General features: G+C 46.6%; 2 protein-coding genes across 4 annotated transcripts; one reads left to right on the top strand and one right to left on the bottom strand.

The window, feature by feature from the left end:
* Positions 1–10,182: 10,182 nt before the first annotated feature.
* On the bottom strand, positions 10,183–55,100 carry LOC133381922 (H-2 class II histocompatibility antigen, E-S beta chain-like). The gene is made up of 7 exons (XM_061621502.1): positions 54,872–55,100; positions 52,313–52,570; positions 29,365–29,646; positions 14,402–14,680; positions 14,123–14,233; positions 11,291–11,314; positions 10,183–10,587 (listed from the first exon to the last, which is right to left on the bottom strand). Exons 1-7 carry the CDS (start codon positions 54,954–54,956, stop codon positions 10,574–10,576), a joined length of 1,053 nt encoding a protein of 350 aa, XP_061477486.1. The 5' UTR covers positions 54,957–55,100; the 3' UTR covers positions 10,183–10,573.
* A 1,061-nt stretch (positions 55,101–56,161) lies between these two features.
* Positions 56,162–95,245, top strand: LOC133381923 (zinc finger protein 420-like). Of its 3 annotated transcripts, XM_061621504.1 has the most exons (6): positions 56,162–56,418; positions 75,816–76,007; positions 77,237–77,327; positions 77,416–77,652; positions 77,746–77,995; positions 83,100–84,845. In XM_061621504.1, the coding sequence occupies exons 5-6, from the start codon at positions 77,953–77,955 to the stop codon at positions 84,842–84,844; spliced, it is 1,788 nt and encodes a 595-aa protein (XP_061477488.1). In that variant the 5' UTR covers positions 56,162–56,418; positions 75,816–76,007; positions 77,237–77,327; positions 77,416–77,652; positions 77,746–77,952; the 3' UTR covers position 84,845. The 3 variants fall into 3 exon arrangements, 1 of the variants encoding a protein (XP_061477488.1); XR_009761755.1 differs by lacking the exon at positions 83,100–84,845 and adding an exon at positions 95,200–95,245 and having other exon boundaries at positions 77,416–77,995; XR_009761754.1 differs by lacking the exon at positions 83,100–84,845 and adding an exon at positions 78,984–79,071 and having other exon boundaries at positions 77,416–77,995.
* Positions 95,246–108,418: the final 13,173 nt, after the last annotated feature.

Raw genomic sequence — 108,418 nt, forward strand, 5'->3', positions numbered from 1 at the left:
TTTACACTGCCCAGGATCTGACTTACACACAAGAGGGGGAAAAAACTGAAATGTATATACTTACCCAATTTATTAGATGTTCAGATAAATGAGGGGGGGGGAACCACCATTTTCTGACCTTGCAATGAGGTTTACTAGACACTGCCACAGGTCAAACAAACACTTCACTGATTGGCTTCAATCCTGAATGGGCGGGGTTAAAGCTACAAAGTGCTATACGGTAGTTTAAAAAAAGATTTAACGGGTGGGCTGACGTTTTTATGTATATCTTGAGAACTGGACAACCTAGAAACTTAATTTTTTAAAAAAATCAAACCTGAGAATCACCCTCCTCTGATGGTGTCACCTGGTGCAGTCCGCACCCCCCCCACAGCTCCCTAGTGATGCCACTGGCTTCGGGGCAGGCAGCAGGAGGAGCCCAGCTGCTTGCTGGCAGGGAGTGCAAGCCAAGGAGGTGGCGGTGGGACGAGAGGGTGACGCCGCGCTTCAAGAGGGACCTGCAGCCCACGCTGACTGCCTGGAGCATCTTCTTCAGCGGCAGCCTTTGCATCGCTCTCCCAGGGCTGCCAGACCCAGCGCTCCCTCTCCCCGGTCCCCTGGCGCTGCCTCTCGCCACAGGGCTGCCTGCTGGTCGGCAGCTGCGTGGAAGGCGCCCCTCCTCTCCCCCGCCCGCTTGGTGCCTTTGGCTCTCTGGCCATTAGCAGAGCCTGCCTCCCCCCTTCTGATGCTGCTGAGGGGGCCCCTCCCTCCCTGTTTGTATGTCACCCTCTAGCAGGGGCTGCTTTGCTTGCATCTTTCAAGGAGGTCTGTGCCAGGCTTTGCCTAGAAATCAGTGCCCATTTCCCCAGCTGTTTGACCCCCCCCCACGGCCATCACCTTCGCTTCTCCAGCTCTGTCTCACGTCTGGCACAGACCTCTGAGTGCTGCCATTTCTAACCCTTCTAAGTACATGTAAACCCACTGAAATCAGTGCCCAGCTCCTCATAGAGCCAGGGTGCTCGGCTGCAATCTGAGGATAAACTTGGTGGGGTGTGTTTCTGAATAAATATGCGTAGGAGCCCACTGTGAAACTATCCAGCTGAAGGGGGGGGTGAATGCTATTAAAATTGACACCTGTTTAACTTAGCACCTAAAGGCATCTCGATTGCATCTCGATTCAACCTTCTGGCTCAGGGACTCGGTGTGGCTGTTTAGACTTGGTGTGTGGATGGTACAATAAGCAGTATACTGCCTTGGTTGTGTGTGTGTGTTGTGAGGGAGCCTACGATGGGAGATGGTCTGTGAGATAATGTAGGACCATCACCATGGAGAGTTTTGTTGGCCAACAACACCAGCTCAAAGGCATTTTCTCAATGGCATGACTCCTCGAGACAATGGGGCCACTTTTTGTTTAACCAGGCACACTTCTGCGCCTTTAGCAGAAGTCTGACACGTCCAAACCTAGCACCTCCACCAGAATATGCTTTAAACCAGTTTACAATGAAACATAAGAATGAAACATGTTTGCAGTACAATCAGAAGGGGAGTAGAAATTCAGATATCCTAAAAATGGCTATCCTCATAGCAAAGCCATACCTGAAATTCCACAGCGATTCCTGGAAATATGGGCTTACTTGAAAATATGGTCCTCTCTCTGTCCCAACCCATATGTAGATATACCTGGAACTCAGGATAATACACATCTGATGAAGTGAACGACAATCCACGAAAGCATTTGTCAAAAGAAATGTGATAGTCTTTCAGGCTTCACAATTAAGTTCTCAACAATTGTCGTGGTCACTGTTGAGTTTTAATAATATAATGTAACCTTCAAATTAACACATTTTTATTACTTATCCTTTAATAACATTGTATTCTACATGGAGTTAATTTGGAGGAAGTTTTACAGTCGGCCCCTGATACACGCGGACTTTTCAAAAAATACATTAATATAATTAAAAAGTATAAATCCTTTACTTTTTCATTTTTTGTACTGTAATATTTATTTTATTTTTCAATTTATTTTACTGGCATGATTATATCTACAAAGTTCAATAAAAGAACATTTTCACTGTCTGCATATCTTTTCTGGCCATTATTATTATTCCTTTCATTTCATAATTATTACTGAAAATAATTTTGTTGTATACAGGAGGGGGGTGTTAAAAAATGATCCGCTCCGGATGTCAAATACTCTAGGTAAGCCACTGCCCAGGGGACCTCCCCGAATACAGGAGGGTCCACCCTACAGATCTCCCCTCTGCCAAGCCGTGGAGGACTGGAAGTGAAGTAGAAGGTGATAGGCTCTGAGGGCCAGATGGGGAGGCTTGGAGGGCCACATCTGCCCCCTCCCCTGGCTCTGATAGTCCCCATTTCTACCTTAAAGAGGCCAACAGTAAAGTGTCACAACACTCTTTGTTGTTTAATGAGAAGGTTTAAAGACTCCAATGGTGACTCACATAGGGGCTGCCATCTGTACAAGGGATGTGCAAGATAAAGATGAAAATGGAAAATAAAGATTTGTGGAATCAAGCAAAGATAAACCGGAGGTGGTGCTGTTGAGGCTGCAGAGTGGGGGGGCTGTGATCATCCTTCCCCAGCCTTCTTCTGCCCCCCCAAATCCCCCATCCTCTCATCCGCGGAAGACGCAGCCACTTGAGAGAGAGAGAAAAAGCGGCTTCTGCACCTCGTGGGATCCTGACAGAGCAGCGAAGTCTACCTCATGAGCCCTGGAAGGCAGAGGAGAAAGGATGAGAAGAGCCATGAGGGGGGTGGGCAAAGGGGGGTACACTTTACGACCACATTATTGCTGTCCAGAGGGATTTCAGTACAACAGCAGGACAAAAATAAGCCAGAACATTCATGGTGTGAAAAGTTCTGGGACGTCAGCAGGACGTTGTGGAACATGCACTGGCTGGGAACTAAGCAGTGTGACGGCTCCAATCCTTTTCCAGGGAGAAACTGAGATCTGACCTTTTGCGTCATGGATGCCAGATAGAGAGGCCGCTAATATGGCTCCATAGGGAGGAACGCAGAGATGCTGGGGGTGGGAGGCGACAGAGGCAGGATTTTCAGGAGCAGCCGCTAGAGGCGGGCGGGCAGAAGGGGTCACATGGCGGTGGTGGCAGTGTGGCTCTTGCCTACCCCGGGGCTGAAACACCCCCTACTCCACCCTCCTCTGGCTGCGTTCCTCAGAGTGGGAGAATAGGATTTTTAGGAGTCTCTGCCAAACTTAAACTTTATTATTATTATTATTATTATTCCTTTCATTTCATGATTATTATTGAAAATAATTTTGTCGTATAGAGGAGGGGGTGTTAAAAAATGATCCGCTCCGGGTGTCAAATACGCTAGGTATGCCACTGAGCACACCCACCCACCCCCAGACTCCAAGGTGCCATCTCCCATTCCTGAGATGATGGAGAACGTGCTCTGTGCCCTGGGCTTGGCCATTGGCATTCTGGGCATCATCGCGGGCACCATCTGTTTGGTTTCAGTGAAATAGGAACTGTTTGTAGTCCTATTTCTTAGCAAAGTATATGTGCAGATTCCTCTTATGCACACTAGTTAAATAAACAACAGACAGTCTTCTTAGGTAAAAAGTATAAAGAAGGTTTACTCACAACCTTTCATATGTTCAGGAAACATAGGCTCTAGCTTAGATAGAAAAAGTAGAAGTCTTAGTCCATGGTAATGGTCACCCCAGCCCTCTAGGAGGGGTTGAAAATAGATCCAGCTCTGTGGATTCCCATTCTAACCTACCTCTTTTCCTCTGAAGTTTCAAAAGTTGGCCTTGACCTGTCTGAGGATGCAGGAAACTCTTTTCCATGCACTGACTGTTGTTCAGTAAAGCAAGGTATGAGACTCACAGACAGGGATTTTTAGTGAGAGAAGGAAACCTGCAATAAACGGGTTAAGCAGAGCAGAACAGAGCGCCAGGTTTGCCAAGGTCAGCAGTTGGTGGGCAAGTAGATAAGCAGGAACTTGCAGAAGCTCTGGTGTGGGGGAAAAGTCATTTGGAGTGAGAGAACTGTGTTTAGTATTTTGTCAGTAAAGACTCTTACAAGAAACTTGCCTGGCCTGGCTCATTTACTGATCTATGCGTCCCTTGAATTTCTTCTTTGTATGATCTCTATACGCACACACCGACAGGGGTTATGGGCCCAGCTTATCATACAAAGTAAGGGGTTCGAGTGACGTTGCTGCAGAGAAAAAAAAGTGCAAGAAAGAGGCAAGTAAGAGTGGGCAACATGGCTGTAAACCTGTCTTCCAGGATGCCGATGGAGAGACTGAATGCTGTAAACTACTCCAGCTGGAAATGGAGAATGAGAGCAGTTCTGATTAAAGAAGATTTGAATGATGTCGTAGAAAACCCCCCTCCGGCAGCTCCTTCAGCAGCGTGGACAAAGAAAGATGAGAAAGCGAAGGCTTTTATTACTCTGGGGCTGTCTGATTCTCAACTGTTGCTGGTGAGTAATGAGCCGACAGCTAATCAAATGTGGGAGAAGCTAAGGGCCGCTCATGTGCAGCAAACCGCAGGGAGCCAGCTGTGTTTAGCACGGAAACTTTATCAGATGCATTTTACAGATGAAGTGACTATGACAGAGCATCTGGCTGAATTTCATAGATTATTTGCTGAACTTCAAGAAAGAGGAGTGCATCATAGTGACATTCAGATGGTCTATATATTGTTATCTTCATTTGATCGAAAATGGGATGTAATGGTCTCGAGCTTAGAAACTTTACCAGACGGAAATTTAAATTTGGACTTTGTAGAACAAAAACTTCAACAAGAATGGAATAGGAGACAAGAGAGTAAGAAGACTGAATTAAAAGAGACTGAAGCTGTACAACAACATCAATATCAAAGAAACAGGCAAGAGAATAAAATATGTTATTTTTGTGGGTCCCGAGGACATATACAGAGACATTGTTTAAGTAAGAAGAGAAATAACAGGGACTTCGGACGTCAGAGAACAAGCGTGAACTTTATTACTAAGGAGGACAATAAACTAATTAACTCTAAATGGCTGTTAGACAGCGGAGCATCTAATTGCCTGATCACAGACTCTAGTTTATTTTACACATCAAAGCCAATGCAGGAGAAGATTTATCTGGCTGACGGATCGACTCAGGACGCAATTGCAAAAGGCACGCTCAAGTTAAGTAATTTGGGAACTATATTGACAGATGTGTTATTAGTTTCTGGTTTAAAATATAACATTCTATCGGTACGAAAACTAGCTCAAATAGGTTGTAAGATTACATTTGAAGGGGATAGATGTTTTGTGAGAAAAGATGGTGAAATCTGTATGCAAGGGAAATTACAGAACCAAATGTTTATGGTAGAGAGCAAGCTTGATAAACCCACGTGTGCCTGGATAGGAGTAAATAAAAACAAACACGAAAACTGCATACATGAATGGCACAGAAAATTAGGGCACGCACATTTTGAGAAAGTGAAAAATACTCCAAAGCATAGTCAAGATTTGGAACTAACACATTGTGAGCATGTGGATGAATGTGAGGTATGCTATAAAACAAAAATGACTGTGACTCCTGTAAATAAGAGCTGTGAAAGTACTACCACTAAACCCTATCAGCTCATACATGTGGATTTGGCTGGACCTTTCCAGTGCTCAAAAGGTGGGGCAAGATTCTATTTAGTGATTGTAGATGATTTTTCCAGATTTACACATGTATTCTTATTGAAAAAGAAGAGTGAAGCAGAAGAGAAATTAAAGGCATTTATACAGAGGACAGAGACACAATATGGGGTTGTTATCAAAAATATCAAATCAGATCAAGGTGGGGAATTTACCAGTAATTCATTTAAAACGTATTTGGAAAAGAAGGGAATAATACAAAGTCTCACTGCTCCCTTCAGCCCATCCTCCAACGGAACTGCAGAGAGGAGGAACCGGTCACTGCAGGATTCAATGAGAGCCATGCTGGCTGATGCAGATATGAATAACACCTACTGGGGTGAATGTATTCTATACACCGCTTACATTCAGAACCGCCTTGTGCACAGAGTAATAGGCATGTCTCCATATGAGAAATTGACTGGAAGAAAACCCAGGGTAAAACACATAGAGCGTTTTGGAGCAAAATGCTGGGTGCATGTGTCAAAGCAGAAAAGACATGGTAAATTAGCTTCAAGAGCTCAGGCAGGTCATATTTTGGGATTTCAGAATTCATATTATAGAATTTGGTTGCCTGAGAAACAACAAGTAGTGTTAAGTAGAAGCATAAAGGTGATAGATAAACCTTGGAGAGACAGTCAAACAGTAATACTTGATGGTGCAAGCAAGCAGGAAGCAGCAGATGTTCCTTTTGGGCATCAAATACCATTAAGAACCGCATTGACTGACTTAATTCAAAGTGGCAAACGTACTGTGAAAAGACTGAGGAGTGAAGACATGGCAATGCAAGATAAAGAGGTGCCAGGTACTAGTGCAGGAACAAGTGCAGACACAGGTGCAGGACCAAGTAAAATTGAAAGTGAGGAAGAAATGGAAATAGATACTGTTAGATGGTCAGAAAGAAAAACGAAAGGAAAACCACCTCATAGATTCACATTTAATGTTACACAAAAGAATGATGAGACAGATGAATATCCTGTAGAATGGGAAAAAGAAGGTCCAATAGACAAAGAAACAATGGATCTCATGTGGAAATACTGTATTGAAGAATGAAATATAAATGAGTGTTATCAAATAAAAGTGAACAAAACTCTGTAAAACCTGTATGAATAAAGAACAAAAACTGAAATGTAAATGTAAATAGATACTGTAAGGAAACATGTACTGAAGTGTATTGAAATGAAAAGTTAAGATTGTATAAATGTAACAATGATATGTAGTTTTGTAATCTGTGAGTCTCAGGTGGGGGCTGTTGTTCAGTAAAGCAAGCTATGAGACTCACAGACAGGGATTTTTAGTGAGAGAAGGAAACTTGCAATAAACGGGTTAAGCAGAGCAGAACAGAGCGCCAGGTTTGCCAAGGTCAGCAGCTGGTGGGCAAGTAGATAAGCAGGAACTTGCAGAAGCTCTGGTGTGGGGGAAAAGTCATTTGGAGTGATAGAACTGTTTTTAGTATTTTGTCAGTAAAGACTCTTACAAGAAACTTGCCTGGCCTGGCTCATTTACTGATCTATGCGTCCCTTGAATTTCTTCTTTGTATGATCTCTATACGCACACACCGACACTGACAGGGCAAGCCAATCTCAGGAAGAGCCGGAGAGTTTCTCCACTGATACATTCCCCCCCTTTCATTTAAAAGTGTTTATGTCCTGCCTGCATCCCTCACATCTCCATGGGACGTACCACAATAAATACAAAACAACACAAATAAACAGTAAAGTTACAAATCCAACTACATCTTCCCACCATCTCCAGAGGTTACCAGCTGCAGGAGTGACCCTGTTTGAAATGCTTTGGCTGCATTAGATGCGATTCATCCACATTCAGGTCCGCAGGTTTTGTTTTCCTTTTGATTGCACACCTTCCCTGTTTCTCCTGCTTCGGCCTTTGCAGAATATGCATTTCTCTTGAATGCACTTCTGGACCCAATTTCTGGACCATCGGGGTTCCTGATCATGCTCAGGGAATCTCCTTCCCTCCCTCTCTCCCTCCCTGCTGCTTTGGCCAGGGGCTCCCAAACTCCCCCCAGACCACCTGAGAATGACTGATGGTTTTGGCAGAGCACTTTGTGATCTTTCAGCCGGTTGTAGCAACTGTAATGCGCTTATTTTTATGGCTTCTTTCATTCCAATAGAATTCAAAATGTAATACGATAAAATGAAAAATCAGCATGAATGTTCAATATGAACATGCCACAGACCACATGCATGAAGCTCATGGACCACCACTTGGGAACCCCTGGCTTAGACTACCTGGGAGATGCTCCCATATGGAAGACCGGGAAGAGGCTGGCAGCCCTCCTGCTCCCGAGTAGACCACCATAAGGCAGTGAGGGCCCCTGACCCAGGTGACAAGTAAGCAGGCGGTGACCGGAAGAGAGAGAGGCGATGGTGCACTCGCCGTCAGGGCCCCCCCACCGCACTGAGATGGCACAGAGCCAGGTGCCACTGGGCACAGTGGACAGGGCTATGACAAGAGAGGGGGGCTGGGGGGAACTTACTGATAAAACTCAAAAGAAATCAAGATTTTTGTAATATGTCACTAGATTTAAGCACGTCAGATACAAACCACAGTCAGAGGATTTTTATTATCAGATGATAATGGGAGGTTAAAGTCTGCCACAAGCAATCCATATCCATTGAGGGAGGTCCGTCCATCCCTGGAAACAGGAGTCCCCCATTATTTCTGGTGGGGGCTGCTGAATGGATGACCCTCTCCTTCCCCAGGAACAGTTCAGGAAGGAGGAGGGGCAGGCCTCCAGCCTCTGACTAGGAGCAGGAGGAAGAGCCTCACCAGTTGAACTAGCTGGCTTTGGGGGCAAAGGGAAGGAGATTGCAAGAGACAGTGGCAGGTGGGCGGCCCAGGACATTTGGCTGCCTGAAGCCCAAGCAGGATGATCTCCCCCATCCCCAATGGCAGCTGAAACTTACTTCCACTTCCTGGTGTTACAACAAAAAAGGTTCTTTGCATCTGGAGGAAATTCCAATATACACCAGATGGGAGACCAGGATATATAAAACAACACCTTTATTGATTCCCAATATCTTTTGCAAAAGAGAGACAAGGTATATTCGGCTTGTGCCAGAAAACCAGTCTAAGCATTATTACAGAGTCACAAGTGATATATGCTTTCAAGCGATCCTAAAACAGCCCCTCCTTCTTGTTAGTAACTTTCCCAAGTCTTTTCATTGTCTTGCATTGCGCTAACGTCCTGGCCTTGAGCATTCAACCATGCTGTGCCTACCTCCCCCAACGCTGTGCATTCCAGTGAGCCACTATCTATTTAGAATAGTATCTTGTGACATGGGATGGGTAAGCCAGCTTTTAGTATCAAAGACGAAATGAACATTTAGCAAGCCACAAGCACCTTGGGAATTGTTTTTCTGCTTCTATGTTATCTCAAGTTAACACATTCTATGCTGTATCAAATTAACACTATATACTATAATTCCCAAACTATGCCTGTTAGCATCACACTGGTGACGGTTGCATCCCATCCTCCACTGGACCTGAGGGCAGCAGGAGGTGAGCTAAGGGTGGTGCAAGGCAGACCTCATGGCAGACACACACCTCTGTCCTCCAGCAAAGGCAAATGACTGGGGAAACCCAGGAGGAAGAGCTGGGGGGGAGACGGCTGCTGCCACTGCCCCCCCACCTCCCAGCAGCTGCCTCTGTTGGACTGGGCAGCTCCACCCCCTCACAGCCAGCAGGCAACCTGGGACCCAAAATAAAAATTGCCAAAGGAGGGGACGGGGAGGGGAGAACTGCCTTTCAATATATTTTGGCTGAAATACACCCAAAAGAACTATTCATATTGAAAGCATTTGAACAATGTTTGTCCAAATATATTTTAAGCATTAAATGAAATAAGATCCATATCTTGACGGTTTGGTACATTTTCCCTTTGGGGACCAAAAGATATGAGATCTAAAATGCCCAGGGGGCCTCCCCGAGTACAGGAGGATCGTCACTGCAGATCTCCCCACAACCACCACCACGGTGTGGAGGACTGGAAGCAGAAGGCGATGGGCTCCTCGTGGGGGGGAGGGGGGCAGTGCACCCCCTTCCTCATGCACTGGACCTGGGAATGACCAGACAGGGCTCAGGTATTTTGTGAGATGTGGCTTTGACTTTGCACCCTCCGAGTTTCTGATATTCGTCTCATGATTTTCTGGCTAGAAGAATATGTGTTACGTGGCAGTTTCAACTGTGATTTTGGCTAGTGGCTAAAATGATTTTCTAAAAGTCTCTCTGATGGTCTGCAGGAAAAGGCCCCTCTCCCCCCCACCCCAATCACACATACGTACTCCTTGGGAAACCTCTGGGGCAAATTGCAAGGGGGGGCCAGGATGGTTGTTCTTGCTGCAGACACTGGGGGGGCAGCTTAGAGGAGGAACATTTTCCCTTCTCCCACGAGGCTCCTTTCTACACAAACGCTCCCCCCGTGGGAGTGGCCTGCAGAGAGTTCCGAGGGCCAGATGGGGAGGCTTGGAGGGCCACAGTTGCCACCCTCCCCTGGCTCTGATAGTCCCCACCTCTACCTTAAACACGGCAACAGTAAAGTGTCACAACACTCTGTTGTTTAATGAGTGAAGGTTTAAAAACTCTCCAAGGGTGACTCACAAAGGGGGCAGCCATCTGGACAAGGGATGTGCAAGATAAACATGAACATGGAAAATAAAGCTTTGTGACATCAGGCAATACAGAAGTTAAATGCAGCAAATGCATCAAGGGGAGACCTCCTTTCTTCCCCTCCAAAAAGAGATAAATCAGGGATGGTGCTGATAAGGCTGCAGATTAGGGTGGTGGTGCCGTGAGCGTCCTTCCCCAGCCTTCTTCTGCCCCCCAAACAAAGCCCCCATCCTCTCAGCCACGGAAGGCACAGCCACTTGGAAGAGAGAGAAAAAGCGGCTTCTGCACCTCGTGGGATCCTGACGGAGCAGCGAAGTCTACCTCATGAGACCTGGAAGGCAGAGGAGAAAGGAGGGTGAGATGAGTCCATGAGGGGGGTGGGCAAAGGGGGGTGCACTTTGCAACCATATTATTGCTGGACGGAGGGACTTCAGCAGAACGATAGCAGGACAAAAATAAACCAGAACATTTGAAGTGTGAAAAGTTCTGGGACGTCAGCAGGACATGCACTGATTGGGAACTAAGGAGTGTGACGGCCCCAAACCTTTTCCAGGGAGAAACAGAATTAGAAGCTGGATCGCCTGTGACCTCCTGGAGAGCATCAGGGGCACAAATCATCATGGAGGCGCGATAGGGAGGCCGTCTGCAGGGCCCTTCAATATTGTTCTGTTCCATTGATTTCGAATGGACTTAGGGGGGCCGTGAAGGGATACACTGAGGAGATTCACATGGCCCTGAAGGAGATGGCTCACTAGTCTACAGGGGGGGTGAGGGCAGGTACAACCCCATATCCTCACCAGCCCCCCCTTCTAGGAAGTCTGACCCTGGGAATAGGTCCAGGGCGAGTGTGGGAGGGGTGGGCAGAGGGGACCAGGGATCTCCTGTTCTCACTGCAAATGCTGCCCTCCCCAATATCCGGGCTCCAGAGAGGGTCAGTGGCTGAAAAGGCAGCAGAGGCTGTTTCAGGTCACCCCAAGCAGAGGGGGTCGAGGGGGGGCTGGAGAGTGTCAATCAAAGAGCACGAGGGATGTTACCTGGACTCTGAGGCACGGCGAGCCCTGAAAAACACAGAAAGGCCCAGTCAGTTTCGGGAGCACCTGCACACAGTCGCTGCACACCCCCATCGCCCCTCCTGGTGGCCAAGTGAAAAATGTCCCATCAAGGGAAGAAGGAGAGTTTTGTGTGGAGAAAAGCTCACACTCTTGCGTTCTATGGCGAAGGAAGCTCCAGATGACGTCCGTTTTAGGAAGGGACAGTCAGGAGCTGCTGCACTTAAACCAAAGCTCAGCTCTGGATCCTGCTGGGGGGGATCCTCCCCACAGAATCCCCTCTGCAGAGGGATCTGTGGCAGCCTGCAGGCTCCGACCCTTTGGGTTTCAAGGGGAGTTTGAAAAGCTCATCCGTTTTCCTGGGCTTTTCATGGAAAGGTTTTACTGCCTAGGCTGCTGCTCTGGGCTTTGCTGTTCATGGCTGAAATTCTTTTCCTGGATTTATTTAAATAGATTGTTTTTTAATTGCAAATTGAATTGTGTGCTTCAGTGTTGGCTAGTGACAAAAATGCATAGGCTATAGTCTTCAAAAGCGTATTAGAAATAAATAATAATCTTTTTTTAGTCTTTGCCAGAAGGGAGCCCGCAAAGGGATGTGTTGCACCTGCTGGAACTGCGAGGAAGCAACTCGGTCTGCATGTCTGGAGGGAAGGAGAAAGAGAGAGAGAGGGAGAGCATCCTCCAGGTTGCCAGGCTGTGCCTTCCTTTGATCAGCTGCTCATCTTCCTCTCAACTGAGACTGCTGGGGATGCTCATCCACTCCTTCCCCCAAACTCTCCTTCCTGCTTCCTTCTCCATCTCTTAGAGAGGAGACTCTTTGCTTGGTCTCTCTCACCTGGAGCAGCAGGAGGTCAAAGGCCACGCCTGGTATTTGCACCTCCAAGTAGCAACTTAGACAGAACTAGAATATCTTTCCAGCCTAGTATGGATTTCCTTCAACAAAGGAAGATTTTCTTATTAGGCCAAATCTGAAGCCTCAGTGATTGTTAGCAGAGTAGAAAACTGCTCCTTCGCAGGTCGAGTCACACACACGAGGCCAATCCACACCAGACCTTTATTCCACTTTAGACAGTCATGGCTTTCCCCAAAGGATCCTGGGAAGTGTAGTTAGTGAAGGGTGCTGAGAGTTGTTAGGAGACTCCATTTCCCCCTCACAGAGCTCCATTCCCCAGAAGAGGGGCTGACTGTTCAACCCCTCTGGCCACTGGAGCTCTGTTAGGGGAAGAGGAGTCTCCTCTCAGCCCCCTTCACAAATGACACTTCCCAGGATCCTCTGGGGGAAGCCATGACTGTCTCACGTGGAGTAAAGGTCTGGTGTGGTCATCTGGATGTGGCCTGAGGAAGAGCTGCTGCTGCCCGTGATTGAAAACCTAACTCTGCCAAAAGCTCTCGCCTGCAACTCAATGTAGGATCTTGATCAAGTGTCAGGATTAATGAGGCAATCGCTTATCTTTTTTTTCCAGTGCAGCCTAATATTTCTCTCACTCACTTTACTCTTGAATCGTTCAATAAATATCTCAAATGAGAAGCCTGAGAATGAATAACCAAGTTTTACTCAGGAGGAGCGCGCCCGTGTTGGCGGTTCTATCTAAAGAGTCATTCATTGATCTGAGTCCATGCTTTGTTCTTAATAGGCTGCCAAACCTTCCTGTGGCGGGGGACTATTGTTTTGTTTTCACATTGTGTAAGTTGCTTGGGGACCTTCGGTTATCAAGCAAATAAATTTCCTCTTTGAAACACCAGACATTTCACCAAGTTCAGATTGGAAGGTGTTAAAATGTGATTGGGGGGGCACTACTTTCTAGGTAAACTGTACAACATCTCCCTGCTTTTAAAGGAGATTTCAGAGGCCCCCCCTCACCCTGGGGACAGAAACAGGCAGCATAGTAGTTTGGCTGCCCAGAAGACATGACTTGGCCTGATCTTGATATTGGGCGGCCACTGTGAGAAGAGCATGCTGGGCTAGGTGGGCCCCTTTGGCCTGACCCAGCAGGACCATCCAGGGGGCTTCCCACCTGCTCTGCCCCCCCCCGGAGCTGCTCCCTCAGGATTCACTTCTGCTGTGGCATCTTTGTGGGGACTAGCCTTGGCCTTTTGGCATGAGTATCAATGTATTTCACTTCTAGTCTTTTTTGAAATGTTAAGATTTTTTTAAATGTTTGTAAGTTTTTTACATATACACTTCAATTTTGTCTCTCTGTGTCATCCTGGAAACCTCTGCTAAAGGACCTCACTTTGCATGCAGACAGACCCAGATTCAGGTACCAATGGCCAACGGCATCTCTAGGGACTCCCACCTGATATCTAATGAGCTGCTGCCAGTCAGTGCAGACAGTGCTGACTTGGATTGACCAATGGTCTGACTCAGCATACGGCTGTGTTCCACTTTGCCACCCTTTGTGAGCCGCCTTGGGGGCTTTTCTGGCATAGAAACAAACACCAGCAGTGGCCTTATGTCCTCTGTGCAGCAGAGCTCTGGGTCCATTGTGGTCCAAATGAGCCTCTTCATCTGGGACCAGACCCCCCCCCGTATCTGAATGTTGGGAGGTGGTTGATATTGCTAGTTACAAGGAGGACCTTCTTATAACTCTGAGAGGCCCAGGTGGGATGTTTCTTTAAGATGGGGGCTTCCCTCACATGGAATTCTTTCTCGATGCAATTTCTTCCTGCTGGAATGAGTGTTCAGGATGATGGGATCCCCTCCATGGGTGAGGCCTGGACCAGTTCAGCACCACCATCCCACTAAAAATGCTCTGCTTTCAAGGGTCTTATGTAGGTCCAATTCCCCCCTCCACCTCCCCGGCACTGCCCCATCACCTTTCTTGTTCCTCACGCAGAGGAAGAGTCCGGGCGCCACAAAGACCAGCCCCAGCACCAGCCCCACAATCCCCGTCCACATCTTGCTCTTGGCAGAGTCCGACTGCGCCTCTGAAGAAAGAAAAGGAAGAAAGTAAGAAGCCAAAGGCCTAGAGGGAGAAGAGGCAGGCCTGGGGTCAGCCCCTCGGAGGCCAGGCTCCCAGGATGCTCCCCTCTTCGGCAGGAGATTGGGAGGACGGATCAGGGCTGGAAGGTGTGGGAGGAACCCAAATCTCGTACCCCACTGCACGGTGACGGGGCCCGCGAAGCTGGCATGCTCCACCTGGCAGGCGTAGACATCTCCGCGCTTTGGCTGCGTCTCCAGCATCACCTCAATCTGAAAGGTCCAGTCCCCGTTCCGGGTGACATCTGTGGTCCACACTCCGGTCTCCTCCTCCCCGTTCCTGAACCACTTGATCTCGATCTTCGCGGGGTAAAAGGCGGCCACGGTGCAAATCAGCAAAGCGTTGTGGGACACAGAGTCATATTCTGTGGGGGTAATCACCACCTTGGGCTGGACTGCAAGGGGGACAGAGAAGATCGTGGAGGGGTCAAAAGGGGAGAGAGGAAGAGGAGTGGAAGAAAAGTCTTCCAATGAAGGAGGGGGGAAGAGAGAGAGACTGTGTCTCTAGCCCTAAAAGCCCTGCCTAATCCCCCTCCCACAACCACCAGTTCCTCTTTTGAACCCCCTCATCTTTCTCAAAGGGCTCCCTTGCGATTTCTCCCTGGTGGCCCCATTAAAGGCCCGACTGATGAAGCTGAGCCACACTTGGAGATTAACAGAAATTACTCTAAAGCATTTTAAAACCTGTTCGTTATCTCAATGGTTTTGCTGTTGGGGTGGGACATGTGGAAGTGGGAACAGGGGTCAGATTTTTACCGGGCAATTAGGAAACATACTGACTCACATGCTCAGAGTTTTTTTTGTAATTCATGAATTTTTCTGTAATAATAAATGTGTTAGTCTTTAAGACACCTCAAGACATCTTTTCTGGTACCTTATCCCACACATTTCCTTTTTTGGGGACATGGAGCCCCTATCTGGGGAACTAGTCACTGTACAGTATTGCTGCATTTAGGGTTCTGACCATGTTTCTATCTCCTCTTGCTTTTGCTTTCCTTCTCTCTTTAACCATTTGAAGAGTTTCTTCAGTCATCCACTGAGGTCTTTCTCTCTTTTTAACTAGAGGTATGGTCTTTTTGCATTCTTCCCTGATAATGTCTCTGACTTCACTCCATAGTTCTTCTGGTTCTCTGTCAACTAAGTTTAAAGCCTCAAATCAGTTGCTTATTTGATCTTTATATAGAATCATAGAGTTGGAAGGGGCCTTGTAGGCCATCGAGTCCAACCCCCTGCTCACAGCAGGAAATCCACAGCTAGAGCATCTCCCGCAGATAGCTGTCCAGCCACTGCTTGAAGACATCCAGCGAAGGGATCCCACCACCTCCCTAGGCAGTCGGTTCGTTAGTCGATTTGTTAGTTGCAGCCGTTCTGAATCCCTCCTGTTTTTCCTTCCCTTACAGTGACAGTCCTCCACAGGGACTTGTTGCTGTTGCAGTCCTCTTCTTCCTTGTCACTTTCTTCCTGTACTTTGTGTCATTCCCTTAATTCCTCTTGTGTTCTATCGAGGAAGTCCTCATCTTCTCTGATAAGTCGCAGGGTGTCGATGTGTTGCTGCAGCCCCCTGACCTTTTCTTCTAGGAGCGCCACCAATCTGCACTTGCTGCAAGTGTAATCACGTCTGGTTTCCGTTAAGAAGATGAACATAGCGCACACGTTGCATGTGACAACAACTGCTTGATCCCCCTCCATTTTATGTTTGTTGTTTCCTATTTCTGTTGTCAGTGGCAGTCTTGATGTTGCTGTTGTCAGTGCCAGGAATTAGTTGAATGGATTTTGGTTTGGTTTTTTGTTTGTTTGTTTTTTATTTAAATTTGCGTGCCGTGAGGCTTGCGCCGCTGAGCCTGATGGGAAAGAAAGTATGCAGTCTGTTTACCTCACCAGAGCTCCGCCTCCTCTCCTGGTCAGCTACCTCCCAAGTCTCTCAGGTCTTTCAGGGTCAGGAATCCCAAGTCCCTTCTCCCTTGCATATGCTTCTGGGATGTTATTTAAATTGTATTTTGGCATTATGATGGCTTTGTTGTTCTACTTTAGCTTCGCTCTGATTTTCAATATTACCAGTTCATGATCTGTCCTCTTTTTGGTTGCTCAAAACATGTGTTTTGTAAGAAACAAATTATTGGCTTCACAGAATTCAATAAGTCTTTCTCCTACTTCATTTCTATCTTCTAAGCCATATGTTCAGAGGCACGTTACCAAATTCTTCCAAGCTACACAGGAAGTAGATTGGACTGTGAAAGACCAACCGAAATTGTGTTTGCATTTTGACCAATTTGTACGGCAGTACAATATCTCAGAGAGGAGGTCAGTTCTCCTGCTCCCCTGGTGCATTCACTATAGATGCCCAATTTCCCTGCTTTTTAAAGTTTGATAGAAATAGCTGTGGGCTACAGGTATGTTCTTAAACTGCAAAGTTTTTTGCCTATTAGTGAATCTACTATGTATTTCTTACAAATAAAGTAGCTTTTCTTATTTTACTAAGTCTTAAGTCTCAGTGATCTCAACGCAGGGTAAAAGCCTGCTTTCTTAGGTAAACGCGCACACACACTGGCACACTCGCATTTCAGTCCGCTGATGTTCTCTGCTAACATTTATACAAATTTACACAACAAAGGGTTACGGGCCCAGTAAGCTAAGTTTACCAGCATGTCTCACCTTTGTGTATTCGGGTGCAAGGCCTTTTTGCACATCCCGAAACAAAAGAGGTCCAAACTTGACAACACTGCCAGGGAAGTAATACTCATTGGATATTGTTCAATGCAGAAGAGATATCGAGCAATAGATCCCAAAACTGGCAAAGTTGAAGTATGCAGAGCTGTCCACTTTGATGAAGGAAAGTGCACAGACCGACCAGAAGGGGCGCCACACCAGACAGATGACAGCGAAAAGGAAGAAGCTGAGTTATTCTTCCATCACAGAAGGAGAGCTTGGGAAAGTTCCTTTTTTGAACTACAGCTCTCATCAACCCAATCCAGTGGCCATGCTGGCTGGGGCTGATGGGAGTTGTAGTTCAAAGAAGTAACTTTTCCAAGCTCTGCACAGAAGGTATAACAATAGTACACCTGCAGAGGAAGGTGAAGAGTCTGAGCCAGAAGAGGCATCAGAGCCAGAAGAGGCATCAGAGCCAGAATGGGCAGCCGAAGCGCCAGCACCCAGACACTCTGAATGCACCAACAGAGAGACTTGCTTACCTTATGAGAGATGAACTTCCAGAACCAGAGACCTGGTAAGAGATTGAAGCCTTACCCAAAGCTGAACCTGAGAGGTGGAGGCAGCCAGCCAAAGAAGAGCTGGAATCTCTACACAAAAGTAAAACTCAGACACTGACCAAGCTTCCTCAAGAAAGGAAAGCTGTAGGCTACAAGAAGAAATTCAAGAAAAAGCCAGATGCTAAAGGAAACATTGAGAGATACAAGACAAGCCAGCAGAAAAGTCTGTATATCAATACTGTTACCAGGCCAGATGTGGTGGTAACGGTGGGATACCTGTGCCAAGAAACCAGCCCGCCAACCAAGAGGGACTGGGAAGCAATCAAGGATGCATCAGACTCATGGAGTCAGAAGGGGTGAGTTCATGAACCAAGAACATAGACGGGAAGCACCATTTCATTAGAGATACCTACCACAGAGGACTACTCAAGATGGAGCATTGCAGACTCTCTCATGAAGGCGTTGGGCAAGTCAGACTTTGCAAGCTGTGAGACAAGATGAACCTCGTGGGGCTGAACCAAACAGTCATTGAGAAGGGGTGTTGGAAGTGGGGCCAGAGCAACTCCTGTTGTGTTCTTTCGTTTGTGCTCCAGAAGGGAAATAGGGTCCTCCAGATGGAGAGGCTGGATTACCTTTACCTGTAATGCTCTGCTGACTTCCTTCCATTGCTAGGATGTTACGTCTTTAGGGAAGCTGACCTGCCCCTCCTCCTTCCCCCTTTCCGTCTTCTCTTCTTCGACTGTCTGAGAGAGAGGAGACACCTTTGCCTCTGCTCTCTCTCTCCTGAGCCATGAGGGTGACTCCCAAACCTGGGCATTGCGCTTTCAACTTAATTCATTAGAACTAGGTGTATGCCTTTCCTATCTACTATGTATTTCTATAAATAAAGCAGGTTTTCTTATTTTACTAAGTCTTACTTCTCAGTGATCTCAAAGCAAGGTAAAAGCCCGCTTTCTTAGGTAAACGCATACAATGGCACACATGCATTTCAGACTGCTGACATTCTCTGCTAACATTTATACAAATTTACACAACACCTCGAGGAGGATGCATCTTAGTCTGGTGTCTCAGCTTTGACCATTCCGCCTTGGGTGACCCTGCTAGGAGTGTAGCCTCTTCGTCTAGACTCCTGACGGCATTGCTCTCAGCTTGTTCATCACTCTCAAACCCGCTCATCACATTAAGGTGTGCATCCTAGAGGGGCAGGAACAATACATGCAACAACGCAGTGACTAGTACGTAGGGACAAAGAGAGCTATTACAATAGTTACTGTATAGAAATAGAAGAGGACAACAAAAAGGATAGAACAGGAGCCCTGTTCCAAAAGATTAGAGAACATAAGAACATAAGAAGAGCCTGCTGGATCAGGCCAGTGGCCCATCTAGTCCAGCATCCTGTTCTCACAGTGGCCAACCAGGTGCCTGGGGGAAGCCCGCAAGCAGGACCCGAGTGCAAGAACACTCTCCCCTCCTGAGGCTTCCAGCAACTGGTCTTCAGAAGCATGCTGCCTCTGACTAGGGTGGCAGAGCACAGCCATCATGGCTAGTAGCCATTGATAGCCCTGTCCTCCATGAATTTGTCCAATCTTCTTTTAAAGCCATCCAAGCTGGTGGCCATTACTGCATCTTGTGGGAGCAAATTCCATAGTTTAACTATGCGCTGAGTAAAGAAGTACTTCCTTTTGTCTGTCCTGAATCTTCCAATATTCAGCTTCTTTGAATGTCCACGAGTTCTAGTATTCTGAGAGAGGGAGAAGAACTTTTCTCTATCCACTTTCTCAATGCCATGCATAATTTTATACACTTCTATCATGTCTCCTCTGACCCGCCTTTTCTCTAAACTAAAAAGCCCCAAATGCTGCAACCTTTCCTCGTAAGGGAGTCGCTCCATCCCCTTGATCATTCTGGTTGCCCTCTTCTGAACCTTTTCCAACTCTAGAATATCCTTTTTGAGATGAGGCGACCAGAACTGTACACAGTATTCCAAATGTGGCCGCACCATAGATTTATACAACGGCATTATGATATCGGCTGTTTTATTTTCAATACCTTTCCTAATTATTGCTAGCATGGAATTTGCCTTTTTCACAGCTGCCGCACACTGGGTCGACATTTTCATCGTGCTGTCCACTACAACCCCGAGTTCTCTCTCCTGGTTGGTCACCGCCAGTTCAGACCCCATGAGCTTGTATGTGAAATTCAGATTTTTTGCTCCAATATGCATAATTTTACACTTGTTTATATTGAATTGCATTTGCCATTTTTCCGCCCATTCACTCAGTTTGGAGAGGTCTTTTTGGAGCTCTTCGCAATCCCTTTTTGTTTTAACAACCCTGAACAATTTAGTGTCGTCAGCAAACTTGGCCACTTCACTGCTCACTCCTAATTCTAGGTCATTAATGAACAAGTTGAAAAGTACAGGTCCCAATACCGATCCTTGAGGGACTCCGCTTTCTACAGCCCTCCATTGGGAGAACTGTCCGTTTATTCCTACTCTCTGCTTTCTGCTTCTTATACGATTCCTTCTCCACAAGAGGACTGTGATGTTCCTCTATTAGTGTATATATGGTAAGTGCTGTTTGTATAGGAGATGCGTGGTAAGTAGAGTGAAAGAGGAGGGGGAGTGAATGGGCAGTAGAATGCTGGATGATTGGCTGAATGTTTAAAATGGCTGACAGTATAAATGAAAGGATGACAGGTAAATCTGGGTGGTGAATCGTGGTGAATCTGGGTGGATGAGAGGGAATGAGAAGGTGGAAGGTGGATGCTAGTGGGTTGTTTGGGTAGGTTTATGAGAGGAGAGTGTGGAGTTCGGATTAATACTAAGACCAGTACCTCAGGAATAGATGTAACCTTATGCTTAAGTGCCTTTTAAAGAAATCTTGTTAGCTTTGTTATTAATAAATACTTTTGGTTTACCAAAGGCCTGATCCTTGGCTGGGGTTTCACAGACCAGAAGGGAGGGTAAGGTAAATACCAAGGCTGAAGAGTGACATGTGCTGGCAGTAGCGGTGGGATCCGAACAAAGGAGAATACTTCACATGTGGTGGCAGTAGCGGTGGGATACGAACCAAAGAGAGTCCCACACACGTGGTAGCACAGTGGTGGGATACGGACAACAGAGAATCCAGATAAGAATACTAGAGAATCCCTAACAGTGGTGTGGCAAACAAAAATAACAAAACAAGATTACTTGGGAGAGTGACTGGCAAAGAGTGTGTGGCAAAGAGTGAGTGAAATCAAACATCATGGCTGAATACATAAAAATGAAAAGAGAGGAGCTGGTGGAGAAGTGCATAACATACAATTTACCTCACGAGGGTAAAGGGGTAGATGAATTGAGGGTAGCACTTATAGGATTTGCAAATGCCCAGCAAAAACAACCTTTCAGGGAAGAGACCCCAGAAGGATACTTAAGCAATCCCGCTTATATAGAATATTTGAGAGAAAAGTTAAGATGGGAGGCTGAGGAAAAAGATAAACAGCGAGAGTTAGAAACTGAGAAGTTGAGGATGGAAACTGAGAGATTGAGGAGGGAGGCTGAGGAAAAAGACAAGCAGAGGGAATTGGAAACTGAGAGATTGAGGAGGGAGGCTGAGGAAAACGACAAGCAGAGGGAATTGGAAACTGAGAGATTGAGATGGGAGGCTGAGGAAAAAGACAAACAGAGGGAGTTGGAAATTGAGAGATTGAGGATGGAAACTGAGAGAATGAGAGTGGATGCGGAGATACAAGGGGAAAGATTAAAATTGGATAGAGAGAAATTTCACTCTGAGGAGACAAGGAAAGACAGAGATGGAGCAAAAATAAAAATTACTCCAGAGGACTTTGCTGTCTATGAGCCTGGTCAAGATCCTCAAATTTACCTCAGCACTTTTGAAAAAGTAGCTCAATTGTGGGGGCTACCAGAGGATAAATACATGCAGTATTTATCAAACCTGATCAAAGGGGAATTGGCTGAGGTATACCAATATTTCCCCTCAGACAAGCCCGTCACATATGCTGAGTTTAAAGAGGCAGTATACAAAAGGTTCAGACTGGGACCTGACTACTTTAGAAAATTATTCAGAAACTGTCAGATCGAAGCAGGGAGGTCTTTTGTTGAACTGGGTGCAAAGTTGATGGATATATTTGGAAAGTGGATGAGTAGTGCCAAAGCTCAGTCAGTGGAAGAGGTGAAAAGCCTCATGATACTGGATCAATTATTCCATCAGTTACCACCAGAAATAAGGCTCCTGGTCAAAGACCGTTCCCCTACATCGGTGCAGGAGGCCGCAGAGATGGCGGATCACTTCGCCTCCAATAGAACTGGCTGGGTGGGGAAAACATCAAGAGAGTTTAAACCCAGACCATATAATGGTGGCAGAAAGGATGTGGTGCCACAGCGTGTGAGTCCTCCAGTAAAATCTGAAGGGCACAGGACACCCCAGAGTGGATCTGTGTACCCAAAAACAGAGGAGAAGTTATGCTACAAATGTGGTAGACCGGGGCACCTACGTTTTCAATGTGAGGTTGCCAACCCCATTAGTAATCCTGCTCAGGCAAGGGCAGTAAAAATAGAACCAAAAGATTTAACCACAAAAAAGGTTCAGTTTTGCCAGATAAACTGGACAGAAGTAACAGACCTTGATTCAAGTCTGAGAGAGGAAGTGTGTGTTCAAGGGGCAAATTATTGGGCATTGCTTGACACTGGTGCCGCTCAGACGTTACTGAGGCCAGATTTAATAAAATCTGAAGAAATATTACCTCAGGAAACAGTGACTATCCAAGGAGTGAGGGGTCAACCAGAGAGTTTGCCTATGGCCCTAGTGAAAATGGAGTGGAGAGGCCGAGAGGGCGAATATAAAGTGGGTATTAATGCCCAGCAACAAGAACCAGTGATACTGGGAAGAGATGTTATGGGGGCACAGGGGAAGATATATGTGGTGACCAGACAGCAACTTGGCAGAGAAAAAGAAGCCATGTTAAGGGGGGCAGAAGGAAACAGGGTGGAATCTGTTTCCGAGCCTCAGATCCCCATAGCAACCCTTAACAGGCCTGCTGAAGGAGACAAACTGTATCAAATGGTCTCTAGTGAGACAGAGCAGTTCAGAGAAGAACTGAATAAGGATACCAGTTTGAATCAAATAAAGGAGCAAGCCCTGACCCAACAGATCCCTTTCACTGACAAACTGAGGAATCAAGTTGTGTGTGAGAATGGGATTTTATATAGACTGTGGATGCCTGCTGAGAGAAAGGATGAATGTGAACCAGTGAAACAATTGATAGTACCTAGCAAATACAGAACCAGATTGCTAGAGGCAGCCCATGATGTCCCATGTGCAGGACATCTGGGAATAAAAAAGACCAAGAGGAGATTGGCTGCACACTATTATTGGCCAAACATCTCCAAAGATGTAAAACAACATTGTCTATCTTGTGGTATATGCCAAAAGGTGGGAAAAAGTGGAGTAAAGACTAAGGCACCCTTAAAGCCCCTTCCTATAATTGGACAACCCTTTTATAGAGTGGGAATAGATTTGGTGGGCCCTTTTTCCAAACCCACAAGGCATGGCAAGAAATATCTAGTGGTGGTGGTGGATTTTGCCACCAGGTACCCAGACGCAGAAGCACTAAGATCTGTAGAAGCCCCTGTAGTGGCAGAGGCTTTATTAAAAATCTTTATGAGGCTGGGTTTCCCTCATGAAGTGCTGACAGATCAAGGCAGTGTATTCATGGGAGAAGTGATGCAATGTATGTGGAAATGTTGTGGTCTAAAACATCTAAAGACCACTACTTACCATCCCGCCACTAATGGGCTAACTGAGAGATTCAATGGAGTTTTGAAGGGCATGATAAGGAGCTATGTTCAAGATCACCCACAAGACTGGGATGAACGTTTGGGATGCTTCTTATTTGCATACAGAGAAGTCCCTCAGGAGTCAACAGGCTTCTCACCCTTTGAACTCATGTTCACTAGAAAAGTGAGGGGACCTTTGGAACTGTTAAAAAATTCATGGGAAGGAACCCTGGGAGAGTACAAAACATCTGTAGTAGATTTTGTATTGGAATTCCGCAATAAATTAACATCAATGATGGAAGTGGTGAAAAAGAATTTGAGTCAAGCACAGGAGAAGCAACGTTACTGGTATGACAGAACAGCCAGGGAACGTGTGTATGATGTGGGAGATATGGTTATGGCGTTCATACCCAGGAAACATGACAAATTACAGGCTAACTGGGAAGGACCATATACCATCAGAGAAAGGCTTGACACACTGACGTATGTAATCACCACAGACCAATTAAACAAAAGCAAAGTGGTTCATGTAAATATGTTGAAGCCTTACCATACCAGGGATGCAAAGGTGTTGCAAGTTACCTTATTCCCTGAGGGAAGTGGGCCTGAACTTCCAGATTTGGTACAGGAAAGCAAAGACAAAGGAAGGGTAGATCAATTGGAATGGTCAGAAGATATTCTGAGAGTTTTGAAAAACTATGGGAATCTCTTTGGCAATAAACCTGGCCGAACCAGTATAGCCAGACATTCTATTGATACTGGAGAGCATGCCCCAGTCAGATCTGTACTGTGCTGTCTGAATGGGAAAGTTGTGAGTGAAGTAATATGTGTAGGACATAAGGTGGAGACTGGGAAAATCACCCCCTTATGGAGCAAGGTGGAGGCAATACAAGTGTGGCCTATCCCCTTAACCAAAAAACAAGTTAGGGCATTTCTAGGTGTGGCTGTTTTTTATAGGAAGTTTGTGAGAAATTTTGGGGAAATAGCAAACCCCTTGCATGAATTAACAAAGAAGAAGTGTTCTGAGCGTGTGGTATGGACGGATGAATGTCAGAAGGCTTTTGATCTGCTGAAGCAAGCCTTGTGCCAAGGACCCATATTAATAGCACCAGACTATGAGAAACCATTCATCGTGGCTACGGATGCGTCAGACCTCGCGCTGGGAGTCATCTTGCTGCAGGAGAGAGAAGGCACCAGACATCCAGTGGCGTATCTGAGTCGCAAGCTGATGCCGAGGGAGAAAAACTATTCGTCGGTCCAAAAGGAGTGCCTAGCGGTCGTGTGGGGACTGAACAAGTTGCGCCCATACGTGTGGGGACGAAGATTCACGGTAACAACGGATCATCGGGCCTTGTTATGGCTGCAAACTATGAAAAACCATAACACTATGCTGCAGAGGTGGTCCTGGGCCCTACAAGACTATCAAGTGGACTTCCAGTTCATCAAAGGCAAGGACAATGTACTGGCCGATGGACTTTCCAGGCAAGTGGCTGGGATTGCAGTGACGTGACCAGACGGAGGAACAAAAAAAAGACATTTTCCCCATAGAGACTTGTTTATTTGTTAACGCGGCGTATAAATCCTGGAACAGGAATAATACTCTGCCGTTGTTTAAGGGTGTCGGAAGGCAGAGCTGGGGTCCCAATCCCGGGGAGCTGGATCCCGGAGAGTTGGGAGAAGAGTATTCGGATGGATGGCAGAGGGAAGGGGGAGGAACTTCCCCCCTTTGGAGCGAAGACGAAACAGAGGAACTGCCAGTGATAAGGTCGCTTAGCAACGGGGAGCCTGAGCCCTCCCTGGACATTCTCACGCCTCCCCCTCTTTCAGGCTCAGAGCAAGAGAGGAAAGAGGGAGGGCTGCTCACAGCCGAAAAGCGGGGAGGCAGTTTACCATCAGCCCCTCCCCTATCCCCCATCCTGGAATCGGAAACTTCAGAAGAGGAGCGGGTGATGCTTCCCCCCTCACCGCGCACACGCAGACAGCTGAAAAGACAGGAGAGAAGGGGGGGAAGGCGGGCAGTACCTGAGGGGCAGTTAAGGAGGAGCAAAAGATTGTGCGCCCGTTTGGCCCCTTCTTAAAGAACAGGCGGGAAGAAGTCCCTTGCTCTGTCAACTTTCTCCCAATGCCGCAGGACCTGTATCCCTGTATTGCTTCATGAGAAAACGCAGTCTTTGTTTGGACATTACCCTAATAAAACACGAATTACCTACAGCCGTTGGTCTGGTTCCTGAGTCACATCCTGGGCCTGACAAAGGGGGGGGAAATGTGATGTTCCTCTATTAGTGTATATATGGTAAGTGCTGTTTGTATAGGAGATGCGTGGTAAGTAGAGTGAGAGAGGAAGGGGGAGTGAATGGGCAGTAGAATGCTTGATGATTGGCTGAATGTTTAAAATGGCTGACAGTATAAATGAAAGGATGACAGGTAAATCTGGGTGGATGAGAGGGAATGAGAAGGTGGAAGGTGGATGCTAGTGGGTTGTTTGGGTAGGTTTATGAGAGGAGAGTGTGGAGTTCGGATTAATACTAAGACCAGTACCTCAGGAATAGATGTAACCTTATGCTTAAGTGCCTTTTAAAGAAATCTTGTTATCTCTGTTATGAATAAATACTTATTTGGTTTACCAAAGGCCTGATCCTTGGCTGGGGTTTCACAGACCAGAAGGGAGGGTAAGGTAATGACCAAGGCTGAAGAGTGACATATGGTGGCAGCGGGGAGAGAAACCATAAGAGATAGCGGTCCGGACTGGTGAAGTCCCTGGTGGTGCCTAGTGACAGGCAGGAGCCACGAGCAGGTAGTAACCTGACAGGGAGAGCCAGGGAAGGACGCATCACAAGGACCTCTCCTCTGATTCCATGACTGCTAAGCTTCCTCAGAAGCCTTTGGTGAGGTACCTTGTCAAACGCTTTTTGAAAGTCTAAGTACACTATGTCCACTGGATCACCTCTATCTATATGCTTGTTGACGCTCTCTTTCTGTGTATATGTGCAGAATTCAGTGGCCCATGAAATATCCGAGGCAGGTGGGACCATCTTGCGGAGACTCTATTCCTTGACAGGTTAATATAATATTGGGATTAAGAAAGGCTTTTTAATATGTACTCCTGGATGACTGAGTGGAGACTGATTCTGAATGACTAAAAAAAAAAAAACACCACCAAAAATTGGAGACCTCCGTTTTTGTTAAAATAAACACATAAAAATAATTTGTCTCATTTTAAACTCCTATCCTCCTACACACTACAGTCATGACAGAAGTTTGCTTCTCCTGCCCCGAGGCTGAACATTTCTCAGACTGAACCATACTCTCTGCAGAGTCATTGTAATCCATGGACAAATCTCTGGATTTCAAAGGCTCTACTCTATTATTATTGTTATTGTTGTTGTTATTATTATTATTATTATTATTGATTGATTGATTGATTGATTGATTGGCATGTTTAGCCTGGAGAAGAGAAGACTATGGGGAGATACGATAGCACTCTTCAAGTACATGAAAGGTGTTGCACAGAGGAGGGCCGGGATCCCTTCTCGATCGTCCCAGAGTGCAGGACATGGAATAATGGGCTCAAGTTGCAGGAAGCCAGATTTTGAATGGACATCAGGAAAACCTCCTGTTAGAGCAGTTCCATTGGCAAACACTTGTGGCCGAGTAAGATTGTCTTCCAAGACTAGGTCTTTAACGGTGGGTCTGTCAGTGACTGTGGAGGCCAATTCTGGACCCACACAGCCTCCCACAGGGAGGACATCGGTTTCCGGATGGAAGACGGTTGCAATGAGGATTTGCTTGACATGCCTTCCACTTAGCTCATTTGTCCCTTTCGCCCTGTACTCGTGCTTCTTCAAAGTCCATAGCACCTTTGATAATGGCCGACCTCCAATTGGGGAACTCATGGGCCAAGACTTCCCAGGTCTCAATGCTTATGTTACTTTTTTTTTAGATTAGCTTTGAGAACATCTTTAAACCTCTTTTGTTGTCCACCGATATTCCATTTCCCATCCTTAAGCTGGGAGTAAAGTAGCTACTTTGGAAGATGGTGATAAGGCATTTGGACAACATGGCCGGTCCAGTGAAACTGATGTTGAAGGATCATTGTTTCATATAATCAGAGAATCAGAGAATAGTAGAGTTGGAAGGGGCCTATAAGGCCATCAAGTCCAACCCCCTGTGCAATGCAGGAATCCAAATCAAAGCATTCCCGACAGATGGCTGTCCAGCTGCCTCTTGAAGGCCTCCAGTGTCGGAGAGCCCACTACCTCTCTAGGTAATTGGTTCCATTGTCATATGGCTCTAACAGTTAGGAAGTTTTTCCTGATGTCTAATCAAAGTCTGGCTTTCTGCAACTTGAGCCCATTATTCCGTGTCCTGCACTCTGGGACAATCGAGAAGAGATCCCGGCCCTCCTCTATGTGACAACCTTTCATGTACTTGAAGAGCGCTATCGTTTCTCTCCTCAGTCTTCTCTTCTCCAGGCTAAACATGCCCAGTTCTTTCAGTCTCTCCTCATAGGGCTTTGTTTCCAGTCCCCTGATCATCTTTGTTGCCCTCCTCTGAACCTGTTCCAGTTTGTCTCCATCCTTCTTGAACTGTGGAGACCAGAACTGGACACAATATTCAAGATGAGGCCTAACCAGTGCTGAATAGAGGGGAACTAATACTTCATGTGATTTGGAAACTATGCTTCTGTTAATGCAGCCTAATATAGCATTTGCCTTTTTTGTAGCCACATCAAACTGTTGGCTCATATTCAGCTTATGATGAACGACAATTCCAAGATCCTTCTCACATGTTGAGCCAAGTATCCCCCATCTTATAACTGTGCATTTGGTTTCTTTTTCCTAAGTATAGAACTTTGCATTTATCCCTGTTGAATTTCATTCTGTTGTTTTCAGCCCAATGCTCCAGCCTATCAAGGTTCCTTTGAATTTTGTTTCTGTCTTCCATGGTATCTCATCCAAGTCGTTAATAAAAATGCTAAAGAGCACTGGGCCCAGGACCAAGCGCTGTGGTACTCCACTTGTTACTTCCGCCCAATGACTTCAACAGTGATGGTCTTTGCTTCTTTCAAAACTCTAACATTAGTCCATCTATCTTCCCAAGTTATGACCTAGGAAGATGGTGGGCTCTCCCAACACCGGAGACAGCTGGACAGCCACCTCTTGGGGATGCTTTAATTTGGATTTCTGCATTGAACAGGAGGTTGGACTAGGCAGGATCCTTCCAATATTCTATGATTCTGTGAATTGCTTCCCATGAGGCACCCTGATTTGTAATATAACAACATATAAAACAGTTACGATTTAAAACAAGAGTGCATACATAAAAGCAATTCGAATCCCAGACAGATCTTGAGTGAGATAAAAGATTTTAGTAGCCTTTTCTGAAAGAGGAAGTGTCTTTTGCAGGTGCCCAGAAGGCAACAGAGAACGCTTAGCTGAGTCTGACTTAGGACTTACTTGGAGAAATGCATTTACTTGGAAATAAGTACCATTTTGTGGCAGAAAGGGGCCAAATATTCATAAAGTAGGAAACGATGGTGGGCAGTCTGTATAACATGCCTGTGCAGCCACCACTGAGGTAGTACAGAAGGTGATTTTTTAAAAAACAAGGGGGGCTGTCAAGGTGAACAGTGCCACCCCCAGAAGGCCCATACTGGCTCAGGGGCTGCCCCATGCTGCCCCCTCACCTGTCACTTGGGGTCATCTGGGGATGATGCAGGGCCTGGCCTTTGGGCCCCAAGGCCCAGCTACAGCTGTGCTCCCCGTTGGCTTAATTTTGGCGTCCTGGAGCAGCACAGTCCCGGTCCTATACGTGCTTACTCAGAAGTAAACCCAAAGGGTGTGTCTGGAGGGGCAGATGCCCAGAAGTGCTTTGGGATCTTCTGGGCAGGGAGCCCGGCAGGAAGGCGAACCCAGCGGGGCAGCCCAGGTTCCCCCCCCCGTGCAGCCCCTCCCCACCCATGGCTCCTCCCTCCCCTCCCCACCTCCGCTGCTCCTGCCGCCCCCAACACCCCCCCAACTTCAGAGCCAGGCGGGGAGAGGCTCCTCCCCCTCCGCTGCTCCTGCCGCCCCCCAAGCGCCCCTCGAGGACTCACCGCGGCGGGCGTGGGCGAGGGGCGCGTAGACCCCGTAGTTGTGCCGGCAGAAGACCTCCACGTTGGCCATCGCATTGCGCAGGACGTCCTTGTCCTTGTTCCAGGCTTCGAATTCGGGCTCGCTCAGCTCTGCCACGGCCACGACCCTCCCTCGGTCGCTGTCGAAGTAGAGCTGCTCCTGCCGGTCCCAGAAGTAGCGGTTCAGGTAGCGGATGCGCTGCTGCGTCCCGTTGGCAGAGGCGGAGTAGTGGCACTCGCCCTTCGACTGGAAGAGGAAATGCTCTGGGGGGGAGATGAGAAGGGGGTCAGGCGGGGGAGGGGGCTCCTTCCGAGGGGGGACACTCCCCCCCCACGCCCTCCCGTTGCTCTCCCCGGCGAGGCGGGGCAGGACTGCCGGCGGGGTCCAATCAGAGGAGCCCATCGGGATCCGGGACTGGGGGCGGGGGAAGGAGGCAGAGCAGCGCTTTCTTTCCTTTTTTAAAAAAAAAATAAATTCCGAAATATAAAGGAAACAAATACGCAAAAAACAAATACGCTCTGCCACCCTAGTCAGAGGCAGCATGCTTCTGAGGACCAGTTGCCAGAAGCCTCAGGAGGGGAGAGTGTTCTTGCACTCGGGTCCTGCCTGCGGGCTTCCCCCAGGCACCTGGTTGGCCACTGTGAGAACAGGATGCTGGACTAGATGGGCCACTGGCCTGATCCAGCAGGCTCTTCTTATGTTCTTATGTTCTTATGACAGGGCTATCAGTGGCTACTAGCCATGATGGCTGTGCTCTGCCACCCTAGTCAGAGGCAGCATGCTTCTGAGGACCAGTTGCCGGAAGCCTCAGGAGGGGAGAGTGTTCTTGCACTCGGGTCCTGCTTGCGGGCTTCCCCCAGGCACCTGGTTGGCCACTGTGAGAACAGGATGCTGGACTAGATGGGCCACTGGCCTGATCCAGCAGGCTCTTCTTATGTTCTTATGTTCTTATGACAGGGCTATCAATGGCTACTAGCCATGATGGCTGTGCTCTGCCACCCTAGTCAGAGGCAGCATGCTTCTGAGGACCAGTTGCCGGAAGCCTCAGGAGGGGACTTGCACTCGGGTCCTGCTTGCGGGCTTCCCCCAGGCACCTGCTGGGCCACTGTGAGAACAGGATGCTGGACTAGATGGGCCACTGGCCTGATCCAGCAGGCTCTTCTTATGTTCTTATGTAAAACATTACAGAAGAAACTTGATTTCTCTGACACAACTTGTGCTACAAAAACATGTTCCAGAAACGTTGAGGGGGGGAGAAAGGTAAGGGGGGGAGCGTTGCTTATTCTCAGCCCTCCTGGCCACGCTGGGGGTTTGCCGTTTCTCCGTTTCTGAGCAATACATATTTTCACCCCTGGGAGCAAAGTGGCTAGAAATTGGGAAGTCCACTCTTGTAGCTCCCCCACGGAACATCGACAGGAGAATCAGACATTTCTTGACACGGCTGGCCTGTCGTTTCCTGTATTAAATCTAAAGTTCTTTCCCGGCGAGGCGGGGCAGGACTGGTAGCCAGGCGCCTAGTATGGCTTTCACACTGGGATGCAGACAATGCATCCAGATTTAATCTAGCCACGGCTAAATATACAGGTGGGAAATTATTTGGGGAAGACAATTAGGTATTCCCAGTCCTTCATTCCAGAGCTTGGAAGATTACTTTTCAAAAAGGAATAAACCATAATTACTGTTACATAGCCTCAAAAAGGAATAAGTTACCATTATAATTACAATTGTCCTGAAAGGAATTGATTACTTTCCTGTTAGTCAAAAGTGGTTACTACAATTACAGTTAAGTTACTTTTTTAAAAACTACAAGTGCCTACAAGGTGCTGCCGCGCACACCTAAGTAGCTTAAACCAACATGAAAAATGAACACTCACCCACAAGAGCAGAAGAATTCTTTTTATCCACCAGATGGCAGTGGTGGTCTCTCTGCTGGCAGGGGAGGTGGGGAGGGAGGCAGAGGCCACTGCTCAGCTCTCTACACCTCAAACCAAGTGCAACCCTCACATACACACCCGCTCAGCCCGCAGGCGTCGTCTCTCTCGCACTCAACCACCTCCAGGACCCAGCCCTGCCACCATCTAAGGGACACCCACCCAAGCAGACATTTTGCCTGGGGTGCAAAAGATTAAAACATCAGCAAAGTAGCCAGTGAGGGAGGCAGAGGCTGCAAACACATTCTACACACACCCCTGTCATCTTTCACCTCCCCAGTTCTTCATCCACCCCATCTCTCTCTCCACCGCCTCCTTGGTCACCTCCGAAACACCCACAGAGCACGAGGGAAGGGTGATGCGGACCAGGAGCCCAGTTTGAGCCACAGGATTTTCATCCACAAATCACAGGAGAAAAAAGACTTCCCATGCATCCCGCCCCCAGTAATGCCCAAAACTAATGCTGGAAAGTAATCAGTAATTACAAGTACTCCTCAAAAGTAATAAAATTACTCCTCATTCTATTACAAGCAAAATGTAAAGAAATTACCCATTTGTTCCTCAAAAAAGTAATAAATTACAAGTAATTCTTTTTGTAACTAATTACTTCCAAGCTCTGTTCATTACTAGTTTTTTGATACAAATTCTCATGCACTGTCCAGCTTGGCTTAAATAAATTTCAGTATTCTTTTCTGTAATTGAGTGAGCTCATGATTTTCTATTTCTAAAGGTAGCATCACAAAAAATAATATATCAGGCAAGATCGTCATGGATATGGCTTCAGTTTTTCCTAACCACAACAGCTGTAATTTTTCCCATTTTTTAAAATCATCTTCAATCTCCTTAGTCTTTATAGTTGTGCTCCTTAATAGTTTGAAGGTTAGGATGCAGCCAAGTATCTAAATATCTGATTGGTTTCTTTTCCCATTGTAAACCAGCACCTCTTAGTTGTTTTTCCATTTGCCTCTTAGATGTATTAATTCCAAAGCACCTGGATTTAGTTGTATTTATTTTATATCCAGAAACTTCACCATATATTGAAACTGTTTGTGGTCTCTTGAAGGGGAATGGTTTGGGTGTAACACAGGAAGAAGCCTAAAGGGAAATCTTTTTATGTAACTCCCATTGACTATTATGAGAAGTGAAAGCAACTAGATTTTCCTGCCTTTTTCTCTCTCTCTCTTTTCCTTTCCTCAGTTTGTAGAAGCAGAACTTAGTTTTGCTGTAAGCCAAGTTTGTCAGTTAATAAATATAATCAGTGTTAAAGAAGTCAAGCCTCCAAGAACCATTATTCCTGGTAGGGAGACTTTAGCTGTTGCAAAACCTTTGGTGCCGAAACCAGGGAGGGAAAGATTTAAAGGAAAAGGGGAGATGGCCGAGGCTTCGGAAAGGCAAAGGTGCACGAGGGCTGCAACTAGAACACTGACAAAAAAACCGTTGCAAAAGACAGAAAGTGAAGTACGGAAAACTGATGCAGACGCGGCTCTGCTTGAGGAAAGCTTAAATCAGCTTCCAGCAAAGGAGAGATTCCAAATGAGCTTGACCAAGACATAGAAGCTGGAATAACTGATCTAGAGAAAGAGGTGGAAGTGGCACAGGGCTACAAAGACATAGGCCCCCTAAGACTAAGCTTGGGTGGGCTGAGCCCCCCCCCCAAAAAATGACCAGGCAAAATTGATAGTGATGCATCAGTGTTCTTAAGTTCTGGCAAAAAATGGTTTCTCGCACTGCCGCTACAAACAGGTCTCCTGAGCATGAGCATCCCTTCTCTCATCTGTGAAGACCACACCAGGAATGTTAACAGATTACTGTGTTAATTTTCTTCTGTTTTCATAAAGGCCTTTGCTTGAGCGCAATTTTAGGAACAGTTCCAGCCAGCAAACGGGAGCATGCTCAGTCTCCCTTCTAGGGATGCCAGGTCTCCGGTTTTCTGCCGGAGTTTCAGGGAAAAGGGGGCCATCTCTGGCCTCCAGCCATAATTCCTTTGAAGAGGCTAATCTCCGGCTTTTGAGCGTGCCGCTCAGCCACGCATGCGTGATTGACATACGCATGCGTGAAGGCTGTGGCTGGCCGCCTTCCCGCCCTTTGTAATTGAGGGAGGGACTGGAGAGAGAGAGGAGGAGGAGGAGGAGTTGAGTTGCTGCCGCGCCCCCCCACCCTGTGCAGCAGAGCCTAGCTGCTCCCGCCGGCCACAAAAGTACAGGTGAGGGGGTGGTGAGTGGAGGCTGTAGCCGCGTGGCGCCGATGGGCGGGAGCGGCCACGATGGGGCTGAGGAGTCTGTGCGTGCGGTCGTTCCGAATCCGGTTGGGGGAAGAAGGCCGCTGATGGAAGGAGCCAGTTTGAGGCCGGGTCATTTGTAGGCCGTCGCGCAGAGGGAGAGAGAGAGGGGGGAGAGAGAGAGAGAGAGAGATTTGTCTTGAGTCTGCTGTATTTAGTGAAGCTTGAGTCTGCTGTATTTAGTGAAGCGGCCGGCCGTCCTTTCTGGAGCAGGGGAACCGGCTGAGGCTGGCAGGCCACTCACTAAATACAGCAGACTCAAGCTTCACTAAATACAGCAGACTCAAGACAAATCTCTCTCTCCCTCTCTCTCTCTCCCTCTGCGCGACGGCCTACAAATGACCCGGCCTCAAACCGGTCCTTCTTCCCCCAACCGGATTCGGAACGACCGCACGCACAGACTCCTCAGCCCCATCGCGGCCGCTCCTGCCCATCGGCGCCACGCTGCTCCTTTCCGGAGGTAAAAAACCAGAATGCTGAAAAGATATTTATTGTTCTGTACAAAGGTACTATTAAAAATATATTGGAAAAGTATTTACAGATAAGCCTGGCCACAGTAGGAGATGACAGTTTTTTTCATGCCCCTCGAAATCTCTTAATTCCTCTCATTTTTTCTCCCCTCCTACAAAATCTCATTCTTGCAGGGGAAAAGACTTCATGCTGTAACTTGCTTAGCAAGTTCAGTTAATATCCACGACACTAAGAGAGTATTTGGATTAAAGGACTACAGCATACAGACGTTAGCAGAATTTTCCCACAGACTTAGGCTTTTAAATACCCCTTCCATCTCAGTATCTGTCCAAATTGATTAGGCTGTGGATTGAATCGTGGTATAGAATGAATGAATTTTTTTTTGTAGTCTGTGGATCTTAATGCAAGATTCGGAGCTTACACTTCTGGATCTAATGATCTTCTGAAATGCAGATTACAAGTGAGAACACCCACCTGCCTTCTAAACAGCTAAAGGGATTATTGGAGACACCAATATGGGGAGCAGTAACATGGGTGCAGTGTGAAGTCCTGGTGTTGTAACTCTGCTGCGTTATTTGTTTGTAGTAACTTAATGCTACTGTAAAATTGGCACATTGATGCCTTTTGTGTAGGCATCTGCCACTCAACAATAGCAATGAGCAACCTATTAATATAGTTGTCCCCTCCCAAGGCTGGAACTGATCTGGAATGTAGTGGGGGCACTTTCTAAGGTGGAGGCCTTCTGGACTATAGTGCTTTCATGGGAGTCTCTTATGGGCTAGCAGATTAAAGCATGTATGTAGCAGCAGACATGGTTTGAATTGTGCCTTTTATTTGGGATAGTTGGTGCCATAAAACAGCTCTCTCATCCCTACAAACGTTACTTTTAGATAGTGCAGGCAAGAAGGCGTTGTTATGTGCCTTCAAGTCGATTACGACTTACGGCGACCCTATGAATCAGCGACCTCCAAGAGCATCTGTCATGAACCACCCTGTTCAGATCTTGTAAGTTCAGGTCTGTGGCTTCCTTTATGGAATCAATCCGTCTCTTTTTTGGTCTTCCTCTTTTTCTACTCCCTTCTGTTTTTCCCAGCATTGTTGTCTTTTCTAGTGAATCACGTCTTCTCATGATGTGCCCAAAGTATGATAACCTCAGTTTCATCATTTTAGCTTCTAGTGATAGTTCTGGTTTAATTTGTTTAACATGGCTGCAACCATATCTACTCAGAAGTAAGTCCTATTGAGTTCTATGGGGCTTAGTTCCTTAATAAGCATGTTTACAGTTGCTGCCTTCAGGGGCATCCATCTGTGCTCCCATCTAACATCTCTGCAACACTAAACTCCTTTCTTCCAATAATGGCCTGGCCTGAGGGCACGTAAACCCTTCTTGCCAGAAGCAAGTAAGCGAGATTAAATGTTCCCTAAAGGTGTTGAACTGTGACCTGGCAGACCAGGGTTTGAATCTCCAAACAGCCATGAAGCTCACTGGGTGACCTTGGGCCAGTCACTGCCTCTCAGACTCAGAGGAAGGCAATAGTAAACCACCTCTGTCTGAATACTGCTTACCATGAAGACCCTATTTGGGATCAACTTGAAGGCAGTCCATTTCCATTTTGCATCACCCTAAGCTTGTGAGAAAGAATGACCTTGTCACTTCAGATGGACCTAGGAACACCCTATTTTAGGTAAGATTTCTATTTTAATCTCCAATCAGATAATTTTTTTTTGAATGGTATGCTCCAAGCAACTGTGGTTGATACAATGTATCATGTTTAATGATGTCACTAGGGCCCGCCCCGTGATGTCACTAGGGCCCGCCCCGTGATGTCACTAGGGCCCACCCCGTGACATCACTAGGGCCCGCCCCGTGACATCACTAGGGCCCGCCCCATGATGTCACTAGGGCCCGCCCCATGACGTCACTAGGGCCCACCCCCATTTTCTCAGGTTTTTGGATGGTTCCGACCTGGCAACCCTATATTAGAGGCATTAAAAAAGGCAGGCCTCACAATAAAAGCTAAGAAATGCCAGTTTGGGCTAAAGGAAGTAATCTATTTAGGACATAAGGTGGGGAGTGGGAAAATCACTCCCTTATGGAGCAAGGTGGAGGCAATACAAGCGTGGCCTATCCCCTTAACCAAAAAACAAGTTAGGGCACTGCTAGGTGTGGCTGGTTTTTATAGGAAGTTTGTGAAAAATTTTGGGGAAATAGCAACCCCCTTGCATGAATTGACAAAGAAAAAGTGTTCTGAGCGTGTGGTATGGACGGATGAATGTCAGAAGGCTTTTGATCTGCTGAAGCAAGCCTTGTGCCAAGGACCTATATTAATAGCACCAGACTATGAGAAACCATTCATCGTGGCTACGGATGCGTCAGACCTCGCGCTGGGAGTCGTCTTGCTGCAGGAGAGAGAAGGCACCAGACATCCAGTGGCGTATCTGAGTCGCAAGCTGACGCCAAGAGAGAAAAACTATTTGTCGGTCCAAAAGGAGTGCCTAGCGGTCGTGTGGGGACTGAATAAGTTGCGCCCCTACGTGTGGGGACGAAGATTCACGGTAACAACGGATCATCGGGCCTTGTTATGGTTACAGACTATGAAAAATCATAACACTATGCTGCAGAGGTGGTCCTGGGCCCTACAAGACTATCAAGTGGACTTCCAGTTCATCGAAGGCAAGGACAATGTAGTGGCCGATGGACTGTCAAGGCAGGTTCCTGGGACTGCAGTGACGTGACCAGACGGAGGAACAAAGAAAGACATTTTCCCCAGACAGACTTGTTTTATTTGTTAACGCGGCGTATGAATCCTGGAACAGGAATAATACTCTGCCATTATTTTAAGGGGGGAGGGGAAATGTGATGTTCCTGTATTAGTGTATATATGGTAAGTGCTGTTTGTATAGGAGATACATGGTAAGTGGAATGAAAGAGGAGGGGGGAGTAAATGGGCAGTAGAATGCTGGATGATTGGCTGAGTGTTTAGAATGGCTGAGAGTATAAATGGAAGGACGACAGTTAAATCTGGGTGGACGTGAGTGGGTTGTTTTGGTGGGTTTTTGAGAGGAGATTGTGTGGAGAGTTGGTGGATGTGAGGAGAGTGTGGAGTTTGGATTAATACTAAGACAAGTACCAGAAATAGATGAAACCATATGCTTATGTGCCTTTATAAAGTAATCTTGTTATCTCTGTTATTTAATAAAAACTATATTTGGTTTACCGAAGGCCTGATCCTTGGCTGGGGTTATACAGACCAGAAGGGAGGGCAAGGTGCTTACCAAGGCTGAAGGGAAACTGTAACAATCGGTGGCAGCGGTGAAGGGAAGAATATAACACCACAAGTATTCAGAGCAAACCAGGATCGTATGCTTTATATATAAAGATCAAAGGGATTGGGGACAGCTTAAGCACTCAGTCACAGAGGTAACCTGATAGAGAGACTCAGGCAGAGTCTCTGGGAATACTGGTTATAGGATGTGACTGGTGGTGCTGCCTAGCAGGGGGATCTGTTGAGATCTGTGCTAGAGCGGAGAGAGAAACCATAAAAAAGGACAGTCCGGACTGGTGGAGCCCCTGGTGGTGCCTAGTGACAGGCAGTAACCACGAGCAGGTAGGAACCTGACAGGGAGAGCCGGGGAAGGGCGTCACAGTCTGCCCCGACCCACTTCAATCTAGCCGCAGATTCACAGCCTTGCCGTGGCTTCTTCTGAGTTGTAGCTATTGCAGAGTAGCGAAGATAGCGAAAGATAGCCTCTGAGTGAGCTTTGTGTTTTGAACCCTGGCTAAATATTACACCTTCCCTGGAATTAGTCAGACAGAGACTTTGAGCTTCAAAATAAGAAATAACTACTTTATTCTGGAAGTACCTACTTGATAGGAAAGAGTTCTACATCTAGCTAACGAGCTAACTTGGAGATGCAAACACTGAGCCTAGTACTTGTCCTCATGCTGTGTGAGGAGAGAGCAGACAAAGAGAAGATCCAGATCTCTCTCTCTCTCAGGAGAAAGAAGAAGAAGAAGCCGAAAGATGTAGGCAGCACCCTGAGAATATCAGTCTAGCAGGAAGGGAGGGTCAGCAGGAGATCAAAGGAGAGATATTAGCCTAGCAATCAGGAGGTCTCCTCTCCAGCTACCCTTTTTAACTCCATGCAGCCTCAACCCACCAGTTCGACTTGCACCACATATTCCAACACCCCTTCACAACGAGAACTTGGTTCACTCTACAAGGTTCATCTTGCCTCATAGCTTCTGGTGTCACACTTTGCCCAACAGCTTGGTCAATGCATCAGCTGTCTGTTGGACAGTAGGTCATCTCTAGAAGTCTTGTAGGTAGTGGACCTTCACATCGATGTGTTTCATGCGAGAACTTTGTCCTTCTGATTTGCCGAGTCTTATGCAGGCTTGATTGTCCTCAAATATTCTGATAGGCTCCAGTTCAGATATGCCTAAGTCTCGTAGAACCTTAAGAACATAAGAACATAAGAAGAGCCTGCTGGATCAGGCCAGTGGCCCATCTAGTCCAGCATCCTGTTCTTACAGTGGCCAACGAGGTGCCTGGGGGAAGCCCGCAAGCAGGACCCAAGTGCAAGAACACTCCCCTCCTGAGGCTTCCGGCAACTGGTTTTCAGAAGCATGCTGCCTCTGACTAGGGTGGCAAAGCACAGCCATCATCTGAGGAACTGAGACAAATAGTGGTAACGAGAGAGGAAGTTCTAGGCTTAATGGACAATATAAAAACTGACAAATCACCGGGCCCGGATGGCATCCACCCGAGTTCTCAAAGAACTCAAATGTGAAATTGCTGATCTGCTAACTAAAATATGTAACTTGTCCCTCGGGTCCTCCTCCGTGCCTGAGGACTGGAAAGTGGCAAATGTAACACCAATCTTCAAAAAGGGATCCAGAGGGGATCCCGGAAATTACAGGCCAGTTAGCTTAACTTCTGTCCCTGGAAAACTGGTAGAAAGTATTATTAAAGCTAGATTAACTAAGCACATAGAAGAACAAGCCTTGCTGAAGCAGAGCCAGCATGGCTTCTGCAAGGGAAAGTCCTGTCTCAGTAACCTATTAGAATTCTTTGAGAGTGTCAACAAGCATATAGATAGAGGTGATCCAGTGGACATAGTGTACTTAGACTTTCAAAAAGCGTTTGACAAGGTACCTCACCAAAGACTTCTGAGGAAGCTTACCAGTCATGGAATCAGAGGAGAGGTCATCTTGTGGATAAGGAATTGGTTAAGAAGCAGAAAGCAGAGACTAGGAATAAACGGATAGTTCTCCCAATGGAGGGCTGTAGAAAGTGGAGTCCCTCAAGGATCAGTATTGGGACCTGTACTTTTCAACTTGTTCATTAATGACCTAGAATTAGGAGTGAGCAGTGAAGTGGCCAAGTTTGCTGACGACACTAAATTGTTCAGGGTTGTTAAAACAAAAAGGGATTGCAAAGAGCTTCAAAAAGACCTTTCTAAACTGAGTGAATGGGCAGAAAAATGGCAAATGCAATTCAATATAAACAAGTGTAAAATTATGCCTATTGGAGCAAAAAATCTGAATTTCACATATACGCTCATGGGGTCTGAACTGGCGGTGACCGACCAGGAGAGAGACCTCGGGGTTGTAGTGGACAGCACAATGAAAATGTCGACCCAGTGTGCGGCAGCTGTGAAAAAGGCAAATTCCATGCTAGCGATAATTAGGAAAGGTATTGAAAATAAAACAGCCGATATAATGCCGTTGTATAAATCTATGGTGCGGCCGCATTTGGAATACTGTGTACAGTTCTGGTCGCCTCATCTCAAAAAGGATATTATAGAGTTGGAAAAGGTTCAGAAGAGGGCAACCAGAATGATCAAGGGGATGGAGCGACTCCCTTACGAGGAAAGATTGCAGCATTTGTGGCTTTTTAGTTTACAGAAAAGGCGGGTCAGAGGAGACATGATAGAAGTGTATAAAATTATGCATGGCATTGAGAAAGTGGATAGAGAAAAGTTCTTCTCCCTCTCTCATAATACTAGAACTCGTGGACATTCAAAGAAGCTGAATGTTGGAAGATTCAGGACAGACAAAAGGAAGTACTTCTTTACTCAGCGCATAGTTAAACTATGGAATTTGCTCCCACAAGATGCAGTAATGGCCACCAGCTTGGACGGCTTTAAAAGAAGATTAGACGAATTCATGGAGGACAGGGCTATCAATGGCTACTAGCCGTGATGGCTGTGCTCTGCCACCCTAGTCAGAGGCAGCATGCTTCTGAAAACCAGTTGCCGGAAGCCTCAGGAGGGGAGAGTGTTCTTGCACTCTGGTCCTGCTTGCGGGCTTCCCCCAGGCACCTGGTTGGCCACTGTGAGAACAGGATGCTGGACTAGATGGGCCACTGGCCTGATCCAGCAGGCTCTTCTTATGTTCTTATGCCAGTAGCCACTGAGAGCCCTGTCCTCCATGAATTTGCAAATTAGCCACTGAGAAGAGTCCTTGTCCTTTGGTGCTGATGGGAGCCAACCAGAGAGAAAAGAAGTGAGTCAACCACTGAGAAGACTCTTCCCAGCAGCTAACACACAGGAAGATCAAGGGGCAAGGGAAAGTGGACATGGGGGTGTGGCGTGGCTATCATGAAGCGACCCTGCACTTCTGACATTGCAATGACATTGCTGTTTGGGACTCTTGGGACTGAATGCCCTTATTGGGCTCCCCTCCTTTAGTGGCAGGGTATGTTACTTCTAGTCCAGGAAAAAGAAGGTTTAACCTACTTAATAACATACCCAAAATCTACAAACATCCGAGCCAGGAAAAGCTTCCAAATGACAGTAAACCAAGATGGCTGAAAGCGGCATAATGCGAGAAGCTAAATGTCATTATTTCAAATGTGCCAAGTCAGCCCTGCTGCATCCTGGGGCCCTCCTGCTGATGGTCTTCTGCCCAAAAGTCTTGCCCTAATGCCACAACCTCCCCCCTCTCCCCAGTTACCATCTGTTCAAAAGAGATCTTAGCAGCCGCAAGGGGTGGAATAACCGGCTGGGCCTCGTGTGCCGCTTTAATGTTCATGGGCGACCACTAGAGTGCATGGCAGACAGTGCCCTCCGTGAGGCACCCTTTAATGCCTGGAGACTCTCGTGCGGGTGGGGAGGTGGACCCCGATGGAGGACAAAGGCATCTCCACAAGGAACAGGAAAATCAGGACAAAATCAGGAGAGAGGGGGAAATACCAGGTCAAGATGCCAGAAAAGAGCGAATGCTTCCCTGAGAGTTTGAGGGCACGTTCTAGGCCCCACAGTCAGCTCATGGTGGAGTATCCTGGCCTTGGGTGATCTGAAATAGCCCCCCATCTCCTTGTGGGTTGTGCCCCCTTCAGTAACTCTGCAAGTGCCCCCACTCTCTCCCTCTCTTTCTGCTCCTCCTGTTTCAGGAAGAGATGGGACTTTGCTCCACGGAGAGGTTTTCGGAGAGGGAGGCGGGCTGCTCCGTTTCTCCTTCCTGTCCCAGGTGTTTTCCCTTTCTATCTCCAGTGCTGCTGACCTTGCGGCTTACACCTGAGGAGGAGGGCCGGGTGGATTTGGCACTTGGTCAGGGACTTTCCAGGAGTCGAGGCTTGATCTCTGCCAATCACAGGCTCTGAGGCTGCCTGGTCATCAGCCGCTGGGCAGGGAAGCCGTCTCTTTTGCAAAACCCAAGACTTGTGATTGTCACAGAACGGCCCAGGCTGCTTCAGGCTTGGAGGAGCATTTCTCTAGGGAAGAAATCAGGGAATAGGGGTTCAGCCTGTGCTGGATGGGGTTACACTCCCCCTGAAGACGCAGGTTCGCAGTTTGGGTGTGCTCCTGGACTCAGCCTTAAACCTGGAGGCCCAGGTTTCTGCTGTGGCCAGGAATGCGTTTGCACAGTTAAGATTAGTGCGCCAAGTGCGCCTGTTCCTGGAGTCGTCTGATCTGGCTATGGTGGTGCATGCCTTAGTTACATCCCGCTTAGACTACTGTAACACGCTCTACATGGGGCTGCCTTTGAAGACTGTTCGGAAACTTCAGCTGGTGCAACGAGGTGCAGCCAGAATGTTAACTGGGGCTGGTTACAGGGACCATACAACTCCCCTGCTGCAACAGCTCCACTGGCTGCCAGTCTGTTTCCGGACACAATTCAAAGCGCTGGTTATGACCTATAAAGCCCTATATGGCTTAGGTCCAGGCTATCTGTCAGACCGTATCTCCTTATATGAACCTGCCCGGGCCCTGAGATCTTCAGGAGAGACCCTTCTCACGATCCCAACACCTTCACAAGTGCGACTGGTGGGGACACGAGATAGGGCCTTTTCGGTGGCTGCCCCTAGGCTCTGGAACTCCCTCCCTAGGGAGGCAAGAATGGCCTCCTCTGTGCAGTCTTTCCACTGACAGCTAAATACTTTTTTCTTCCGGCAGGCCTTTGGAACTGAAGGTTTTAAGGGTCGTGACTGAAGAGGATGCTGTATATTATTGTTTTGCCTGTATGCTCCTGTTGGGAAATAATTTAAAAGGCACCTTGCAACATGGCATGGCCTGGCCCAGTTTCCTACTCTCCTTGACATTAACAATATTTAGCCTAGTTTACTGTGAACCAAAGTTGAAGTAAGAACCAAAGTGGCCTTCTATCATTTTGATACGGTTTATTTCCTGGTGACCTGACCCTTTTGCATTCCAGTGGCTCTACATAATAAAAGCCGGTTTAAGCTGGAAACCTCCCTCTTCCCTTGAATTTTGTATCACATTCATGCTCAATGTATCGCTTATAGTTGCTAATCACAGACATGTATAGAATTGTTATAGTTGCCCCAGTGCCCATAAACCTTGACATATAAACTCTTTGTAATGCAAGTCTACCCAGCCTGACTGTCGCCAGCCGAGGGGCGCCTGGTTGCAGCTGGGACACCTCTTCTATATCTCTCTTTGTTTCTGTAATTGCTGAGTGCTTATCTCAAGGACATGTGAGGTATGCAGACCCATAGTCTGAAAGATGTTCCCACTTATGTTCCTCCTCTGCACCCCTTCACCCCCTTCTGCATATCTTTAGGTTATAGTGACCATCAATTGTTTCTTTGTAGTGCATGATGCTGCACCCCAATATTGTAACCTTCGGGGTAAGGCTATATATTCTCTCACTTGTCAATAAACGAGGTTCCAATCCTGAACAGCCACTGGGGTTGTAAGTATTGGTTACCCCTTTGCAAAGGAAATTGTGTTGGTGTTTACTTGACCTCTGATAGTGGGATTTGCACCCAACTCCGCACCTTTCCCGGGTGATTGTGAGCTGGGGAGACAGAGACAGCTTGCGTGCTGGGTTTGGACCTAACACTCCTAAACTGGGTTGCAGTATTTTAAGAGTAATTGGTTTTAACATCTTAATAGTTTAATCCTGTTTTAATGCTGATTTTATATGTTTATATATTTTATATTTTTATAGGTTCTTAATGATGTGTACTTGTTTTTATCTGGAAGCCGCCTTGAGGTCCAGTTTGGAAAAAGGGCGGGGAATAAATACAGATGATAATGATAATAAGAGGGAGATCAAAGGCGCAAACAGTCTTGCAATGCTTAGGCCACCCCGAATTTTCTCCCTCACCCTTTTCCTCTGGATCAGCAGTTGTCAAACGTCCCACTTTTGGGGATCTGATCATCTGCTGTGGAGCCCCAGGGAGAAGTTGCTGGGGTCATTGTAGGAAGGATCATTGCCCAAGGCCCGCTTTTCCCTGTCGGAGAGTGGCGAGACTGGGGACGGAGAGACTGAGTGAGCCTTTACGTGTGTTTGAATCTTTGCTAAAGATTCTACCTTCCCTGCAAATTAGTCAGACAGAGACTTTAAGTGTTGCGTGCCTCCCCAACCTCCGAGCGGTGAGATTCTGGGGGGTTCCTGTGCCCATCCAGGGTTTGGTTTCCTTTGGGAAGAAGGTCAGTGGAGACTGCGGTGTCTTTATGGAATATGGTTTATTTATTTACACACGTTGCAACCTGAGCTTAGGATGGAGGGGTTCAAGGCATCAGCAGTCTAATATCCAGCTTTTCCCTCCGGGTGCAGGGGCATCCTATCGCCACGATGCAGGGAGCCAGCCTCTCTGCATGCCTGCAGCCCCAGCCATCCTCTAGAACACACCCGAAACTACCAGCCCACACGTCTGCTAGCTGCCAGGAGTGGGGGGAAGGCTCTCCTGTAGAGTTTAAAATGAGAAAAGGATCTTCCTAGCCCCTTTCACCAGTTGCCTGCTGGGGCAACTAAATAGGACCATTAACTACCTGGCCACTCTATTTGATTCACAAAGGAGATCCATCTGGCTAGCAGAGTCAGCCTCCCAGGCATAGGATTCCAAATCAGAGGCTGGAAAGGTGACCCACAGAAATCATCCATTCCAGCCCCCCCCCATGCTCATAACAAAGCTTTAAAATAAGAAGCAACTACTTTATTCTGGAAATACATACTTGATAGGAAAGAGTTCTACATTAGCTAACCAGCGAAGTTGGAGATGCAAACACTAAGCCTAGTGTTTGCCCTGATGCTGTGTGAGGAGAGAGCAGACCAAGAGAAGATCCAGATCTCTCTCTCTCTCAGGAGAAAGAAGAAGAAGAAGCCGAAAGATGTAGTCAACACCCGGAGAATATCAGTCTAGCAGGAAGGGTGGGTCAGCAGGAGATCAAAGGAGAGGTAGTAGCCTACCCTCTCTAGCTACCGTTTTCAACCCCATGCAGCCTCAACCCACAAGTTGGAGTTGAACCACATATTCCAACATCTCTCTCCCAATATGTGTTGGGCATCTGGGTAATTCTAGACCCTTGGGACCTAATACCTTGATCAGATCCCCCCTTCTTCAGTGGCCGTTTAGATGGTAGGAGGCATCACTTCACTCTCTTCAGGACTGGGTCATCCAGCCGTGCCATGCTCATGGGTCCTCCTGAGCCCCCTGGTGTTCTGGGACCCCTCCGGACCACTTCTGCTGAGTGGTGCCCAGGTCGGTCATCTGCACTAGTCCTAGCCCAGGCTACGCTCTCGTTAGTAGTTTATTCTACAACCACACAATCCCACATATTTGAGATCCAGAGGAAAGTTTGCTCTTTTGGATAAATATATTCTGTGGGTTCTCCCCTTTCACCCTTTAGCAATTTCCACCTTGGAGGGTGTCGGGCAGAGATCCTTGGCAGGGGACAAGTAAAGGGTACTGACCTGGCAATTTGTATTTCCAGCTGCCCCTCCCACTCTGAGGTCTGGTCTGTCTCCCTCTCCCACCCACCCCAGTCCTCACCTAATGCCATGATATGGTCCCCCCATCACACCACTTTAGCAAGGCCATCTCAGTGTCAATCTTGTTCCCTCACTGCTGTCCAGTCCCTTGCAAGTCTGTGTCCTTTGCAAACCGTTTCCTCCCCTTTCATTCTCCTGAAGTTGAAAGAGGATGTTGAACAGCACCAGACCCAGGAGCAATCCCTGGGAAGCCACACTTGATGCATGACACGTGACCTGTACCTTGCTCGCACCCATTTACCCCCCGCCTCAGTTTTATACCCATTCTCTCTCACCCTTACCCTGACTGATTCAAACCATTTTATTCATTGTTTTTGGAAACATGACGCATGTATATGAAGAACAGAGTTTGGATTGTGCAGATGCCGTCTGGAATATTTTGCAGAAGGAAAGAGAGCCTTCACTTCAGACAGACATGATCTGGAGTTTGCTGTACGTGGATGAATATGATATTGGGGCATGTAGATAGTGATGGATCAAGCACTTGAGGTCACTGCAGTGCAACACGTAGAATTGAGCAAGCCTCTCTCCAAAAACTGGAGATGGGGGTGATTGTGGTGGGGATGAATTGCCACGCTTTGTTGCAGATGTGGCTGTTGGCACAGGGTCTCCTTGTGCCCTGCAGTTGCCCTCAATGCAAGGCAGGAACCCCCCTCACCTCCAACTCTCCAGAATCAAACATACCTTCCTCTGACAGGGCCAGGAGGACGAATTGCACCCCTGGGCGTCAGATGGGGAGAGCCTGTGACTGTGTATTCTATCAATACATTCAAAGCAGGAGACCATCTAGGGAGACGATTGGACCCTTGGATGATAAGGGAGTCAAAGGTGTACTAAAGAACGATAAGGAGATTGCAGAGAAGCTAAATGAATTCTTTGCATCTGTCTTCACAGTGGAAGATATAGGGCAGATCCCTGAACCTGAACTAACATTTGCAGGAAGGGATTCTGACGAACTGAGACAAATAGTGGTAACGAGAGAGGAAGTTCTAAGCTTAATGGACAATATAAAAACTGACAAATCACCGGGCCTGGATGGCATCCACCCAAGAGTTCTCAAAGAACTCAAATGTGAAATTGCTGATCTGCTAACTAAAATATGTAACTTGTCCCTTGGGTCCTCCTCTGTGCCGGAGGACTGGAAAGTGGCAAATGTAACGCCAAGCTTCAAAAAGGGATCCAGAGGGGATCCCGGAAATTACAGGCCAGTTAGCTTAACTTCTGTCCCTGGAAAACTGGTAGAAAGTATTATTAAAGCTAGATTAACTAAGCACATAGAAGAACAAGCCTTGCTGAAGCAGAGCCAGCATGGCTTCTGCAAGGGAAAGTCCTGTCTCAGTAACCTATTAGAATTCTTTGAGAGTGTCAACAAGCATATAGATAGAGGTGATCCAGTGGACATAGTGTACTTAGACTTTCAAAAAGCGTTTGACAAGGTACCTCACCAAAGACTTCTGAGGAAGCTTAGCAGTCATGGAATAAGAGGAGAGGTCCTCTTGTGGATAAGGAATTGGTTAAGAAGCAGAAAGTAGAGAGTAGGAATAAACGGACAGTTCTCCCAATGGAGGGCTGTAGAAAGTGGAGTCCCTCAAGGATCGGTATTGGGACCTGTACTTTTCAACTTGTTCATTAATGACCTAGAATTAGGAGTGAGCAGTGAAGTGGCCAAGTTTGCTGATGACACTAAATTGTTCAGGGTTGTTAAAACAAAAAGGGATTGCGAAGAGCTCCAAAAAGACCTCTCCAAACTGAGTGAATGGGCAGAAAAATGGCAAATGCAATTCAATATAAACAAGTGTAAAATTATGCATATTGGAGCAAAAAATCTGAATTTCACATATACGCTCATGGGGTCTGAACTGGCGGTGACCGACCAGAAGAGAGACCTTGGGGTTGTAGTGGACAGCACGATGAAAATGTCGACCCAGTGTGCGGCAGCTGTGAAAAAGGCAAATTCCATGCTAGCGATAATTAGGAAAGGTATTGAAAATAAAACAGCCGATATCATCATGCCGTTGTATAAATCTATGGTGCGGCTGCATTTGGAATACTGTGTACAGTTCTGGTCGCCTCATCTCAAAAAGGATATTCTAGAGTTGGAAAAGGTTCAGAAGAGGGCAACCAGAATGATCAAGGGGATGGAGCGACTCCCTTACGAGGAAAGGTTGCAGCATTTGGGGCTTTTTAGTTTGGAGAAGAGGCGGGTCAGAGAAGACATGATAGAAGTGTATAAAATTATGCATGGCATTGAGAAAGTGGATGGAGAAAAGTTCTTCTCCCTCTCTCATAATACTAGAACTCGTGGACATTCAAAGAAGCTGAATGTTGGAAGATTCAGGACAGACAAAAGGAAATACTTCTTTACTCAGCGCATAGTTACACTATGGAATTTGCTCCCACAAGATGCAGTAACGGCCACCAGCTTGGACGGCTTTAAAAGAAGATTAGACAAATTCATGGAGGACAGGGCTATCAATGGCTACTAGCATTGATGGCTGTGCTCTGCCACCCTAGTCAGAGGCAGCATGCTTCTGAAAACCAGTTGCTGGAAGCCTCAGGAGGGGAGAGTGTTCTTGCACTCGGGTCCTGCTTGCGGGCTTCCCCCAGGCACCTGGTTGGCCACTGTGAGAACAGGATGCTGGGCTAGATGGGCCACTGGCCTGATCCAGCAGGCTCTTCTTATGTTCTTATGTTCTTATCACCCCTGAGCAGAGGGTCTCCCTTGTATCATTCTGCAGCTGGAAACAGAGGGAATTAAACCCTCCTGGGTCAGGGTCCTCACAGGGGTGTGCATTCTGTAGCTGATATTACATAGACAATATAGCATCCTAAAACATTTAATCTTCTGTTGTAGAAACTAATACATTTCTGCTCTTATAAATGTGAGCTTCAAAGTGTGCCCACCAAAATCTTAGATGTTGGGGAGGGGCTTTTAATCGATGGTAACAGTACTATGCCCCTCAGAGGTCCTCATCCTGCCCTACGGCAAGCAGAAACAATCTTTTTAAAAGTATGGCATATCTGAGCCCTTTGGCGGATGCTGGGATACACCAGCGTGGAGTTCCCCAGATCCACTGATGCCACATCAGCCTCCGACTCTCTGTTGCTCATTCGATGCCAGTGGGGTGCTTTGGGGAGGGCAGAGCAGGCCAGGTGAGCAGGTGGGCAAGCAGGTAGCAGGTCCTTCCAGCTGACTGAAGAAACAAAGTCTTGGGAGATGCATTTCAGGGCGCTGTGGAGAAACTGTCAGGAAAGGGCCACCCGTCTCCTCCTTGCTTATCTGGAAAGGAACGAGAGGGGCTGGTTAGCTGGGTGCCATCTCCTCTTCTGAGTGTCCCTCTGCAGTCTTGCTCTAGTGGAATCAGGTGTCTGGTGCAGCGTGTGGCACCCAGAGAATAAAATATGTCTCTTTTTAAAAAAAACAAACAAACAATGTTTAAGATAAGTTTCTAGACCTTATGGTTGCAGAGATCCCTCTTCTCCTCCTGCTTATATGGCCAACATTCCCCACCCTCTGTTTTAGTGGATAGACATCCCTCCACCACTGACTATCTCTGTATAAAATCTCCCTTTTCAGTCACATGGCATGTCTGAAAAAGCTGAATTCTTTAAAGCAGAAAAAGTCATGCAAAAAGAAGCAAAGTCTTTGAAGCAAAATCTGGATTTCCTTGGAACATAAATATTGTTGCGGGATTTAGGTTTGGGAGTGAAGGTTAGGGGCACAGGGCCCATACATGCCACACCCCACACGATTTGCTCTCCCTTGTGGGCATATTCAGTGCAAACTGCTCCTTAATCCGACCCTGACCGGTTTCAACAGGAGAGGAGTCTTTGAGACTCAGCGCTGAATACGGAAAAAGGGAAGTGAGCGAGAGGAAGACTCAAGAGGACAAACTCTGTATGTGTAGGAGTCTATCCTGCTGAAGTCTGGCTGTGCCAGGTGTGGTCCCTGTTGTGACACACAGCCAGCATTGGGCACAGAGCTCTGTTGGCTGTTTCCCTTTGGCAACAAGAGAAGTGCCCCCTCAGTGACCTTCAACATGTGACCCAGGAGACTGAAAGGCCAGTGCTGAGATCTGAGCACCCTCTGGGCAGGATGATGCCCATCCCCATCCCCCTACACGGTGGCAAAGCCCTTTGGAGGGTGAACCCCCTCCTCATTCACTGGGAAGGAAGTATTTTAGCTGCAAAGTAAGTGTGGCTCCTTGGAGATCTGGGTCCCCAAACGCTGAAGGTTGCAGGCCTGGAGGAGGGCCTTCTCTGGGATGAGGGAGCCCCTGTGGCTGCAGAGAGTCATTCATCCTCTACCGGATGCTTCCACTGACACAGAGCCTGGTGGCCCCCTTTGGCAACTCTCCGAACCCCGAACCCTCTCTTCTGCCGGCTGCCATCTCCACACTGTGGCAATGTCCTTTGGGTGGGATGATCTCTCTGACTCACATGGGGCCCCTGCGACGGTTGCTGCCCTCCTTCATCCTCATGGCCTTGATGAAGATGATGGGGCCAGCAACGATGCCCAGAATGCCAATGGATAAGCCCAGGCCGCAGAGCACGTTCTCCGCTGTCTCGGGAATGAGAGCTGGCTCCTTCGACTCTGCAGAGAGGAGAAATGGACCGCGTGTAAGAGCCTGTCTGCCCGTCCTCCATCCCTCTCTGAGGAGAGAGCCTGCCTCTCTCCACCTGCCCCCTGAATCCCGAGCTGAGCTGCATCCACGTCGCCACCTTCCTGCCCAAGAAAGGCCCTCTTGCCATGTTGTCTCAGTCGCCCCAAAAGGTGCCCACAGCCTACATGTTGCTTATCTTATCCAGGATGGGATTGTGTGATCAAAAACACACAAGAGGATTTGGGGGCACCGAATTCATCACCCTCTGAGACTACCATCTTTGCTTTATAAAAAAATACAAGTTACTAGACCCTATGCCTGAAAATTGAAATGAGTAGCAATATCTCACGAAACCTCAGAAGACAGGCAAGCTCCTTCCTCCCCCTACTGCTAGCAAAAACAGAGTAAATTGTGCAAAAGAGGAAACATGTTGAAGTTGCTCAGATCTGAAGAATGTATTTCTTAGGAGTTCAGAATCTAGATTTCTGATTTTTAAAGCAGGGAGAAGACCAGATCTTGCTTACGCCAGATTTTCTCCAACCTCCCCTCGGGAAGGCCCCAGTGCTCCACTTGGCAGACGTAGAAGTCCCCCTGCTCCGGGACGAAGGGGAGGTAGGAGAACTTGCGGAAGGTGTTGTCCGCACTGGGGTAGAAGCCAGTCTCCTCCACGCCCTGCGAGACCACCTCGTTGTTCTTCAGCCAGGTGATGTTCAGCACCGGGGGAGAGAAGCGGTCCACGAAGCAGATGAGGACGTTGGGGTCCCCCAGTTGCACAGGATTTCTAGGGTACACCACTGTTGACGAAGGAGCCACTGTGGAAGAAGATGGATAGTGGACATCATAGAGTCTGGAATCATAGAATAGCAGAGTTGGAAGGGGCCTACGAGGCCACCAAGTCCAACCCCCTGCTCAATGCAGGAATTCAAATTACTGCATCCCCGAAAGGTGGCTGTCCAGGTGCCCTCTGAAGGCCTCCAGTGTTGGAGAGCCCCCTCCAGGTCACTGGTTCCACTGCCATACTGCTCTAACAGGTAAGAAGTTTTTCCTGATGTTCAGCCGAAATCTGACTTCGTGTAACTTGTTGGACCACGTGGTTCAGCTTGAACTGGTGGGTTGGGTCTGCATAGAGAGAAGACCTCCTGATTGAACCTTCTCCTTGTCTCTCTCCTCACACAACAGGAGGGCAAAGACTAGGCTTAGTGTTTGCATCTCCAACTTTGCTGGTTAGCCAGATGTAGAACTCTTTCCTCTCGAGTAGGTACTTCCAGAATAAAGTAGTCATGTCTTATTTTGGAGCTTAAAGTCTCAGTCTGACTAATTCTAGGGAAGGCGTGCTGTTTAGCAAGGATTCAAACACACAGAAATCTTTGCTTCTCTGCAACATAACTTGAGCCCATTATTTCGTGTGATGTGTGTCGGGACCCTCATTCCTCACTGAGCAGCCCCCGTGTGACCCTGGCAGTCCCGGTCAGGAGCGGCATCTCCTCCAAGGCCTGGCATTCCTGGTTCTCCATGCCTCCCCTGGGGAGTCGTGCTCATCAACTCCTAGTTTATGCCATTCCATCCCAGTAGGAGAAGCTTCACCTCCCGCCCCAGTGCATGGAATGGGATGTGGATTCACTTCCCCAAGTAGCCCGGCCTGTGCCAACGCCTCCCCTAGAGCCTGCTGCTCCTGTTCTGCATTCTTTGTTATCACCTGCATTGAGCAGGGGGTTGGACTTGATGGCCTTACAGGACCCTTCCAACTCTACTGTTCTATGATTCTATCTAGACAGGAATATCTCAGAAGAATTGGCTCCAACATCACCTGAACACAGGTCAGGCATTCGAGAAGCTGCAATTGAGCCCCGATGGGCTGAGACCAGAACTCCACTTCCTCTACTACACACACAAACACAAACATTGTACATTAGCTATAGCCAGTTTTTCTCACACAGGTAGGCTACAGCAGGGTTGGCCACACGTCAGGCTCCTCAAACTGACTTTGGTTTGTGCACTAGAACCCTAAGAGCTGCCAGCCAGAGCCTGGTGCAGAAGACTTTATTATTATTATTATTATTATTATTATTATTATTATTACTACCACCAGGTAATTTGCTTTCAGGACCAGCACTGACCTGGCCTCGCAGTCCTTCCACTCAAAAGTCATCTCCTGGTTGAATTTGCCCCCCCCGACATGGAGCCCCCCCCCCGCCCTGGCCTCCAGCATCAGCACCAAGCAGAGTGTGTGGAGGCTGGGGAAGGGACGAGCTTCCTTTGCAAGAGAGCGGAGACCAGGAATCTCCCTGCAGCTCCTGTGTGTAGCTTGGCCACTAATAGTGAATGCTAATTGAATGGGCTCAATGGGGCGTGTGTGGAGAGGAAGGGGAAGAGGGGGGTTCCCACCCCTCCGGGTACCGTTCTGGGCCCGCGTCCGGTTGCTGCGCTGGATCAGGATCTCCATGTTCCTCTTCATAACCACCATGTTGGCCAGGGCGCCCTGCACATCAAAGCTGACCCGGCTGGCGTAGTCCGGCAGCCTCCAGACATTCTGCTTCTGGGCCCAGTCCACGTGGAGGAGCTCTTCCTCGTCAAAGTCCTGCAGGAACTCCCCAGACATCTTCTCCGAGGGGAAGCTCTCCTGGAAGAAGTCCAGCTCCACCTCCGTGTCCTCCACTGGAGAAGAAGAGATGGGGCAGGGCAGGAGGAGAGAAAGAGGGAGAATTAGCTTGGAAGGAGGGCAGCTGGGGGCCCTCCAGTTAGTGGGGTTGTCCTAAGGAAGAAGGAGGCTGCCCCAAGGACAAGGTCCGCAGGAGAGGGAGGGGGGGACCTTCTAAGGTCTGTAAACCGTCTCCTCATTTACACTCTGTCTTAACAGTGACAGGCCGGGGCCAAAAGCCACGATTCCCCAGAAGGAAGGAAGGAAGGAAGGAAGGAAGGAAGGAAGGAGGGAGGAAGGAAGGAAGGAGGAAGGAGGAAGGAAGAAGGAAGGAAGGAAGGAAGAAGGAAGGAAGGAAGGAAGGAAGGAGGAAGGAAGGAAGAAGGAAGGAAGGAAGGAAGGAGGAAGGAAGGAAGGAAGGAAGGAGGAAGGGAGGAAGGAAGGAAGGAAGGAAGGAGGAAGGAAGGAATGAAGGAAGGAAGAAGGAAGGAAGGAAGAAGGAAGGAAGGAAGAAGGAAGGAAGGAAGGAGGAAGGAAGGAAGGAAGGAAGGAGGAAGCAAGGAAGGAAGGCAGGAAGGAAGGAAGGAAGAAGGAAGGAAGGAAGGAGGCAGGCAGGCAGGCAGGCAGGCAGGCAAGCAGGCAGGAGGAAGGAAGGAAGGAAGGAAGGAAGGAAGGAGGAAGGAAGGAGGAAGGCAGGCAGGCAGGCAGGCAGGCAGGCAGGCAGGCAGGAAGGAGGAAGGAAGGAAGGAAGGAAGGAAGGAAGAAGGAAGGAAGGAAGGAAGGAAGGAAGGAAGGAAGAAGGAAGGAACGAAGGAAGGAAGGAGGAAGGAAGGAAGGAAGGAAGGAAGAAGGAAGGAAGGAAGGAAGGAGGAAGGAAGAAGGAAGGAAGAAAGGAAGGAAGGAAGGAAGAAGGAAGGAAGGAGGAAGGAAGGAAGGAAGGAAGGAAGGAGGAAGGGAGGAAGGAGGAAGGAAGGCAGGAAGGCAGGAAGGCAGGAAGGCAGGCAGGCAGGCAGGCAGGCAGGAAGGAGGAAGGAAGGAAGAAGGAAGGAAGGAAGGAAGAAGGAAGGAACAAGGAAGGAAGGAAGGAAGGAAGGAAGGAAGGAAGGAAGGAAGGAAGGAGGAAGGAAGGAAGGAAGGAAGGAAGGAGGTCTGATGGTAGAATAAATAAGGACATTCATTTGCTGTCACTAGTGGGTCGTCAAAAGCTTCACCTGTTGACTAATATAATAATTAAACCAGAACTTGCAGACACACAGAACTTTTAAAAATGGGAGTGAATGCAGACTATGGATATATGGGGGTGGGGATGACTGAAGAGAGAGGGGTCTGCATCCAGAATCCACCTGTGCCTGGTGGTCCCGGCTGTGGAGGAAGGAGCACTCGCTGGGTGTGTGTGTGTGTGTGTGTGTGTGTGTGTGTGTGTGTGTGTGTGTGTGTGTGATGGATCTAATGGAAGGCCTGCGTTGGGACCAGAATCACATAAAATACAGTATTTTTCCTAAACACAAATCCTGATCTTTCAGTTAGGCGTGGAAATCCAGCTTTGCCTTTCAAGGTTGCTCAGGATCCACTTTGCCTGCCTCAGTCCAGGACAGTCCCTGGGAACTGAAACCGTGGAGAGGTGCCTCCAGTTAGCGAAAGGAGACCAGGCCAGCAGCCTGAGGCCACATGAGGCACGTTTTGACGTTTCTGTATTGGCAGATTCAGGACAGAGAAGAAGGTCCTTCACGCGGCGCAGTTAAACCGCGGAACTCTCTCCCACGAGAGGCAGCGATAGCCACGAGGTGGAGGGCTTTAAAAGGAGTCTGGAGCAAATTCACGGAGGAGGAAAAGGCGCTCCGTGGCTACTCGCCCTGGGGGCCCCGCTCTGCGCCCCCATCCGAGGCAGCGGATCCCTCTGAATGGCACCCTTGCTGGGACTTGCGGACGGGGAGAGCGCGCGGCTCTTGAGCGCAGGTCATGGGCTCCCTCTGGGGGCATCTGGCTGGCCGCGGGGAGACCAGGAGGCTCGACCAGTGTGGGGTGCAACTCCCCCCAACACTCTCCACACAGCACGACAACGCCCAGGCCCCTTCCCCGTTCCTCCCCTCCCCTGCCCCCTGTTCCCGAACCCCGGGGGTGGCTTCTGCACCGGCATTGCAGGGGGGCATTTCTCTTCTCTGCCAAAGAGGCCTCCACCTTGGCCCACATGCCACGCCCAGAGGCACTTCCGCTCCCCTCCAGAGCCCCACATTTGCGGGGACTTCCCACGACCCCCTTTTCCCCTGGGCCCCCCGGCGACATCCATCCCGCCCGCCCTCCCGTGCCCCCCGCCTAACCTGTCAGGGCTCCTGCCCGCGGGGGGGCGAGGATGGCACAGAGGCACCACGAGAGGCAAAGGGCTCGTCCTCCCCTTGTGCCCATCGCAGCAGCTCTCCTTCCCGGGCCGGGCACGGAGGAGGGATGGATGGAGGAGGGCGGGGGAGCGAGGAGGCTCCCTAGAGAGCAGAGGAAGTTATGTCGGCTGCACCCTCTGCCTGCCTGCCTCCAAAGTGGCTGTGGGGTGGCGGTGCCCCTGGGGTGGCCTTGGCAGAGCGGGGAACCTCAGCCAATGAGAAAGCGCCCTGGCGATGACCAGCCTGTTGCCGGGTGAAACTCCCCAGGCTGGAGCCTCACCGGGCGATGGAGAGGAAACCCGAGGGCGGGGGAGTTCATGGGAGGGGGGAAGAGAGGCCGATGGGGGTGGGCTGCAGGGGGAGGGGTGCCCGCTGGTTCTCCCTCTGATCCAAGGGGGGGCTCCATCAGGGAAGGGGTTCCTCCCCGGTGGGCGGGGTTCTCCCCAGTCATCAGCTCCATGCGCGGGGGGAGCAGGCACGGGGCGGTTCCCCCGCTGTGACTTTTCTGGGGGGGGCTCCTTCTTCTTCGTTCCCACCTGCGACAAGATGCCTCTTCCGGAGGGCGCAGGGGCGACCCCCCAGCTGACTTCTGTCCTCCCCTGGCAACCGGAGGAGGAGGGGGGCGGTAACTCCCACTGACTTGCAGTGGGGGTCCCGTTCGTTCTTGGGGAGGGGGCTGTCCCCGAAGGAGCCCCTGGCTCTCCCGTTTGCAACGGGGGACGTGACGGACCCTCTTTTTTCAAGACCGAGTAGAAGGAGAGAGGGAGGAGGAAGGCGGGAGGGCGCTGTGGGTCCGCCAGGTCGGGCTTCGGAGGAGGGTCCCGGGTGGCAGGCTCGAGTGAGGCTCTGTGGGGCGGGGGCGCTCTTCTCCGGGGGGCGGCCCCCCCTGTGGCTGCCAGAGAGTTGCCTCCTGCCTCCCTGCACCCGCGAACCAGGCCTCCTCTCTGGGCCCCTCCTTGGTGGGAGGGGGCAGCAGGACCCCCCTCGGGGAGCACCGATTGGAGCGACCCCTTCCCCCAAGCGCCCTCGCTCTTCGTGGATCTGTTCTTAAGATTTGTAGCCCCCCCCCCCACGGTGTGGCTGGCAGCAGCATCTTTATTAACACGCAATAAAAGATGAAGGAACGCATCAGAACAAGCCATGACCCCCCCGCCCCCCTCCGCAGCTCTAGGAAGATCGCAGAGATCGCAGAGAGATCTCACTTTCGCTCCTTCCTTTGACAAGGGCCTGAACGGGACGTTCTCGGGACTCCCCTGCCTGGCGACCGATGACGCCGCCTCGGATCGGAGCCCCATTGGTCCCTGCCCAGTCTCCGGGGCAGAGGGGCGGGGCTGGGGCAGAGTTTCTCCCGGGCTGAGCAGAGAAAGTCCCACTGCGGAGTCGGCTGCGAGATGATGGGGGGCTCCTGCGCCTTGGACTTGGGGTCCTCCTTGGGGCCGTGGCGGTGCTGGTCTCCCCTCCGGAGGTGCTGGGCGTGGGGGAGCCTCCAGGTGAGCAAATATCCCATCTGGAGGAGTAAGAGAAAAGCCTTTCCAGAGACCCCCAAAACATCAGTGGGGCAGCAGCAAAGGGGGCTTCCGCTGGGGCTGGCAGAGGAGGAGGGCAGCATCCTCCCCACACTCAGAAACAGTAGCTGGGGCTTTTGGGGGGTGGGAAGGAGAGTTATTTGCTTATTTACATATTTCTTGCAACTATTTAGGCGGCTGAAGAGTAACCCGCAATATTGCCCTGTTAAAAAAGCCCCAGACCCTGCCCCCACGGCAGCCGAGGGCAGATTAATCATAACAAATCATTAACTCAATAAAACCAATCACGATAATCTCCCAGTAGCATCACCCTCTTACAGCTGCCCCTCCTCAATAATGAGGAACCCGGCAGTGAAAGTGGGGCAGAGCCCTCCCCACTCCAAGGAACCTGAACCTGACTCCCTCATCAACCTCCCCACGACCCATAGCCTGGGGGGGGGAGGCCTACAGCGCCCCTCCCCTGCTAATTTTTTCTGCCTCCTATTTTTTTAGGAAAAACAATTAAGTTTATTACAGAAAGAAACCTGCCCCCCTGAACTTTGGGGTGCTGCCCTGAACCTTTAGGCAGGCCACAGGCCAGCTCCCCGCCCCCTAATCACATAAGCCACCCCATTCACTTGTGGTCATAGGAACTAGGAACATGCCTCATAACAAGTCAAACCATCTGCCTGTCTAGCCCAGGCTGGCTGCATGGCTGCCCAGGGTCTACATCAGAGAAGGGTCCTCCTTCCCAGCCCTGCCTCCTGGAGATGTGGGGGGCGGCACTGAGCCTGGGGCCCTCTGCATGCAGAGCAGCCTCTCATTCCAGCTCAACCCACCTGTCCCTCCCCCTCTGGGAGAACAAGTCTTATGAGCAAAGGTTGAAGGAACTTGGCATGTTCAGTCTGGTGAAGAGAAGGCTGAGGGGTGACATGATTGCACTCTTTAAGTACCTGAAGGGCTGTCACATAGAGGAGGGTACAGATTTGTTCTCTGCTGCCCCAGAGGGTAGGACTAGGTCTAATGGTTTTAAGTTGCAGGACCGTAGATTCAGATTGGGCATTAGAAGGAACTTCTTGACAGTAAGGGCAGTTCGGCAATGGAACCGACTGCCTAGGGAGGTGGTGGGATCCCCTTCGCTGGATGTCTTCAAGCAGAGGCTGGACAGCTATCTGCGGGAGATGCTCTAGCTGTGGATTTCCTGCTGTGAGCAGGGGGTTGGACTCGATGGCCTCCAAGGCCCCTTCCAACTCTATGATTCTATGATTCTATGATTCCGTGTAGCCACATTGGCTTTTTCCGATGTCTTCCGTTTTTCTTTCTCTTTGGAATTGTTTGCGATTGCACTTTTTGTAATACCTTCTTCATGAACTAACACGCTTCTTGGGCTCCTTTTTTCTTTAGTCTATCTAGCTACTGGATCCTACTCATCATTTCCCTGAGCTTGCTAAAATCGGCTTTCCTGAAATCCAAGGTCCATGTTTGACTATGTTGGCCATGTTTGGCTTTCCCCAGAATCACAAATTCCAGCATTACGTGGTCACTTTCCCCCAAGGTACTGACGGCTTTAATTCCCGTGACCAATTCATAAGAACATAAGAACATAAGAACATAAGAACATAAGAAGAGCCTGCTGGATCAGGCCAGTGGCCCATCTAGTCCAGCATCCTGTTCTCACAGTGGCCAACCAGGTGCCTGGGGGAAGCCCACAAGCAGGACCCGAGTGCAAGAACACTCTCCCCTCCTGAGGCTTCCAGCAACTGGTTTTCAGAAGCATGCTGCCTCTGACTAGGGTGGCAGAGCACAGCCATCATGGCTAGTAGCCATTGATAGCCCTGTCCTCCATGAATTTGTCTAATCTTCTTTTAAAGCCGTCCAAGCTGGTGGCCGTTACTGCATCTTGTGGGAGCAAATTCCATAGTTTAACTATGCGCTGAGTAAAGAAGTACTTCCTTTTGTCTGTCCTGAATCTTCCAACATTCAGCTTCTTTGAATGTCCACGAGTTCTAGTATTATGAGAGAGGGAGAAGAACTTTTCTCTATCCACTTTCTCAATGCCATGCATAATTTTATACACTTCTATCATGTCTCCTCTGACCCGCCTTTTCTCTAAACTAAAAAGCCCCAAATGCTGCAACCTTTCCTCGTAAGGGAGTCGCTCCATCCCCTTGATCATTCTGGTTGCCCTCTTCTGAACCTTTTCCAACTCTAGAATATCCTTTTTGAGATGAGGCGACCAGAACTGTACACAGTATTCCAAATGCAGCCGCACCATAGATTTATACAATGGCATTATGATATCGGCTGTTTTATTTTCAATACCTTTCCTAATTATCGCTAGCATGGAATTTGCCTTTTTCACAGCTGCCGCACACTGGGTCGACATTTTCATCGTGCTGTCCACTACAACCCCGAGGTCTCTCTCCTGGTCGGTCACCGCCAGTTCAGACCCCATGAGCGTGTATGTGAAATTAAGATTTTTTGCTCCAATAGGCATAATTTTACACTTGTTTATATTGAATTGCATTTGCCATTTTTCTGCCCATTCACTCAGTCTGGAGAGGTCTTTTTGGAGCTCTTCGCAATCCCTTTTTGTTTTAACAACCCTGAACAATTTAGTGTCATCAGCAAACTTGGCCACTTCACTGCTCACTCCTAATTCTAGGTCATTAATGAACAAGTTGAAAAGTACAGGTCCCAATACCGATCCTTGAGGGACTCCACTTTCTACAGCCCTCCATTGGGAGAACTGTCCGTTGATTCCTACTCTCTGCTTTCTGCTTCTTAACCAATTCCTTATCCACAAGAGGACCTCTCCTCTTATTCCATGACTGCTAAGCTTCCTCAGAAGCCTTTGGTGAGGTACCTTGTCAAACGCTTTTTGAAAGTCTAAGTACACTGTGTCCACTGGATCACCTCTATCTATATGCTTGTTGACACTCTCAAAGAATTCTAATAGGTTACTGAGACAGGACTTTCCCTTGCAGAAGCCATGCTGGCTCTGCTTCAGCAAGGCTTGTTCTTCTATGTGCTTAGTTAATCTAGCTTTAATAATACTTTCTACCAGTTTTCCAGGGACAGAAGTTAAGCTAACTGGCCTGTAATTTCCAGGATCCCCTCTGGATCCCTTTTTGAAGATTGGCGTTACATTTGCCACTTTCCAGTCCTCGGGCACGGAGGAGGACCCGAGGGACAAGTTACATATTTTAGTTAGCAGATCAGCAATTTCACATTTGAGTTCTTTGAGAACTCTCGGGTGGATGCCATCTGGGCCCGGTGATTTGTCAGTTTTTATATTGTCCATTAAGCTTAGAACTTCCTCTCTCGTTACCACTATTTGTCTTAGTTCCTCAGAATCCCTTCCTGCAAATGTTAGTTCAGGTTCAGGAATCTTCCCTTTATCTTCCACTGTGAAGACAGATGCAAAGAATTCATTTAGCTTCTCTGCAATCTCCTTATCGTTCTTTAGTACACCTTTGACTCCCTTATCATCCAAGGGTCCAATCGTCTCCCTAGATGGTCTCCTGCTTTGAATGTATTGATAGAATTTTTTGTTGTTGGTTTTTATGTTCTTAGCAATGTGCTCCTCAAATTCTTTTTTAGCATCCCTTATTGTCTTCATGCATTTCTTTTGCCAGAGTTTGTGTTCTTTTTTATTTTCTTCATTTGGACAAGACTTCCATTTTTTGAAGGAAGACTTTTTGCCTCTAAGAGCTTCCTTGACTTTGCTCGTTAACCATGCTGGCATCTTCTTGGCCCTGGCGGTACCTTTTCTGATCTGCGGTATGCACTCCAGTTGAGCTTCTTATATAGTGTTTTTAAACAACTTCCAAGCATTTTCGAGTGATGTGACCCTCTGGACTTTGTTTTTCAGCTTTCTTTTTACCAATCCCCTCATTTTTGTGAAGTTTCCTCTTTTGAAGTCAAATGTGACCGTGTTGGATTTTCTTGGCAATTGGCCAGTTACATGTATGTTTAATTTAATAGCACCATGGTCACTGCTCCCAATCGGTTCAACAACACTTTCATCTCGCACCAGGTCCCGGTCCCCACTGAGGATTAAGTCCAGGGTTGCCGTCCCTCTGGTCGGTTCCATGACCAACTGGTCCCTGTTAGTTAAGATCAGGTCCAGGATTGCCGATCCCCTTGTTCCTTCTTCTACTTTTTGAAAGAGGAAATTATCAGCAAGGCCCATCAGGAATTTGTTGGAGGCTTTGTGCTTCGCAGAGTTTGTCTCCCAGCAGATATCTGGGTAGTTGAAGTCCCCCATCACTACTACTTCTTGCCTCCTTGAGATTTCAGAGATTTGTTTGCGAAAGGCCTCGTCTACCACCTCTTCTTGGCCAGGGGGTCTGTAGTAGACACCTACTACCATGTCGGTTTTATTTGTTTCTCCATTTATTTTTACCCAAATGGTCTCTACCGGACCACTTTGTTCGCTCTCTTGGATTTCCATAGAGGTGTATTTGTCTTTGACGTATAACGCTACTCCCCCTCCTTTTCTGTTGCTTCTATTCTTTCTGTAGAGTTTATATCCTTGAATGGCTATATTCCAATCATGGGAGTCATCCCACCGTTATCCCTATGAAGTCATATTTGCCTTGATGCACTAAGACTTCAAGCTCCCCTTGCTTGTTTCCCAAGCTCCGCGTGTTGGTATATAGACAGCAGAAGTCTCTTTTGTCCCGATTGGATTCCTCCGTTAATGTACCGTGAGCTTTGCCATGCATCCCTTTCTCTCTCCCAGTGTCTCCTGTACCCTTCAAATCCTCACGTTTACAACCTGCTGTCTTTGGATTGGTATTTAAGCTATCATCTCCATCCCCCTGAGGCTTTAGTTTAAAGCCCTCTTGATGACTTTTGCCATACTTCTGCCAAAGAGATTCTTCCCAGTCCTTGTGAGGTGCAGCCCATCTCTTGCCAACAGTCCCCCCTCCAAGAAGCTTAGACCATGGCCCCAGAATCCAAACCTCTCCCATCGGCACCATCTGCGTAACTATTATCATCACTATTATCCCTACTGCGGCTGAACTCCAGCGCTGTAGCTTCAGGAATCATTTCCATCAGGATAGGACGCAGCAGACTCCACAGGTATCAGAGACAGCCCCCATGGACTCCATACTGCGTACTTGAGTCTCACAGGCCTCACAGAGGTGGCGTAAAGCCAAGGTGCCAGTTGACCTTTTTACTGGCTTCAGGCTTGGCAGCTTGTCCATGTGGGCATTAATAATCCTTCTGCCAAATCTTTCCCTCAGAACTTTCACAGCCGCATCTTAATTTCCCTCTGATAGCTGCATGCCAGCAATTGCACTGGTTGCTGCCCCACCTAGGAAGGATTTTAATTAATTAAACTTGTCTGCCTTTGTCAGCCTGGTGTTCTGGTGAATGGAGGTTCCATACTGGCTCCAGGATCTCTGGCTGCAATAATATCCCCGTGAAATCTCTCAGTCATCCAATTGGGGAGCTTGACCCTCAGTGGCCATGGATCTGCCCTTGTTGCTGAAGAGGGACTGCTTGCATCTTCAGTGTTAATTGCTTGCATTGCATGTGTTTTCCCAGCTATGATGTGGTCTTTCTACAGGGACCCCGGAACTGTTTTCAAGGTGAGGGGGCTCAGGACTGGTGGGCAGGTCATGTCATGATGATCTGCTTCCCCCTCCTCCCCAATGGTCAGTTTCTCCTGTTCTATCCTGGATTGCATAGGAGTAAATCCCATTGAACTCAATAAGCATGCAAATGATCAGACCTGCATTCCCCCCCTCTCCTTTCCCTTCATTCTCCCCCTCTTCCTCCTCCCCTGCCCACTCCAGCCCTCCCCCCCGGTCAGTTTTACCTATTGTAAGCATGATTGCACAGGAGTAAATAGCACTGAACTCAATAAATATGCAAATGATCAAACCTGTCCTTCTCCCCTCCCCCTCCTGCCTGCTCCCATCCCAGTCCTCCCCACTGCCTTTCCTCCTCTCCCTCCTCCTCTTCCGCCTCCTGCCTTCCCCATCCCCTGTGGTCAGTGTCACCTATCCTAAGCATGATTGCTGGGGAGTAAATCCCACTGAACTCAATAAGTATGCACATGATCAATCCATTCTCAGCAAACTTGCATAGGATCCCATTTCTTACCCCCTGGAATAAAAAGCAAGGAAATGTAGGCTGCTGGACTGTGCAGTGTTTCCAGAAAGACAAGTAAGGGGTTAAAACTGTGCAGCATCTCAAGGACAGACCGCAGCTGGCACAAAACCGAAAGTCTATAAAACCTTGAAAGAGAAACTGCAAGGTGTGGGGGTGTTAGGAGAGTTGAGAGAGAAAAGTCTTCGTGTCTGTATCTGTACAAGAACCTTCTGTCAGTAAATGACTCTTAAACACTTAATGGCCTGTGTGTGAGTATCTTTCAACTGCCATCGGGTGCTGCCTACAGGAAATTCACTAATAGGCAAAAAACCTTGCGGTTTAAGAATGTACCTATAGCCCACAGATATTTCTATCAAACTTTAAAAAGCAGGGAAATTGGGCAGCTATACTGAATGCACCAGGGGAGCACGAGACCTGACCTCCTCTCTGAGATATTGGACTGCCCTACAAATTGTTCAAAATGCAAACACCATTTGGGTTGGTCTTTCACAGTCCAGTCCACTTCCTGTGTAGCTTGGAAGAATTTGGTAGCATGTGCCTCTGAGCATATGGTGAGTGGTGGCAACACCTGCACACAGCTCAAATAATAGAAAGAAGACATGTGCTGTGGTGATCTTGTTTTAGCAGGGAGGAAGCAACATTATTAAGACAGTTGACATAGTTCAGATGGTCACTTTGAATATGTCTGATTTCCTTTGCAATTTTAGTGAAGTTCCCTATAGGAAATCATTTTCTTTTGTTTCTGTTTCTGTGAATATGTGAAGTACAGCAACACCTTGCAAAATTTACACTAAAAAAACTGCTAACATAATTGTGGAATAATGGCACTGACTTCTGCAGGATAGTCTCCAGTGGACCTCAGGAGTGTCTCAATTTGCACAAGATAAAACAGTGGGAGGTGAAATATATTCTAGCAAAATGCTAGGTGTCCTCTATGTTTTTAGTTGACTGTGCCCACCTTGCCTTAAATGAAGTGGTTTAAACATAGCAGGCTGAAAATATGCATCCTCAATCTGATTTTTAATCAAACTGCAGGTCCAAAATCCACTGATAATGCACCGAAAATAGAAATAGAACATAACTTCCAATTTGAAACACAAAAGGCTGTCTTCACCATCATATGACATTGACCAATAAAAAGGCTTTGAAATTAATAAAAATCAATTTGACACGGATTTCTAGGATGAATAATGAGGGAAATAAAATTTTCTAGTTTAGATTCTCGGTAGAAATATTAGTAAAACGGGAAAGAAGCAAAGTAAGAACACTAACAAACATACAAAAATATAATTCTCCATCTTTGGAGATGGCAGGTGTTGCCACCACTCACCATATGCTCAGAGGTACGTTACCAAATTCTTCCAAGCTACACAGGAAGTGGATTGGACTGTGAAAGACCAACCCAAATTGTCTTTGCATCTTGACCAATTTGTAGGGTGGTCCAATATCTCAGAGAGGTCAGGACTCCTGCTCCCCTGGTGCATTCACTAGAGCTGCCCAATTTCCCTGCTTTTTAAAGTTTGATAGAAATAGCTGTGGGCTATAGGTATGTTCTTAAACTGCAAGGTTTTTTGCCTATTAGTGAATATTGATTAAAACGGGCTGCTGCAAAGGTCTCCTCCATGAGTTCTCCCAGCTCCAAGAAGCAGGCTCTCTGTTAGCTCAAGGGAAGTACTTTGAAAGAGAAAATGTTCCTTTGTAAGGTGTGTGAGCCCCCTTTAGGATGCACACCTTAATGTGGTGAGGGGTTTGAGAGTGTTGAAGAAGCTGAGAGCAATGCCGTCAGGAGTCTAGACCAAGAGGCTAGACTCCTAGCAGGGGCACCCATGGTGGAATGGTAAAAGCTGAGACACCAGACTAAGATGCATCCAGACTCAGAGGAAGGCAATGGTAAACCACCTCTGAATACCTCTTACCATGAAAACCCTATGAACAGAGTATCCAAAATGCAACACGAGATAGTGCTGGAAGATGAAACCCCCAGGTCAGAAGGCACTCAGTGAGCTACTGGGGAAGAACAAAGGACAAGGACAAGTAGAGCTGTGACTAATGACGCAGCTGGGTCAAAGCCGAAAGGAAGCCCAGAGGGTGATGCGCACAGATGCAAGAGGAGAGTCCAGAGTTGTACGACACACACAATAGGAACATGGAATGTGAGAAGCATGAACCAGGGAAAGTTAGAAATTGTCAAGCAAGAAATGGAACGTATCAACATTACAATACTTGGCATGAGTGAATTAAAATGGACGGGAATGGGACATTTTCAATCTTGCAATTACAAATATTTTATGCAGGAAATGAGAAAGTAAGAAGAAACGGGGTTCTTTAATAGTGAGAAGTGTTGTAGCAAAAGCAATTAGGAGCTACAACGCAAGGTCTGAGCGAGTGATATCAATGAGATTAAATGGGAAACCTATTAACATAACCATCATCCAAGTCTACGCTCCAACATTAAACACAGAAGAAGAGGAATTGGAGAGATTTTATGCAGAAGTACAGGAGGAAATTGATCACACACCAAAACAAGATATGATGATAATCATGGGGGACTGGAATGCAAAAGTAGGGAACAGAGAAGAACTAGGAATTGTGGGGAAATGGGGCTTAGGTGACAGAAATGAAGCAGGAGAAAGACTTATTGAATTCTGTGAAGCCAATAATTTGTTTCTTGCCAACACAGTTTTTGAGCAACCAAAAAGACGACTATACACGTGGACATCACCAGATGGTCAATATAGGAATCAAATTGATTATATAATTGGAAACAGAAGATGGAGAAGTTCCATACTTTCTGCAAAAACAAGACCAGGAGCAGACTGCGGTATAGATCATGAACTGATCGTATCGAAAATCAGAGTAAAGCTAAAGAAGAAGAACAAAGCACTCATAATGCCAAAATACAATTTAAATAACATCCCAGAAACACATAAAGATCAAATAAGGAACTGGTTTGAGGCTTTAAACTTAGTTGACAGAGAACCAGAAGAACTATGGAATGAAGTCAAAGACGTTATCAGGGAAGAATACAAAAAGACAATACCTCTTGTTAAAAAGAGAGAAAGACCCCAATGGATGACTGAAGAAACTCTTAAAATGGTTAAAGAGAGAAGGAAAGCAAAAGCAAAAGGAGATAGAAACACGGTCAGAACCCTAAATGCAACTATACAGCGACTAGTACGTAGGGACAAAGAGAACTATTACAATAGTTACTGTATAGAAAGAGAAGAGGACAACAAAAAGGGAAGAACAACAGCCATATTCCAAAAGATTAGAGAAATGAAAGGGAAATTTAAACCACGAGTAGGGATGTTGAATAATCAACAGGGGAACACACTGACTGACCGAGATGAAATAAAAGGAAGATGGAAGCAATACACTGAAGAACTCTATAAAAGAGATGCCAGGATGACAGATTCATTCACGGAGGAACCATATGATGAAGAATCAGAAATTTCAGAATGTGAGGTGAAAGCTGCTCTTAAAATTCTTGGAAGAAACAAACCACCAGGAATAGACGGCGTACCAATAGAGTTGCTACAAGCTACTGAGACTGAATCTGTCCAAATTTTGACAAGAATTTGTCAAGAAATATGGAAAACTAAACAATGGCCCACAGACTGGAAGCGTTCAATATATATCCCACTTCCAAAGAAAGGGGATCCCAGAGAATGCAGTAATTACCGAACTATTGCCTTAATATCCCATGCAAGTAAAGTAATGCTCAAGATTCTACAACAAAGGCTCTTACGATATATAGAGCGAGAAATGCCAGACGTCCAAGCTGGATTTAGAAAGGGAAGAGGCACCAGTGATCATATTGCAAACATATGTTGGATAATGGAACGGAGCAAGGAATTTCAGAAGAAAATCACCCTGTGCTTTATAGATTACAGCAAAGCCTTTGACTGTGTAGATCATTAAAAACTATGGAATGCTTTAAAAGGAATGGGGGTGCCACAGCATCTGATTGTCCTGATGTGCAACCTACAAGAGGCTACTGTAAGGACAGAATATGGAGAAACCGATGGGTTCCCCATCGGACAGGGCATGTTACAGGGGTGTATTTTATCACCCTATTTGTTTAATCTGTACGCAGAACATATCATACGGAAAGAGGGATTGGAGCAAGATGAAGGTGTGAAAACTGGAGGGAGAAACATCAATAATTTAAGATATGCAGACGATACCATACTCTTAGCAGAAACCAGTAATAATTAGAAACGAATGCTGATGAAAGTTAAAGAGGAAAGCACAAAAGCAGGACTACAGATGAAAGTCAGGAAGACTAAAGTAATGACAACAGAAGATTTATGTAACTTTACAGTTGACAATGAGGACATTGAACTTGTCAAGGATTATCAATACCTCGGCACAGTCATTAACTAAAATGGAGACAATAGTCAAGAAATCAGAAGAAGGCTAGGACTGGGGAGGGCAGCTGTGAGAGAACTAGAAAAGATCCTCAAATGCAAAGATGTATCACTGAACACCAAAGTCAGGATCATTCAGACCATGGTATTCCCGATCTCTATATATGGATGTGAAAGTTGGACAGTGAAAAAAGCAGATAAAAATCAACTCCTTTGAAGTGTGGTGTTGGAGGAGAGCTTTGCGCATGCCATGGACTGCGAAAATGACCAATAATTGGGTTTTAGAACAAACTTAAACCAGAACTACGATTAGAAGTTGAAATGATGAAACTGAGGTTATCATACTTTGGACACATGATGGGAAGACATGATTCCCTAGAAAAGACCATAATGCTGGGAAAAACAGAAGGGAGTATAAAAAGAGGAAGGCCAAACAAGAGATGGATTGTTCCATAAAGGAAGCCAGAGACCTGAACTTACAAGATCTGAACAGCGAGGTTCATGACAGATGCTCTTGGAGGTCGCTGATTCATAGGGTCGCCAAAAGTTGTAATCGGCTTGAAGGCACATAAGAACATCAAGAACAAGGTGTGTGAGACCCTTTTATGAATAAAATACACCCAAAATAATGGGACAGAAATCTGGGGGGAAGAAATGCAATTGCCCCAGTAGAGAGTTCTAGGCCACTGAGGGAAGGGGTAGTATTCTGAGTGGTTTAAGTGTGTTGCCACATAGTGGCCAAAGAGCAGATGCATTGCTATAGCGAAGGGAGTAGGGTTGCCAGGTCGGAACCATCCAAAAACCTGAGAAAATGGGGGCGGGCCCTAGTGATGTCATGGGGCAGGCCCTAGTGATATCACGGGGCGGGCCCTAGTGACATCACGGGGCGGGCCCTAGTGACATCATTAAACATGATACATTGTATCAACCACAGTTGCTTGGAGCATACCATTCAAAAAAAAATTATCTGATTGGAGATTAAAATAGAAATCTTACCTAAAATAGGGTGTTCCTAGGTCCATCTGAAGTGACAAGGTCATTCTTTCTCACAAGCTTAGGGTGATGCAAAATGGAAATGGACTGCCTTCAAGTTGATCCCAAATAGGGTCTTCATGGTAAGCAGTATTCAGACAGAGGTGGTTTACTATTGCCTTCCTCTGAGTCTGAGAGGCAGTGACTGGCCCAAGGTCACCCAGTGAGCTTCATGGCTGTTTGGAGATTCAAACCCTGGTCTGCCAGGTCACAGTTCAACACCTTTAGGGAACATTTAATCTCGCTTACTTGCTTCTGGCAAGAAAGGTTTACGTGCCCTCAGGCCAGGCCATTATTGGAAGAAAGGAGTTTAGTGTTGCAGAGATGTTAGATGGGAGCACAGATGGATGCCCCTGAAGGCAGCAACTGTAAACATGCTTATTAAGGAACTAAGCCCCATAGAACTCAATAGGACTTACTTCTGAGTAGATATGGTTGCAGCCATGTTAAACAAATTAAACCAGAACTATCACTAGAAGCTAAAATGATGAAACTGAGGTTATCATACTTTGGGCACATCATGAGAAGACGTGATTCACTAGAAAAGACAACAATGCTGGGAAAAACAGAAGGGAGTAGAAAAAGAGGAAGACCAAACAAGAGACGGATTGATTCCATAAAGGAAGCCACAGACCTGAACTTACAAGATCTGAACAGGGTGGTTCATGACAGATGCTCTTGGAGGTCGCTGATTCATAGGGTCGCCGTAAGTCGTAATCGACTTGAAGGCACATAACAACGCCTTCTTGCCTGCACTATCTAAAAGTAACATTTGTACGGATGAGAGAGCTGTTTTATGGCACCAACTATCCCAAATAAAAGGCACAATTCAAACCATGTCTGCTGCTACATACATGCTTTAATCTGCTAGCCCACAAGAGACTCCCATGAAAGCACTATAGTCCAGGAGGCCTCCACCTTAGAAAGTGCCCCCACTACATTCCAGATCAGTTCCAGCCTTGGGAGGGGACAACTATATTAATAGGTTGCTCATTGCTATTGTTGAGTGGCAGATGCCTACACAAAAGGCATCAATGTGCCAATTTTACAGTAGCATTAAGTTACTACAAACAAATAACGCAGCAGGGTTACAACACCAGGACTGCACACTGCACCCATGTTACTGCTCCCCATATTGGTGTCTCCAATAATCCCTTTAGCTGTTTAGAAGGCAGCTGGGTGTTCTCACTTGTAATCTGCATTTCAGAAGATCATTAGATCCAGAAGTGTAAGCTCCGAATCTTGCATTAAGATCCACAGACTACCAAAAAAAATTCATTCATTCTATACCACGATTCAATCCACAGCCTAATCAATTTGGACAGATACTTAGATGGAAGGGGTATTTAAAAGCCTAAGTCTGTGGGAAAATTCTGCTAACGTCTGTATGCTGTAGTCCTTTAATCCAAATACTCTCTTAGTGCCATGGATATTAACTGAACTTGCTAAGCAAGTTACAGCATGAAGTCTTTTCCCCTGCAAGAATGAGATTTTGTAGGAGGGGAGAAAAAATGAGAGGAATTAAGAGATTTCGAGGGGCATGATAAAAACTGTCATCTCCTACTGTGGCCAGGCTTCTCTGTAAATACTTTTCCAATATATTTTTAATAGTACCTTTGTACAGAACAATAAATATCTTTTCAGCATTCTGGTTTTTTACCTCCGGAAAGGAGCAGCGTGGCGCCGATGGGCAGGAGCGGCTGTGATGGGGCTGAGGAGTCTGTGCGTGCGGTCGTTCCGAATCCGGTTGGGGGAAGAAGGACCGGTTTGAGGCCGGGTCGTTTGTAGGCCGTCGCGCAGAGGGAGAGAGAGAGAGGGAGAGAGAGATTTGTCTTGAGTCTGCTGTATTTAGTGAAGCTTGAGTCTGCTGTATTTAGTGAGTGGCCTGCCAGCCTCAGCCGGTTCCCCTGCTCCAGAAAGGACGGCCGGCCGCTTCACTAAATACAGCAGACTCAAGCTTCACTAAATACAGCAGACTCAAGACAAATCTCTCTCTCTCTCTCTCTCTCCCCCCTCTCTCTCTCCCTCTGCGCGACGGCCTACAAATGACCCGGCCTCAAACCGGCTCCTTCCATCAGCGGCCTTCTTCCCCCAACCGGATTCAGAACGACCGCACGCACAGACTCCTCAGCCCCATCGCGGCCGCTCCCGCCCATCGGCGCCACGCGGCTACAGCCTCCACTCACCACCCCCTCACCTGTACTTCTGTGGCCAGCGGGAGCAGCTAGGCTCTGCTGCACAGGGTGGGGGGGCACGGCGGCGACTCAACTCCTCCTCCTCCTCCTCTCTCTCTCCAGTCCCTCCCTCAATTACAAAGGGCGGGAAGGCGGCCAGCCACAGCCTTCACGCATGCATATGTCAATCATGTATGCGTGGCTGAGCGGCATGCTCAAAAGCCGGAGATTAGCCTCTTCAAAGGAATTATGGCTGGAGGCCAGAGACGGCTCCCTTTTCCCTGAAACTCCGGCAGAAAACCGGAGACCTGGCATCCCTACTCTAATGCTGTGGTCAGGTGTTGGACATGCTCAGGCACCAACTTGCTAAAAATGGCCACGTCATCGATATAGGCCACTGCAAAGTCTGACATGCCTCGCAACACAGTATTGATTAGCCTCTGAAACGAACTTGGTGAGTTCCTTAGTCCCATGGGTAAGGTCACAAACTCATATAACCCATCTGGTGTACTGAAGGCAGTTTTGGCTCTGGATTGCTCGTCTAGTTCCATTTGCCAAAATCCCTTACAGAGATCTATTGTAGAGATAATGGTTGCTGCCCCCAATAACTCTAACATTGCGTCTATCCTAGGCATAGGATACGCATCTGGGACAGTAATTTATTGATTAGCCGATAATCAATGCAAAATCTTGTCGTTCCATCTTTTTTCGGAACCAGGACAATACTTGAGGCCCAGGGACTGATAGATTCCCTGATCACTCCTAGTTCCAGCATATCTTCCACCTCCTTTTTGATCTCACTCAAAACTTTCCCATTCACACGGTACGGAACAGATCTGATTGGGGCATGATCTCCAGTATCAATGGAATGTTTGGCTATACTGGTTCGGCCAGGTTTATTGCTAAAGAGATCCCCATAGTTTTTCAAAACTCTCAGAATCTCTTCTCTTGCTTCCTCCTGCACCTCCTCTGACCATTCCACTTGATCTACCCCTCCTTTGTCTTTGCTTTCCTGTACCAAATCTGGAAGTTCAGGCCCACTTCCCTCAGGGAATAAGGTAACTTGCAACACCTTTGCATCCCTGGTATGGTAAGGCTTTAACATATTTACATGAACCACTTTGCTTTTGTTTAATTGGTCTGTGGTGCTTACATATGTCACTGTGTCAAGCCTTTCTCTGATGGTATATGGTCCTTCCCAGTTAGCCTGTAATTTGTCATGTTTCCTGGGTATGAACGCCATAACCATATCTCCCACATCATACACACGTTCTCTGGCTGTTCTGTCATACCAGTAACTTTGCTTCTGCTGAGCTTGACTGAGATTCTCTTTCACCACTTCCATCATTGATGTTAATTTATTGCGGAATTCCAATACAAAATCTACTACAGAAGTTTTGTACTCTCCCAGAGTTCCTTCCCATGAATTTTTTAGCAGTTCCAAAGGTCCCCTCACTTTTCTAGTGAACATGAGTTCAAAGGGTGAGAAGCCTGTTGACTCCTGAGGGACTTCTCTGTACGTGAATAAGAAGCACCCCAAACGTTCATCCCAGTCTTGTGGGTGATCTTGAACATAGCTTCTTATCATGCCCTTCAGAACTCCATTGAATCTCTCAGTCAATCCGTTAGTGGCTGGATGGTAAGTGGTGGTCTTTAGATGTTTTAAACCACAACACTTCCACATACATTGCATCACGTCTCCCATGAATACACTGCCTTGATCCATCAGCACTTCATGAGGGAAACCCAGCCTCATAAAGATTTTTAATAAAGCCTCTGCCACTACAGGGGCTTCTACAGATCTTAGTGCTTCTGCGTCTGGGTACCTGGTGGCAAAATCCACCACCACCACTAGATATTTCTTGCCATGCCTTGTGGGTTTGGAAAAAGGGCCCACCAAATCTACTCCCACTCTATAAAAGGGTTGTCCAATTATAGGAAGGGGCTTTAAGGGTGCCTTAGTCTTTACTCCACTTTTTCCCACCTTTTGGCATATACCACAAGATAGACAATGTTGTTTTACATCTTTGGAGATATTTAGCCAATAATAGTGTGCAGCCAATCTCCTCTTGGTCTTTTTTATTCCCAGATGTCCTGCACATGGGACATCGTGGGCTACCTCTAGCAATCTGGTTCTGTTTTTGCTAGGTACTATTAATTGCTTCACTGGTTCACATTCATCCTTTCTCTCAGCAGGCATCCATAGTCTATATAAAATCCCATTCTCACACGCAATTTGATTCCTCAGCTTGTCAGTAAAGGGAATCTTTTGTGTCAGGGCTTGCTCCTTTATTTGCCTCAAACTTGTTTCTTTCTTAAGTTCTTCCCTGAACTGCTCTGTCTCTTCACTAGAGACCACTTGATACAATTTGTCTCTTTCAGCAGGCTTGCTAGGGGTTGCTCTGGTAACCCTAGGCTCGAAAACAGATTCCACCCTGTTTTCTTCAGCCTGTGTTAACATGGCTTCTGTTTCTTTGCCAAGTTGCTGTCTGGTCACCACATATATTTTTCCTTGTGCCCCCACTGCTGGTTCTTGTTGTTGGGCATTAATACCTACTTTATATTTTCCCTCTCGGCCTCTCCACTGCATTTTCACTAGGGCCATGGGTAAGCTTTCTGGTTGTCCCCTCACTCCTTGGATAGTCACCGTTTCCTGAGGTAGTATTTCCTCAGATCTTATTAAATCTGGCCTCAGTAATGTCTGAGCGGCACCAGTATCAAGCAATGCCCAATAATTTGCCCCTTGAACACACACTTCTTCCCTTAGACTCGAATCCAAGTCTTTTACTTCTGTCCAGTTTATCTGGCAGAACTGAACCTTTTTCGTTGTTAGATCTTTTGGTTCTGTTTTTACTGCCCTTGCCTGAGCAGGATTACTAATGGGGTTGGCAACCTCACATTGAAAACGTAGGTGCCCCGGTCTACCACATTTATAGCATAACTTCTCCTCCATTTTAGGGTACACAGATCCACTCTGGGGTGTCCTGTGCCCTTCAGATTTTACTGGAGGACTCACTCGCTGTGGTACCACGTCCTTTCTGCCACCATTATATGGTCTGGGTTTAAACTCTCTTGATGTTTTCCCCACCCAGCCAGTTCTATTGGAGGCAAAGTGATCCGCCATCTCTGCGGCCTCCTGCACCGATGTAGGGGAACAGTCTTTGACCAGGAGCCTTATTTCTGGTGGTAACTGATGGAATAATTGATCCAGTATCATGAGGCTTTTCACCTCTTCCACTGACTGAGCTTTGGCACTACTCATCCACTTTCCAAATATATCCATCAACTTTGCACCCAGTTCAACAAAAGACCTCCCTGCTTGGATCTGACAGTTTCGGAATAATTTTCTAAAGTGGTCAGGTCCCAGTCTGAACCTTTTGTATACTGCCTCTTTAAACTCGGCATATGTGACGGGCTTGTCTGAGGGGAAATATTGGTATACCTCAGCCAATTCCCCTTTGATCAGGTTTGACAAATATTGCATGTATTTATCCTCTGGTAGCCCCCACAATTGAGCTGCCTTTTCAAAAGTGCTGAGGTAAATCTGTGGATCTTGTCCAGGCTCAAACACTGCAAAGTCTTTTGGTGTAACCTTTATCTTTGTTTCATTTCTGTCCTTTCTTGTTTCAACAGAATGAAACTTCTCTCTTTCAAATTTTAACTTTTCTACCTGTAATTCAGCATCCACTCTCATTCTCTCAAATTCCAACTCCCTCTGCTTTTCTTTCTCATCTGCCACACTCCTCAATCTCTCAATTTCCAACTCTCGCTGTTTATCTTTCCCATCATCTTCCATCCTCAACTTCTCAGTTTCTAACTCTCGCTGTTTATCTTTTTCCTCAGCCTCCCATCTCAACTTTTCTCTCAAATACTCTATATAAACGGGATTGCTTAAGTATCCTTCTGGGGTCTCTTCCCTGACAGGTTGTTTGTGCTGGACAGTTGTAAATCCTATTAGTGCCACCCTCAATTCATCTACCCCTTTACCCTCGTGAGGTAAATTGAATGTTATGCACTTCTCCACCAGCTCCTCTCTTTTCATCTTTATGTATTCAGCCATTTTGTTGGAGTTCACACACTCTTTGCCACACACTCTTTGCCAGTCACTCTCACGAGTAATCTTTTTTTTTGTTATTTCTGTTTGCCACACCACTGTTAGGGATTCTCTAGTATTCGTACCACCACTACAGCCAACACCTGTGACGTATTCTCCTTTGTTCGTATCCCACCGTTACTGCCACCACCTGTGACGCCCCTCCCTGGCTCTCCCTGTCAGGTTCCTACCTGCTCGTGGTTACTGCCTGTCACTAGGCACCACCAGGGACTCCACCAGTCCAGACTGTCCTTTTTTATGGTTTCTCTCCCCGCTCTAGCACAGATCTCAACAGATCCCCCTGCTAGGCAGCACCACCAGTCACGTCCTATAACCAGTATTCCCAGAGACTCTGCCTGAGTCTCTCTATCAGGTTACCTCTGTGACTGAGTGCTTAAGCTGTCCCCAATCCCTTTGATCTTTATATATAAAGCATACGATCCTGGTTTGCTCTGAATACTTGTGGTGTTATATTCTTCCCTTCACCGCTGCCACCGATTGTTACAGTTTCCCTTCAGCCTTGGTAAGCACCTTGCCCTCCCTTCTGGTCTGTATAACCCCAGCCAAGGATCAGGCCTTCGGTAAACCAAATATAGTTTTTATTAAATAACAGAGATAACAAGATTACTTTATAAAGGCACATAAGCATATGGTTTCACCTATTTCTGGTACTTGTCTTAGTATTAATCCAAACTCCACACTCTCCTCACATCCACCAACTCTCCACACAATCTCCTCTCAAAAACCCACCAAAACAACCCACTCACGTCCACCCAGATTTAACTGTCGTCCTTCCATTTATACTCTCAGCCATTCTCAACACTCAGCCAATCATCCAGCATTCTACTGCTCATTTACTCCCCCCTCCTCTTTCATTCCACTTACCATGTATCTTCTATACAAACAGCACTTACCATATATACATTAATACAGGAACATCACACAGACCACAGTCAGAGGGCTGTTGGTTGTGATCAAAAAGTAGCTGGATATTTACAGTTCAATGAACTAATTACCCACCGTGAGCAGATAGAGTCAGCAGAGAAGGGGGGGGAGGTCTTACCCTGGAAACTGGGCTCACCCTCAGTGTCTGGGAGACGTCTGTGGGTTCCTGCCCCCACCCCACCCTGCAATAATCCAGAAAGTGGGAGCTGCAGACTTACAGCATTTGGCCGGGAGTAGGTGCCCCCTCAAAAGGGAGAGGGAGGTGGTAAGGCCCACCCCTTCCAAGCCCCCACTCCCACCCCCAGCAGCCAACCTAGGACTGAAACGGATTCGGAGGGAGAGTGTCCAAGGGAAGAGATGTATCATGAAGGGAAAATGCCTTCATTATATGTGGCTAATTGCCATTTGGATGAGGAGGAAGAGCCTGGATTGGGTCTCACTTGCAACAAAGGAAAGTGGGGCATTTATTTTGTCCGGAAGGAAGGGGCTTCCAAGATGGTGCTTGCTGAGAGGAGGTTCACAAAGAGCCTTCTGGATTGGCAATGTGTCCTCTGGAAGTGGGAGGTGAGTTGACTTTGCTCATTTGCAGCTGGGGTTTACTTTCTGTGATTGTGTCACTCTGTGGACGTGTCCTTGCAGGTGTGGTTGCTGTGATGGCCAACGGCTAAAGTGACAAAAAGCTGAGCCTCTCAACAGACAAGAGATGGAAGATGCAGCTCCGTCCCAGAACACCTGCTTCATGTGCAGAAGGTCCAGTCCCCCTCCACCTCCAGGCGAGGCCGGAAGGACTCCTGCAGAGTGCTGCCGGCCAGTGCAGGCATACTGAACCGGGTATAGTCTTTGTATAGTGTGAGGCAGCCTCCTGTCAGTCTTTGTTCCTCTGCAAGGGACTCCAGACCCCGGGAAAGCGGCTGGGGGCCATTGCAGCATCAGGGATTCCTGTGGCCCTTGAAAGCAGGGCTGGGGAACCTTTTCTTCAGGCTGAGGGCCGTATTCCTTTCCGGGCAGCCATTCGGAGGCCACATGTCACTGGTGGGCGGAGCAGCAAGTGCAAATTAAAGGTTTTCCTCAAAGAGGGGACCAGTAATGGGAAGAGGGTTCCAAGGACCAGATAGAAAGGTCTGGAGGGCCACATCTGACTCCCCCCTGGGGCCAGATGCTCCCCATCCCTGAGCTGAAGGCTGACATTCAGTCCTTATAGCGTGACTATGTTCTCTGTTGTTTCAAGAGGCAGGCCCTGCCCGGGGGATTCGGAGCACACAATTTCTAGAAGAGATGTACAAAAAAGGACAAAGCAGGCAGATTATCACTGTCAATCAACCAAAATAGGGACACCCCCTCATTTCCTTCCCCCCCCACTCAAAGATGGTAATGAATGGCAAGCAAGAGGTGGTGCTGGGAGGGGGAGGGCACAGTTTAGCAGGATATTCTCCTTCCGTCCTCCTGGGAAGTCTGCATCCTCTGAGCATGGAAAGATGGTCCCTCGCAGGGAGAATGATTTCCTTTTTATGGCCGCAGCTCCTTGATCCTGAAGCGCGTATCGCCCAGGATTCAAATCTTTCTCACAGTTGGAAAGAGTAATGCAATGTTTCACAGGTATGATTTCCCAGAGGTCACGTGACAATTGCTTAAGAGCCAATTGGCTTTTTCAGAGCACCCTTTTATGTGCCAGAAGAGGAATCATTTGCCAAAAGTCTAGGATGACTTTAGAAAGAAGAGACAGAACTGGGAATGCAGAAAGGAAACCAACCAGGAAACCTGATGTCTTGCAGAGATGAGGTCTTTTTTTTAATAGACCGAAATAAGTTACTATGCCAGTTATTAAACTGGAAAGAAACACGTCAGTAAAATAAACAGGAAATCAAGCTGTCCATGTGTAAAATCTAAATGGGCGTTACGTTATTAAACCAGAAATATGCATTTAAATAAAAACAAAAGCTGTTCTAAAAACCTAAATGGGATGTGTGTTATTGCTTTGTTTTTTTCTTACATTGGGGATGAGGAAATAGAGATCACGTTGCATGAGCTATAAATGAGTTATGTTTTGCTTTGTATCTTAGCTGGGGGATTGTTTTATCCTCTTGAAATGGTAACCCCGGGACCTCCTGGTGAAGTGTGGATAGGAAACACTCGTGAGAATTCTGCTTTCAGGTACCATCTTCAAGCACACTTAGGAAGCAGCAGGATTCAACCCTCTCATATCTTTATTGAGCGTTTGTTCTGATTTCTTCATGGGCAGGTAATGCGACCACAAGGGAGCAGTCCTCCTGATTTGCTTGCAGGAGGTTTGCAGGTCTTAGGAGTGCACTGTCGGTGCTCACCACAGTAACACGAGAGTCCCAGAAGGAAGGCATTAGGCAGGAGATCTGTTTCTCTGCCTGGACTCGGTCACTTCAGATTGCAGGATCTGTAGCAGAGGGGGACGTTCCTCCACACAAGTCAGCACAAAACGTCGCTGCACAGAGAAATCCAACAGGTAAAGGAAAGAGGATTTAGGCTAACTTAAGGTGTTCCCTCAAAGGCTTTCTTTAAAAATGTGCATGGCATTTTTGCTTTTAATATGGAGAAGGGTCACGGGCCAGAAAGAGGCTTCCCGCCTCCCCTCCGTCTCCGTGGGAAGCAGCCGAGCAGCTCCAGCCACTTTAAGGGTTAAGAAAGGACCACGGAGCCGAAGGAAAGAGCGCAAACGAGGGACGTCCCTTTCCTGCCCCGCCTCTGCCAGAACTGCGGGCTGGGAGCGCCGGAGGAGCCCCTCTTCCCCTGTTCCTGCGCAGCGATGCTGGCGAGCGGGGTTGCACGGAGGGAGCCTCGGAAAAAAGGTATGCAATGGGGGGCGGAGGGGAGGGTGGGAGAGCGCTAGGACCCCCCTGAAGCGGCCCTTCCCACGGACCCTCCCGATCGGAGGCTGCACCTCTGCCCCGTCCCGTCCGCCTCTCCCCTGAGCTGGGCTGGCTGTGATGGGGCCGGGTCGAAGCATCCCTCGGAACATCTGAGGTTCTGGTGATGAATTTCGTGGCCTTCAGCTGGAGATGGAGGCGCCCCATAGTCGGAACAGAGCCAAGTAGGCAACAGTGCGCTAAATGGGCCGCTTCTGCATGTGTCCTCGTTTGTCCTTTGGTTCAGCTGCGATAGTTGAATAGTGAGGCTCTTCTTTCAATACTGCCATTCTGCCAGCCCTCCCCAGTTTCCTGATCCGGGAGGTAAGAAATGGGATCCCGTGGAAGTTTACTGAGAATGGATTGATAATTTGCATGCTTATTGAGTTCACTGGGATTTACTCCTCTGCAATCATGCATAGGAAAGGTAAAACTGACCATAGGGGTGGAGGAGGGGGAGGGGGAGTGGATTCCTGCATTTAGCAGGGGGCTGGACTTGAAGGCCTTATAGGCCCCTTCCAACTCTACTATTCTATGATTCTAGCAGAGGGAAGGAGAAAGGGAAGGGAGAAGGGAGCCGAAGGGGGGAGTGGAAGGAGGTGATTGGAGGTGGAGGGACAAAGGAAGGGGGAGGGGAGGTTTATGGCAACCCTGTGAATCAGTGATCTCCAAGAGCATCTGTCATGAACCACCCTGTTCAGATCTTGTAAGTTCAGGTCTGTGGCTTCCTTGATGGAATCAATCCATCTCTTGTTTGGTCTTCCTCTGTTTCTACTCCCTTCTGTTTTTCCCAGCATTATTATCTTTTCTAGTGAATCATGTCTTCTCATGATGTGTCCAAAGTAGGATAACCTCAGTTTCATCATTTTAGCTTCCAGTAACAGTTTTGGTTTCATTTGTTCTAACACCCAATTATTTGTCTTTTTCGCAGTCCATGCTATGAACATAAGAACATAAGAAGAGCCTGCTGGATCAGGCCAGTGGCCCATCTAGTCCAGCATCCTGTTCTCACAGTGGCCAACCAGGTGCCTGGGGGAAGCCCGCAAGCAGGACCCGAGTGCAAGAACACTCTCCCCTCCTGAGGCTTCCGGCAACTGGTTTTCAGAAGCATGCTGCCTCTGACTAGGGTGGCACAGCACAGCCATCACGGCTAGTAGCCATTGATAGCCCTGTCCTCCATGAATTCGTCTAATCTTCTTTTAAAGCCGTCCAAGCTGGTGGCCATTACTGCATCTTGTGGGAGCAAATTCCATCGTTTAACTATGCACTGAGTAAAGAAGTACTTCCTTTTGTCTGTCCTGAATCTTCCAACATTCAGCTTCTTTGAATGTCCACGAGTTCTAGAATTATGAGAGAGGGAGAAGAACTTTTCTCTATCCACTTTCTCAATGCCATGCATAATTTTATACACTTCTATCATGTCTCCTCTGACCCGCCTTTTCTGTAAACTAAAAAGCCTCAAATGCTGCAACCTTTCCTCGTAAGGGAGTCGCTCCATCCCCTTGATCATTCTGGTTGCCCTCTTCTGAGAGCACAAAGCTCTCCTCCAGCACCGCATTTCAAATGAGTTGATTATACTCTTATCAGCTTTTTTCACTGTCCAACTTTCACATCCATACATAGAAATCGGAAATACCATGGTCTGAATGATCCTGACTTTAGTGTTCAGTGATAATCTTTGCATTTGAGGACCTTTTCTAGTTCTCTCATAGTTGCCCTCCCCAGTCCCAGCCTTCTTCTGATTTTTTGACTATTGTCCCCATTTTGGTTAATGACTTTGCCGACGTATTGATAATCCTTGAAATCTTCTGTTGTCATCACTTTAGTCTTTTTGATGTTCAGCTGTGGGCCTGCTTTTGTGCTTTCCTCTTGAACTTTCATCAGCATTCCTTTCAAATCATTACTTGTTTCTGCTGGTAGTATGGTAGACATGCAGTCTTAAATTATCGATATTTCTCCCTCCCATTTTCACACCTCCTTCATCTTGGTCCAATCCCTCTTTCCATATTTGTTCTGTGTATAGATTAAATAAATAGGGTGATAAAATACAGCCCTGTCTCACACCCTTTCCAATTGTGAACTAGTCGGTTTCTCCATATTCTGTCCTTACAGTAGCCTCTTGTCCAGAGTATAGGTTCCGCCCTGTTCAGATCTTGTAAGTTCAAGTCTGTGGCTTCCTTTATGGAATCAATCCATCTCTTGTTTGGCCTTCCTCTTTTTCTACTCCCTTCTGTTTTTCCCAGCACTATTGTCTTTTCTAGTGAATCATGTCTTCTCATGATGTGTCCAAAGTATGATAACCTCATTTCATCATTTTAGCTTCTATTGACAGTTCTGGTTTAATTTGTTCAAACACACAATTATTTGTCTTTTTCACAGTCCAAAGCTCTCCTCCAACATCACATTTCAAATGTTGATTTTTTCTCTTATCAGCTTTTTTCACTGTCCAACTTTCACATCCATACATAGAAATCGGGAATACCACGGGAATGATCCTGACTTTGGTGTTCAGTGATACATCTTTGCATTTGAGGACCTTTTCCATAGTTTTTCATAATCTACACAATCAAAGGTTTTGCTATAATCTATAAAGCACAGTGTGATTTCCTTCTGAAATTCCTTGCTCCGTTCTATTATCTAATGTATGTTTGCAATATGATCTCTGGTACCTCTTCCCTTTCTAAATCCAGCTTGGATGTCTGGCATTTCTCGCTCCATATATGGTAAGAGCCTTTCTTATGGAATCTTGAGTATTACTTTACTTGCATGGGATATTAAGGCAATAGTTAGATAATTACTGCATTCCTTGGGATCCCCTTTTTTTGGAATTGGGATGTATACAGTACTGAACGCTTCCAGTCTGTGGTCCATTATTTAGTTTTCCCTATGTCTTGACAGATCTTTGTCAAAATTTGGACAGATTCAGTCTCAGTAGCTTGTAGCAACCCTATTGTTACGCCATCTGTTCCTGGTGATTGTTTCTTCCAAGTATTTTAAGAGCAGCTTTCACCTCACATTCTAACATTTCTGGGTCTTCATCATCTGTGTCTGTGTTAGAATTGCTTTTAATATCTCTTTTAATATTTTAACCCTTTTTAAAAGATGTTTTTAAAGTTTTTAAAATGTTTTTAACTTGTTTTAATATGTTTTAAGGACTTTTTATGATGTTTTAAAGTGTTTTTAGTGTTTCTGTTTGCCGCCCTGGGCTCCTGCTGGAAGGAAGGTCAGGGTACAAATAAAATAAAAAAATAAATATTATGATTCCTCCATGAATGAATCTGTCATCCTTGCATCTCTTTTATAGAGTTCTTCAGTGTATTGCTTCCATCTTCCTTTTATTTTATCTCAGTCAGTCAGTGTGTTCCCCTGTTCATTATTCAACATCCCTACCCTTTGTCTAAATTTCCATTTAATTTCTTTCTGTACTTTTGCATAAAATCTCTCAATTTCCTCTTCTTCTGTATTTGCCATTGCAGCATAGACTTATATGATGGTTATATTGATAGGTTTTCTATTAAATCTCATTGATATCACTCACTCAAACTTTTCATGATAGCTCCTAATTGCTTTTGCTACATCGCCTCACTATTAGAGCAACCCCATTTCTTCTTAATTTATCATTTCTGTTGCTGGTGCTAAATTAGTTTAAGCAGCACAGCAGAGAGTAACAGCAGTCTGAAATGCGAGTGTGCCAGCGTGTGTGTGTGTTTATGTAAGAAAGCAGGCTTTTACCGTGCATTAGCATCAGTGAGACTTTAGTAAAATAAGAAACACTACTTTATTTATACATAGTAGATAGAAAGGCATACCTAGTTCTAACTAACTAACTAAATTGGAGGTGCAATACCCAGGCGTGGGAATTGCCCTCATGGCTAGGAGAGACAGAGCAGAGACAAACGTGTCTCCTCTCTTGGAGAAGAAAAGAGAGGAAAGGGCAGAAGGAGGAGAGGCAGATCAGCTTCCTTAAGCATATCAGTCTGTGATGGAAGGAAGTCAGCCAGAGCATCACAGGTAAAGGTAATCTAGCCTCTCCATCTGGAGGACCCTAGCTCTAGCTCCCTCCTGGAGCATAAAGAAAAGAACAAAACAGGAGTCGCTCTTCCCCACTTCCAACAGATATCAGAGTTGCCAACAAGAAAATGTTTTTTCCCAGGAGACCCACATGCCAAATCCACCAGATTCTGACCTCAACCCACTGAAAAATGGAAATTAACTGCCTTCAAGTTGACAGTTAAACTCTGATATCAATCAACAGAGCTCCCAGAAATATGTTTTCAAACTATAAATCATAATATATTCACAGGATTTCTCCACAGCATTTTATGATTATTATTATTATTTATTACACTTTTATACCACCCGACTAGCAAAAACTCTCTGGGCGGTGAACAACAAAGAATATAGTAAAATACACAGTATAATACAATAAAAACATAACATATAACAATAAACAATCAAAAATCAGTTACAACAAAAAGAAATCAATAACTTAAGTTAAAAATGCATTGGGAAAGAGGAAGGTTTTAACCTGGCGCCGAAAGGATAGCAGTGTCGGCGCCAGGCGCACCTCCTCGGAGAAACTGTTCCACAGTTCGGGGGCCACCACTGAGAAGGCCCTAGATCTTGTCATCACCCTCCGGGCCTCCCTATGAGTCGGAACCCGGAGGAGGGCCTTCTTAGCAGAACGTAGTGAACGGGCGGGTTCGTATCGGGAGAGGCGTTCCGACAGATAGCATGGTCCCGTGCCGTATAAGGCTTTATAGGTTAATACCAACACTTTGAATCTGGCCCGGAAGCATATTGGTAGCCAGTGCAAGCGTGCCAGAACAGGTGTTATGTGCTCGGACCGCTTGGTCCTTGTCAGCAATCTGGCGGCTGCATTTTGCACGAGCTGCAGCTTCCGAACTGTCTTCAAAGGCAGCCCAACGTAGAGCGCATTGCAGTAATCCAAACGCGAGGTTACCAGAGCATGTACCACCGATGTAAGGTCCTCCTGACTCAGATAGGGACATAGCTGGGCTATCACCTTTCCTTTTCATTCCATCAGGATACATCTCAGGGGTCAAGGCTGAGGGAGAACCATCTGAAGAAACACTGGAAAAAGCTGAGGAGCAGGTGCAGGAGCAGAAACTGAGGAGTCAAGATGGAGCAAAGAGACAAGAGGAGCGACAGACGCACACAGGGGACAAACCTCATACATGCTTGGAGTGTGGAAAGAGCTTCAGTCGGAGTGACAGCCTTACTTCACATCAAAGAACTCACACGGGAGACAAACCTTATAAATGCTTCGAGTGTGGCAAGAGCTTCAGTCACAGTAGCTCCCTTACTTCGCATCAAAGAACTCACACAGGGGACAAACCTTATACATGCTTGGAGTGTGGAAAGAGCTTCAGTGACAGTAGTGCCTTTAGTAAACATAGAAGAACTCACACAGGGGACAAACCTTATAAATGCTTCGAGTGTGGCAAGAGCTTCAGTCACAGTAACTCCCTTACTTTGCATCACAGAACTCACACAGGAGACAAACCTTATACATGCTTGGAGTGTGGAAAGAGCTTCAGTCAGAGTAGCCAACTTACTTCGCATCAAAGAACTCACACAGGGGACAAACCTTATAAATGCTTCGAGTGTGGCAAGAGCTTCAGTCACAGTAGCTCCCTTACTTTGCATCACAGAACTCACACAGGAGACAAACCTTATAAATGCTTGGAGTGTAGAAAGAGTTTCAGTCGGTGGAGCACCCTTAGTACACATGAAAGAACTCATACAGGGGAAAAACTCTATAAATGCTTGGAGTGTGGAAAGACCTTCAGTCAGAGTGGCCACCTTACTTTGCATCAAAGAACTCACACAAGGGACAAACCTTATACGTGCTTCAAGTGTGGAAAGAGCTTCAGTCGTAGTAGCTCCCTTAAGGTGCATCAAATAACTCACACAGGGGACAAACCTTATACATGCTCAGAGTGTGGAAAGAGCTTCAGTTGGAGTAGCGACCTTAGGACACATGAAAGAACTCATACAGGGGAAAAACCCTATAAATGCTTGGAGTGTGGAAAGACCTTCAGTCGGAGTGACCACCTTACTTTGCATCAAAGAACTCACACAGGGGACAAACCTTATACATGCTCGGAGTGTGGAAAGAGCTTTAGTCAGAATAGCAACCTTACTTTGCATCAAAGAACTCACACAGGAGACAAACCTTATAAATGCTTCAAATGTGGAAAAAGCTTCAGCTGTGGTAGCGCCCTTACGGTGCATCAAAGAACTCACACAGGGGACAGACCTTATCAATGCTTGGAGTGTGGAAAGAGCTTCAGTCAGAGTGGCTACCTTACTTCGCATCACAGAACTCACACAGGGAACAAACCTTATCAATGCTTGGAGTGTGGAAAAAGCTTCAGTCAGAGTGGCGACCTTACTTCGCATCAAAGAACTCACACAGGGAACAGACCTTATAAATGCTTGGAGTGTGGAAAGAGCTTCAGTCAGAGTAGCACTCTTACTTCGCATCAAAGATGTCACACAGGGGACAAACCTTATAAATGTTTTGAGTGTGGAAAGAGCTTCAGTCGGAGTAGCACTCTTACTTTGCATCGAAGAATTCACACAGGGGACAAACCTTATAAATGCTTGGAGTGTGGGAAGAGCTTCAATTGTAGCAGCCAACTTATGTTGCATCACAGAACTCATACGGGGGACAAACCTTATAAATGCTTGGAGTGTGGAAAGAGCTTCAGGTGGAGTAGTGCCTTTACACAACATCAAAGATCTCACATGGGACAAACCTTATAAATGATTGTAGTGCAAAAAAAGCTTCAGTCAGAGTGGCCACCTTACTTTACATCACAGAACTCATACAGGGGACAAACCTTATCAATGCTTGGAGTGTGGAAAGAGCTTCAGTGACAGAAGCACCCTTACTTTGCATCTCAGAACACATACAGGGGACAAACCTTATGCATGCTTGGAATGTGGAAAGAGCTTTAGTCAGAGTGCCAACCTTACTTTGCATCAAAGAAGTCACAGAGGGGACAGACCTTATAAATGCTTCAAATGTGGAAAGACCTTCCATAAGAGTAGCCACCTTACATCAAAAATGTCACACGGGAAAAAGCTTATAAATGTTTGAAGTGTGGAAAGAGCTTCATGTGGAATAGCCGCTTTACTGCGCATCAAAGAACTCACACGGGAGACAAACCTTATAAATGCTTTAGTGTGGAAAAAGCTTCAGTGACAGTAGCACCCTTAATTTGCATCAAAGATGTCACAAGGGGACAAACCTTATAAATGCTCGGAGTGTGGAAAGAGCTTCAGTCAGAGTGGCCACCTTACTTTGCATCACAGAACACATGCAGGGAAGAAACCTTATACCTGCTTGTAGTGTTGAAAGACCTTTCGTCACAATGGCTACCTTCAGGCACATCAAAGGATCCATTTAAGGAAAGAGATGTATAAATGCTTTGAATGTGGAAAAAGCTTTAATCGGAGTTCAAGTCTTTCTGTGCATCAAAGGATCCATATGGGGAAGCCAGGCTACCAACAGGATTTTTATGGGGAGTTTCAGACCCCCAACAATCTTCTTTTCTTAGCTTAACCACAGACTATTCCACTTCCCTTCACCTGCTATTTTGGTGGCGTGTCAGTTTTTGCTTTGCAGAGACAGAGAGGTTTTAGTTTTCCAGAGATGGGTGACTCCAGTTTTTCCCCATCATATCCCTCTGTCAGTTTCTAGCTGCCAAATTCAATATTCAATTAATGACATTTCATGCATTACTTCATCTACTTCCTGTAGATCCTCCCCCTCTGTCATTGTTACCTCCATGTGCATCATTCAAACATCAGTTTTTGTGAAGGGGTTAGTAATCTTTGTCACACAGTGTCTAATGCAACATAACTATTGCCCCCTTACGTCCTTTTGTGTGTCTCCGGGCTAGATCAGCCCCATGGTTCTCTAGTGAGCTGTTAACCATGAAGCGCACTTATAGGGGTTTAGAGCGCAGCTGGCAGAAGACTCGGAGCTTATCTGACCAACTTTGTGTTAAGAGATTTTCAAAGACTTATGTGGCATCTAGGCGTGCGGCACAAAGAACTTTTTTTTCGGTTGCCATCTCTTTAGCTGACAACCAACCAAAAGAGCTGTATCGGGTGGTCAAAGGCTTGCTCAATCCTGACCATCATGAGGCCAACGCTGACCACTCACTCACTCGCTGCCAGGAATTCGCTTTATATTTTGACAACAAGGTTGCTCAAATTCACTCCGACTTGGATGCCAACATCGTTGCAGTTTCTAAGGATGTACTCTCGGACTCTGTTTGTCCTGTTGAACTAGATTCTTTTCAGCTTGTTCAGCCTGATGATATTGATAAGCTTCTTGGTGGGATGAGACCTACTACCTGTTCACTTGACCCTTGTCCCTCCTGGATCATAAAACAGTCCAGAAGAGGACTGGCCAATTGAGCCTGCGGGGTGATTAACGCCTCTCTCCAACAAGGCCATCTCCCCGGATCTCTAAAAGAGGCCATTGTAAGACCTTTACTGAAAAAACCCTCTTTGAACCCTTCCTGTTTAGATAGTTTTCGCCCAGTTTCCAATGCCATTTTTAAGTAAAATCATTGAACGAGTAGTTGCCACTCAACTCCAGCGTTTTCTGGAGGAAAGAGACTATTATGATCCTTTCCAGTCTGGTTTCAGGCCTGGTCATGGGACTGAAACGGCTTTGGTTGCTCTAGTGGATGACCTTCATAGGGAACTCGACAGGGGGAGTGTGTCCCTGTTGGTCCTTCTTGACCTCTCAGCGGCCTTTGATACCATTGATCATAGTATTCTCTTGGACCACCTCTCCGGGATGGGATTACGAGGTACTGTTTTGCAGTGGCTCCGTTCCTTCCTGGAGGGTAGAACACAGAGAGTTTCACTCGGTGACTTCTGTTCGGACCCTTGGCCACTACTGTACAGAGTCCCACAGGGTTCGGTGTTATCTCCGATGTTATTTAACATCTATATGAAGCTGCTGGGAGAGGTCATCCAGAGGTTTGGAGTTCGTTACCATCAATACGCTGATGATACTCAGCTTTATTTCTCCTTTCCTCCAGATGCTAAAGAAGCTGTCCGGCCCCTAAACCAGTGCCTGACTGCAGTGATGAACTGGATGAGGCTGAATAAGCTGAAACTAAATCCAGACAAAACAGACGTGCTTCTAGTTAGTCGAAAGACTGATCTGGAAATAGGGAACTTACCAGTGTTGGATGGGGTTACACTCCCCCTGAAGACCCAGGTTCGCAGTTTGGGTGTACTTCTGGATTCGGCCTTGACCCTGGAAGCCCAGGTTTTGGCGGTATCCAGAAGTGCATTTGCCCAGTTAAAACTGGTCCGCCAACTGCGCCCGTTTCTGGAGATTTCTGACCTAACGAAAGTAACACATGCCTTGGTTACATCCCGGCTGGATTATTGCAACACGCTCTATACAGGACTTCCCTTGAGAACAGCCCGACAGCTTAAATTGGTTCAAAGAGCAGCTGCCAGAATGCTAACAGGAGCTGGCTTACGAGCCCATACAACCCCACTCTTACAACAGCTACACTGGCTACCAATCTGCTACCGGGCTCATTTCAAGGTACTAGTTTTAACTTTTAAAGCCTTACATTGCTTGGGCCCTCTCTATCTGTTGAATCGTACTGTTAATGTGTACTAGAAACAAAGCTTTTTCGGTGGTTGCCCCTACACTTTGGAATGCCCTACCGATAGAGGTACGTTTCTCCCCCTCTCTTGCAGCTTTTCGCCGTCAGGTCAAAACGTTTTTATTTCATAAAGCTTTTAATTGTAATGTATAGATTGTTTTAGAAATCTTAATTTGTTGTCGGACTAATTATATAACTATGTTTTTTTTATCATGTTATTTTAATTTGTATATACAATTGTAGTTTCTGTTCGCCGCTCTGAATTTTCTGAAATAGAGTGGGATATAAATATATTAAATAAAATAACACCAACTGGACTATTTCATATATGAGCATGAGCAAGCATAATCCCATTATAACACATTTTAGCAGATTTTTTGCTAGGCTTCCTAGCCATCCCCCTGGATTCGTAGCCATCCCCACCAATCAAAATCACTACTCCGGTCAACATAAGCTACTTCTATTTGCTCAGCATGAGATATTATGGAGTTGGAATGGGATTCAATCTCTCCAGCTGAACTGTTTATGTAGGAACAATATTCGCTCCCAAGGATGGTGCAAGTCCCTCCGTCCGCAGGGAGCAAATTGTCCAGCGCCATCTTGTTTTGTAGAACCATTTTTCTTATTTGGGTTTGGGTTGCCAGGAGGGTCTTTATAGCCTTAGAGGCCACAGGGCTTCTTTGGTCTCATTTGCTAGAATTTCCACTACACATAGAAGTCTCAATACTCCAGAACCTACGGCGGCCGTGCCAGCCAAGGGCAGGAAAGACCCTATTACTGAGCCCATCGTTAAGGTCCTGTGGTTTTCTACGTTGCATTGTGTAGAGTGGCGAACAGGTTTTGAGTTCTCTTTTTTCTCTGATTGGTGAGGCTCTCTTGTTCCCGATTCTTCCAACTGGGAGTATCTGAGTAACCTTGATAGTTGGTATAAGCCAGGCAACATAGCAGGAGCCAATCCAATATTTTGGCAATATTTTATAGGCTTTATCTCCAGACCCAATAATGTCCTACTAGAGCTTCCCATGGGCCTTTCTGGAAGGGGGAAAGACCATGTTTTCCATGGTTGAACTTATTACATTTGGTAGTGGGGGCCAGCTATTCCCCGCCAAGGAACACCACCACCTGGATCATGAGGGTTGCTAGTCCCATTCCAAAAATGCGCTCCCCAATCGTTCAGGTATTTACAATCCCATGCCTGATGACCACCAGAATTGGTAAAGGCAGAACAATGGATCATATTATCAACAGAAACAGAACTCATCCAATTTTGGCAGGACATACCAAAGCCCATTTTGTTGGGCCACAGGGGCTATGTCCCAGGTAGAATTTGCGTTTAACCATTTCCATTCCATAGGCATAAAACTGGAATTGCTTTTTAATATGTTCTAATCGACTTGAAGGCATATAACAACAACAAACCTTTTTTAAAATGTTTTTAATCCTAGATTTTTTTGAAAGCTTTTTTAAAAAAAATGTTTTTAAAGATGTTTTGTTTTCGTGTATTTTAGAGTTTGTTTTTATGATTTATTGTTTTTGGTGCTTTTGTTTGCTGCCCTGGGCTCCTGCTGGAGGAAGGGTGGGATAGAAATCAAATAAATAAATAAAAATGGGGGTCCTGTCAGTGATGTTCTCTTCAGGCAAAGGGATGGGTACAAGGGCACCGCCTCCCTCCCCCCCCCCATGGGCAGGGAGTAGGGAGCATATCCAAGTTACTCACATTATAGATGGAAGCAATTCTTGTTGGGTTTAAGCGAGCTTGCATGGCCCCCCCTTTGACAGGGAGATGTTGCCTCTAACCAGTATTGGGGATATGTATATGTTTGTTTACCAAGATGTAACTTCCTCAAAGGGTGAGGTTATTTACTTCTTCCTCTTCCTTTGTTAGGGGATATTGATCCCTTTTTGCATATTCTCCATTAACCTCTAGCAGAGGGAACAGGCAGACGTTCCTTCCAGGAGCATCCTCACCAATGACTGAAAATGGACAGACTTCTGATTATTTTCTATCTAAGCTAGAGCCTATGTTTTCTTAAACATCTGAAGGTTGTGAGTAAAGACTCTTTATTCTTTTTACCTAAAAAGAATGTCTCTGTGACTTCTTTGATTAACTAGTGTGTATGGGAGGAAGGTGTGGGAGTGGTTTATTTTCATTCCACTGTTGCATATATCCTTTGCTAAGAAATAGGACTACATATTGTTCCTCTTTCATTTAAACCAGACAGCTTCTGTGGCCCAGAGTAAGCTGAGAATTAAACCTTTCCTCTTCTCCCTGGCATTTTGCATGTGTTTTTAAATTGTTTTTAAAAATGTGTTTTTAAATGTGTATTTGTATATTTGTTTTTAATGTTTTTAATTGTAAACTGCCTGGAATGCTTCAGCTATGGGGCGGTATACAAATGTAATAAATAAATAAATAATAAACCAGATTTGGGGTTTTTTTTTGTATTTTTAGCATGTCTGTTTCCCCCTTTGCTCTGCATCACACACTAGTTTTAAAAGACATTTTCTTACTGCTCTGTCTTCTCTGGGTTTTTTTCTTTTTGCAAACCAAGGGCCTGTTCACACAGGAGCTTAACTTCAACGTAAATATGTACCCAGTGGCGTGACTACGAGGGTGCGGGGAGTGCACACCATGGGGGGGACACCCAGAGCCGCCCACTTCGGGGCGAGGGAGGCGCGCCGGCGTTCCCAGGCCTGCTTCCCCTCCAGGCGCGCCGGTCCTCGCTCGGCTGCAGCGGCTAGCAGAACTCCCTCGGCGGCGGCGCAACGGCTTGTGGCCTGACGCCCACCAACCGCCTTCGCCACCCTCCCCTCCAGGGCTTCCTCTGATGGGGTGTTCGAGCTGTCTGAGAGCGCGGGCGGAGAGCGGGTGTGCGGGGGAAGGAGAGAGGTCGCCAGAGGAGCTGCTGCCTTCTCCACATGCGCCCTGCCGCCCGCCTGCCCCCCGCCCGCCTCCCGCCCCCATCATCGCCTCTCGCGCACCGCGTGGCCAAGCGTCGTCCAAAACGTCCTTTTTTAAAAAAGAGAAAAGCTCTAAAAACATCTTAAACGGCAATTCCAACACAGAGACAGACTGGCATAAAGTCTCTATTTAAAAGGCTTGTTGAAATAGGAAGGTCTTCAGTTGCTGCCGAAAAGATAACAAGAGATGGCGCCTGTCTGATATGCAGTCGGGTTGAGTTCTATGGGAGGAGTGTGTAGGATAAAGTAGGGTAGCCTGAGAGACACAAAGAGCGACTGAGGGACTAACCGACCCAAGGTCACCAAGCTGAGTGCCCGAGTTTGAAACCACGGATACTTAATGCTGTGCATCCAGGCGAAGATGAATCTGTCACTCTGAATATGGACATCTCTGCCTCCATATTTGTGGCTCCCTCTGTTTCCGATGCTCAGAGGTGAGCGCGGCACCATCCTCACGCAACAGGGAGATATTCGCAGGCTCAGGGAAACCCCAAAGCTTGGAGAAGTACAAAAATATTTTTGGGGTGGGTGATTTAAAGAGGTTGCCACCTACCCACCCAACAGCCCAAGGAGGACTGTGGGTGCTCAGTGGCTGCAGAACAGGGTTGGGGCAGGGAAAAGGGGATGGAATGGAGTATCCGGAAGAGAAGCACTTCACACTGCAACATTTTGTTGCCAGCTCCCTGGCTTTCATTTTCACAGTCGGTATAAACATTTCCCAAGGGAGTTTACCAGATCATAGAGACAGCAAAGGTGCATCACACTAATTAGCTCCTCAGCACCAAAGGCCCTAGACAGTTCTCTCTGGTGTTCTTAAAAATAGGTTCCCTATACACAGATCACTATCATCATGTCCAGTAACAAAAATCAGGTCCAGAGTGTGACCTGCCACATTAAAGTAAAGAAGCCAACAGAATCAGAGAAGAATTAGAATTATTTCTCAGTACGTTTTGTGGAAGATCCAAGACTGTGATTCATATGATCTACCTATAATTAACATGGTCAACCAGAAACAATTCTTAGGAGCTGAGGCCAACATAATAAGTAAATTTACCCCCCAAATTAAAATGAATCAAAAATGAATCAAACCAGCTCAATGTGGGGAGCACTGAGATCTGAGATGACAACATTATGCATTTAAGAGCAGAACTGGTGTATTGCAAGATCTCTCTCTGAGTTCATGCACATTTCAACCTGCCCAAGCAGTGGTGAACCTTTTTTGTTGTGTTTTGAACTCTAAATCCAGGAGCAGAGAGATACTGCCCATCACCAACGCAGTGTTTTTACACTGAAGTCACATCTCACTACTTGCTACTCCTGTTGTACAAACTCACAAAACCAGCACACATAAATAAAGCAAGCAACTAGTACCTTTGTCATGCTCTTTTGCAGGAGGGACAAGATCTGCCTCGCAAAAGGTATAACTCCACACAGGAAGAAAGCATTGCTTCCCCAAGGTCAAAAATTGATGTGTGTCTGTTCACAGGTCATCTGGTTCCTAACTGTTAGAGCCATACGACAATGGAACCAATGACCTAGAGAGGTAGTGGGCTCTCCGACACTGGAGGCATTCAAGAGGCAGCTGGACAGCCACCTGTCGGGACAGGAAAAGCATCAAGTTTTTATGGATCTATTAGCAGGCTTTATGCAGATGTCCATGTATTTAAAAATGGAGCAGACAGATTTGGCACAAAAAGAAAGACGATGAAATGCTCAGCAGCTAAATATTGTGGCAAAGCAAGAACAAAGTGAAAATACATTTTTACTTATTAGTGGTTAACATTCCCCAGCAAAACTGTGAGAAGTCTGTTTAGTAAGGTGGATGTGAAAAAAATTAATTTATTTCTATTTAACATCTATTTAACTGAAATTTTATACTGCTTAATCACAAACTACACGCGGTTTACATTACATCTAAACTATGTATTAAAGTCTAAAAAATACAGAAGCGCAGGGTATATTAACCCCCTTTAGGATGCACACCTTAACGTGGTGAGGGGGTTTGAGAGTGTTGAAGAAGCTGTGAGCAATGCCGTCAGGAGTCGGCTAGACTCCTAGCAGGGGCACCCATGGCAGAATGGTCAAAGCTGAGACACCAGACTAAGATGCATCCAAACTCAGAGGAAGGCAATGGTAAACCGCCTCTGAATACCTCTTACCATGAAAACCCTATGAACAGAGTATCCAAAATGCAACACGAGATAATGCTGGAAGATGAAACCCCCAGGTCAGAAGGCACTCACCGCACAAATCATCCATAACTGGCCACAGAGGACAATAACAGAACCTCCCTCTCCCAAAATGCAGGGGATTCCAGATTTTGAGAATGTTTTGACTACCAACTATGTTGGATGTAGGTGGATTTGTAACTATGTTGTTTACTTGTATTGTTTTGCATTTTATCGTGGGACATCCCATGGAGACATAAACATGTTTAAACAAGATGGGGAGGAGAATATATCAGTGGAGAAAAGCTCCGGCTCCTCCTGAGATTGGCCTGCCCTGTCAGTCCATGGAAAATAGTTTCCTGCGTCCTCAAACAGGTCAAGGCCAACTTTTGAAAGTCTAGTATAAAAGAGATAGGTTAGAATGGGAATCTTTGGAGGTGGACATACTAAATCTCTACCAGGGGGCTGGAGTGGCAGACTCCTAGCCACCATGACAGCCTTTTTGCTACGCGTAATTCTCCTTCAGTCGATTTTTCTTGTTACATGTTTTTAAGGGATCGTGTTCCTCTCCTTCCAGGAGCCTGTGTGGCTGCCGTTTCCCCGCCCCCCGCGTCTCATGGGTCAGTTGCCCTCCAGCCGTCCATCACAATCCCCCTGATCAAACAGCATCAACCCCTGTCTCCTGCCCCTATATACACTCTGCCCCTCATCTTCCCACTATCTCGAGGCTACCGGATGCAGGAGTGACCCTGCTTGAAATGTTTTGGCTGCATTAGACACCTTGGCAAAGGACGCGATTCACCAATATTCTGGACCGCCAGTTTTGTTTTCCTTTTGATTGCATACCCTCTGTTTCTTCTGCTTCAGCCTTTCTCATCTGTATTTCTCTTGAATAAACATCTGGATCAGATTTCCAGACTGTCGGGTCCCTGATCCTGCTCAACGAATGTCCATCCTTCCTGGTGGCTCCCAAACATTTTTTCCACAGACCACTTGAGAATGCCTGATGGTCTTGGCAGCGCACTTCGTGATCTTTTGGCCTGTTGTAGCAACTGTAATGCCCTTATTTTTATTCTTTCATTTCTTATATTTCCATAGAATTCAAAATGTAATACCATAAAATGCAATATAAGAAATTAATGAGAACATGCCATAGACTACCCGAATGAGGCTCACGGACCACTGCTGGCCCACGGACCACTGCTGGCCCACGGACCACCGCTTGGGAACCCCTGGCTTAGACCCCCTGGGAGATGCTTCCGTGTGGAAGACCAGGGAGAGGCTGGCAGCCCTTCTACTCCTGAGTAGACCACCATAAGGTAGCATGGGGCCCTGACCCAGGTGGCAAGTAAGCAGGCGGTGACCGGAAGAGAGCGAGGCGACGGTGCACTTGCCATCAGGGGCCCCTGTGATGCGTCCTTCCCTGGCTCTCCCTGTCAGGTTCCTACCTGCGCGTGGCTACTGCCTGTCACTAGGCACCACCAGGGACTCCACCAGTCCGGACCGCACTCTCATGGTTTACCTATCCGCTCTAGCACAGATCTCAACAGATCCCCCTGCTAGGCAACCACCAGTCACGTCCTAATACTAGTATTCCCAAAGACTCTGAATACTGGTATTGTTATTCTCTTCCCCGCTGCCACCATTTGTTACAGTTCCCCTTCAGCCTTGGTCATTACCTTACCCTCCCTTCTGGTCTGTGAAACCCCAGCCAAGGATCAGGCCTTTGGTAAACCAAATTAAGTATTTATTACAGATAACAAAGCTAACAAGATTAACAAGATTTCTTCTTAAGGCACATAAGCATATGGTTTTACTCAATACTAATCCGAACTCCACCTCCCTCCTGGTAAACAACTCTCTAAACCCCACCAAGCAATCCACTCTTTCTCTTCTCCCCCCAGATTCCACTCTCACTCTTCCTTTTATACATTCAGCCATTTTAAACACTCAGCCAATCATCTCGCATTCTACTGCCCATTCACTCCCCCTCCTCTTTCACTCCACTTACCATGTATCTTCTAAAACAACAACACTTACCATATATACATTAATATAGGAGCATCACAGCCCCCACCGCACAGGGGTGGCACTGAACCAAGGTGACACTGGGCACAGTGGACGGGGCTATGACAAGAGGCGGGGCTGCGGGGAACTTACTGATAAAAGAAATCAAGATTTATGTAATACATTACTAGATTTAAGTATGTCATATACAGACCACAGTCAGAGGATTTTTATTATCAGAAAATAACTGGAGGTTACAGTTAAAGAGTCAGCCACAAGCAATCTATATTATTATTGTTGTTTTTTTATAATTATCTTTTATTTTATTTTTCAGAATATAAGAACATAAGAAGAGCCTGCTGGATCAGGCCAGTGGCCCATCTAGTCCAGCATCCTGTTCTCACAGTGGCCAACCAGGTGCCTGGGGGAAGCCCGCAAGCAGGACCCAAGTGCAAGAACACTCTCCCCTCCTGAGGCTTCCGGCAACTGGTTTTCAGAAGCATGCTGCCTCTGACTAGGGTGGCAGAGCACAGCCATCACGGCTAGTAGCCATTGATAGCCCTGTCCTCCATGAATTTGTCTAATCTTCTTTTAAAGCCATCCAAGCTGGTGGCCATTACCGCATCTTGTGGGAGCAAATTCCATAGTTTAACTATGCGCTGAGTAAAGAAGTACTTCCTTTTGTCTGTCCTGAATCTTCCAACATTCAGCTTCTTTGAATGTCCACGAGTTCTAGTATTATGAGAGAGGGAGAAGAACTTTTCTCTATCCACTTTCTCAATGCCATGCATAATTTTATACATTTCTATCATGTCTCCTCTGACCCGCCTTTTCTCTAAACTAAAAAGCCCCAAATGCTGCAACCTTTCCTCGTAAGGGAGTCGCTCCATCCCCTTGATCATTCTGGTTGCCCTCTTCTGAACCTTTTCCAACTCTAGAATATCCTTTTTGAGATGAGGCGACCAGAACTGTACACAGTATTCCAAATGCGGCCGCACCATAGATTTATACAACGGCATTATGATATCGGCTGTTTTATTTTCAATACCTTTCCTAATTATCGCTAGCATGGAATTTGCCTTTTTCACAGCTGCCGCACACTGGGTCGACATTTTCATCGTGCTGTCCACTACAACCCCGAGGTCTCTCTCCTGGTCGGTCACCGCCAGTTCAGACCCCATGAGCGTATATGTGAAATTCAGATTTTTTGCTCCAATATGCATAATTTTACACTTGTTTATATTGAATTGCATTTGCCATTTTTCCGCCCATTCACTCAGTTTGGAGAGGTCTTTTTGGAGCTGTTCGCAATCCCTTTTTGTTTTAACAACCCTGAACAATTTAGTGTCATCAGCAAACTTGGCCACTTCACTGCTCACTCCTAATTCTAGGTCATTAATGAACAAGTTGAAAAGTACAGGTCCCAATACCGATCCTTGAGGGACTCCACTTTCTACAGCCCTCCATTGGGAGAACTGTCCGTTGATTCCTACTCTCTGCTTTCTGCTTCTTAACCAATTCCTTATCCACAAGAGGACCTCTCCTCTTATTCCATGACTGCTAAGCTTCCTCAGAAGCCTTTGGTGAGGTACCTTGTCAAACGCTTTTTGAAAGTCTAAGTACACTATGTCCACTGGATCACCTCGATCTATATGCTTGTTGACACTCTCAAAGAATTCTAATAGGTTACTGAGACAGGACTTTCCCTTGCAGAAGCCATGCTGGCTCTGCTTCAGCAAGGCTTGTTTTTCTATGTGCTTAGTTAATCTAGCTTTAATAATACTTTCTACCAGTTTTCCAGGGACAGAAGTTAAGCTAACTGGCCTGTAATTTCCGGGATCCCCTCTGGATCCCTTTTTGAAGATTGGCGTTACATTGGCCACTTTCCAGTCCTCAGGCACGGAGGAGGACCCAAGGGACAAGTTACATATTTTAGTTAGCAGATCAGCAATTTCACATTTGAGTTCTTTGAGAACTCTCGGGTGGATGCCATCCGGGCCCGGTGATTTGTCAGTTTTTATATTGTCCATTAAGCTTAGAACTTCCTCTCTCGTTACCACTATTTGTCTCAGTTCCTCAGAATCCCTTCCTGCAAATGTTAGTTCAGGTTCAGGGATCTGCCCTATATCTTCCACTGTGAAGACATGCAAAGAATTCATTTAGCTTCTCTGCAATCTCCTTATCGTTCTTTAGTACACCTTTGACTCCCTTATCATCCAAGGGTCCAATCGTGTCCCTAGATGGTCTCCTGCTTTGAATGTATTTATAGAATTTTTTGTTGTTGGTTTTTATGTTCTTAGCAATGTGCTCCTCAAATTCTTTTTTAGCATCCCTTGTTGTCTTCTTGCATTTCTTTTGCCAGAGTTTGTGTTCTTTTTTATTTTCTTCATTCGGACAAGACTTCCATTTTTTGAAGGAAGACTTTTTGCCTCTAAGAGTTTCCTTGACTTTGCTCGTTAACCATGCTGGCATCTTCTTGGCCCTGGCGGTACCTTTTCTGATCTGCGGTATGCACTCCAGTTGAGCTTCTAATAGAGTGTTTTTAAACAACTTCCAAGCATTTTCGAGTGATGTGACCCTCTGGACAGAAAAATGAAACAGAAAAATGAACAGTTAACAAACGTGGAGTACATTGTATATGCAAATGATGTTGATAATCCAATCTTGTGTCCAAACCTTAATAAAAACAAAATGACATCTTATAATTATTTTTCATGCATTGACTTTATTCTCTCTGCCGTTCTACATTTTCTCTGTGTTAGTGTGGAAGATAGACCCTCTCCATAGCGAGACCTGGGATATCAGGGGAGAGAACACTGGTCGAGTTTTGTTAATATAAACTAGGAACGGGTACCACACATCGTCAAATTTGTCTGTTTTTGGTAAGCTGCGAATTTTTCTATCGTGTTGCATGAGTTTTTCAGAAAGTGCTATTTCCCATCCTCTGCCCATCCATAGTCCAGTTGAAAGATCGTCTGCTAGTTTCCATTGAAGTGAGATTTCCATGCGGGCTGCCGCTAGCAACAGGATGACCAGGTCTTTGTGCACAATGGGTACTTTCCAATGTCCTGTATAGGACGCCAAGGCCAAAGCAGCATCCAGAGCTAGCAATTGCCATGTAATATCCGAGATTTTCCCAAAAACCACATTCCAGAACTTCATTACTGGCTTACAGTTCCACCACATGTGGCAAAAAGAGCCCACAACTTCACAAACTCTCCAACCTAAAGTGTTACCCATTGTGGCTGCTATAAGAACTTTATATATTGAAGCTGCTACACCTTTTGTCTCTGCAGCTGAGCTCGTACACATTTTCTCAAATGCTGTAAGTGTGTGTTAGTGTCGGCTCTTTTCCCTAGTTTGTGTGCTAATGAACGAATCTGGGCTACCTGCATCCAGTTATAGGATGTCTGTCCCAGTTTTCTGCACAATGAGACCTCTGATATGGGTTGGCCTTTTAGAAGTAGATCCTGAATCCTATATAAGCCTTTCTCTTCCCATCCTTTGTATTGAGCATATTTATCTTTATCCCTGAATTCAGGAAGGTCTAGACGGGGTAAGAGGAGAAAGGCTGGGTGCTAACGTTTTCCCCCAATGTTTCCATACCAAAAAGGTTGCCTGTAGGAAAGAGTTAGGACTCTGTTTAAGATGTGGCCATGATGGGGATAGAAATGGCCATGCTCAAATTGAGGGTACCGTCCTCTCCACCTCCATGGCTACCCACACTGTATCTTCGGAATTCCTAATGATATGCAAAAGCTGTTTGAGTTGGAAAGCATCATAATATAGTTTTAGATTCGGTACCCCCAAGCCTCCCATGTGTCTGGATCTAGATCTGGCCGTTGCACTTGTTGTATTGTATTTGTCCTTTGCGATAAATTTTTCTAGTATTTTCTGCCATTTGCCAAACCACTGTTTAGGTACTGAAATTGGGAGTACCTGGAAAAGAAACAATAATTTAGGTAAGATGACCATTTTGATGGCGGCTATCCTGCCCATCCAGGACAGTTTCAGATGCTGCCAACCCATCAGTTCTTTGACTATTGTCCTTGTGACTTTGTTGAAGTTGCGTCGCCTAAGTTGATTAAGATCTTTAGAGATCAATACTCCCAGATAGCAGAAACCACCATGGCTTAATCGAAAGCCTGAGTTGGTGCTTAACCGATTTTGTTCGGCCAGTGACATATGAAAGTATAACATCGCTGATTTTGAGTAATTGATCAATATTGTGATACTCTTCTGGAGCCTCTTTTATAAAGGGGATTGCCCTGTCCGGATTCTTAAGCATCAATAACACATCATCAGCAAACAAGTTAATAGTATGGTCTTTGCCTCCATCAGGGATGCCCTCTATCCCTGAGTTAAGGCTTCTATAGTGAGGGCAAATAATAACGGGGATAGAGGGCATCCTTGTTTAGTTCCCCTTCCCAATTCTGTACGGGGAGATTCTAGACCATTTGTGCATATTATTGCTGATGATTTTGAATATAGTTGGTCAATCAGATGTGAAAACGCTTTTCCAGACCAAAGCTGCAGAAAGTTTGTTAGTATTGATAACATGTATAATGTTCAGGACCCTGCGTATTGAATCTGCTATATTACATCTTGGCATAAACCCAGATTGATCTGGGGATATAACTTGTCTGATAAATACGTTCAGTCGCTTAGCTGTTATTGGAGTTAACAATTTGGCGTCTTGATTTATAAGTGCTATGGGGCGAGAGGAGTTCAGTGACTGGGGATCTCTGTCAGGCTTTAGTGGTACTATTATTTTTGAGTTACGCCAAGTGTCAGGTATTGCTCCCCCCGACATAATGCTGTTAAATAATTGAGTCAGCCAGGGAGCAAGATCCACTTTAAATGCCTTATAGAAGTCGCTGGTGAATCCATCATCGCCTGGAGCTTTGCCATTTTTCAGATACTTGATAGCATCGATGACTTCTTCAGTCGTCACTGGTTGATTCAAATATGACATCTGATCTGGAGAGAGATTTTTCAATTCTGTTTGTGCCAGATACTCCTCTATTTTGTGGTCATCTGGTTTGTCTGACGTGTATAGTTTTGAGTAGTATGTTGCAAATTCCTCATTAATTTTCCTGTAGTCCAGAAGCCAAGATCCATTTTCATTTTTAATTCCTGGGATGAGATTTCAAGATCGTTGCTTTTTAAGGGCATGAGCTAATCGTTTAGAACCCTTGTCACCAAATTCATAATATTGTCTTTTTGTATAGGCCATTGCCACATGTGCTTTTTCTGTTTCCAGGGATTGGAGTTCTGTTTGTTTAATATTCAGTGTTTGGCCTGTTTTCCTATCTCCAGACCTTTTAAACTCTTTGTCCAGTTTATCTATATCATCCAGGATACTTTTGACATATTTTTGACGTTCTCTCTTGAGGAAGCTGGCTTCCTTGATGCAATGCCCCCTTACAACTGCCTTCATAGCGTCCCAAATCACGTGCAACCCAACCTCCGGAGGGTTGTTTTCTTGGAAGTAATGATCAATGGTTTCCTTCATGTTGGAGCTGAAGTTTTCATTAGCGAGTAAAGTGGGGTTGAATTTCCATGAGGTAGTTTGCCTCAAGGTTGACTTTTTGTACAGTGTAAGTGATATTGGAGCATGGTCTGATACAGTATTTACTATTTCAGCCTCAATTACTCGCTCCCATGCCTCTTTATTGATGAAAATGTGATGCAACCTTGAATGTGAATGAAATCTGTGGGAGTAAAAAGTGTAATTTCTTTCTGAATGATGAAGCATTCTCCAAGGGTCCAGCAGGTTGTGGGATGCGTTGTTGCACTCCCTTGGTTTACTGTTGCTGCGATCCAGCCTGCTATGGAGGCAGCTATTAATGTATTCCCCAATAATGACTGGGCCGTGGGCAAAGTTCTCTATTGTCTCTAGTGTTGTTCTTAGATAGGTCAGTTGTCCTTTATTGGGAGCATATATGGAACAGAAAGTTAGTTGTTCTGCTTCGATCAAACCATTTACTATTACATAGCGACCATTTGGGTCCGATAAACTATCACCACTAGGGGGCACTTTTTAGCCACCAGGATGGCCACCCCCCTAGCTTTTGAAGTTCCTGCGGCACACACCTGCTCGCCTATCCAGCCCCCTTTCAGAAGTTTGCCCTGAAACCTTTTAGCCTGGTGAGTCTCTTGGAGGCAAATTATATCTGGAAGTTTGCGTTTGAGTGCTGTTCCTACGCTGGTGCGTTTGATGGGGGATCCCTAGCCATTGACATTGAGCGAGAGTATCTTTAGTGCACTAATCCTCATGTTCATAATATTGGGAAGGGAGAGTGAGAGTGTTCAAATGCGGTTTTGCTGTTTTGATACCAGAGAGATGGTGCCTTGCCTGTACTCCGAACCTTATCACCCCACGTGGGGAAGAAACTAAAGGGAACAGAGAGAACAAACCAACTGGCGAGGGCAGGCTGTCATCAGTTGACCGCCATGAGACAGCGCCGAGAATTGCCTCATCCCGCTCAGGCGGTGGGGGGATAGCGGGGACCATACTTACACGTAGGTCCTCTCCCTTCACGGACTGGTGGGAGAGATGTGGCTATGATAGCTTATATAATTCACTCAATTAACCCTGCATGCTTGTATGTAGATCAGAATCGGGTGCAGGTATGGATTGGTGCGCTCAACCATCAGTTTACCAGAGTAGGATCGCTGCTTCGGCTGCCCTCCCCTTCCACCTGTGCTATAGTGTCTTCTTTTGTTGTTCTGGCCTCTTTTACTCTTTTGACGTTCCCATGGAGTGCTCCCTTCATCCGAGTCAGAGACTTGTTTGTCCTGCTGTTTATTCTTGTCAGATGAGACGTGGAGACCGCAGAGTAATTGCCCTGCTGGCTTTCCTGGGATTGCTGTAAAGCATTTCCCTTCGTAGATCACCACCAGCTTAAAGGGGAATCCCCACCGATATCTAATTCCTGTCTCTCGTAGCGCAGCCGTATATGGTCTAAAGTTTTTCCGCTTGCTCAGCGTGTCGGGACTAAGATCTTGAAAGATATCAATTATATTGTTATTGTACTCGATTTCCCTAAGATTGCACAGTGCTTTGTAGATTTTCTCCTTTATTTTAAAATGCTCATATTTGATGATTATGTCCCTTGGAGGACCGTCAGGTTTAGGGCGAGCTCCCAGTGCCCTGTGTGCTCTGTTGATGTCTCCAAGCTGTCCATGGAGGCTCAGATTTCGGCAGTGAGCCGGGCAGCTTGGTACCAATTACATCTCATACGGAGGCTGCAACCCTAACTCCCTATTCATCAGCTCCCACTGGTGGTACACGCCCTGGTCACCTCTCGATTAGACTACTGCAATGCGCTCTACATGGGGTTACCCTTGAAAACGGTCCAGAAACTACAACTGGTGAAAAATGCGGCGGCTCAGTTGCTTACAAACAGCCGCCGCCGTGATCACATCACGCCACTATTATTTCACCTACATTGGCTGCCAGTTGTTTTCCGGGCCCAATTCAAGGTGTTGGTATTAACCTTTAAATCCCTATACGGTCTCGGCCCAGTTTATCTGAAGGAGCACCTCCAGTAGCACAAATTAAGCCGCCCAACCAGATCAGCCACACAGGGCCTTCTCTCAGTCCCACCAACGAAAACAGCTAGGTTGGTAGGGACTAGAGAGAGGGCATTTTCAGTGGCGGCCCCCACTCTCTGGAACTCCCTCCCATTCGATCTTCGCCATGCCCCTTCCCTGGATATATTTCGCCGGGCATTAAAAACTTGGCTTTAAGAACATAAGAACATAAGAAGAGCCTGCTGGATCAGGCCAGTGGCCCATCTAGTCCAGCATCCTGTTCTCACAGTGGCCAACCAGGTGCCTGGGGGAAGCCCGCAAGTAGGACCCGAGTGCAAGAACACTCTCCCCTCCTGAGGCTTCCGGCAACTGGTTTTCAGAAGCATGCTGCCTCTGACTAGGGTGGCAGAGCACAGCCATCACGGCTAGTAGCCATTGATAGCCCTGTCCTCCATGAATTTGTCTAATCTTCTTTTAAAGCCATCCAAGCTGGTGGCCATTACTGCATCTTGTGGGAGCAAATTCCATAGTTTAACTATGCGCTGAGTAAAGAAGTACTTCCTTTTGTCTGTCCTGAATCTTCCAACATTCAGCTTCTTTGAATGTCCACGAGTTCTAGTATTATGAGAGAGGGAGAAGAACTTTTCTCTATCCACTTTCTCAATGCCATGCATAATTTTATACACTTCTATCATGTCTCCTCTGACCCGCCTTTTCTCTAAACTAAAAAGCCCCAAATGCTGCAACCTTTCCTCGTAAGGGAGTCGCTCCATCCCCTTGATCATTCTGGTTGCCCTCTTCTGAACCTTTTCCAACTCTAGAATATCCTTTTTGAGATGAGGCGACCAGAACTGTACACAGTATTCCAAATGCGGCTGCACCATAGATTTATACAACGGCATTGTGATATCGGCTGTTTTATTTTCAATACCTTTCCTAATTATCGCTAGCATGGAATTTGCCTTTTTCGCAGCTGCCGCACACTGGGTCGACATTTTCATCGTGCTGTCCACTACAACCCCGAGGTCTCTCTCCTGGTCGGTCACCGCCAGTTCAGACCCCATGAGCGTATATGTGAAATTCAGATTTTTTGCTCCAATATGCATAATTTTACACTTGTTTATATTGAATTGCATTTGCCATTTTTCCGCCCATTCACTCAGTTTGGAGAGGTCTTTTTGGAGCTGTTCGCAATCCCTTTTTGTTTTAACAACCCTGAACAATTTAGTGTCATCAGCAAACTTGGCCACTTCACTGCTCACTCCTAATTCTAGGTCATTAATGAACAAGTTGAAAAGTACAGGTCCCAATACCGATCCTTGAGGGACTCCACTTTCTACAGCCCTCCATTGGGAGAACTGTCCGTTTATTCCTACTCTCTGCTTTCTGCTTCTTAACCAATTCCTTATCCACAAGAGGACCTCTCCTCTTATTCCATGACTGCTAAGCTTCCTCAGAAGCCTTTGGTGAGGTACCTTGTCAAACGCTTTTTGAAAGTCTAAGTACACTATGTCCACTGGATCACCTCTATCTATATGCTTGTTGACACTCTCAAAGAATTCTAATAGGTTACTGAGACAGGACTTTCCCTTGCAGAAGCCATGCTGGCTCTGCTTCAGCAAGGCTTGTTCTTCTATGTGCTTAGTTAATCTAGCTTTAATCATACTTTCTACCAGTTTTCCAGGGACAGAAGTTAAGCTAACTGGCCTGTAATTTCCGGGATCCCCTCTGGATCCCTTTTTGAAGATTGACGTTACATTGGCCACTTTCCAGTCCTCAGGCACGGAGGAGGACCCAAGGGACAAGTTACATATTTTAGTTAGCAGATCAGCAATTTCACATTTGAGTTCTTTGAGAACTCTCGGGTGGATGCCATCCGGGCCCGGTGATTTGTCAGTTTTTATATTGTCCATTAAGCTTACAACTTCCTCTCTCGTTACCACTATTTGTCTCAGTTCCTCAGAATCCCTTCCTGCAAATGTTAGTTCAGGTTCAGGGATCTGCCCTATATCTTCCACTGTGAAGACAGATGCAAAGAATTCATTTAGCTTCTCTGCAATCTCCTTATCGTTCTTTAGTACACCTTTGACTCCCTTATCATCCAAGGGTCCAATTGTCTCCCTAGATGGTCTCCTGCTTTGAATGTATTGATAGAATTTTTTGTTGTTGGTTTTTATGTTCTTAGCAATGTGCTCCTCAAATTCTTTTTTAGCATCCCTTATTGTCTACTTGCATTTCTTTTGCCAGAATTTGTGTTCTTTTTTATTTTCTTCATTCGGACAAGACTTCCATTTTCTGAAGGAAGACTTTTTGCCTCTAAGAGCTTCCTTGACTTTGCTCGTTAACCATGCTGGCATCTTCTTGGCCCTGGCGGTACCTTTTCTGATCTGCGGTATGCACTCCAGTTGAGCTTCTAATAGAGTGTTTTTAAACAACTTCCAAGCATTTTCGAGTGATGTGACCCTCTGGACTTTGTTTTTCAGCTTTCTTTTTACCAATCCCCTCATTTTTGTGAAGTTTCCTCTTTTGAAGTCAAATGTGACCGTGTTGGATTTTCTTGGCAATTGGCCAGTTACATGTATGTTTAATTTAATAGCACTATCGTCACTGCTCCCAATCGGTTCAACAACACTTACATCTCGCACCAGGTCCCGGTCCCCACTGAGGATTAAGTCCAGGGTTGCCGTCCCTCTGGTCGGTTCCATGACCAACTGGTCTAGGGAATAGTCATTTAGAATATCTAGAAACTTTGCTTCTTTGTCATGACTGGAATACATATGCAGCCAGTCTATGTCCGGGTAGTTGAAGTCACCCATTACTACCACATTTCCTAGTTTGGATGCTTCCTCAATTTCATATCTCATCTCAAGGTCTCCCTGAGCATTTTGATCAGGGGGACGATAGATCGTTCCCAGTATTAAGTCCCTCCTGGGGCATGGTATCACCACCCACAACGATTCTGTGGAGGAGTCTGCCTCTTTTGGGGTTTCCAGCTTGCTGGATTCAATGCCTTCTTTCATGTATAGAGCGACTCCGCCACCAATACGTCCTTCCCTGTCCTTCCGATATAGTTTATATCCAGGGATAACCGTATCCCACTGGTTTTCTCCATTCCACCAGGTCTCCGTTATGCTCACTATATCAATGCTCTCCTCTAAGACCAAGCACTCCAGTTCTCCCATCTTGGTTCGGAGGCTCCTAGCATTAGCGTACAGGCACTTGTAAGCAGTGTCTCTCTTCAAGTGTCTTTGGCACTTGTGGTTTGGCCTGTGGTAATTTTGCTCTTCTGAATTTATATCCTGTGCCCCTGCTCTCACAATGCCTACTTCTAGGCCTACCCCTTTTAAAATTTCATCATTTCTTTGGTTTTTATCCCAGGGGGGAGGTTTATTCCGAACCGGACCTTTCTCAGCTCCTGTCGGGTTTCCCCCCTCAGTCAGTTTAAAAGCTGCTCTGCTACCTTTTCAATTTTAAGTGCCAGCAGTCTGGTTCCATTCTGGTTCAAGTGGAGCCTGTCCCTTTTGTACAGGCCCGGCTTGTCCCAAAATGTTCCCCAGTGCCTAACAAATCCGAACCCTTCCACCCGACACCATCGTCTCATCCACGCATTGAGACTGCGAAGCTGGGCCTGTCTGGCTGGTCCTGCACGTGGAACCGGTAGCATTTCAGAGAAAGCCACCTTGGAGGTCCTGGCTTTCAGCATCCTACCTAGCAACCTAAATTTTGCTTCCAGGACCTCACGGCTGCATTTCCCCATGTCGTTGGTGCCAACGTGCACCACGACCACTGACTCCTTCCCAGCACTGTCTACCAAACTATCTAAACGACGGGTGATATCCGCAACCTTCGCACCAGGCAGGCAAAACACCTTGCGGTCTACACGCCCATCACACACCCCACTGTCTATGTTCCTAATGATCGAATCACCCACTACAAGGATCCCTCCACCCCCTGGAGAGGATCCCTCCACCCCCTGAAGGCTTTTTGGACAGGCCTTCAGGAATTCCGGGGAGGGCTAAATTTTTTGGGATATTTTATTATCTATTGATCGCCCTAACTGATTTCATGCTGCTGTGATTAATGATCGTACTGATTTTATTGTATTTATCTGTATTGTATTGTAATTTACTGAATTTTAGTTTGTACGTCGCCTAGAGTGGCTTTGGCCAGATAGGTGACACAAAAATTAAATTTATTTATTATTATTATTGGCTGAGAGAGTTACTCCCAGATTAAGCGTATTAAACCAGTCTGTAATAAACTTGGGCATATCTGCCCCTTCCTCTTTTTCAGGGATCTCTCTCACCCGAATATTGCCTCTTCGGGCCCGATCCTCCTGTTCCGCCACTCTCAGCTCTAATTCTTTAGTCGCCATGTTTAGCCTCTCGTAACTTTTAATTGTGTCTTAAACTTAGCTCCATGGCTGCATTAGCCGTTTTGGTTATTTCCTTCATTTGTGTTGAAAGGCTTTCTATTTTCCCCTCCAGTGGTTGTAGTGCCTTTGCCCCATCAGCTGAGAGAGCTGTTCTGATTTTATCTATGTAAACATCTGGGTGGTAATCGTTTGACATAGCACTGGTCTGTTTCCTGCCTTTGAGGGCCTTCTGGCCTCCCCGAGAGATGTCAGTTGCACTCTCCGCGTCTGACAGGTCTGCAGAGTCTGTGCTAATTTTAGCTTCCGTGCTGAATTCAAGGATTTTTGCTGGGGATCTTTGGGTTGTCTGAGACATCACCTACCCGATCTTAATGGTTAGAAGAAAACTGCTTAAAATTTGCAGGGTTTTACATGAGATAGTTGTTCCGTGAATGCAGGAGCCTCGGCTCTACGCTGCCATTCTGCCAGATGGCAAGTCACGCCCCCCACTAGTCTATGTTGATGAATGCAAAACAGCTAAAGAAATCCTTTCCCCCATTCAACCAGATCTCCATCTTGGGACAAATGGGGGCAGGGCCTTTTCTGATGTGGCACCTACCTGGTGGAAACATCCAATCACACATCCGAAGTAAGGCTGAGTTTTGGTGCCTCCTGGAAAGATGCTTGTTTACTCTCAGGCCTTTGCTGGGCATTGATGTATTGAGCAGCCCATTGAGAGACTGTCCAGCTGCTATGATCCGTGGTGTATTTATTGATTTTTAATGGACTATTGTGCTGCCTTGGAATTTTGAATGAAAGGTGGCATAAAGGTATTTTAAATAAATAACCAAAGGTGGGAAGACATTATAGGTATGACAGAAAATAACATTTATATCGATGATGAAGTTGTATAGAAATGAGCAGATTTAGAGTCCCGTCCACCACCACCCCGCTTTCTTCCCCAGTACTGACAAATGTGGCACTCTTTTGAGCCCTAACTTTTAGGGAAGAGAACAGCTTAAAGACTGAATGAGATTGAAAAATATTTTTATTGATACACCTCAGAAGAAATCATGTCAAGGCTGTGAAATCTGCTACTAGATTGAAGTGGGTTGGCTAGATCACAGAGTGTGGTTAGTGGTTGTCACGAAATAGCTGGATATTTACAGAGCAATTAACAAATTAGCGCCCTGGGCTCCTGCTAGGAGGAAGGGCGGGATATAAATTGAATAATAAATAATAATAATTAATTAATTAATTACCAGCTGTTGGAGGGAAGGTCTGGAAATTGTGGAAATTGCAATATAAAAGTAACCCTAAATCCCTCCCCCCTCCCTAGAGCCAATGCTTATGATATTAATATTGCAAATATGCCGAGGTGTAATAATACACAGGTGAGTATTAATATACAAGTGAGTATTCGGAGGCTTTTACATATATTGTAATATAATCATATTTTAGAGATGTAAAACTATAAGGACTCCGTTATTTATTCATGAAAACCATATATCTTTTGCTGCTGAGGAAAGTTGCTTGTGTAGATCTTGTTGTGAAGTATAATCTCTGAATCTCCACCAAGTTGACATGAATGTTTCTGGTTTTGCAGCTCCTCTTAAAAATCGAAGATGTAATTTTGTCCAGGATTGCTATTGTCCAAATT

This window comes from Rhineura floridana, chromosome 3, assembly GCF_030035675.1.
Source record: "Rhineura floridana isolate rRhiFlo1 chromosome 3, rRhiFlo1.hap2, whole genome shotgun sequence".
Classification (NCBI taxonomy): Eukaryota; Metazoa; Chordata; class Lepidosauria; order Squamata; family Rhineuridae; genus Rhineura; species Rhineura floridana.

Excerpts from the sequence above, each read along its gene's own strand:
- LOC133381922 (XM_061621502.1), bottom strand. The coding sequence starts at position 54,956 with ATGGGCACAAGGGGAGGACGAGCCCTTTGCCTCTCGTGGTGCCTCTGT. Across the intron at positions 52,571-54,871 it reads GCGGGCAGGAGCCCTGACAG|TGGAGGACACGGAGGTGGAG; the intron begins GTTAGGCGGGGG and ends CTTCTTCTCCAG. Across the intron at positions 11,315-14,122 it reads CTGCGTGAGGAACAAGAAAG|GGCTCGCCGTGCCTCAGAGT; the intron begins GTGATGGGGCAG and ends TGTGTTTTTCAG.
- LOC133381923 (XM_061621504.1), top strand. The coding sequence starts at position 77,953 with ATGCTGGCGAGCGGGGTTGCACGGAGGGAGCCTCGGAAAAAAG. Across the intron at positions 77,996-83,099 it reads GAGGGAGCCTCGGAAAAAAG|GATACATCTCAGGGGTCAAG; the intron begins GTATGCAATGGG and ends TCATTCCATCAG.